Raw genomic sequence first — 121896 nt, 5'->3', positions numbered from 1 at the left:
CACCGTGTCCTAAACTGCCACCTTGCCAAAGGCTATGGGGAAAAAGCAGTCTATAAATGTAAGAAGATGAATAAATAAAGAAGAATGAAAAGGCCTCAGTAAAAGGCAATTTCCTATGCTCAAAGTTCATTTCACTGACTTTACACATTAGCCTAGGGCCAGGCCACAGCAATTTCCATCAATACATTAGAATAATTTTTGAGTTTACTTAATACACAATATGGATAACACTTTTTTTAAAAAAAAGGATCCAAGTGCATCCAAAAGGATGAATATTGCTCAAAGAGCCAAACAAAAAACCTTAAAATAATTAAAATATCTTCATGCACCACAGAATTAAAGGCTTGTCCCAGCCCACCTTTGTCTATCCGACCAATTTATTCAGAGCATAAGAAGTGTCATCTGAGTAAATGCCTTTCTGGTCCAGTCCTTTGACCAGAGTGTGATGTTGGCATACAGGTTGAACATTCCCATCCTGACCCCCCTCAGGCCCACTTTCAAGGCCTGCTGCAAATGGGATTTCTGACACCTTAATGGATTCTCAACTGTTTAGTAGGCTCAAAGCCCGCCTTACGTATTTTTAATTTGTGTCCCTTCCATGTGGATTCTTTGATGTTTAATAAGGGTCGATCTGAGGCTGAATTCTTTCCCACAACCTGGGCATTTATATGGTTTCTCTCCTGTGTGATTTCTCTGGTGTCTTACAAGGTGGTGGTTGTAAATAAAGCCTTTCCCACACAGTGAACACCAATATGGTTTCTCTCCAGTGTGGATTCTCTCGTGTGCTTTAAGTTGTGACGGTCTGTTGAAGCTTTTCCCACACTCTAAGCATTTATATGGTTCCTCCCCTTTGTGGGTTCTCTCATGATTATGAAGACTTGACGTCTGATTGAAGCTCTTCCCACACTCGGAGCATTTATATGGCTTCTCACCGGTGTGGATTCTCAAGTGGACGACAAGATTCGATTTCAGGCAGAAGCTTTTCCCACAGTCCAAGCATTTAAAGGGTTTCTCTCCAGTGTGGATTCTCTGGTGTCTGCCGAGGCTCGCTTTCTCACCAAAACCTTTCCCACAATCAGAGCATTTATATGGTTTCTCTTCCACATGCATCCCCTCATCTGCAAGGTGGGTTTGGTGGTGCTTAATAAAGTAAGATATTTGCCTGAAGCTTTTCCCACAGTTTGGACATTTATATGGCTTCTCTCCCGTGTGGGTTCTCTCGTGTTCTTTAAGGTTCCCAGCCTGGCTGAACCTTTTCCCGCAATCTGAGCATTTATAAGGTTTCTCTCCTGTGTGGGTCCTCTGATGGGCAATGAGATTGGAGCTCGTGCTGAAGGATCTCTCACAGCCCAAGCATTTGTACGGCTTCTCTCCCGTATGGAACCTGTGGTGGGTTGTGAGCTCAGATATTTTTCTGAAGCTCCTCCCACAGTCTAGGCAGGCATATGGTCTTTCTCCTGTGTGAGTCTTCTCGTGCTCTTTCAGGGACCCTAAACGGCTGAAGCATTTCCCGCAATCAGGGCATTTGTAGGGTTTCTCCCCGGTGTGGATTCTCACATGCAAAACAAGACTGCCTTTGTGGCTGAAGCTTTTCTCACAATCAGAGCATACATATGGCTTTTCTCCTGTGTGGATCCTCGCGTGAGCAATAAGGTTTCCTTTCTGATCAAAACTTTTGCCGCAATCCAAGCACTTGTATGGTTTCTCTCCCGTGTGGATTCTGTGATGTCTCACAAGTTTGAAGTGTGCGTTGAAGGATTTCCCACAGTATAAGCACTGGTATATCTTCTCTTCTAGGGTTCTGCCTGAGCTGTTCCCCAATTCAGTCAGCGTCTCTTGCCCCTGACCTTCAGGGCTTCCCTCGCGGTCTCCGATTTCACTTTGCCAAGATTTACCTCTGATCTTCTCCAAGCAGTTTTCCTGTTGCCTCCACGGTCCTTGGGGACTTTCAACACCTTCTGGAGGTTCAGAAACATTTCCTTCAGGGATTCTCTCGGGTGCACAGAGTTCCCCTTGTTCAGAGGCTTGCCATGGATGATCTATACTCTCAATTGCGCTCCCCTCACCTGAAGGGAGAAGAAAGAGACTACTAAGTGAACACACTTTGTATACAGTCTAGCCACTGGTCTAGGATAGATTACTCCAATGTGTTCTATGTGCTTTTAAAGACAGTTTGTGAATTATTTGTGGTCCCAGACAGTACAGTCATACCTCGGGTTACAGACACTTCAGTTTGTGTTTTTTCGGGTTATGGATCTGCCAAAACGGATTACTTCTGGGTTTCGGTGGTCGTGCATGCACAGACACGCCGTTGCTGCAGATTGCGAACACTGTGGGTTGCAAATGTGCATCCCGCATGGATCACATTCACAACCTGAGCATCCACTGTATGCTAGCTGGTGATCAGCAGAAGGAATGGAATGTGACCTTGTAATATCCAGACAAGCACTGCAAAGACTGAACAATGGAAGATAGTAATGAACTCTCCCAGCACACTGGGTCTGAAACAACAATGCATATGAAGGTCTACACAAGTGAAATGGATTTTATAATTATACGATGTAACAGAGGCACTTTTTTTTAAGGGGGGGATGTCATCAGCTGCAAGAATGAACTAACAACAAGTGAAGTGAAGGATCAGTTGGACACTAAATAAAAGATGATGTGGATACAGGAGGAAATGATTGACATATGTTTGCAACAGGAGCAGGAAACCTGATATTTTAAGAAATTGTATTAAATTAAAGCAATTTGGTTTGATTTGTAATAATTTGGAAACCAAATAAAAATATAAAAAATAATTTGAAAAATAAAGACAGTTTGGAAACTACAGCTAGTGCTGCTAGATCAATGACAGGGACCTGAAGGACTGAACGTATTGCACAGATTCTGGCCCGACTGGCTTTCCCATAGTTTCTGGGTTCAATTCAAAGTGCTGGTTTTGAACTATAAAGCCATAAACCCCTCCCACTATGAACCAGCCTGTATCAGAGAGCCTTCTCTGTGAGCTCTAGCCATGGAGCTACCAATTGCCACCATGAGGCCATCAGAGGGCCATGGTTATAGTGTTAGACTAGGACCTTGGAGACCAGGGTTTAAATCCTTACTTGGCCATGAAGCTCACTGGGTGACCCTGGCTCAGACTCTGCCTCTCTCAGCCTAAGCTCTACCTCACAGGGTTGTCGTGGGGATTAACTGAAGAAAGGGAGAACCACCTTAAGCTTGGAGGGAAAGGTGGGATATGCAATAAATAAATAATGCCTGGTTCATGTCTGTTAAGAACCCGCTCTGAACAGCATATTTTCTTTCTACGCTATTATAATCGCTATTTGCAATGGGTTTCAATGCTGTTAGGTTTCTGGCTGAAAAGCAGGATAAAATTGAAATTAAATATAGATAAATACCGTATTTTTCGCTCTATAGGACGCACTTTTTCCCCTCCAAAAATGAAGGGGAAATGTGTGTGCGTCCTATGGAGCGAATGCAGGCTCCTTGGCTTCGCCCCGACGCACCTGTCCTGGAAGCGGAGGAGGAACAGAAGGGTCTCCTTCTGTTCCTTCTCCAGCTTCGCAGAAGGGCACTGCCCCTTCTCCCTCTCTGCGCAGCGCCTCTCCTGTGAAGGAGAGGTGCTGCGCAGAGAGAGAGAGAAGGTGCAGCGCCCCTTAAGCAACGCGCCTATCAAGCGAAGCCGGAGGAGGAACAGAAGGGTCTCCTGTTCCTCCTCCCGCTTCGCAGCGACGCGCCTGTCCAGCGAAGCCCGAGGAGGAACAAAAGGGTCTCCTTCTGTTCCTTCTCCAGCTTCCCTGAAGGGCGCTACCCCTTCTCCCTCTCTGCGCAGCACCTCTCCTGTGAAGGAGAAGCGCTGGGCAGAGAGAGAGAGAAGGCGCAGCGCCCCTTGAGCAACGCGCCTGTCCTGGCCTCTGCTTTAGCCCTGCGCAGCCTCTTTGGGCAGGGGGAGCCTTCATCCCGCTGCCCTGAAGAGGCTTGGCGCGGTTACCCCAGAAGCCAGAACAGCCACACGGTATCCCGGAAGCCGGATCCTTCTTGCTGTTCTGGCTTCTGGGTTCAGAATAATGTTTTCTTGTTTTCCGTCTCCCAAAACTATGTGCGCCCTATGGTCCGGTGCGCCCTATGGTGCGAAAAATACGGTAAGTTGTTTCCCTAGCTATGCAGCTGTTTTGCCACTAGGGGGCATATAGATTTAAACATACAAACCCTGAAGAATTGAAGGGATTTCCTGAGAAAGGGAGCTGTTCTTTCAAGACCAGCTACAGGCTTAAGTTTCAACGGATGTCAGGCAGGGACTTAGCCTGTGCACCACCACCCAGCTCTAGCTCAGAGAGGAGATATGCACCAGCCAGATTATCCTCTGTACACCAATAGTCCAGAGATGTTCAGGTGTTTCCTGATGGTCCCTATAAAAGCTCCCAAATCAGCACTCAGACAAAGCAAGAAGACTCTGCTACCTATGGACTTAAAGCTGTGTACACACCATGCATTTAATGCACATTACTGCCCCCTGGGAGCTGTAGTTTGTTATGGGTGCTGGGAATTGTAGCCCTGAGAGGGGTAGACTAAGGTTCCCAGGATTCTTTGGTGGGAGCCTATCTGCTTTAAACTCATGGTGTATATGCAGCCCAACTTTTGCTCTCTTCGTTGCCTAGTTCATTGGTTCATGAGTGTCCTAACTCAGTTATTGCTGATTTATCTGCTGCTGTTACAATTAGTAATGATTATTCAGTGATTTGTTCTACAGTGGTACCTCTGGTTACCTACTTAATTCTTTCCGGTGGTCCGTTCTTAACCTGAGGTACCACTTTAGCTAATGGGGCCTCCCGCTACTGCTGCGCTGCCACTGTACAATTTCTGTTCTCATCCTGAGGTAAAGTTCTTAACCCGAGGTACTACTTCCAGGTTAGCGGAGTCTGTAACCCGAAGCATTTGTAATCCAAGGTACCACTGTAGTGTATGTTTTTTTAATGGACTTGCTTTTTAATGGATTTTATGAGCTCTTATTTACTTGCTTTTCCTGTTAGCAGGGGCGTAGCAAGCGGGGTGCGATGGGTGCAGTCCGCCCCAGGTGTCCCCACTGAGCGGGGTGACAAAATGGTGGGCGGCACTCACCGCGGGGCCTGCAGCGTGCCCGAGCCACGCGTCTCTCCTGGGAGTGACGTGGTGGCTTGGGGCCCTGCGCTGCCTGAAATGGCAGCATGTGGCTTGTGTCTGCCAGGTGGACTCCATGGGCAGCTTAGCGCAGTGCCCCCCCTGGACGGGTCGCCGTGGCGCCCCTGTGGGCGGATTGACCCACCGCTCCGGGTGCTGAAGCAGCTAGTTATGCCCCTGCCTGTGAGCTGCCCTGTGCAAGGGTGCCATATAAATCATGTAAATAAATGAGAGAAGTGGAGCCACATCTGACACCAGGATGCGCTGGCCAAGTTTAAAGACTTATTTGGCTCCATGACTGCTCACAAGTCAGAGAAAACAAGATTACAGCATAGTAACTAAGGGACTAAGTTTACAATTCAGGGAACACCAGTTCAGACTTTGCCTCTGTCACAAATCCATGACCCGGCCCTCACCACACCCATGCCCCAGATCTGTAAAATGGGGGTAACAACACTGATTTATTTATTGCATTTCCTCCAAGGAGCGAAGGGGATAAACATAGTTCTCCTCCTCGCCCATTTTATCCCTCACAACCCTGTGAGGTAGGTGAAGCTGAGAGTAAGTGACTGGCCCAGCTTTACGGCTGAATAGGGATTTGAACCTTCATTCCCCAACACTCTAACCCAGGGCTTCCCAGACTTGGGTCTCTAGCTGTTTTTGAACTACAACTCCCATCACCCCTAACCCGCTGCACCAGTGGACAGGGATGATGGGAATTGTAGTCTAAAAAGAGCTGAAGACCCGACTTCCGGGCTGGCGCCACCGGCAATGGCGGTCTCCCTCTGAACTGGAGGGGAAGCTCTGCGGGAAATGGGTCTTCTCCGCTACGGCGAAGCGGGGACCCTTTCAGAAATCACAGGCAGAAGAAGCCTGTGACCATGGGACTCGGCGGGCACCTTTAGCGCCCCCCCCAACTCGTGAAGGAACCCACGAACGGGCTCCGAAGTGAAGAGGGGGAAGCGGCGCGGTGCTGTGAGTCAACTGCTATTTCCGTGGAGCGAAGCCGCATAGCTGTTGCCGGAGGAGCGCTGCCTTTTTCCTGGGACAATCTGGACTCTAAAATAAGCACCCGTGAGTAATTAGAATCTTGAACAATTGGACATTAAATAAGGATCAACGAGCAGAAAAGAATTGGATTTTAAAATATTTTTTTCTATTTGGTACGGAGCGGGAAGGTCTAAACAGGAAGTCAGTCTTCGGTTCCTTTGTAAACAGAACAAAGCAAAGACAATCTAAACTAGAGCTAAGAAAATCGTCTTTAAAGGACTGGATTCCATCATTTATAATTGTGCAACCCCCCTTTTTGACAGAAGAAGGGGGAGGACTATCTCTAGACTGTTCAAAGTGAGTTTAAGCAAAGTAATTTTCCTCCATCCTGATATTGGAGCAGGGGTGTCAGGACCAACGTTTGAAGTTCATTGACCAGAAACAAGTGGTTTTGACAGATAGTGAAAAGAAGAGAAACATAGTGACTCCATTGTCCCTCTTCGCATTTGAAAGGAACAAATTTTGACAAAGTATCTTAAAAGGGGAAACTTTGTTGCGAGAACAAATAGAAGCTTTCCCCCTAGAGGGAGACTGTGAAACTGTAACTAACTCCAGGGAGATGGCAGCTGTTATAGATTACAATCGTGGGAACAGGCATTTGACCTTGCAGAACAATGTATTCAGAAACTTTGTTGTGTGCTCTTTACAAAACAAATGCCCTACTGGAACAGTTACATGAAAAAGTGAACTGGTTGAAGACTTTGGTCAGAAATTTGGAACAAGCAGTGGGAAACTTTGAACAGGCAGTGGGAAAATATGTGGAGCCCACTCAGGAATTACATCAAGAGTGTGTTTTGACAGATCAGGCCCAACAGGAATATGAGTTTTCGGATTTGACAAATGATCATGGGAAAAGCCAGATTTGGAAAGAAAATGTTTGGTTTGGTTTGGAAATGGGGGGTTGGATGGATCCCCCAATGCTGGGATGTCTGGACTTTTCAAATATGGCAATGAGCCGTAAGATGTTTGGGACTGTGTGGGATCTTAACCTGGGAGGGCTTCTGAAATATGCTTTTAAATACCACATGGAATTTAAGGTTGAATATGGAAAAGGGGCTGATATGTCGAGAAGGGCTGAAAATACTGTTAAGCTAGAGTTATCACGAGCAGGAGACAAGGGAAAATATAGCTACGAACATGAAGAAGAGTTGCGGAAGGGGCAAGGAAGAGATTTGAGGGCCTCAGATATAAGGTTGCCAGGTTAATGAGCTAGATTGATGTGATAATGAGGACTGACAAAACCCGGAAGATCGGACTTATTTGTATTTTTCTTTTTTCTTTTTTCTCTCTCTTTTTATTAGAAGTGTTTTATAATAATTGATGAGCATTAGAAAAATGCTGGAATGAAATTACTTGGTTTTAGTAAAAATGTTCAAAGAATTATGAAAGAATGTTATAAACTGGTATGGACAAGATTTAAGTTTTAAGATTTAAGATTTATCTTATTATAGAAAGGTAAGATTAAAATTGTTTAGGGTAATGCAATGACAGAATTTTTTATAATATGGAAAGGATTTGCTGGGATAATTAATAACTAGGATACAAAGAAAGGGAGGAGGAGGAGGTCTAAGAAAGAAGGTGATGACAGTTGAGGATTTGGAAATAATGAATCTGTTTTCTTTTTTCCCCCCTTTTTGTATTTGTTTTTAATTGTTTTAATTGTTTCTGTTGTATTGTTGAATTTTTTCTTTTTTCTTATCTATATGGTGGGAGGGGTTTGTCTTTCTTCTTTTTTTAACTTGTTAATTATTTTTGTATTTTTCTTTGTTTTTATTTTATTTTGTAATATTTTGAAAATCTCAATAAATATTATTTTAAAAATAAATAAATAAAAAGAGCTGAAGACCCGAGTTTGAGGAAACCCTGCCCTATATGATTGCTTAATCCTTGGACAGTGCCTGGAAACTTTTAGGTGAACTAAATGTCACAAGAACTGCAACTATTAAGAAGATGCAATAAATATTTCCTGAAGGGCCAAAGGTTTCAAAACCATCAGTTCCCTAATTTAAGTGGCAACTGTGGGATTTCTCTCTTACCTTGCTCCTCTTCCATTTGGCCAAAGTTCAAGAGCTTGCCCTTGTTTTTAAGTGCTGCAGGGTCAAAGAGACCATCCTCTTCTCCAGCGTGGGTTTTCCGTGTATGTTCCTGTAGACTCATCCCTGAGCTCTGCCCATTCCCACAGGTTGTAGGCCTCAAGGAAACTTTGCCCTGGACCTTTTGGGGAAAGCACACAAGCTCACGACCTCCTTCATCAGGGTGGGGGAAAGGAGCAGGGCAGGGACATCTCCTCTGTGATCTTGTACACAGTGCTGTCACCTGGTGAGTGGCAAGACAGAAGACGGCATTACTAATGAGATTATACGGCACTATCTGTGCTATCAATATCTACCAGAGCCAGGTGATACAGTTGTACCTTGGTACACAAATGATTTAGCCTGGAGAAGAGGAGGTTAAGGGGTGATATGATAGCCATGTTCAAATATATAAAAGGATGTCACATAGAGGAGGGAGAAAGGTTGTTTTCTGCTGCTCCAGAGAAGCGGACACGGAGCAATGGATCCAAACTACAAGAAAGAAGATTCCCCCTAAACATTAGGAAGAACTTCCTGACAGTAAGAGCTGTTCAACAGTGGAATTTGCTGCCAAGGAGTGTGGTGGAGTCTCCTTCTTTGGAGGTCTTTAAGCAGAGGCTTGACAACCATATGTCAGGAGTGCTCTGATGGTGTTTCCTGCTTGGCAGGGGGTTGGACTCGATGGCCCTTCTGGTCTCTTCCAACTCTATGATTCTATGATTTGGCTCCCAAACACTGCAAACCTGGAAGTGAGTGTTCCGGTTTGCAAATGTTCTTTGGAACCTGAAAGTCCAACACTGCTTACGCATATTCCAACTGAGTGCAGGAAACTCCTGCAGCCAATCAGAAGCCACGCTTTGGTTTTCGAACATTTTCAGAAGTCGAACAGACATCTGGAACGGATTCCGTTCGAGAACCAAGGTACGACTGTATATTGATATATTGTCTAAAACCAGTTTGAGGTCCATATTGTGGTTTTGGTTTCATAATTTTTGACCTGGCAATATATTGTGAATATATATATATATATAATATATTGGCAATATATATACCTACTAGCCAGGATGGCTCTTCTCTGCCTCCACCATTGAAGGCTGCAAATGTTTCTGAATACTGTTAGAAGTGGGTCTTGAGACCTGCAAATTAAAATCTGAACAAAATTGATGAAGCAGCGAAGATTTATTGATTACAAAATGTTATTGCAGGAGCAGGGGTCCAAAGTAGGCACAACCGGTTTTGGCAAAGCATGAAATTATACAGTCATACTTCATGTTACGTTCGCTTCATGTTACGTTCTTTCAGGTTACATCCTGCGGCGACCTGGAAGTACCAGAAAGGGTTACTTCCGCGTTTTGCTGCTCGCGCATGCGCAGAAGCACAAAATGACGTCACGGGCATGCGCAGAAGCAGCAGATCACAACCCGTGCGTGCGCAGACGCGCCGCTGCGGGTTGCGCTCTTTTTATGTTGCGAACGGGCCTCCAGAATGGATCCCGTTCGCAACCAGAGGTACCACTGTATTCCCTATACCCAAAGCACAGCTTCCCTCCCTTGTCTCCCCATTGGCTGGGTACTACAAGGTTTACAGCCTATCACGACCTCCTAATTACCCTACCAACATTCCCACCCATGTTTAAATCTCCCATTACAGTGGTACCTTGGCTTACATACGCTTCAGGTTACAGACGCTTCAGGTTACAGACTCCGCTAACCCAGAAATAGTACCTTGGGTTGAGAACTTTGATTCAGGATGAGAACAGAAATCGTGCTCTGGCGGCGCGGCAGCAGCAGGAGGCTCCATTAGCTAAAGTGGTGCTTCAGGTTAAGAACAGTTTCATGTTAAGAACAGACCTCCGGAAAGAATTAAATTTTTAACCCGAAGTACCACTGTACTCTTGATCTCAATGCCCAACCCCCATATTTTCCTGATTCCTATGCATTTACCTATTGACGCAAGTGACAGAGCCACATCCTGACCACTAGTTGTCCCAGTTACAGGTGTAAGCCAGTTCTATACCTGCTGAAGCCTATGAATAAACCATATTCCAACCGCAAGGTGCCTTATTTACAAGCATCCTAACCAGTGGCAGAGCTAGCCGCTCGGGCACCCAGAGCAGCGCACCTGGGGGTAGGGCAATACGCCCGGGGTGGGGCGATTCAGTCGGGGGGCTGAATGGAGTGACGGCGATCCTCCCGGGTGGGGGGGTTTGTCACCCCCCTCTGGGATGACACCCAGGGCGGACCACCACCACCGCCCCCTCTTCCTACGCCCCTAATCCTAACCATAAGCTGTTCTAACGATGAGTGTGAGCAAGTCTGGGCTATCTGTAGTTGCAGCATTATGGCTTATGTGATAAAGCAACATCCTAATTTCTCACAAATTCCAGTTGCTGGAAGCCACAGGATGGAAGCTGTTACAGTAAAATCTGGGTGCAAGGCTGCTCTGCCACCCAGCTCGTCGGACTAAGTCCGCGGGTCCCTGCGGAGGAAAATGAGCTCAGCCGGAGACAGGAGCAAGCTGCAGAAGATCCAAGTTTATTGCGCAACAGGTTCAAGGCGAGATTGAACAGTGAGAAAGGGGTGACATGAACTTTTGAAACTTCCCTCCATGTCCCAGAATACAGTGCAAAATACATCCCAGTTACATCATGAATATATTAAGAAGAGGTGGGGTTACACAGGATTAGCATATGGAGGAGGGAGGGGGGAATATGCAGAGCTGGAGATAAGCGCAGATAAGCACTTCCTGAGTACCGGTGATGAGAAGACAATGGTCCATGCGCTGGCATTGCCCGGAGGAAAGGCTTGGCAGAGTGATTTGACAGGATTAGGGTCTTGACACCTTGCTTGAGGGATTATGGAGGACAGGGGAGGTGTGATGGAGTCCTAGAGAAATTGAGCAAATTGGCACGTTGATTTTCTATGAATTTTATAGATTTTAGTCCCTTTTGACATTGCCAATTGGAAATAAATTGAATATTGTAGTGAAGAAGAAGGTGAAGAAGACATGCCCCCCCTTCCGTATCAAAGCATAGGCTTGTTCTCGGCTCCTACTTGCCAGTTTTCCCACAAATGCATCAGGTCCTTCAGTGTGAAAACAGGATGCAGGGCTAGATAGGCCATTGGCCTCATCCAGCAAGCTCTTCTTATTTTCTTAATGGGACAAGGAAGGAAACAGTGACCCTCTGGCTATTCTTATACTCCAAATGCCTACCAGCCACGCCTGACACCGTCTCCTGTGCTGGCTAGGGATGAACGGAGCCCAGGGAAAACTCTGGACAGCCGCAGGTTTCCCACAACCGCCTTAAAAGACTTGCCCTCCTGCCGCTGCTTGCAATTCAGATTGTAAACACAGCTTGGCCAGCTTCTGGGCCGGTCTGCCTAGCTGCCCCTTTAACAGCAGTTGCTTGCTTTATACGGGAGCAAACAATCACGTTTAATCTCCAACCGCCAAACAGTAACAGGGACAGGTGGTTATAAAATTTAATAATGGTTTTATATAAATATATCAACAGGGACAGGTGGTTCGTTCTTGCTAGCCGGCAATGCGGAGGAGGAATTATAAAAGACACTGCTGCCTTGCGCTTAAGTAATTTTTGCTTTTTGGGGGGTGGGGGGAGAGAAAGACCTAGAGTTACACTCCCCCCCCCTCACATTTTCTACTGTGGACTCCCTTCCAGTCAGCAACTTCCAGCATTCCTGTGGACTCCATTTTCCCATTGTTCAAAGACTCATTGGCAACTCACCTGTTTTTTCTCCCTGCAGGAATGAAAGAGCCAGCTCTCCTCCCACCTCCATAACACAGAGAGAGAGAGAGAGAGAGAGAGAGAGAGAGTAAGAAAGATCGGGAAGATACAGGAAAGACACTCTTTCCTCCCCCCCCCCCCTTTCTCACATTCTTTTGTCTCTCTAGGAGAAAGTCCTTTATCTATTTAACTCTTAGGTATTTGGACTGATTTTGTTTCTAACGAAAGGCACAATTGCACATGCTCTCCAGCTTTTAATATACGAAAGTTAAATTTAAATAAGGCCATCCTATATAAGCATACCCTCCAACATTTCTCTGAAGAAAAAAGTATTTTTATTATTGCTTTTTTTCTAAAAAAAATGTTTAGGGGTACAGTGGTAACCCGTGATAAGAACTTAATTCGTTTTGGAGGTCTGTTCTTAACCTGAAACTGTTCTTAACCTGAGGTATCACTTTAGCTAATGGGGCCTCCGCTGCCGCCACGCGATTTCTGTTCTCATCCTGAGGTAAAGATCTTAACCCGAAGTACTATTTCTAGGTTAGTAGAGTCTGTAACCTGAAGCGTCTGTAACCTGAGGTACCACTGTACTAACATTTTGACTCAAGAAAATTACCATTTCATATGAGGGGAAATAAATACAGTAAATGAACAAAAGTACAAAGATTCACAAAATGTTTAGGGGTATGTGTACCCCTGCATCCCCCTAGAAAAAAGCACTTTTTTTATTATTATTATTATTATTATTATTATTATTATTATTATTACTACCCTGCCCATCTGAATGGGTTGCCCCAGCCACTTCTGGGCAGCTTTCAACCTATAAAAACATAATCAATCATTAAGCATTAAACAGTTTCCCCATCCAAGCCTGCCTTCCAGTGGCGTAGCGTGGGTTGTCAGCACCCGGGGCAAGGCAAGTAATTTGTGCCCCCTAACCCGTGGATTTGCGCCCCCTAACCCTAACCCCCAGATGTTGCGCCCGGTGCGGCCGGCCCCCCCTGCACCCCCCACGCTATGCCACTGCTGCCTTCAGGTGTCTTCTAAAGGGTGGATAGTTACTGTATTTTTCCATGTCTAAAACACCCCATGTATAAGATGCCCCCTATTTTGGGGGACTCCGGTTTAAGAAAATGGGGGGAGATCTGTGTATAAGACGATCCACAATTTTGAACATAATTTTTAAATAAATAAACCTAGCCTTATACATGGAAAAGTACGGTACTTATCTCCTTGACTTGGGAGTGACATAACACCATACCCTTTTAACATTTCTCCAATGAAAATAGGGGCGTCCTAAGGAAAAGTGGGACATTCCGGGATCAAATCAGATACCAGGATGGCTTCTGTAAATCCCGGAATGTCCCTGAAAAATAGGGACACTTGGAGGGTCTGTAGAACCAGGGCCACCCTAACAATATCCCCTCTTTCTCCATGAGCATTACTATTTGACACCTCCCTCTCTTTAGGCTGTCTGCACCACACATTTACACATCTTATTTATTAATTGCATTTATATCCCACCTTTTTTCTCCAAGGAAGAACCCCTGCCTCCACAACAACCCTGCGAAGTAGGTTAGGCCAAGAGGCAGTGACTGGCCCAACTCATGGTTGAGTGAGAATTTGAACCCTGATCTCCCAGGTCTGACTCTAGCCCCGACACTACACTCCAGCCACCACACATTTAAAGCACTACTGCACTACTTTCAACAGTGATGGCTTCCCTAGAGAATCCTGGGAGCAGTAGTTTGTTGAGTGTGCAGATGGGAGAAAGCTCCACTTGAGGTCTGGTGCACAGCCAAGTCTCTTTATCACCCACCGGCCACAGCGAGTGACACCTGAGAATTCTCCAACAAGCAATTGCTCAAGCAAGAAAGGTTGTACGGGAATCTTAGGTTCCCTCACCCCCTCCAACATTCCTGATGAAAATAGGGATATTTCTCTCCCCCCTGCAACTGACCCTCCTCACCCCCCCCAAATTTATCTAATCTTATTCTTTGGTAGATTTACAAAAAGAAAAACACACACCAAGAAATAGTTTTTTGAAAAGGGCAAGATTAGATGCGGGTGCACATAGCATTTTGGTTAAAAATCAAGACTCCTTGCATTCCACTCTGCTCCCCCTTTCTTCCTGCCCTGGGTGTCGCTGCTGTATGCCTGCACATCAAAGCCCTTTTTATAGGGTTTACACACAAAGAAATCATATAAATTCTAGTCAGAAGCTCCTAAGCATCTGCATAGCTGGCAGAAACCCATTGGATACAACTCTTTGTGATGCCCGGCCTGCACCTTGATGTGTCAGGGCCCCTTGCTTCTTACTCAAGTTCTGAAGCCTACATAGATTAAAAAACTGAAAACCTACATACCAAAGGGGAGTGGTAGCCTGATTTATGCTTACATAGACAAGGGGCGAGTTGCTCTTGACTCAGCTGGACTTCTAAAGGCTTACTCCCAAATACGCCCTTATCTCCGATGCCTCCAGCGACTATGGCGACTATGGGGTTGTGGCACTCATCTTGCTTTCAGGCCGAGGGAGCCTGCGTTTGTCCACAGGCAGCTTTCTGGGTCATGTGGCCAGCATGACTAAACGGCTTCTGACACAACAGATCACCGTGAGGGAAACCAGAGCGCACACAAACGCCATTTGCATATGGCTTCGTAAAATCATTAAACCCACCCCTTCATTATGCTAGTCATAAAGCATCATTTCAGGAACAGGAACCAATTAGCAGTTCACATCTTTTGACATGTGAAGTTCATTCCCTTTGCTACAACCCTATTTTACACCATCAGCTACACCAAAGTGCTTAATCTGCAATTCCCTTTGAAGCTTCTACAGCATGATTTGTAGGCATTCTCCATCACTTGATGTCTCCAAATGTCTTCTGATCTGTAACACAGCTTGCTTCCTACCTTCATGTATGGCCTCCTTTTCTTTCTGTCTAGCAGTATCTCTTCAAGACAACTTAACTAAAAGGTTTTAACCATTTCAATCCCTGCACTCACCCTTCTGGTACTCAACTGAGCATCATAAGATGCTAACCTCACCCCTAACTCTTTACCCCTCCTTTTCTCTTGCCCCCACACATCCATTTTCAACTATATTAACCATTCAAAAAGCAGCCAACTCACGAGACTTGGGGAAATCCACTTTCCTTTGCAAAATTTGATTCAGCAAAAATGAATGAAAAAAACAAAAGCACTACAAGACTTTTCAACCACTTCTGCCAATCTGGGAAGAGATTGGCATCACCCATTCCCACCACACTGGGGGTTATGAGTCCAGAGACTCCTCAAACTCCTTTAGGACTTGAAATATGAAATCAATATGCTCATCTATTCCTTGCTGTTATCCAGAAACACTGCTTCCAGCCCCAGACTGCGAGTGCCCAGTGCGCTGCATCATGACTTCATGATGTTGTGACGTGACGTCATATCAACCTTATGATGTCATGGTGGCGCTGCGGCAGCAACTGGGTCCAGGCTTGCACCTCTGTCACGGGACCTCTGCTTTATTCTTTGTAAAACACACAATTTAATACATATACCAACATGCAGAGGGCCTTCTCGGTAGTGGCGCCCACCCTGTGGCACACCCTTGCATCGGATGTCAAGGAAATAAACAACTATCTAACTTTTAGAAGACATCTGAAGGCAGCCCTGTTTAGGGAAGTTTTTAATATTCTGTTGGGAGCCGCCCAGAGTGGCTGGGGAAACCCAAGCAGATGGGCAGGGTATAAATCATCATCATCATCATCATCATCATCATCATCATCAGTGCAGTGAAGCACTGGAGAATCACAGCAGAGACTGGTACTGCTGCCTCCTGTGTTGTTTTTGCTGCGTTAGCAGAACCAAAGTGACCTCTCTGTGGGCAAGCCTGGGCAGTTTGTATGGAGGTCCTAGGCTGCCCAGATGACAAGACCCCTGTCTCAGCCTCACTGATATGGTCCAAAGGAAAGCAGAGCAATACATCTGGCACCAGCTTGGTTGCAGGAATTGCCGGAAGGAGGCGTACAAGATGCCATCCAACTGTCTAAGCATAGGTAATTAAAAGGAGGATTTATTGCAAAAACAAACAAATACCGTATTTTTCGCTCTATAGGGCGCACCTGACCACAAGGCGCACCTAGTTTTTAGAGTAGGAAAACACACAAAAAAATATTCTGAATCAAATGTTGTACTAAACTATTTAAAGCAGCAAAGTGGGCGGCTCCTGTCTGCTTTGCTGCTTTAAAGCGAGCCTCAGAGGAGGGTAGGAAGGGGAACCATGGCTTATCTAAGTCCAGTTAATAATGCTGAGCCTGACTTTATATGCATCTCAAAGCCCTTGACATACATACATTATAATGACAAGCCGAGATAGGCCTCCTGCTGAGGAGGAGGGGAGGAGAAGGGACGGAGCCATCATAGCTCAATGGGGAGAGCATGGAGAAAATCCCAAGTTCAGTCCTTGAAAGCTTCTCCGGGTAGGGCTGAGGGTGTGTCTCCTGAAACCCTGGTGAACCTCTGCCTATCAGTGAAGACAAAACTGAGCTAAATGGGCTCAGGGGTCCTGACGTGGTACAGGGAAGGTCCCTCTGTTCCTGTTTAAATTAGCCCTTTCTTCAGAACCATGAGGACTACAATCTTAGTTTGTTTTTAAAGGGAACAGCTATAACCTCAGTGGATTTGCATGCAGAACACCACACAGTCAATCCCCGGCTTCTCCAGGCCTGAAACTCTGGCAAACTGCTGCCAGTTAGTGTTGACATTACTAAGCTAGATGGAGTAGTGGGTCCAACTCCTTATAAGGCAGCTTGCTAGGTTCCCGTTTATGCTTCAGATTTGAGTGTGAGGCTTGCTGTCACGTTTAGTGTCAAGCGGGTGATTCTTTGCACATCTGGAAGATGACTGTGTCACCTCCCATCACCCTCTTGAAGGTGCTTTTACAGCTCAGGGAAAAGGGCAGGCAGCCACAGCATCTGTAGACTGTAGCATCCTGAATTAAGGGAGGGAGGGATTCCCATTGCAGCCAAAGGATTGTTTGAGGCCACCACGAAAGAGATGATCTTAAGCTTGAAACCAGGACTTGCTCTTTCACCATGCTGCTCCTCCAGTTGCCAATGCCATCCATGTAACCTGTGTGAATATCAAGCGTGGGTTGTGTCCAGGAACCTGGGATGATTTCTTTCACGTGTGTGCATGTTTTCGTCTTTAAATAAACAGCCTTTAAATAAAACAGTCTTTAAATAAAAAGCCAATGCAATTCTGGGCTGCATCAATAGGAGTATAGCATCTAGATCAAGGGAAGTAATAGTGCCACTGTATTCTGCTCTGGTCAGACCTCACCTGGAGTACTGTGTCCAGTTCTGGGCACCACAGTTCAAGAAGGACACTGACAAACTGGAACGTGTCCAGAGGAGGGCAACCAAAATGGTCAAAGGCCTGGAAACGATGCCTTATGAGGAACGGCTAAGGGAGCTGGGCATGTTTAGCCTGGAGAAGAGGAGGTTAAGGGGTGATATGATAGCCATGTTCAAATATATAAAAAGATGTCACATAGAGGAGGGAGAAAGGTTGTTTTCTGCTGCTCCAGAGAAGCGGACACGGAGCAATGGATCCAAACTACAAGAAAGAAGATTCCCCCTAAACATTAGGAAGAACTTCCTGACAGTAAGAGCTGTTCGACAGTGGAATTTGCTGCCAAGGAGTGTGGTGGAGTCTCCTTCTTTGGAGGTCTTTAAGCAGAGGCTTGACAACCATATGTCAGGAGTGCTCTGATGGTGTTTCCTGCTTGGCAGGGGGTTGGACTCGATGGCCCTTGTGGTCTCTTCCAACTCTATGATTCTATGATTCTATGATTCTTCTATGAAGCCCATACAAGTTTCCAGCTCTTATGGCCATCGAGATTAGCCTGGCCGTCTCAGTGGAAATCTGGGGAGGCTGAGGTGGACTTTCCAGTGGTCAAAGTGTGGCTGTGTCTTCCTGCCCGGCATCTATTTCCTGCCCTCTTTCCTCCATGCACCCCCGCACCCTGCTTCAAAGCAAGCCACGGAGGAGGGAAGGAAGCAGAGCCATGGATCCTCTGCTCGCAACTGCAGCAGATTCCCTCCACTTTGAAGCAGGAAAGTGGGAGAGGAGCTGCTTACACGAGTGTTGCTTCAAAGGGAGCCCGGGAGGAGAGAATCCGCTGCAGCCGCGAGCAGTGGAGGATCCATGGTCCCCTTCCTTCCCTCCTCCGTGGTTGCTTTGAAGCAGGAAAGTGGGAGAGGAGCTGCTTACACGTCTCCAACATATTGGGGGAGAAATTCCCCAAGAAGGAAGGACATCCTGGAATAGTTTTGGAATTAATATTTAGTGCTTACTGAAGACCAGGGGACCTACGCAGTTTTACTCGCCAATAAATAACCTTAATATTCTTCAACATTTTGGATGTACATATCTGAAGCTTAAAGGCTGGAATATTTGGATTACAACATAGTGAAGAACAGTCCATTTGGATTTATATTTTGGATTTATACTTTGGATTACAAATATAAAGTTGGACTAACTCTCATTTGTCACCACCTTTTATAAAAACTATTGAAGAGAAGTATACTTCTTTTATATTAACTTTATATTAACAGTTTGTGCCGGTTTGTCTTGGGGAACTGTCCTGTTTGATATAATAATAATAATAATAATAATAATAATAATAATGATAATAATAATAATTATTTATTATTTGTACCCCGCCTATCTGGGCGGCTTCCATAAAAACCAAAAATACACTAAAATAAGATATAGGACATGTATTTTTTTTAAAATAATATTTATTAAAAGTTTCCAATTATAACATTATATATATAAAAAAAACATCCAAATTTAAGATCTTATTTTCCGTAACATCTTTCCAGGACTTCCCCTCCCCTCCCCCTCTTATATTCCAATTCTTACAAATAAATTCAGCAATTTATTATCCCAAATTTCAACCTTATTATCATTAACCTAATTTAAAAATATTTTCCCATCTCCTAAGATCGACCTATTCCCTTCCACGCGTTCCCCCCTTTAATATACATAGTAGATTAAAATATAATAAAATAAAATATGATTTTACACCCTTTGGATTCCAAATTTCCCTCCCCCTTTTCCTGGTTGCGTTCCCCATATTAATCAACATCTGATGTCTTCCTGGAGCTCCCACACTTATTTAAACCATAGTCCTTTACCAGTCTTCTTTAATTTTAAATGTCCAATCTTGGAAGGAGTCTATCTCAAAAAGGCCCATTTTTTCCATCCAGATTTTTATATACTTGGGAGTAAAAACTCCAATTTTATTTCTTAAACCTTTCAAATCTGGATGTCCCAAATGTTCCCACTTCCAACTTTGTCCAATTCTTATTATTCTTGTTGTTCTTGTTAATCTCTCTCCTCTTTCTTTTCCTGTTTTCCTGCACAAATGTTCTAATTCCAAAAGCTTCTAAATTCCACTGCAGAGGCTCTGTTATTCAGGAACGAAACATGATGCCAAGTCCCTTCCATTCTTCAATAGATAAGTCAATAGATAAGTCTTCAATAGATAAGTCTTCAATAGATAAGTCTATTGTCTACTTTAGTGTGTAAACCTCTGTAGCCAAAATAGTGTTCCATTTCTGCAGTTTCCCAGGAGATAAAAAGTTCAGTCAAATTCGATGCCAACAACTTGTAATAACCCTCGGCTCCTCTAGGTGGATTGTAATAACTCAGTTCCCTTCCAGATCCCATCCACCAGTCAAAGTATTCCTTGTTTTAAATATTCCTTGTTTTAAACATTTTGTATCTGAAATATACTCAGAGTCGCAAAGTGATTTCATGCTCTTTATTCAGCTCATAGTGGTGAGGAGGAATGAATGAATGTCCCCTCAAAGTATCTGCTTTATATACATTATTTACACAATGGGCTGCACATGATTGGCTAATTCCAGGATTCTACTGTAGGCCAATCAGGTTGTGGATTCACTTCTATCTGGAGCATGATTGGGTGGTTCCTGCTAACCAATCATACTGCTGCATTGTTCTAGGACCAATCAGACTGCTGCATTCTGAATCCTATTGTTCTAGGACCAATCAGACTGCTGCCTTTTGGAGCCTATTGTTCTAGGACCAATCAGACTGCTGCAGTTTGGATCCTATTCAACTCAGTACATAACACCCCTCCCCTCTAAGTTCCAGTCCTGCCCGGGAGGTCGCATTCATAGTCCTCAAGGTACGCCGGTGGCCTACGTGTGCGTTGCGGCCTGGGGTGTTCCCTGGTCCGGGGTTCAGGTTCTGGCTCGTGTTCCAAGGATGGGGCTGTTTGGTCTGGCGCAACCGGCTCGCTCAGTCGTGGTTCTGGTTCCGGTGTCCTTTCGGCCTCGCGGGTCCTCTCTGTATTTACTGATTCTGCCTCTCCTGCTTGCCCCTGCTGCTCTATGGGCCTCACTGCCCCACTGTTCCCTTGGGACTCCTCTGACCTGTCCTCCTCCTCCTGGTTTTCTCCCGGGAATCGTCGCCGTATCTGGTCGCAGTGGCGGCGCCAGCATTGCCCCCCATCTGTTAGCACCTCGTACGACACGGGGCCCGTGACCCTGGTGACTGTGGCAGGTACCCATGCAGGGCCTGCCCCAAAATTCTTTGCGTACACTGGGTCCTGGGCCTCGAAGGTCCGGGGGTTCCTGCCTTCCCCCACCACTACCTCATCCTGAGCTCTATCGGGGTGAAGGCGGTCCAATCTGATTGCAAGGCGCCGACCCATTAGTAGTTCAGCGGGGCTCCGGCCAGTCGTTGAGCTGGGGGTGCTGTGCTGTGCTAGAAGGAATGTGGCAAGGCGGTACTCCCAATCCCCTTGCGTCATGCGGCGAAGGGTGTCCTTGGTGGTCCGCACCATGCGTTCTGCTTGGCCATTGGTGGCAGGGTGGAATGGCGCCGAACGGATGTGGCGGATGGCGTTCTGCACTGTGAAGGTTTGAAATTCTCCTGATGTAAATGCAGTCCCGTTGTCTGAGACGAGAGTGTCAGGGAGCCCGTGGGTTGCAAACAGCCTGCGTAGTACCCGGATGGCTGCGGACGTAGAAGTGGACGGTACCAGTGCGACTTCCAGCCATTTGGTGTAGGAGTCCACCACTATGAAGAATGTTTTCCCCTGAAAGGGGCCAGCGAAGTCCACATGCAGGCGTGACCATGGTGCTCGGGCGGACTCCCAGGACTGGACTGGGGCCCTTGGGGGATCTGGGCGGGATTCCTGGCAGGCCTGGCAGTGTTTGACCCAGGCCTCTATCTCTCCGTCGATCCCCGGCCACCACACATAACTCCTGGCAAGGGCCTTCATTCTTACTACCCCTGGGTGTGTCTCGTGTAGGGCTGTGAGGACCCTTTTGCGGAGGGGCTGGGGAACAACGACCCTGCTTCCCCATAACAGGCACCCCTTGTGGGCTGACAGTTCATGTTTGCGGGTTGTGTAGCCGGCGAATTCTGGCCCGGGGCTGCGGCTGGGCCATCCCCTCCACACCCAGTCCAGGACCCGGGAGATGACCCTATCTTTCTTGGAATGGTGTGCAACTTCTTGTGCCTGAATGGGGCGGTCAGGAAGCAGCTCCAGGCTCATAACCTCTTGTGCAGGTGCTGGGTCGGGGCCTGTTTCCGGTAGTGGTAGCCTGCTGAGGGCGTCTGCATGGCCCATCGCCTTTCCAGGGCGGTGAATCAGTGCATACTGGTAGCTGGCAAGGAAAATTGACCACCTGAGGACGCGAGGAGACAGCACTTGGGGGGTCTGCTTTTCGGGGGCAAACAAGCCAAGCAACGGCTTGTGGTCAGTCACCACGGTGAAGGGCCGCCCGTACAAGAAATCATGGAATTTTTTTACTCCCTTCACGATTGCCAGACCCTCCTTGTCGATTTGCGAGTAGTTCCGCTCGGTTTCGTTGAGTGTCTGGGAAAAGTATGCTACCGGTACCTCTCTTCCATCCGGGAGTTGGTGTCCCAGGACAGCGCCGATGCCATAGGGCGAGGCGTCGCATGCTAGCACCACCGGCAGCCTCTCGTCGAAGTGTGCCAAGACCGAGTTTGAGACAAGCAAGTCCTTGACTGCCTGGAATGCGGCCTCCTGGCGCTGGCCCCACACCCAAGGGGCCCGCTTGTCCAGGAGTCTGTGTAGGGGCTCCGCTACCGCCGCCTTGTGGGGAAGGAAGGAATGGTAAAAGTTCAATAATCCCAAGAAGGCCTGAAGTTCAGTCTTGTTCTTGGGCGCTGGGGCATCACAAATGGCCCGTACCTTGTCCCCAGTCGGGTGAACCCCTTCTGCATCCACCATAAATCCCAGAAAGTCCACTTGAGGCACTCCTAGTAGACATTTTTCCCGCTTCACCTTGAGACCCGCCATCTGGAAACGGTGCAGAACAGTGCGGAGGCGGTCCTCAAACTCCTCTGGTGTGGGCCCGGCAATCAACACATCATCAAAGAAGGGGGTGACACCAGGAATCCCTTTAAGGAGAGAGTCCATTAGATTCTGGAATATGCCTGGTGCCACGCTGACCCCGAATTGCAGCCGCTTTACCCTGAACGCTCCTCTGTGCGTCACAATCGTCTGTGCCTCTGCTGTGGCCTCATCTACTGGCAGCTGTTGATATGCTTGGGCCAAGTCCAGCTTGCCAAAAATTTTCGACCCAGCCAGGGTGGCAAGGACATGGCTGACCACTGGCACTGGGTATGCATGGGCCGTGAGGGCCTTGTTTATGGTACATTTGTAGTCTGCGCAGATGCGGACCGAACCATTAGGCTTGACGGGTGTGACGATTGGGGTTTCCCAGGGGGCATTAGGCACCGGCTCCAGCACTCCTTGCTCCACGAGTCGGTCCAATTCCTCATCTATACGGGGTTTCAGGGCGAATGGGACCCGGCGGGCCTTGAGCCTGACTGGTCGTACTGCGGGGTCAAGCTGTAGAGCAATGGGGGGGCCCGTATACTGTCCCAATTTCCCATCGAAAACCCCCGGAAACTCCTTGCATATGGCGTCCACGTCCACTTGTAAGCTCATGTGGTTCACCCCGGTGATGGCTAGTCCCAGTGGTCCAAACCATGCCAACCCCAGTAAGCTAATGTAGGGGCCCTTGACCACAAGCAAGTCCAGTTGCCGCGTCCGCCCTCGGTATTGCACCCTGAAGGTCCCCACCCCCATTGTGGGGACCTTACGTTTCTGGAAGTCCCGGAGGGTGAATGGGGCCGGCCTGAGTTTGGGACCCCCAGTAGGACACAGTTTCCTTAAGGTCCTTGCCGAGATTATGGATAGAGTTGAACCCGTGTCAAGCTCCATGCGGCATGGGGCCCCCTCTATCTGTACCTCTACATAAATTTTCTCTACGTTGGGGTGGGGCAACTGGTATACCTGGAAGTCTGTGAGCTCCGTCGAGTTGCCTTGGTGCGTTGGGCCCCGGGACCTGGGGCTCTTGGATTGGTCATCTGATGCCTGGCTTCGGGTGGGCCGAGCCCGACACACCCGGGCGATGTGTCCCAATTTTCTGCACTGCCTGCACTCTGCGTTGCGGAAACGGCAGGTCCTCCTCTCGTGACTTTCTCCACAGCTTGCGCAGTTCCCTCCTTCTCGTCGAGGCAGCTGTGGTATGTGGGCTGCTTGAGTGCGCTGCTGTACTCGGTGCACCTCCTCCCTGTCGGATCCCGAGTCGTTGGTGAGGTCTTCGTGGTGGACCCTCGGTTGGGACGGCTGGCTCAGCCGTGCCTCTTGCGTCGACCTCTCAGCAGCTTCCGTTGCCAGGGCCTCCTCCAGAGCGACCTGGAACGTTAGGTTCTTCTTAGCGTAGAGGCGTCGTTGCAGCTTCTCATCCTTCAGGCCACCGACGAGGCGGTCACGAAGCATGTTCTCCAGCTCTGAGAAGTTGCAGAACCGGGCAGCTTGGCGGAGAGAGGTCACAAACCCAGTTATGGTTTCCCCAGGGGCTTGCCGCTTTGCGTAGAAGGCATTTCGACGAGCCACCACTGAGGGCTGTGGCGAAAAGTGCCCCTTCAGCTGTTCCATTATTGTTTTGTATGGAACAGTAGCGACGTCTTCAGGCGCAAGGAGAGCCCGGGCGATTTCAAATGTCTCCTCTCCGCAGACGCTGAAGAATATTGCCCTCTTCTTGGCGTCTTCTTCATCGGTGACCCCTTTGGCTTCTAGGAGGAAGGTGAAACGGGAGGCGTACGCTTCCCAGTCTCCAGATGCTGGGTTGAATGGCGAGAAGCTGCTGTCAGTTGCCATTCTGAGTTCCTTGTGTCCCGGAGCTGAAGCCTGGATACACGGTGCGAGGCAGCGGTGCGGCAGGTGGCGGTGCTGCGGTGCTGTGTGTGGCAGTCAGCTCAGCGGGATCCCATCCTCGTCGCCAGTGAAATATACTCAGAGTCGCAAAGTGATTTCATGCTCTTTATTCAGCTCATAGTGGTGAGGAGGAATGAATGAATGTCCCCTCAAAGTATCTGCTTTATATACATTATTTACACAATGGGCTGCACATGATTGGCTAATTCCAGGATTCTACTGTAGGCCAATCAGGTTGTGGATTCACTTCTATCTGGAGCATGATTGGGTGGTTCCTGCTAACCAATCATACTGCTGCATTGTTCTAGGACCAATCAGACTGCTGCATTCTGAATCCTATTGTTCTAGGACCAATCAGACTGCTGCCTTTTGGAGCCTATTGTTCTAGGACCAATCAGACTGCTGCAGTTTGGATCCTATTCAACTCAGTACATAACAGTATCCAATTTGTAACAAATATAACCGGCAAAGTCCTCGTCAAAACAAAATAAAAAAATTCCTTCCAGTAGCACCTTAAAGACCAACTGAGTTAGTTCTAGGTATGAGCTTTCGTGTGCATGCACACTTCTTCAGATACACAGAAGAGGCAAAGTCCTCGTAACAAAGTTCTCATTTTTGTTCTTCTGCTTTGACAGCTCTTTGACAGCTGTCAAAACCTCTCCTTGTCTTCTCCCGGCGCTCTAACTAAAGCGCTCCCAGGTTCCGGGGGGGGGGTTGCTTTTTGATTAAATTCCACTCCTCCAGCTCAGTCTTATAATTTTCCATCGCGAAATTTCATAACTTTATCAAAATAGGGTTGCGCTCAATCTTAGATGTTAAGTCCTTTACTTTAGCTGCTCTACAACGGGGGGGGGGGCTGAATTCCTTTTTACGCCTCCCCCGCTCGTTCCGAATTCTTTAAAAATTTCTCGCCTTTTTTAATCCAAGTTCCGATTACTCACGGGTTATGCTTTTAAGTCCAAATTTCCAATAGAAGAAGTCAGCGCTCTCCGTCGAATGGCATGCGGCTTCGCTCAGCAGGGGAAGCGGAGGACTCAAAGCACCCCCCCCGTCACCCGTTCCGCAGCCTTTAAAAAGGCTCCTTCGCGGGTCGGGGGGGGGCTTAAAAGGTGCCAGCCGAGTCACCATGTCCATGGGTTTCAGCGCCCATGGTTTTTAGGGGTCCCCGCGTCGCCGGCGCGGCAGGACCCAGCCCCTGCCGAGCAGACTCCCTCCGGAGCTAAAATAAGATATAGGACATGTATTTTTATTTTTATTTTAATTAGATCTGGTTGGGAGGTAAGGGGCCTGGGAGTGAAAATAGTCATCTTTTGTTTTTTATGCTTTTTCCTTTGTCTGTTCTCTTTTGGCTCTGTTTTGCAAGGATTTTACAGTTTTACTAACTTAAGTTCCATCGGTAGGAGGGGAGGGAACGATTAAATGGTAAAGGGAAAATTTGCAGTTCAGCTTGGGAGTGGGAAAATACTTTCACTTCTGGGATGAACTAAGAAATGCAGGTGTGACCTTGAACAGATCAAAATAAAATTATTTAGGGGCGGGAAAACTTTCTGGGTCAGAAATGGCAGGTAAACAGGATGCAGGAGCCATAACAAGGAAATCTGCAATGGACAGGAGACGGGCAAGCATACAAGAAGAGACGGAAAGAGCAGGGAAAACAGAATACCACTGACCTTCCCACACAGCAACTTACGGAATTTAGACCATCCGATTCGGATGGTCCGCCCCCGCCACTTAATGGATCCAAATGGTTTCCAGAGAGTGGTTGGGGATGCTTTATCCCATGTTGATGGCCTTTCAGCCGATTCCCTGGTGGCCCGCTGGAATGTGGAGTTAACCAGGGCTATTGACTGTTTGGCTCCGAAGCGCCCTCTCCGATTGCATGAAGCCCGGAGAGCCCCGTGGTTTTCCACGGATCTGAGGGCAATGAAACAATCGTTGAGACGGCTAGAGCGCCGGTGGCGGATAACTCATTCTGAATCTGACCGGACACGGGTTAGAGCTCAACGTCGAGCCTACCAAGTGGCGATAGCGACGGTGAAGAAGACTTTCTTCACCGCCTCTATTGCATCTGCAGAAAACAGCAGCAGGAGACTCTTTCAGGTGGTTCGCAATTTAGCGGAACCACCTGTAACATCGGGGCCCAGTACGGGCCACATGTTCTCCTGCAATGATTTTGCAAATTTTTTTGCAGATAAAATCGCTCAGATTCGGGAAGAAGTAGACTCCACCGTGGGAGCAGGGCCGGGGCGGGAGAGTGCTAGAGTCCTGTCTGGTCAAGTTGTGTGGGATCAATTTCAATCTGTTACCTCCGAGGATGTGGACAGGCTGCTTGGACGAGTGAAGCCAACCACCTGTCTCCTGGATCCTTGCCCATCCTGGCTTATAAAAGCTAGCCGGGAAGGACTGAGCGATGGGCTTCGTGGGGTGGTGAATGCTTCCCTCCGTGAGGGAGCCTTCCCAGACCCGCTGAAAGAGGCGGTTATTAAACCGCTTCTTAAAAAACCATCTTTAGATGCGGCCACGATGGCCAATTATCGCCCAGTCTCAAACCTTCCATTCTTGGGCAAGGTGATTGAGCGAGTGGTTGCTGAACAACTCCAGGCACGCCTGGAAGAAGCGGACCATTTGGATCCCTTCCAGTCGGGATTCAGGCCTCATCATGGGACTGAAACTGCCTTGGTCGCACTGGTTGATGATCTCCGGCGGGCTAGGGACAAAGGTGAGAGCTGTTTCCTAGTTCTGCTGGATCTCTCAGCGGCGTTTGATACCATCGACCATGACATCCTTCTGGACCGTCTTGAGGGGCTGGGAGCTGGGGGCACTGTCATACAGTGGTTCCGCTCCTTCCTCCTGGGCCGTGTTCAGAAAGTGGTGGTGGGGGATGAGTGTTCAGACCCCTGGCCGCTCACTTGTGGGGTGCCTCAGGGTTCTGTCCTCTCCCCCATGCTTTTCAACATCTACATGCAGCCGCTGGGAGGGATCATCAGGAGGTTTGGGCTGGGTGTTCATCAGTATGCAGATGATACCCAGCTCTACCTCTCTTTTAAATCAGAACCAGTGAAGGCGGTAAAGGTCCTGTGTGAGTGTCTGGAAGCGGTTGGAGGATGGATGGCGGCTAACAGATTGAGGTTGAATCCTGACAAGACAGAAGTACTGTTTTTGGGGGACAAGAGGCGGGCAGGTGTGGAGGATTCCCTGGTCCTGAATGGGGTAACTGTGCCCCTGAAGGACCAGGTGCGCAGCCTGGGAGTCATTTTGGACTCACAGCTGTCCATGGAGGCACAGGTCAAATCTGTATCCAGGGCAGCTGTTTACCAGCTCCATCTGGTACGTAGGCTGAGACCCTATCTGCCTGCGGTCTGTCTCGCCGGAGTGGTACATGCTCTGGTTATCTCCCGCTTGGACTACTGCAATGCGCTCTACGTGGGGCTACCTTTGAAGGTGACCCGGAAACTACAACTAATCCAGAATGCGGCAGCTAGATTGGTGACTGGGAGCGGCCGCCGAGACCATATAACACCGGTCTTGAAAGATCTACATTGGCTCCCAGTACGTTTCCGAGCACAATTCAAAGTGTTGGTGCTGACCTTTAAAGCCCTAAATGGCCTCGGTCCAGTATATCTGAAGGAGCGTCTCCTCCCCCATCGTTCTGCCCGGACACTGAGGTCCAGCTCCGAGGGCCTTCTGGCGGTTCCCTCACTGCGAGAGGCCAAGTTGCAGGGAACCAGGCAGAGGGCCTTCTCGGTGGTGGCGCCCGCCCTGTGGAATGCCCTCCCATCGGATGTCAAGGCGATGGACAACTACCTGACATTCAGAAGACATCTGAAGGCAGCCCTGTTCAGGGAAGTTTTTAATATGTGATATTTTAGTGTATTTTTTATCTCTGTTGGAAGCCGCCCAGAGTGGCTGGGGAAACCCAGCCAGATAGGCGGGGTACAAATAATAAATTATTATTATTATTATTATGTAGTCAGTGAAAAGTTTTGCTGAAAAGTGCATTTGGATACGGAAAAATCGAATAAATTATTGACAGAACAATTTGGAAAATTAGGTGAGAAGGTTAACAAATTAGAAACTAAAGTTGATAAGCTAGAAAAAACTAGTGAGGAGTTAGGACATTTGAAGGAAGAACAGAAAGCTGTTATAGGGATGGTGGGAGGTCTACAAGAGAAACAAAATGATTTGGAAGATAAAATCCTCCTCTTGCAGTTGAGATAAAGTGGGGGGGGGGGGGAAACAGTGAGAATAAGAGGCCTACCAGAATCAGAATCAGAACAGAACTTAGAAACATATGTTACAAAGACAATTGCAGAATGGATGGAGGAGAGGCAAGAGTGGGTGGCAGAAATGACGGAGAGCTGTTTTCGGATACGCACGATAGAAAGTCGGCAGAGAAAGCAGCCAGGAGATGTCCTATTAACATTTGCAACAGCAACAAAAAAATGAAGGATGCAAAACTTTTGTGGACAATCTTGTGGTTGCTGGACAGAAGGTCAATATTTCTTGGGAGATTCCATTTAAATTGAGACTCAGAAGACAAAAATACCGATTCTTGACAACAGCGCTGAGAAAAGCAGACATTGAATATAAATGGGAATACCCAGAGGGGATGTCATTTACATTTATGAAAAAGAGATATAGGTTGACAACAGAATACCAGGCCAAATAGCTGCTATGGAGCAAATAGCTGCTTTGGAGCGGCTATCACTGGAAGGAGGAACAGGTGGAAAAACAGATATTGTAAGTGACTCTGACAATGGCTAATCTTAAAATATTAAATATTAAATATTGGGATGTTAATGGTTTGAATAACAAAGCTAAATGTAACAGGATTCAACATGTACAGTGGTGCCTCGCAAGACGAAATTAATCCGTTCCGCGAGTCTCTTCGTCTAGCGGTTTTTTCGTCTTGCGAAGCAAGCCCATTAGCGGCTTAGTGGATTAGCGCTATTAGCACTATTAGTGGCTTTTAGTGGCTTTTAGCGGCGTATTGGCTTAGCGGATAAGCAGATAAGCGGCTTAGCGGCTTATAAAAAGGGGGGGGAAGGGGGGAAAACCGCAGGAACTCGCAAGACATTTTCGTCTTGCGAAGCAAGCCCATAGGAAATTTGTTTTGCGAAGCACCTCCAAAACGGAAAACCCTTTCATCTAGGGGGTTTTCCGTCTTGCGAGGCATTCGTCTTGCGGTGCACCACTGTAATTTTAAAACAAAAGTTGGATATAATTTGTTTTCAGGAAGCACATATTGCAAGCTAGCATAAAAGAGTATTAATTAATAAAAAATTAGGATTGGATTTCATCTCAGCAGATAATGCAAAAAAGAGAGGAGGAGTTTGTTATATTAATCCTGCACTAGAACCCAAATTGATTCAAAAAGATGAGAAAGGCAGAATCTTAATAATACAAATAAAAATCCAAGGAGAGAAGGTGATGTTGGTGGGAATTTATGCCCCCAATGAGAAAAAAACATATATTTTTTAAAATTGGAAACAGAATTACTTGAATTTGCAGACAAAAAAATGATTCTAATGAGGATGTGGGAGAGATACAAAGACTTAATAGAACAAAAAACACCCCAGTGGGTATCACCAATTGAAGCTTTGTTACTCAAACCGCTTGGCAAAAAAAGGAAGTGGCCTACATATAGAGAATTGTTGAAGGATCAAGAAGGGAAATGGAAGCTAAAAGACTATGAGGAAATTAAAGACCATTTTCAGAGTTGGCTACACTACAGACAATTAGATGAGATGTACAAGGAAGATAATAAGAAGGGGTTTAGTTATACAATTTATATATTTCAATAGGAAGTTATAGAAGAAGGGAAGCTGCTGAAGAAAGCATATAGTATTTTGCTAGAATGGGAAACAAAAGATGAGGAAGTCAAATCAGTTATGATCAAATGGGCACAGGATATAGGACATAATATACAATAATATACAATTTGAGGAAAAACTTGGGAAAAACTGTGGAAAGTAAACTTGAAATCTCTCTTGAAATAAAATTATATGAAAATGATGTATATATGGTATATATATATATTTTTAATAATATTTTATTTGGGTTTTTCAAACTTAAATGCAAAAATAAAAAACAGTATAACATATATCATAACATCTTTTCATAACACCTTTGGACTTCCTCACGCCTCCCGCTCCCATTTGCATCATTGCCAATTCTTGCCAGCAATTTATCATCTTGTTTACACTCTTATGTCAAGTTCATTTAAGTATAATCTATAAATTCTCCAAAAGGTTTATAATTTTTCCTCAAATTTACTTATCATCTTAATTCTCACTAATTTAGTGGTGCACAATTATTTATGATCTAGCATCCTTTCTTAGCATTCAACCAAATTACAGTATTTTTTTAAATAAATCTTGAATTTCTTCCAGTCTTCTTCGACTCTCTCCTCTCCCAGGTCTCGGATTCTGCCAGTCATCTTGGCTAGTTCCATATAGTCCATCAGTTGCATCTGCCACTCTTCCAGTGTGGGTAGTTCTTGAGTCTTCCCATTTTTAGCGATGAGTATCCTTGCTGCCGTTGTTGCATATGTATATATGGTATATTACACCAGTACAGATTACAAAAATGTATAAAACCGAGTCAAATATATGTTGGAAATGTAAAGAAAAAGAAGGGGCTTTTTATCATATATGTGGTGGGAATGTAGAGAAATTAAAAAATTTTGGGAAATGATATATAATGAATTGAAAAAAATGTTTAAAATGACATTTGTAAAAAAAACAAAAACAGAAGCATTTTTGTTAGGGATTGCAGGACAAGACCTGCCAAGAAAAACAAAGAATTCATTTATGTATGCTACAAAAGCGGCAAGAGTCTTGATAGCAGAAGGATGGAAGAATGAGGAAATCCCAACGAAAGAACAGTGGCAAGAAAAACTGATGAGCTATGCAGAGTTGGCGAAATTGACATACAAATTGTGGGACAAGGACAACTATGACTTTAAGGAAGAAGGGGAGCTTTTTACAAATTATCTAAAAAGACAACAAAATGAAGACTCCTTGGCAGGTTTTGAATAAACATACACAAATTTATTGGTTAATAACATGTTAGATAGATAATGTAAGGATATGTACAACTTTATAACATGCAGAGAATAATATGTGCCTAGAAATCAGAGAGAGGAGCTGAGGGAAGTCCTTGGTGGTGGGGGAGGGAAGGATGGAAGGGAGGGAGGGAGGAGGGAAACGGGAAAAAATTAATGTAAGCGACTATATGGTTTGATAATTTGATAATTTGTTATGTTGAAACTGCTAATATATATACATATATTTTAAAGGAAGAGCCAAAGTCTGCAGCTGCCAGTTCTCCCCTGCATGACAAACACCTATGCCTCTCAGTTCCTAGCTGCTTTCTGCAGTTGGCTGCAAACCTTCGCTTGGAGCTGGCTCATTCCTGACACCGCCCCAAAAGAACGCTTCCTATTACTGGCTGGGCTAGTGGAGGGTGGCTGCACTGTGGACCTCTTGCCGGTGCTGTTTCTCCTCTGGGTGGCAGCCAGGCTAAAGAAAGCAGTTCTGAAGTGGGCCAGTGACGTCTGTGTGGTCTGCTCAGGGCAGCAGCAGCATCGTCCAAACCAGCCAAATACAGGCCCAATTAACACTCAAATTGGGGGGGACAAGGCGCACATGCGGGGTGCATGTGTGGAAGGAGGTGGACAACTGGATGCGGGAAGGGGAGTTTAAGGGGGGGGACAGAGAGAAAAATTCTTTTTCCGAGGAGCCAGTCAGAGCACACTGGGCTTCTCTCTCTCTCTCTTTCCCTAAATCAGCCCTTTCTCTCTCTGCGCTGGCCTTTTCTCTCTTTCTTCCTAAACTAGCTCCTCTCTCTGAGGAGCCAGTCGGAGCAAGCTGCCTGGGCTTCTCTCTCTCTCTCTCTCTCTCTCTCTCTCTCTCTCTCGCCTGGCCTTTCTGTCTGCGTACACCCAGTGGCGTAGCGTGGGGGGTGCAGGGGGGGGCCGTCCGCACCGGGCGCAACATCTGGGGGTTAGGGTTAGGGTTAGGGGGCGCAAATCCATGGGTTAGGGGGCGCAAATTACTTGCCTTGCCCCGGGTGCTGACAAGCCACGCTACGCCACTGCGTACACCTCCCCTCCTCCTCCTCCCCACTCCTGCCTGCTTGCTTCTCCTTATCCTTTGTTGCGCACGTGCATCTTTCTTAACCAATTTTGGAGCCATCACCTTTCTGGCTGGTGAGAAGCATGCTGTGCTCTTTTGGGTTGCCATGGAAAGGAGCTGGGCCCACCATCAACGGGTTAGATATGTCTGTCCTAGATGAGCTATCTTCCCATGTTCACCTTTTGAGATTTGAGTCGTTTGTTTTTGAAGCTAGCTAGCTTGTTGGGAGTCTCGGGTGAGATACCCATGCAGTGAAAGTTGCTTACGGTACCAGTCACCACACAGAAGCTGAAAAACATTCTGATGGTTTACTGCTGCAGAAGATAAAGATCAGTAAAACAGTTATGGACGTAGAAATATATTCATAGGGTTTTGCAGATACAAATATGTAGTGATACATACCAGTACAAAGTATCTCCGTTGCTCTTACATTCAGCAATTCAAGACGAAACAGCAGACACTATTGAGCTGACATACATTAATCACTTTATACAGCCAGGGCCCTGGGCTGTTACCATAGTAACTGACTTGACTGTTCATGCCCTCTGATTCTTATCCGCAGAGTGATTTATGCACATGTAGGAAATTAACCCCTTCCCATGTCCAGTTACTCCAACATAGCTCAGGTTTGAAAACACCTATCTTTTGCGGTTCGGGTAACAGTTGGATCATACCACTGAGTTCCTCGCATGTCTGACCTGTATTGCTATATAATCTGGGTAAACAAAGATCAAACTTCAACCTCTGATCAGTTTCCTTGATTTCTTGCAGTAAGTTTTCCTGCTTGAGAAAGAACTAAAACATTGATTGTTAGAGAATTTTCGGGTGTAGAGATGTAAAATTTCCGGGAATTTTGAAGCCATGAGAAACAAACGCCCCCCCCCACCGCTTTTTTCAGGAAAAAATGGAAATTTTGGGAAAATTGAAAAAAACCCCAGTGTGGAGTAGTTTTACAAATCGCATGAAACACAGGGTAGATAAAAGTACAATGGTACCTCTGGTTGTGAACGGGATCTGTTCCGTAGGCCCATTTGCAACATGAAAAGAACGCAACCCGTAGCGCCGTGTCTGTGCATGTGCGGGTTGTGACTCGTCGCTTCTGCGCATGCGCGTGACGTCATTTTGTGTGTCTGTGCATGCACGAGCGGCAAAACCCAGAAGTAACCCTTTCTGGTACTTCCAGGTCGCCGCGGGATGTAACCTGAAAGAATGTAACATGAAACTGACGTAACATGAGGTATGACTGCATTATGCTTTCAATAAAACAGGTAACCACCCCCTTTCCCTCAAAAGCAACAAAAAAAAGGAAGAAACCATCAACATACAAAATAATCACATTTGCCCCTTAGCACCAACAGCAAATAAAGTTAAGGTCCATCTCAATATTTAAGCTCCATAGAAGGTCTACCCTTTGAGTAGTGTTTTTTTTTTTTAAACAACAACAAACCCAGAAGACACAACATATACATGCAGTTTATTCTTTTTTTTTTCAATAATATTTATTCAAGTTTTGAAAGGTTACAAAGAAAAACACAATATATAAAAACAAAACATATCCAAGAGAAAAATAAAAATAGGAAAATAAAATAGCAAAAACAGCTAAAAAGGAAAAAAGAATACAAATCCAAAAAACAAAAAGAAAAAAAGCAAAAGAACAAATTAAACCTTAATATAACTCCCTTTCTTAACTTACCTCCTTGGCCTCCTCACATCTCCCCTCTTTGTATTCTAATTCATATAGATATTTCAGCAAATCCTTCACCTTATTTTTATCCTTATATCTTATCTTATTATACTGTAATTTTCCATTCATTCTTTCACCATTTAACCATCCACTTTTACTTTATTTAATCTTATTTCTCATTAAAACTTATATATCTGAACTTATTCTTGAAACGTTTCCCCTAGGGTCAAAAAAGAAAATTCCATTCCACGATTTTCCCATTTCTCAAAGAAAAAGAAAAAAGACTAATTATAATATATACATTTTAAATTCCCAATTTTCTTTCACCAACTCCCCTCCCCGGTTTCGGCCCCTAGCAATAGTTCCATCAATCTCGGAAAACCATCAACCCGGAGATCTTAAGTCCGAGGCTCTTAAATCTCTTTCATGTCCCCTCTGCCGGTCTTTTTGGTAGTCTTTGGTGCTAAAGAACAGATCTTGGGGAAGCTCCAACCCATCGGTAGTTATATTCCTTCTTAGCAGGTATGCCAGACTTCCATAGTTAAAAGTAGGGCCTATAGGATATTCCAAATCTTGTTTCACACTCCTTTCAAATCCAAAGGCCCCAAAAGCTCCAACCTCCACCTGGCTCAGATTTATATCCCAAAAGTCATTTAATCTCCACATAAGGTGATCTCCCCATCTTTCATTTTCCAAACCAAGCCAGGCTTCCATCTCCAAAAACTGGCTCCTCCTGGTTGCCATCATGTAGGGCCTCGAATTATAATCCACCATTTGCCTCTGTAGGGTTACGGCTCCCCCTTTCATCACTTTAATCACAACAAGTTTCTCCTTCTCAAATTCTTCGATTTGTTCAGTTGGAAGAGGTTCCTGTGCCGAGTTCTTGTCAGCTTCTTTAATAATGCCCACTTTTGCAGTGGCGTAGCGTGGGGGGTGCAGGGGGGGCCGGCCGCACCGGGCGCAACATCTGGGGGTTAGGGAAATCCACGGGTTAGGGGGCGCAAATCCATGGGTTAGGGGGCGCAAATTACTTGCCTTGCCCCGGGTGCTGATAACCCACGCTACGCCACTGCACTTTTGTTCCCAAGATTACAACATTGGTAGCCATAACATTTATGTGGTCTTGCAGCTTTCCCAACAGATAAAATGTCCTGTTCAGTTCACACTCGACTTCCTTCCCGACCGCCATCCTTAAACAGTCCAAGGTCAAAAACTAGTTTCTCAGAACTTTTATCTTTAAAAGCAATTTCCCAGCTGCATCCTTACGACAATATCCCAAAGCTCCCTCTAGAGGGACACAAGTTCCTTTTATCACTCCTTCCAGCACAGACCCAAAGGTCCCATACGTAAAATTTGTAACAGTTCCTTCCTTCTTTTTAAATGTAATATTGTAACAATTCCTTCCTTCTTTTTAAACACAAAAACGGACAGTAGAAACAAAGTCCTTCTTTTGTATCTTGACAGCTCGCTTGACAGCTGTCAGATTTATCTATTCACCGTCAACAGGCTCTCGTAGACCACTCCTGGGTTTAGGGAAGTGGCGCTTCAATTCCCGAATTTTAACCTTCTCCTGCAGGCTCCCCTGCTTCCAAAAAAAAAAAAATATTGATAGTAGTTTCAATCAGTGGAATTTAAATCCTTTACGTAAGACTCTCCACGACCTTAGTTAACAAATTATTTGCTTCAGTATATTTACAGAAACACCGCGCCGCTCACCCCACGTCACTTCGGAACCCCAAAAAAGGGGTTTCCCTGCGGGTAGGGGGGGCGCTCCTGGTGTCAGCCGAATCCCACGTTCCCAGGCTTCCTCCACCTGGGATTTCTAAAGGGTCTCTGCCTTCGCCACGGCGGCACAACCCGAATTCCACGGAGCGGGTTCCTCTCAGTCAGAGGAACGCCGCCATTGCCGATGGCGCTAACCCGGAAGTCCCATGCAGTTTATTCTATCTCATTTTCTGAACTACTGCTATCATTTTCAATTTCTTCTTGCTCTTCCTCTTTGTCATTTTTCCTCAAGAACTTATAAAAAATGGCTTTGGGGGAAAAGGGGGCGAGGGGGGGACCTGTTTCCCCCCACCCCCCGGCCTTTCCATCTCTACTTGAGGACAGCCAGGGCAAATCATAAGGTATTTTTTTTGCATGCCAGGCTTAGAAGTAACCAACATCCAGTTATAGTAATACTTCAGGTTACAGACACTTCAGGTTGCGTTTTTTCAGGTTACGGACCTGCCAAAACCAGGAAGTACCGGAACAGGTTACTTCCGGGTTTCGGGGGTTGCGCATGCGCAGAAGAGCCAAATTGCAACCCGCGCATGCGCAGACGTGCCGCTGCGGGTTGCGAACGTGCATCCCACACGGATCACGTTTGCATCCTGAGCATCCACTGTACTGAATAGTATGTTGCACTAAGAGTCTGAAAGGAAAAGGAGTGTGTGTGTGTTTTTTTAATTGAATTTGTTATTATATATGATAAACTGCATGATGGTAAGAGAGCTTTCTAAACAGTTTACAAAAATATACAACAGAATATTAAAATGATTGATAAAACACAGTTAAAAGCAGGTATTTAAAAGTCAGCAGTGGTTAAAAAGATGTAAATCACATGCAGCTTCTACGTGTTCAGATGGGCTGGCCCTAACGAAAATGTTTTGAGCAGTTGCCAGAAAGAGTACACTGAGAGCGCCTGCCTGGTGTCAGTCTGCAGGGAGCTCCAAAGTGTGTGTGCAAAAAATGGAAAAATGGGGGGGAGGCATTTTTCCAATATTTTTCTAAAGCCATTTTTTTAAGGAAAAATTGAGGGGTGAAATAGTGTGTGGAATATTCAAACTATATCAAACTATTTTTTTTCAATTTTCCTGGAAAATCAGCTTTGGGGGAAAATGGAAATAACCTGGTGTCCCCCCCCCCAATTTCTCTGGGGTTTTTTCCAAGCCTTGCCATCTCTAGCTGCGTGTCACTCATTGTTGCTGGTGCGTAAAGGGACTCGGTTGTGAATGGACCCCAATCTCTGAGTGGTTATAGATCCTAGGTTTTCCAGGAACATACCTAGAATGAGGGGGCAGTGGACACTGTGGTTTCTTTATGATCTATGGTTTTTGGTGGAGGAGCTCACAGTATGAACACCCCAGAAAGTCTTGCTTCTCCTATAGTCAAAGCCCTGGCATCAAACACATTATTATTATTATTATTATTATTATTATTATTATTATTATTATTTGAATTTATATACTGCCCTATACCTGGAGGTCTCAGGGGGCTCTCAGAACAAAATCAAAACCACAAAATATATACCGTATTTTTCGCTCTATAGGATGCATAGATCTCAATATCAGGCTGCTGCCTGCTTCTAGCCCAGCTGTCACACTCAGCTCTGGCCTTTGTCTTTTGCACCATCAACCAGGTAAGGGAGCAGACTGTTAAGTTGTGGGCAAACACAGCAGACGACACAGCGATTTATCCAGAGCAGCTCTTTATTTGTAAGCTGGACAGAACTGACAGCAAACAGCTCAGCCGGCCTGCTTTTATAGGCAGCCGGTTGTCAAAATTGTAGCAACAACAACCCAGGGTTTCCCGCCTAAAATAACTGACGTGGACCTGAGTGAAAACTATCTACAGTATCCCCCTGCTGGCCCAGGGTGAGAACTTCAGTACATAACACCCCTCCCCACCGAGATAAGGCGTTAGTTACAATCGTAATGGTTTCCTTATATACAGCACTACATGTAATGGTTCAATTAGGCACAAAAGCATATCGGTTACATTTCCCATACTTAGACCAACAGTGATACATGTCCAACAACATAGTCCTTTAAATAAGTTGGGCGCTTGGAAACTCTGCCAGACCGCTGGGGACTGGTAGCCAAGTCCGGGGGGCCACACAATTCTTGCTGAGGCTGTGGTGCGACCCTAGGTGGCGTTGAAACCAAATCCTCTGGATCCGCTGCTGTGGGTGGAGCCTCCGCAAGTGGAGTGATCTGAGTCTGTGGTAAGTCTGGCAGACCCTCTGAAGTGGCTTGGTTCGGCTCCACGCTGGCAGTTTGCGAGGGAGGTGTAGGTGGAGCCTCGCCATCTGTAAGTGTCTCTTCTGGAGCCACAAGCGCAGTTGGGGGCACCACGGTAGTGTCCAAGTCCCCAACCCTGCGCCTAAGCTGGTCTATGTGCCGGCGCCACAAGCGTCCGTCTTCGAGTGCCACCTGGTACGAGCGAGGTCCAGTGATTCCCACTACTGTGGCTGGCACCCAAGGAATGTCCCCCACATAGTTCCGGGCAAAGACCTGGTTTCCTGGAATAAATGACCGTGGCGCGTTGGCACAGCCTGGGGGTTCGGCCACGGCAAAGTCCGGGTGCAGCCGGTCGAGCGGTGACCTGAGGCGGTGGCCCATAAGCAGTTCAGCAGGACTCCGCACTGTGGCCGCATGAGGGGTGATGTGTTGCACGAACAAGTATTCGGCGACCCGCTCGTGCCAGTCTCCCCGGTCCAGGCGCGCCAGTGCCTCTTTTGCCGAGCGCACCATTCTCTCCGCTTGCCCGTTGCTGGATGGATGAAAGGGTGCCGTTAGGGCATGGCGGATGCCCAGTCCCAAAAGATACCGCTCAAAAGTGCCTGACGTGAACTGCGTCTGTTGTCGGAGACAAGGACATCAGGACACCCAGGCGTCGCAAACAGGCCTCGCAGCACCCGGATGACGGCCTCGGTAGTGGTGGAGGGAATCAGGGCCACCTCCAGTCATTTGGAATAGGCGTCCACCACTACCATAAAGGTCCGGCCGTGAAAGGGGCCAGCCAGATCGATGTGCACCCTCGACCAGGGTGTTTTTGGCGTCTCCCAGGTGTGTCCCTTAGCTGCCGGTGGTGCAGGCCTCGACTCTTGGCACGCTTGACAGGCGGACACCCAGGCAGTGATGGCATCGTCCATGTTAGGCCACCAGACGTAACACCGAGCCAACGCTTTCATTTTGACAATTTCCGGGTGGCCAACGTGCAGAGCCTCCAGGACGCGCTGACGGAGTCCCTGGGGAATCACGATGCGGTCTCCCCACAGCAGACAGTCACGATGAGCCGAGAGTTCATGTTGTCTGGTTGCGAAGGGCTGGAACTCCGATGCAAAAGGCCCTTGTGGCCACCCCCTCCACACCCAGTTGAGCACCCGGCTGATGGTGCGATCCTGGGCAGATGCGGAGGCCACAGTGGCAGCCAATACAGGCGCTGCCGGAAGATCCTCAATTAGGAGGAGCGGTGAAGCTGGAGCCGGGTCTTCCACAAACGTTGGAAGAGGGCTACGGCTGAGGGCGTCGGCATGGCCGATCGATTTCCCCAGGTGATGGACAAGCCGGTAGTGTTAGGCAGCCAGGAAAACAGTCCATCGCAGCATGCGTGGCGAGAGGACTGGTGGAGTTGGACGATCACTAGCGAGGAGGCCCAGGAGCGGCTTGTGGTCAGTGGTGAGGTCAAAAGTCCTGCCATAGAGGTATTCATGGAACCTCTTCACTCCAGCCACAAGTGCCAGTGCCTCCTTGTCGAGCTGGCTGTAATTCCGTTCCGTCGGAGATAGCGTCCTGGAAAAGTAGGCGAGCGGTGCTTCTCTTCCGTCTGTAAAACGGTGACTAAGGACAGCACCGATGCCAAAAGGTGAGGCGTCGCAGGCAAGGACCAACGGCCTGGATTCACTGTACTGTACCAGCACACGGTCCGATGAAAGGAGAGCCTTGACCGCGTTGAAGGCCGCCGTCTCCCGATGACCCCAGGACCAAGGCGTCTTTGTGCTGAGGAGTCGGTGAAGAGGCTCAGCCACCGTGGCTTTGTGGGGCAGGAACATGTTATAAAAGTTCAGCAGCCCCAGGAACGCCTGCAACTCCGTCTTGTTCTTTGGGATGGGGGCCTGCTGGATAGCGCAGATCTTGGATGTGGTCGGGTGAAGGCCGGAGGCGTCGATAAGATAGCCCAGGAACTCTACCTGTGGAACGGCGATCTGGCACTTCTCCCTCTTTACCTTGAGCCCGGCCTCTTGGAACCTGGTCAGCACGGCACGGAGGCGCTCGAACAGCTGCTGGTGTGAGTCTGCGGACACCAAGACGTCATCAAAATATGGTACCACGCCTGGAAGCCCTTGCAGGAGACGCTCCATAAGGCTTTGGAAGATGCCAGGAGCCACACTCACCCCAAACTGCAACCGGCGGCAACGGAATGCCCCTCGGTGGGTGACGATCGTCTGGGCTTCAGCAGTGGCATCATCGACGGGCAGTTGTTGATAGGCTTGGGCAAGGTCCAGCTAAGCGAAGACCTTACCCTCACCCAGGGAATGCAGCAGGTGTTGGACAACAGGAACCGGATAAGCGTGCTGCTGAAGTGCCTTGTTGATCGTGCACTTGTAGTCAGCGCAGATTCTCTCTGTCAACCCGTCTGGCTTGACAGGCGTGACGATGGGGGTTTCCCACTTGGCGTGGTCAACTGGCTCCAAAACTCCTTGGGCGATCAGCTTGTCCAGTTGTTCGTCCACCTTAGCCTTGAGAGCAAAGGGAACCCGGCGTGGCTTTAGCTTGATGGGGGCGACTTGTGGATCAAGGCTAAAGGAGATGGGCGTACCTGTATATTGCCCCAAAGTGCCGTCAAAAACCTCGGCAAAGTCTTTGACCAGACCCTCAGTCTCTGCATTAGAGATGCAGTTGATGCCGGTGACTTCCAGGCTGAGGGCATCAAACAAGTCTAGCCCTAGGAGGCTTGGCCGCTGACCTTCAACCACCACCAACCGGAGCAGGCCTGAAAAATCCTTGAAGGCGATCCGGAACCGGCCAACGCCTACCACGGGAATGTCGTTTCCCTGGTAGTCTCTCAGGTGTACACGGTGAGAGTCGAGTTGCCTTTTGGACACTCTGGGTACCAGTCTTTTGATGGTGCTCCAAGACACGATGGACAGGGCAGACCCGGTGTCGATCTCCATGTCACATGGAGCTCCTTCAATGAGCACCGTGACGTTCAGCTTGCGTCGCGTAGGTGAGTTGGTTTGGCCAATCGTGGTTCCAGACGGGCAGCGGCAGTTGGTGAGAGCGAAACAGCTTTCCTTGGCAGACTGGAGTGAAGACTTGGACTTGCAAGTCGGTGAATGGGGGGTGTCAGACGGAGCTGATCGGCAGACCTTAGCGATGTGGCCCCTTCTGGAACACTTCCTACAGATGGCGTCTCTGAATCGACACTTGGCACAGGAATGGTTCCCTCTGCAGCCGGCACATTCCGGTTGGCCCTTGGACTTCTGTTGGAACTTCCTGCGCTCCCGCTTTGTCTGGTGCACGTCATTGTCTTCACTGGAGGAAGCCTCATCACTGCTGGCCTCTTCATGATGCACTGGAGCTGGCTTTTTAGCAAGACGCGGGCTGCTGGCCTTGCGGATCTCCTGGGCAGCTTCTGAGGCCACAGCCTCCTCAATGGCTTTCTGTAACGTGAGGTCTGGCTTGGCGAGGAGACGCCATTGCAGATGGATGTCCCGGACCCCGCAGACGATTCGATCCATCAGGGCATTGTCTATGTCTCGGAACTCGCAGTGCATTGCAGCCTGTCGCAAGGCGGTGGTGTAGTTGTTGATTGACTCCCCCTCTGCCTGGTTCCGGTGATAGAACGCATGGCGGGCAGCAATCTTGGACGGCTTTGGTGCGTAGTGGTTGCGGAGCTTCTCTTGGAACGTGTCCCACGGTGTTGCCTGGACTGCTTCAGGCGCAACCAATGCTCGAGCCGTCTCAAACACCTCAGGCCCACAGTGGCTGAGGAATAGGCCCCGCTTACGCTCCTGTGATACTTGCGTCAGCTCGTTGGCTTGGAAGTAGCAGTCGAACCGAGCGAGGTAGGAGTCCCGTGATTCAGAGGCTGGCGCAAACGGCGGTAGAGGCACAAGTGAAGCCATGATTCCGATGCCGGCGTGAAGGGCGATGGATGGAACACCATGCTCTAGCCAGAACAGTCAGCTCTGAATTGGTTCTGTTCAGTGATTTCGCTCAGTGATTCAGCTCAGTGATTCAGCTCTGCTCAGAGGTGGCTGCATCTGGCTGTGCTCTGATGTCCATCGATCCCATCCTCGTCGCCAGTGTTAAGTTGTGGGCGAACATAGCAGACGATACAGCGATTTCTCCAGAGCAGCTCTTTATTTGTAAGCTGGACAGAACTGACAGCAAACAGCTCAGCCGGCCTGCTTTTATAGGCAGCCGGCTGTCAACATTGTAAGCAACAACAACCCAGGGTTTCCCGCCTAAAATAACTGACGTGGACCTGAGTGAAAACTATCTACAGTATCCCCCTGCTGGCCCAGGGTGAGAACTTCAGTACATAACACAGACCACACCCGTTTGCAATCTAGCACAGAGCCATTTCCTTTGTTACCTTAAAGGCCCATGTTTAGAGGGCCATTACCTCACCAGGATTAAAAAGCAGAGACATCACCTTGCCAACAAAGGTCCGTACAGTGGTGCCCCGCAAGATGAACGCCTTGCAAGACGGAAAACCCGCTAGACGAAAGCGTTTTCCATTTTGGAGGCGCTTCGCAAAACAAATTTCCCTATGGGCTTGCTTTGCAAGACGAAATGTCTTGCGAGTTCCTGCGGGTTTTTTCCCCTTTCCCCCCCTTTTCCTAAGATGCTAAACCGCTTATCAGCTGATCCGCTGATAAGCCGCTTTTCAGCTGATCCGCTAAAAGCCGCTAAACCGCTACTAGCGCTAATCCGCTAAGCTGTCAATGGGCTTGCTTCGCAAGACGAAAAAACCGCTAGACGAAGAGCCTCACGGAACGGATTAATTTTGTCTTGTGAGGCACCACTGTATAGTTAAAGCCATGGTTTCCCCGGTAGTGATGTATGGAAGTGAGAGCTGGTCCATAAAGAAGGCTGATCACCGAAGAATTGATGCTTTTGAATTATGGTGCTAGAGGAGACTCTTGAGAGTCCCATGGACTGCAAGAAGATCAAACGTATCTATTCTTAAGGAAATTAGCCCTGAGTGCTCACTGCAGGGACAGATCGTGAAGCTGAGGCTCTAATACTTTGGCCACCTCATGAGAAGAGAAGACTCCCTGGAAATGACCCTGATGTTGGGAAACAACTAAACAACAACACCTTACCAGGAAACTAGCCTGGCTATTCCAGGAATTGAATCCATGGTGGACCCAGGATTTAAAAGGGGGCTCAGGCGTGCAGCCCACCCCTAAAAAATGTGTAATGTTACTGTTAAATTTTATGGGAAGCAATGCATAGGTAAATCAATCACTTTTTGTTGTTGTTTAGTCGTTTAGTCATGTCCGACTCTTCGTGACTCCAAGGACCAGAGCACGCCAGGCACTCCTGTCTCCCACTGCTTCCCGCAGCTTGGTCAAACTCATGCTGGTGGCTTTGAGAACACTCTCCAACCATCTCGTCCTCTGTCGTCCCCTTCTCCTTGTGCTCTCCATCTTTCCCAACATCAGGGTCTTTTCCAGGGAGTCTTCTCTTCTCATAAGAAGACTTTTACTTTTACTACGATCACTTTTACAGTCATACCTCGGGTTGAATGTGCTTCAAGATGAGCGCGTTCGAGTTGCGTTCCGCGGCAACCCGGAAGTAACGGAGCGCGTTACTTCCGGGTTTCGCCACTTGCGCATGTGCAGACGCTCAAAATGACGTCATGTGCATGCATAGAAGCGCCAAAACGTGACCCGCGCACGCGCAGACACAGGTTACATTTGCTTCTAGATGCGAACGGGGCTCCGAAACGGTTCCCGTTCGCATCTAGAGGTATTACTGTACTATGTTCTAAAATCCTCAAGGGCTTACGATCACAGATCTTTAACTTCTATTTTAATCCTGTCCACCTCCCTCTTACTGTCTTTCATGTCTTTTTGCACCCTTTTCATTGAATCCTCCAGTGCTTTGGTTCTTACCGATAAGTCCTTCACTTTACCTGTCAGTTCACCCACCACCCCCTCTAGTTTCTTATCCAGAGTATCCTGAACTTCTATTAGCTTCCTTTCAATATATTGTTCATTGTTTTTAAATTCTTTCCTTATTTCTGCCATCAGACTGTCATAATCTTTAATTTCCTTCCCCTCTTTCCCTTCTTCTTGTCTTGATGGCCGCCTTTCCACTGGTGTTCCCACTGTCTTTTTCATTTTAACTATTGGTGTTCCTTCTCTTTTAGAAATCACTTACTGGCTTCTTCAACTCCTTCAATTTTACCAATCCCTGAGAAGCCTTAACTCCACCAGTACCCTTATAAAGAACTGGGAAACAGAAAAGAAGACCAAAAATTAAGTGGATAGTCAAGCTGGTATCTCACAAGTATAAGAAAGTCCTGAGGGCTACCGATGGCAGGATCCAGTGGCAGGATCCAAGGACCTGCCTCTAATACGTTGCAAAATTATAAGAGAAAGCCTTACAAGAGGGAAAGGGTTAATCGTCAGGGTTAGGAAGGTATGCAAATAGGAGAACACCTAACTCTTTCCCTAAGCTCTTAAAGAGGGAAAGAAAACTCTTAAGGAGGAGCACGCCAGGCACTCCTGTCTCCCACTGCTTCCCGCAGCTTGGTCAAACTCATGCTGGTGGCTTTGAGAACACTCTCCAACCATCTCGTCCTCTGTCGTCCCCTTCTCCTTGTGCTCTCCATCTTTCCCAACATCAGGGTCTTTTCCAGGGAGTCTTCTCTTCTCATAAGAAGACTTTTACTTTTACTACGATCACTTTTACAGTCAGTTGAATGTGCTTCAAGATGAGCGCGTTCGAGTTGCGTTCCGCGGCAACCCGGAAGTAACGGAGCGCGTTACTTCCGGGTTTCGCCACTTGCGCATGTGCAGACGCTCAAAATGACGTCATGTGCATGCGTAGAAGCGCCAAAACGTGACCCGCGCACGCGCAGACACAGGTTACATTTGCTTCTAGATGCGAACGGGGCTCCGAAACGGTTCCCGTTCGCATCTAGAGGTATTACTGTACTATGTTCTAAAATCCTCAAGGGCTTACGATCACAGATCCTCTGAAGAGCCCTCTCCCTTCCTGCTGTTTCTAGCTGGTATAATAATAATAATAATAATAATATTCAGAAGCATCACTGCCTCCAACAGCAGAGGCAGAGCATAACCACCATGGCTGGTAGCCAATGATAGCCTTTTACCTCAGTTAATTTGTCTAATATTTTAAAGCTGTCCAAGTTGGGGGCCATCCCTCAATGCACTGTGGTGAAGAAGTACTTTAACAATGTAACATTAATGTTAGAAATCAACAAAAATGAAAAGATGCAGATAATAACCCAGAGTTCAGATCATAACAATCTCCAGCAACACCAGCAAAGGAACTGGATAATTACAGTAATATGTTTGAATAGATGCTGAAATGTCATCCCTCTTGAAGTCTGCCTGAGCTCAGAGGGAATTCTATAAGAAGACCACCACCACCATAAAGTGGGAAGATAGGAATTGGTGGCAAATCTGACAAACCTTGCCTTCTTTTGTAACATTCCTATATTTTCTATGGAACTCCCGATATTATCACCATACTCCCAGTTTTATAACACTTCTCATCATTTTCTATCAAGAATTTTCCCAGCCTAAAAGTGTGTGTTTGGGATATTGCGGCGGGTGGGTGGGTTTCAGTTTATTGCTAAGTCAGTCCACCCTAGCCCAATATGAACCATCACCCCACACAGTTATTTCCACCAATGGCTTTCTATTATCCTGGCAGCACTTGTGTTCTGCTTTGAAATAAATCTGGAATATGGCTTATTTCATATTTGCCACATGCTGTTTTATTGGGTTTCAAAAACAAACAAACAAACACCCATGTGTTTGTGTACTTGCGCATAAATAAAATATTAAAAGAGCATGGTTTCCACATGGTTTCGATTTCTGTACCTGTTCAGCAGATGTCACTAGATCGCGGTCCCTTTCAGCACTCCAATTCTATGATTACGTCATCTCCTCCTCCTTGGGCTCCGGAAGTTTGGCCCCTTCGCCGTCCCGTAGTCGGCGCTGGGCGGCACTACAATTCCCAACATGCTCCGGGCGAAGCAAGACCGGCGTGCCTGGGAACGTCGCCAAGTCCTTTACATATTATGTATTTCGAGATGCAAGATGGGAGGGTCTTTTTAATTCCTACTAGCTAGGCGAGAAGTCGGGTTTTTTCCACCTCCATAAAGGCGCGAGTTTGCAAGACGCTGTCGGGCTAGAAACCTGGTGAAATCGCGAGCCTGGGAATCTCCTCCGGAGGCGATCAAGTAAGACTTTTTGGGGGTCATTTTTTTTGGGGCGGGCTGCGGGGAAACGGCTGGGGAGACTGAACAATGCAAGACTCGAGCGGCTTCAGCCTGGTTTCATGGAGCATTTGCCCCTCTTTATTTTGCGCAGACTTTATTTAAAATAAAATAAAATAAAATAAAATAAAATAAAATAAAATAAAATAAAATGCTATTTTAAAAAATAAAAATAGATTTAACAGGGCGCTACCCCTCCCGGAAAAATGCAAGATCGCCAGTAGTTTTGAGATGCGGGGAGGGAGGGAGGGAGGGAGGTTGGGCCAAACGGGCTTTAGCATCCCATCGATTTTAACGCGAAAACGATTTGAAGGCGCTCAGATCTTTGCCGCTGGAACCGACAAGCCTTTTTCTTTTTTACGAGGCTGAATCGGTCCCCTTGTTTCTTTGTGTGTGTCTCTCGGAGAAGGCGCGAGCAGCGCGGGAGGGCGGGTAAAAATCAGATTTTATTTTGCTTTGGTTTTTTTCCTTTGCGGAAAAACCCCAGAGGATTTTCCTTTGCGGAAGGAAAGGCGGTCACTCGCCATACTAATTTGCTTCTCGCGATTTACTTTTTAGAAACAGCTACGCTAAAGGAGTAGAAAACGTTCCCAGGAGCTTTGGGAGCACATAAAATGGCGCGCGCGGGGTGCGGATTTTGTTTTTTTTTTTTAGGAAGGAAACTGCCACCCACGTGACACTGCCGTGCGAAGGCTGACCTAATTTTCTGGAACCTTCGCAATGCTGTAATTCATATTTGCTGTAAGCCGCCCTGGGACTATCTGGCGAAGGGCAGGTAATAAACATTATTATTATTACTACTACTACTACTACAACTCTTATTAGTAGTGATCATCATATTAAACACTTGAATAGGAACTTGAAGGCTGTTCTTTGCAACATTGGCGTCATCAACACCATGCTCAGTCTAACCAACCGAGTTTCCTCCTAAATATCAGGAGCTTGAGAACCAAGATGCTGGACTAGGTGAGCCAGGGCTCTTAAGACTTACTTTTGAGTAAACAAGTAAAAGATGGCAATGCATATCCATAGCTAAATTTGCAATCTTAAGCATACCCACAGGAGAATGTTAAACATACTGTATTTATATCCCGCTTTTACCCGCACCCTGGGACTCGAGGAGACATAACATAAATTAAAACGGCACAGATAAAATACAGAAAGCTAAAAACTCGTAAAAGATCATCGGTATACAATAATTGCACAGGTAAAAGGAAAAAGCTAAAAACTCGTAAAAGATCATCGGTATACAGTGGGACACAGGTGGTGCTGTGGGTTAAACCACAGAGCCTAGGATTTGCTGATCAGAAGGTCGGCGGTTCGAAACCCCGCAATGGGGTGAGCTCCCATTGCTCGGTCCCAGCGAACGGGATCCGTTCTGGAGCCCCGTTCACATCCAAAAGCGAACGCAACCTGCATCTGTGGGTCGTGATTCGCTGCCTCTGCGCATGACGTCATTTTGCGCATGTGCGAGCGGCAAAACCTGGAAGTAACACGTTCCGTTACTTCCGGGTTGCCGCGGAGTGCAACCCAAAAGCACTCAACCTGAAGCACCCCGAAAGCACTCAACCTGAAGCATTGTACAGTCATACACCCGAGGTATGACTGTACAATGGGACGTGGGTGGCGCTGTGGGTTAAACCACAGAGCCTAGGCCTTGCCGATCAGGAGGTCGGCGGTTCGAATCCCCGCAACGGGGTGAGCTCCCATGGCTCGGTCCCAGCTCCTGCCCACCTAGCAGTTTGAAAGCATGTCAAAGTGCAAGTAGATAAATAGGTACCGCTCCGGCGGGAAGGTAAACGGTGTTTCCATGCGCTGCTCTGGTTCGCCAGAAGCGGCTTAGTCATGCTGGCCACATGACCCGGAAGCTGTATGCTGGCTCCCTCAGCCAATAAAGCGAGATGAGCACCGCGACCCCAGAGTCAGTCACGACTGAACCTAATGGTCAGGGGTCCGTTTACTTATATAATACTTGCACAGATTTTTAAAAAAGCTAAAAACTCGTAAAAGATCATAGGTAAAAAGTAACTACAGTCATAGGTAAAGGGGACCCCTGACCATTAGGTGCACTCGTGACCGACTCTGGGGTTGCAGCGCTCATCTCGCTTTATTGGCCGAGGGAGCCGGCGTACAGCTTCCGAGTCATATGGCCTACTGTCATACCTCGGGATAAATACACTTCAGAATAAGTATTTCTGGGTTGCGCTCCGCAGCGACCCGGAAGTAACGGAGCGCGTTACTTCTGGGTTTTGCTGCTCGCGCATGCGCAGACGGTCAAAATGACGTCATGCACGGAAGCGGCGGGCAAAATGCGCCGTCGAGTCTTATGTTCCGTTGGGTATGCGAACGGGGTTCCAGAACAGATCCCGTTCGCATCCTGAGGTACCACTGTAAATCACGATCTTTTACGAGTTTTAGCTTTTTGTCTTTTATCTGTGCCGTTTTAATTTGGGCTGAGTCTTTTATGGAATCAAAAGAGTACAGTAGACGATCGGGTTGCGAACGTGATCCGTACGGGATGCACACTCGCAACCCGCAGCGTTCGCAACCCACGCCCGTGCATACGCGGATTGCAATTCGGCACTTATGCGCAAAGCGCGCTTTTGTGATTTGGCGCATGTGCAAAGCGCGCTTTTGCGATTAGGCGTATGCGTGACTGCCGAAACCCGGAAGTAACCCGTTCCGGTACTTCCGGGTTTCGGCAGTCCGCAGCCCAAAAAAACGCAACCTGAAGCGGACCCAACATGAGGTATGGCTTTATTAAAAACGAATCTAGCAACATAAAGATACTAAAAACAGCACAGCACTATTAAAAGCCCTTTCCTTAAAAAAAAACAGTTTATTCCAAACGGCTTGTTGGAATAAAACGGTCCTCGCCTGCGGGTGGAAGGACAAAAAGGAGGGAGCCAGTCTACCTTCTCGAGGAAGGGCGCTCCAAAGTCTGAAAGCATCCTGTGTCCTCACAAAGTGTGCCGTTAAGCAGAGCTCACCCGTTCATGAGACGAGGTGAAGTGCCCACCCCAGGCAGCGCATGTGTTGCCAAGAGGGAGGTGTTCCAGTGCGCAGCATTGCTCCCCCCCCCCGCGGAGAAGCTGAGCGACACAGATGAGTGCTCTGGCTCCTGCCAAATTCAGTGAGAGCTGGGGTGCAGTGGTGGGGCAAGCGAAGGAGATGGCAATTCCCGTTTCACCACAAGTGGCAAAATGGATCTGGCCGCCCCTGTCTGTAAGGGTGGTGGAACTGGGAGAAGGGCTTATAAGGTTTATAAGGGAGAATACGGTCTTTTAGATAGTCTGGGTCTGGCACACCGGATACACTCCCCCCAGTGGTGCAGAAAATGCCCGCTGTGCCCAACACGGCTGGGTGTGAGAATGCTGCCTCCGCAGCCTATTCGCATGGGACTGCACAGCTGAGGATAGGGGTGGAAGTAGTACTGTGACTCTCCTTCTTTCCGCCTCTCGGGTCAGATCTGGATCTGACCCAGGACCGGAGCTGCTGCGGGTGGGTGCGAGTTGCGCGCTGGAGCCAGGCCCAGTGAGGGAGCCTGCGGTGCGTGTCTGGATTTGCCCCCTCTAAAAAATGTGCCCAGGGCTGCGCAGCCCTCCCCCCCCCCGTTATGCCGCTGCATTTTGTGTGCATTTTGTTTTTTAGGGAATATAGCTAAGCATGTGCTACAAAAGGCAAGTTTAGTACTTTTGAATTAACTGGTTGTTGTTTAAGCAATGTGGTTAGCATTGAACTGCCTGGAAAATTGAAGGTTTTTCTAAATCAAAGGCCATTCAGTGGTAGAGTAGACACTTTGCATGTAGAAACTCCAAAATTCAATCCCCATCAAACTCTATATAATATTTTTTTTCCTCTTGATGTTTCATTGGAGCATTTGTTTTCAGTGTTAAATTTACTTAAAATGTTTATTTTAAAACATTTGTAGCTTGCAGTTCAACCCCTTGAGGATTTGGTTGCTTTGATGAAAGCTTGTTGTGTTCTGTATGCGGATAGCTAGAGGCTCATAAGGCTTCAGAACATAATTGTGCCTTGATTAGTGAGCGGCCATTTTGCAACTGACTTAGTGAGCGGCCATTTTGTGACTGGCTGACTCAGAGCAAGTTGCTTTCTGGCAAGCTCCTGCCTTTGGGCTCTTGGCAAGGAATGCAAGAGATAACTCTGATTAAGGAAAAAGAAAACTAGGTGGGGAGAAACATTGCTGCCTTTTGTGGACTTTTGTAATCCCTCTTATCTCAAGTATTCAGCTGTACGCCAGGCTGATTAATAGGCAGAGCACACTGGAATTTAATTTGTTTTTCCTATCCTCTTACGAATCAGGCTTAAGTTAACATTTTGTTTTTTCAGTGTTTGGCACAATCTTGGCTCTTGTTTCAGGGATAGCAGATCCTTTCTTCAAAAATTTTGGGATCTGGACGGTTAATAAATATCTTGAAAAGCTGCTTGCTTTTATAGAGTAAGCATTTCCTGGCTGGCCTTTGAAGCTGATCTTCATTCCTCATGTACTGATGTAGCATCTCCAGAAGTTGTTTCAAGTTTGTGGTTCAAACCACTCAGCTACAACAGGGACGGGCAGTCTCTAGACCCATTGATGTGGGGTCAAACACCCCCCCCATACACATAATTGCCTAAAATGGGGAGTTGCCTGTATTGGCTCATCTGAATCTTCCTCGTGTGAGACAGTCCCAGAGGGTTTCCTTGCTGTATTGATTGATTGGTGGCTTTCTCAGAGCATTTGGATCAGGCAAATATCTTTGTCATGTTTGGGCTGTGATTCCCAGACATTTTGATTACTGGTGTTGGTTTTGTGTACAGTGGTACCTCCGGTTACGAACGGAATCTGTAACCGAGGTGCCTGTTCTGCGCATGTGCAAGTGGCAAGCACACTTCCGGTTTTGCCACATTCATAACCTAAAGTTTATGTTACCCGAAGGTAACGTAACCCGAGGGTCCACTATAGTTTTTTTTCTCTGTGTGTCTATATGCTGCTCTTTCTTCTCTTGGGTGGTTTTTTCCAGGAGTAGACTGGTTGGTTCGTGGACTTCGCCTGGGGCGCAGTGGCTGCATCACGTATGGTAGTCAAGTGAGGGACAGGCAAACATACCAACCGACAAACACGACACATAAAGAAATCAACATGACACAGATGGGGTGGGACCAGAGAGGGTGGCGGGAGCAAATTACACACGCACAAAATAACAACAATAACAATAATTTATACCCTGGCCATCTGGCTGGGTTTCCCTAACCACTCTGGGCGGCTCCCAGCAGAATACAGTCATACCTCGGGTTACAGGCGCTTTAGGTTACGTTTTTTTTGGGTTATGGACCCGCCAAAACCCGGAAGTACCAGAACGGGTTACTTCTGGGTTTCGGCGGTTGCGCATGCGCAGAAGCACAAAAGTGCCGAATTGCAACCCGCACGTGCGCAGACGCGGCGCTGCGGGTTGCGAACATGCATCCCGCACGGATCACGTTCACAACCTGAGCGTCCACTGTATTAATAATAATTAAAAAATGATAAAAAACTATATAGATATATGGGGGAAAGGGGGGTGCACGTATGCATGTGTAAAAAAGTTAAAATAGTTTTTTTTAAAAAAAAATAAATTTTTTTAGAGGACCTGGACCTCTATTGGGGCTGGGCAGTGGGGTCAAGGGCATGATTTTCACCCAAATCAGCTGTCACGGGTTGGGCCTCAGCTGGTCTGGGGGCCAAGGAGCCTGTCAGTGGTGGTCGCTACTCTTGCACTTCATTGAGGGGAGAGATGGCAAGTGGGCTGATTAGCTGGTGCACAGCATTTCTTGACCTGCGAACCCAGCCCTCTCGGGTTTAGAAAAAAGAAAGGGGAAACGGGGAAAGGAAATTGGGGTGGGGGGAGAGGAAAACCAAAGAAAACAATAGACTGAGGGGAATAAGACTCACGCGAACAGCATGTGGCTATAGATCCAGCCTTCCTGGCGGGGCAGCCGCCACCAACCTCTCTGGCCGCAAGTGGGGGGGGGAGGGAAAGAAGGGAAGAAAGAAAAGGATGTATAAAACTGGTCCGTTGGCACATGGTCCTCTGCTGCTCTGGCTCCTCCGGCGGGGCAACTGCCACAGGCCATTCCACACACATCCTTCTGCAAGGCATACCAGGCCAGAGGGCTGTTTCAGGGTCAAAGAGAATATGGGTGTGGGACAGAGGTATTTCCTACTGTCCATCCTCATGGGAGTCGGAACCCCAAGCTGTTGTGTGACTTCACACCCCTAGCGTTTGTGGGTGCTCGTAAGTCCCATTTGTACCAAGGGATGGATTGGGTTTCACCCCTTTTACCCCTCGTTTGATTTGTGGTTTTTGGCGCGGTTTTACACCTGGGGTGTTGGGTGGCGCGCGAAAATCTGGTGACTTCTCTTCAGTCTTTCCCAAGGTAAAAAGAATAAGTTCCAGCTTTCAGGCTAGTTCTGTCACAAATATATAGGGATACATAGAGACATGGGTGGTGCTGTGGACTAAAGCACTGAGTCTCTGGGGCTGGCCAATCAGAAGGTTAGTGGTTCGAATCCCCGCGACGGGGTGAGCTCCCATTGTACTATCCCAGTTCCTGCCAACCTAGCAGTTTGAAAATACTCCAGTGCAAGTAGATACCATGTTTTTCGTCCCATAGGACGCACCTAGTTTTTTGGGGGGGAATAAAGGAAAATTTTTTTGCCTTTATTTCCCCCCCAAAACCAGGTCAGGGAACAGCGGGATGGCGGCGCTGCGCCTCCCCGCTGTCCCCCGAGCTTGTAGGGCTGGCTGATGTCTGCCCGAAGCGTGGGGCGCTCTGCTTCAGGGCGTTACTCACGCTGGGCGGCAGGCTGCTATCCGCAGCATGGGGAGCCCTGTGGGAACTCCCGCAGGGCTCCCCACGCTGCGGATGTCTGCCCAGCGCGGGGGGCGCTCTGCTTCAGGGCGCCCCATGCACCGGGCGGCAGACTGCGGACACCTGCACGGGGTGTCCTCCGGAGGGCGCCCCATGCTCTGCGCTGCCGCCCGCAAGCCTTGCGCACCCGGGGGGAGTTCCCCTGGGCGCGCAAGGCTTGCGGACACCTGCGTGAAGCACGGGGCATCCTCCGGAGGGCGCCCCGTGCTCTGCCCTGCAGGCTGCCGCCCGCAAGCCTTGCGCTCTCGGAGGGAGTTCCCCGGGTGCGCAAGGCTTGTCGACACCTGCGCGAAGCACGGGGCGTCCTCTGGAGGGCGCCCCGTGCACCGCGCTGCAGGCTGCCTCCCGCAAGCCTTGCGCTCCCAGGGGGAGATCCCCCGGGTGCGCAAGGCTTGCTGACACCTGCGCGAAGCACGGGGCGTCCTCTGGAGGGCGCTCCGTGCTCTGCGCTGCAGGCTGCCGCCTGCAAGCCTTGCGGATAGCTTCCTGGAGCCTGGAGCGCGAGAGGTGTCGGTGCGCACTGACGCCTCTCGCTCTCCAGGCTTCAGCGAAAGCCTGCATTCGCCCCATAGGACGCACACACATTTCCCCTTCATTTTGGGAGGGGAAAAAGTGCGTCCTATAGGGCGAAAAATACGGTAAATATGTACCGCTGTGGTGGGAAGGTAAACGTTTCCATGAGCTCTGGCTTCCGTCACGGTGTTCCCTTGCGCCAGAAGCGGTTTAGTCATGCTGGCCATATGACCCGGAAATTTGTCTACAGACCAGTGCCGGCTCTCTTGCCCTGAAAGTGAGATGAGTGCTGCAACCCCATAGTTGGATTTGACTGCACTTAACCATCCAGGGATCCTTAACTGTTATCTTTTTACATAGTGATACAGAGGGATCAGGGATGACTCACACCCCGGCCATCACCTCTTTAATCTTATACCCTGGAGCAGGAGATATAGAAGTATAATCAGCTGTACCAACAGGCTAAAAAATAGCTTCTATCCGTGGGCTGTTAGGCTGTTGAATGGAAAGTAACATAGCGCAAACTGACTTGTGAGGTGGTGTCTGTGTAACAAGCACACAGAGTGCAATGAGATTGAGTGTTTGTGGGAGGGGGAAGGCTCGTTTAATTTCATTGTACAGTCATAAGGTAAAGGGACCCCTGACCATTAGGTCCAGTCGTTACCGACTCGGGTTGCGGCGCTCATCTCGCTTTATTGGCCAAGGGAGCTGGCGTACAGCTTCCGGGTCATGTGGCCAGCATGACTAAACCGCTTCTGGCGAACCAGAGCAGCGCACGGAAACGCCGTTTACGTTCCCACCGGAGCGGTACCTATTTATCTACTTGCACTTTGATGTGCTTTTGAATTGCTAGGTTGACAGGAGCAGGGATCGAGCAACAGGAGCTCACCCCGTCGCGGGGATTTGAACTGCCGACCTTCTGATCGGCAAGTCCTAGGCTCTGTGGTTTATCCCACAACACCAACATTGTACAGTCATACCTTGGGTTAAATGTGCTTCAGGTTGAGCGCGTTCCGTTACTTCTGGTTTTTGCCGCTCGCACATGCACAAAATGATGTCATGCGCAGAAGCAGTGAATCATGACCCGCAGACGTGGGTTGCATTCGCTTCTGGATGTGAACAGGGCTCCGGAACGGATCCCATTCATATCCAGAGGTACCACTGTACACAGGTTGTACATTGACAATAAAGGTATTATTACTAGAGGTTCCCTGTTGCCCTAACTCTAAGACTCCAGAACTGACACACATTAATCACACAGATAGAGCTTGAGTTCTGTGCCGTTACCACCGCAACTGGCTCGTTTGACCTAGCACCAGTGATTACCTCACCCATCAGGTGATTTATGCTTATTCTGCTGTAGCTCCAAAGGGTAACAGTGTTGTTGGGAGCTGCGGCATCACCAACACCAAAGTACGGAAGCTGCAAGAGCTGCTTAAGAAATTGGAGCAACAGAATGAGCTGCTCTCCATTTGCAGTGCTGATGGGGCTCTGAGTCTCAGCTCCTTGGCAGCATCCCCAGCAGTGGAGGGTCGGGCACCTGTGTGCCCCTAGCTGTGCCTTTAGGTGCAGCTGTCAGCTTCTTTGGTGATTACTTATAGCCGAGTAAGATTGTCTGCCATGAACACAGTCTTAACAGTGAGTCCGTAAGTGACTGTGGAGGCCAGTTCTGGATCCACACGTCCTTCTACAGTGGGGACATGAGTTTCCGGGCTGGAGTTGGTTATTTTTTTAAAAAAAATAATTTTTATTAAATTTCCAATTGACAAACCAATCATATCACATTAATTCCAAATTATACCAATACATAATAAACTCCAAATATTTAACCGAATTTTAAATTTTTGTTGGGGGGTACCCATGCTTCGAGTTCAGAAAGGGTCCAATCATCTCATATTTCTGCTGCTTTGATGTTCACAAGTCCCATCTTTCCATCTCTTTATTGTTACCCTTTACAAATCCCGTCATCCAATCTTCTTGTTATCATTTCTTCTTAGTAACCTTTGAGTTATCTCCACAAGCGAGTTGAAGCAAACATTATTATAGTCCTGTGTGGGTTTTCACGCTGATCCAAAAGTCCTATTCAAACGGCAGGCACCATTTCGACAGTTCCCATAAATTACAGTCTAAGCGTCTGCTCATTAACTTTCCCAGACCAGGTGCTCCATAAATCAGCCTTTCCAGGGGAGTTGTAGCCAATTCAGCCGTGGAATTCAGATATGATAACAAAACTGTAGCACCTCACCCCCTTTGACTGTAAATCTTGCAACCAAGTCTGTCTCATAATGGTGGTTCCCAATTAGAACTGCGTTACACCAAAAGCCTTTCGTTTCCTTTCCAGATCTTCTGCAAAACAAAGCCTTTGGTTCATAATTTTGTTTCCACACAGTTTATTTTCCCATCTCACTTGCTATCAATCATGTGGCGGTTCTTCTTTGGGGGGGGGGTTGTTAGGTAAATCATATTGAAAAAGAGAAAAGTTCCCCCCCTTTCCGATCCGTTTCAACATACCGACAGCTGTGCTTCTTTGATGTAGGCTTCTGTTCGGTCCAACCTGTCACTCAGCTTCTCAGTGGTCGATGTAATTAGCAATCAGTACAGTCTTTCCTTCGCTTAAAACATTTGCATTTACTCTTCTCCAATTATTTATCTTGAGCAATGCAACTAGGATCGCACTTAGAAGTAGTGTCCAGGAGATCAAAAAACTCACTCAAGGGCTTTCCGTCCAGTGCCCCCCCCTCCTTCTTTCGAACTCAGGGGTGATTTATTGGCAACCGCGGACGAGGCAGCATTTCCCCATCCCCTGGGAAAATTTGGGAGGCTAATTTACTCCCATCATTAGCCTCTTAATTACCTCGTGTGAGCCGGAGAGATGGTATTGCCGGCTGTCTTCCAAAGCGCCCCTAGCGGCCCCCCCTTCCGGGCTGGAGTTGGTCATGGTGAGGGTTTGCTAAGTGTGCCTTTCTCTTAGCATGTTTCTCCCTTTTGTCCTGAATTCAAGTAACTGACACCTTTGCTAAAAGGCTCTTCTACAATTGAAGCACTCGCAGGCCAGTGTTTCCAAGTTGTTGGTCTTTATACTACATTTTTAAAGATTGGCCTTGAAATAGTCTTTAAACCTGTTGTTTTTGCCACCAGCATTTTGCTTTCCATTTTTGAGTTGGGAATAGAGTAGCTTTGGAAGACGATAATCAGGCATCCACACGACATGACCAGTCGAACAAAGCTGATGTGGAAGAATCATTGCTTCAACACTGGTGATTATTCCAGTACAGTGGTACCTCTGGATGAGAACGGGATCCGTTCCGGAGCCTCGTTCGCATCCTGAAGTGAACGCAACCCGTGTGCGCGGGTTGCGATTCACCGCTTCCGCATGTGCGTGATGTCATTTTGAGCACATGTGCGAGTGCCAAAACCTGGAAGTAACGCGCTCCGTTATTTCCAGGTCGCCGGGGAGTGAAACCTGAAAATGCTTAACCTGAATCTACTTCAACCCGAGGTATGACTGTACACTGGCATTAGTTTGCCTATCTTCCAAAGTGATGTGTAAAATTTTTCGGCGACACCATTGATGGAATCTTTTCATGAGTTGGAGATGGTGTTTATAACTGGTCCATGTTTCACAAGCATACAGTACAGTTGGTACAGTGGTACCTCGGTTCTTAAACAAAATCCATTCCAGAAGCCCGTTCGGCTTCCGAAAAGTTTGAAAACTGAGGCGCAGCTTCCCATTTGTTGCAGGAGCTTCTAGCACTCAGTGAAAGCCATGTCGCATGTTCAGGTTCAAAAAACATTTGAAAATGGAAGCATTTACTTCTGGGTTTTTGGTGTTTGGGAACCGAAATTTACAACAATGGAGCTGTTCAGGAACCAAGGTTCCGCTGTAGTACAGTGGTACCCTGGTTCCGGAAGTCTGTTCCAAAACCAAAGCGTTCCAGAACCAAGGCGCACTTTCCCATATAAAGTAATGCAAAATGGATTAATCCATTACAGACAATTAAAAACAACCCCTAAACTAGCAATTTAACATGAATTTTGCTATCTAACCATTGATCCATAAAATGAAAGCAGTAGACCAAACTTCAATCTGCTACCCAGTATAAAAAACTGTGAGTGATTTCCCCATTGCCGTTTGAGGGATAAGTGAGCGGGGTGTGTGAAGGGGGAGTTCAAATGGGGGGGAAGGAAAGGGAGACAGAAGTTCTCTGAGGAGCCAGTTGGCTTCTCTCCCCGCCCCCCAGACCAGATCCCTCCCCCCTCCCCCCTTCTTCAGGGCTGGCCGTCCCATGCCCTGTGAGGGGATACCGCGGCATTCACTTCTGGGGCCGAGTCGCTTGGCGTTGCTTTGGGGCCCGGAGTGGCGGCCGTGGGTGACATCAGGTACCGGAGGAGGGGTGGTTGCTGCAGTGGCAAGGCCTTTCCTCGCTCAGCACCAGCCACTGACAACACCTAGAAGCGGAGAAGGGGGTCGTAGATGCTGCAGCCGCGGTGCAGCAAAGGGACCCAGTGCCAGGGAGGAGCAGCTTGGCACAGTCTTTTTTTGCTAAGCTCCGGCCGCGGCAGGGGAATCTGTCAGCGGAGAAGGGGGTCGTGGATGCTGCAGTCCCGGCGGCGGCAGAGGGACCCAGTACCAGGGTGTGGCAGCTTGGCACGGCCTTCCCTCGCTCAGCGCCGGCCACGGCAGCGGAGAAAGGGGTTGTGGATGCTGCAGCCATAGTGGCCCCCTTCTCTGCTTCCGGATTTTCTGCTGCGGCTGACGTTGAGCGAGGGAAGGCCATGCTGAGCAGACAAGGGATGTTACTGCCTTTCCCCGGCGTTGGGTCTCTCTGCTGCCACCGTGGCTGCAGCATCCACAACCCCCTTCTCTGCTTCCGGGCGTCACCAGTGGCCGGTGCAGCCAGCGCTGAGTAAGGGAAGCCCAGGTCGGGCGGCAAGCAAGCAGGCAACGGAAGTGTGGCAATCAAAACCGAAGTGCACCCCTTAACGGAGTACCTTTGGATTCCAAAAATCACTCATTTCCGGGTTTGAAGTGTTAGGGTTCCAGGTTGTTCGTGAACTAAGCTGTTCAAAAACCGAGGTACCACTGTTTTGTAAAAAAAAGCTTTGTAAAAGGCATTTTGATTTCCCTGTGAATGTCCTGGTTCTCAAACACTGTACACTTCAGTTGGGAGAAAGCTGCACTCGCAGAGCTCAAGCGATGCTGGGTTTCTGCGGTCGAGCAGTGAAAATCATGTCCACTGTCCCCCTGGAACAGGGGTCAGCAAATCTTTTCAGGAGGGGGCCAGTCCACTGTACCTCAAACCTTGTGGGGGGCCGGACCCATCGCCTCCCGAAAGCATCCCCCCTCCTGAAAGCCTCCCCGCCTATGCCACTCACGCCGCTGATGCTGCCTCGTCTTTGGCAACGTTGGCGTTCTCTGTCTTGGCGGGGCACAGAGCCCATGCTCGGCCACCTCAGCGGGAAGGAAGGGGTGGCGCCCAGAGGCATCCGTGGCTTCTGATTGGCAGCCAATCAGAAGCCGTGCCAGCGGCAGTGCCCGCCCAGAGGCATCCGCGGCTTTTGACTGGCTGCAAGAGCTTCCTACAGCCAATCAGAAGCTGTGTCATGTTGCGGAAGTCAGTATCAATCGGAATGGCCTCTGCGCCGTGCCTGCTTAGCTCAGGGACTGACCGAGCGGGGTCCGCAAGGTTTGCGAGTTGAATTACTGAGCCCGGTGGCCCATATCCGGCTCATGGGCCTTAGTTTGACGACCTCTGCCCTAGAAGGTCAAAAAGGATTTTGGAAGTTAGGAAGGGTCACCTCGCATATTGTTAAGCTCCCCAGCTGAGAGTAATTTTTTTCTGTAATGTCTTTGTCAGCATCCAGTGTTGGTACATAAGCTCTTAGAATAGTAGCCTCAAGAGTAGGCTCAAGAATCACTCCCTCGGCCCCAACAAAACCGGAGCCAGGCAGCCACGGATCCATTGAAGTCCAGTTGGGGTGGGGGTGACTGGCTGCGGGAAATCCTCTGGTTTGCGTAGCACCAAAAGAGGCATATCTTTTGGTGCCCTGCAGACCAACGACTTGTTTGGCCTTGCAGCCACGCCAGCCAGGTGGAGAGGTCAGGCGCCAAACAAGGACGCCTGGACATCACTGCCTCGCAAAAGGCCAGTTGTCTGTCGCAAAACATGACTGGCACCCAGCTAATTTTGAACGCTGTTCCCAACATTAAGCTGTCAACGTCAGTGGAGGTTTGAAATTTCCTTGCTTACTCTATAGATAGTCCCATTTTTAATTGCACTGGTACCTTGGATTACATACGCTTCAGGTTACATACGCTTCAGACTCCGCTAACCCAGAAATAGTACCTCGGGTTAAGAACTTTGCTTCAGGACGAGAACAGAAATTGTGCTCCGGTGGCGTGGCAGCAGCAGGAGGCCCCATTAGCTAAAGCGGTGCTTCAGGTTAAGAATGGTTTTAGGTTAAGAACGGACCTCCGGAACGAATAAAGTACTTAACCTGAGGTACCACTGTATAGCGATCCTTGTAAATAACTCAGTTTTTGAAGAGCGTTCCAATCCTCTTTTGACCTACAACTAACCTCTGGGCGCATAACCTGTTGGGAATCTGGTATCTCTCTCACACACAGTGCAATAGTGTGGATCTTGGTCTTGCTCTTGCATGCAGCAAAAAACAGCCGCACAGAAAGCAGGGTCAGTAAGCTCCATATGCTTTTACGGCTGATAAAGTAACAGATACAGCAAACAACTCTTGACAAAGTTGTGCTGTGTAAAATGAATAATTTCCAGCTTTCAGTCTAGTTCAGACACACCTACATAGAGAAAGAGTGTCACCATTGCTCTAATTCCAAGACTCCAAAAGCACAACTGACATACATTAATCACACAGATGTAGCTTGAGTTCTGTGACATTACCACAGAAACTGGCTCATTTGACCTTGCACCAGTGATTTCCTCGCTCATTGGGAAATTACCGTATTTTTTGCTCTATAGGACACACTTCCCCCCTCTAAAGGGGGGGAAAGTGTGTGCGTCCTATGGAGCAAATGCAGGCTTTCGCTGAAGCCTGGAGAGCAAGAGGGGTTGGTGCGCACCGACCCCTCTCGTGTTCCAGGCTTCAGGAAGCTATCCACAACCCTGCGGAGCCTGGCGGGAACTCCCGCCGGCTTCACAGGCTTGCGGAGAGCTGCCCGAAGCCCAGGGAGCGCCCCAGGCTTTGGGCAGCTGTCCGCAAGCCTGCGGAGCCCGGCGGGAGATAGCTGCCTGCAGCCCGAAGCCAGGGGAGCGCAGAGTCGCGCGCCCTGGGCTTCGGGCAACTATCCACAAGCCTTCAGAGCCCGGAAGGAGTTCCCGCCGGGCTCCCAAGGCTTGCAGATAGCAGCCTGCTGTCCCCGAAGCCAAAACAGCGAGACGGGGCACTGCGCAGCCCTCCGTCTTGCTGTTCCAGTTTTGGGATGGCTGCGCAAAGCCTCCGCAGGGTGGCAGGGTGAAGGCACCCCGGTGCCCTGTGGAGGCTTGAAAGGCTGTTCCAGAATCCAAAACAGCGAGACGGGGCGCTGCGCAGCCCTCCGTCTCGCTGTTCCAGCTTCGGGATGGCTGTGCAAAGCCTCCGCAGGGCGGTGGGGTGAAGGCACCCCGCTGCTCTGCGGAGGCTACAAAGGATGTCCCCAAAGCCTCAAGCCCTTGGAGTGCAGCTGCGCTCCAAAGGCTTCAGGGATCTTTGAGGCTGGCGGTGGGGGAAAGCAGTGCTTCCCCCCACCGCCAGCCCCACAAGCTTGGGGGGCAGCGGCAAGGCCTGCTCTTGAACGCACCTTGTTTTTGAGGGGGAGAACAAGAAAAAAAATTTTTTTTTCCTATTCTCCCCCTCCTATGGTCCGGTGCGTCCAATAGAGCGAAAAATACGGTAGCTCCTTTTCATGCCCAGCTATTCCAGTGTGTTGGGTGTTGGATGTGCATGCCACAAAAGCTCAGTGGTTAAAGTCTCCACAGGAAACGGCTGTTTAGCAGGGTTGTTTTTATTAGGCCAAGACCAACAAACTATTTATAGATCTTACAAGTCATATTCTCTCTCTGAGCCCAGAGCAGGTTCCTTGCTTCAAAGTCCTTGCCGTGACAGAGTCCACAAGTCCTGAGATCAGCTGCTTTCAAAGCTGCTTTCCTGCAACTCTTTACAAAGTCCTCAGTTTTCCTCACTACTCCATACTCTGTGCTATCCCATACGGAATGCTGTACCTTGAGCTCCTTATCTACATGCTAGTTCTGCCCGGCAATACTGATAAGACAGTCACAAGAAGCCTGCAGCTACATTGTTGGGAATGATTCATCTGATTACCTTTTTTTTTAATCCCACTACATTTCCCCCCATTACATTTTTTCTTTTTTCTCTACTCCCCCCCTTTTATGCCCACTTGTGCTCTAAACATCCTGGAACCTTAAAGCAAGAGGGATGTGTTCCATGAGGAAACACTTCGGATTTTCCTGACAGATTTTTTCTGGAAAGTACAGATAGTGAGTGCGTGTCTCATCTTGACAGGAATCCTGTTCCACCAAACATCACTTCATTTTTTTAATTAAAAGGGGGGTTGTGGGCTTGTTTTTAAGAAAGGAACTAGGACTATTTCCAAGTGTTTTGCTTTGTTTTTTGCTGATAACTGACAGGGAAATGTAGAATAAACAGATTTCCAAATGTTTCCCATTGTGTTCGTACGTGTCACTTAAAATTTGTTACCTAGGAGCATTTGGATTTCAAACCTTTTCAGGCTATGGTGTGCTAGCAGGCTTGGAAATAAATAGTTGTTGGAGATCTTGAAGTTGCAATAACTTCCATCTCAAAATGGAAATGGTGGCATTGAGGCCTGTTTTTCCTAACTGACTTGCTTTCCTCAGCTCTGGTTCTCCATAACCCTCTTTCATTCTTGGCCAACAGCTGGCCCAACAGGAATAGTGTTTTGGTAAAGCTTTTAATAGGATAGAGGTAAATTAGTGGAGGTGTACTGCAAAAGGTATTGTGGTTTGGTGAGGGGGATAGCACCCTTTGTTGTTAGTGCAGAAGGAAATCTTGTGGCTGGGGTGGAATATTTTTGAAGAACCAGCTAAACTCCAAAGCAATACATCAACAAACATGGAGTCCCTGCAGTGGCAAAACAAGCCTCCCTCAGATTCTCCCCATCTCACAGCACTGAGGCTGTTTTTTTAATCAGTGACCCATTTCTTTGCCTTTTCCCTGGCAATGTAGAATGCCCTTACCTCTGTTGTATGTGAAACAGCAGCTATCAGTTGCTTCAGATTACACTAGCACCTCCGGTTATGAACAGGATCCGTTCTGGAGGCCTGGCCGCATCCCGAAAACTTCGTAACCGGAGGTGCCCTTCTGTGTGCACACACGGCACAATTGAGCGCTTCTGTGCACACACGCGCAGCGAAACCCGGAAGTATACACTTCCAGGTTTGCCACGTTCACAACCCAAGGATTATGTTACCCGAAGGTAATGTAACCTGAGGGTCCCCTGTACTTGCAAAAAGACATATCTTTTTGCTTAGGCTTTCCCCGGCATACAGTGGTGCCTTGCAAGACAAAATTAATCCGTTCCGTGAGGCTCTTCATATAGCGGTTTTTCCGTCTTGCAAAGCAAGCCCATTGACAGTTTAGCGGATTAGCGCTGTTAGCGGTTTAGCGGCTTTTAGCGATCAGCTGTTAAGCGGCTTATCAGCGGATCAGCTGATAAGCGGCTTAACGGCTTAGGAAAAGGGGGGGGAACCCGCAGGAACTCGCAAGACATTTTCGTCTTGCGAAGCAAGCCCATAGGGAGATTCGTTTTGCGAAGCGCCTCCAAAACGGAAAACCCTTTCGTCTAGCGGGTTTTCCGTCTTGCGAGGCGTTCGTCTTGTGGGGCACCACTGTATTACTGTATTTCTCTCTTCATCCTGCATTTATTTGTTTCTAGAATGCTGTTTTTATGATTCTGGTATTTTTGTACTTGTGTTTTAGGATTCTTTTTAATAAAAAAAATACTAAGTGGCTTATAAATGTGTTTTAGATAAATAAAGTAAATTATTGAATCTGCTTTCAAAGCCGCTGAGGGTGCAAACATTCAGCAGCTGTGAAGGTTTCAGCCACTAGACGAAAAAGAAATGTGTAAAAAGCATCAGAGCAGAGCCAGTGAATAAGAGAAAACAAAATGGCTGCTCTTGTCTTCCTACAATTGCCAGTGAAAGCCAAGAGGAATTGTGCAAGGGAAGCTTTTTCCTGGTGTGACGAATTGTTCTTTGCCTGTTTAAAAGGCAATAAAACTTCTCAGCCAAACAGAGACAGAAGGTTTAAAACTATTGACTGATTATCACCTCCTACACATTACAGGAAGTCATCCATATTGCACATATAAGACAAGATGCAATCTATAAGTTTGCTAAATACCATTATATGTTAAATTTAACCTTATTCCAGCACAGTCCTAATTTCTGTGAAAGCTTTGTACAAACTTCTATTTTTAGCGTTGTCCATATGTCTGCAAACACTTATTCAGTAGCACAGTACACCATTTCATTTTCACTTTGCTGAATCATATACACGTTTAAACTTAATGTCAATATGTTTTGTTCTCTTGTGCATCTCTGCAAAGCTAATACATGCCTAATTGTACACTTTTATAGCATTTTGCACTTGCATGCCTATGTCAGGTAACAGGCTTTTAAAGCAAGTTACCTCATGACACGCAGGGGACAGACTTATGCACTTGAGTGCTACAGATTTCTGCCAGATTCTGCTTCTTGCTAAACCAATCTATGATTGATTACACATGATCACTATGCCTGATGTGGACTTTTTGTCACTAAGATCAGACCCCCAATCTGCATCAGTGAAAACTTCCAGCTCATCAGAACCTTGTGCTGAGACTTTTAAATTGCGGTCGACTGTGCTGTTCGTGTATCTGATTATTTTTTTTGACTGCACACCAGTCTTTTTCAGTAGGGCAATCTTTCTTCTAAATGTTCCTACTGCACTGCTTATATCAGTTCTTGAAATATTACTCAAAATGCACAGTGAACTAATTGTGCATCTGTACCTTTCAGGCTGTTGAAAAGCTTTGCTTTCAACATTTTTCTGAAAATCAGTTACCATAGGAGTTTTAACAATTTACAATATGCCACATTCAGTGCTTCTAACGATTGGATCTTGCCTTTTAATTCAGGCAAAAGCTTTCATTGCTTTCATCTTTACTGTTTCAGATTCAGCATTCTGATCGGCTTGTGAATAAAAACACAATGTCATCTACATAAAACAAAACCAGATGCCTGCAGCTGTACTATGGGAGGGGGAAACTATTTCTGCCAACTTGGGTTGTTCCTTAGCAGGGAGATGTACTTCAACAACATCCAGACAACACCATAACATGTGCTGCTGAAATAAATAATAAAAATTAAAATGCCTTTTTCTTTCATGCAGGGAGGAATTCCACTTAACTTCCAGAAACTCTGCCCCATCCCCTCTGGACTCTTCTTTAGATGATGGTTTTGAAGAACAGATGAATTGTTGAGTACCGTGGAAGTTGCTATTGAAATATTGGCAGGACCAACCTTTTAATATCGCTTCGCAGGTGGGGCAGGCAACCCAAGACCAGGACAATATCTCAAGCTATCAGCAGGCACATAGCTGTGAAATTTGGGTTTCCTAAAAGCAAAGAGCAGATATGGAGAAAGCTTCGGACGGCTCGGGCAAAGTCCCCCAAATTGTACAGGTTATGTACTTTAAAGGGCCCCAAAGGCCTGTTTCTCAGCCGCCTGAAACTGGGCTGCCCCAGCAACAGGAAGCTCAGTGGCAAGAATTCCTGAATGCACTGCAGCCGCCTCATGCAGGAAGGGCAAATTCATTGCCCACAGAGCAGGTGCCATGGGACGACGCCAGGACATTCCTCTCCGCCTTTGAGCAAGTTGCCGAAGCCTGCCAGTGGCCGCGAGAAGAGTGGGTGGGCCGCCTCCTGCCGGCGCTGAGAGGTGGCGTGGAGCAGTTCTTTTGCCAGCTGGATCCCAGGGACAGGACTGACTTCCTGAAGGTGAAGGTCGCCCTCCTTCGAGCAGACGCCATCCGCAGGGAGTCTAAGCGCCAGCACTTCCGACAGTGCCGCTACCAGGAGCTGGAAGGGCCGCGAAGAATTTACAACCAGCTGAAAGAACTCTGTCGCCAATGGTTGAAGCCGGACAAGTACACGAAGGATCAGATCCTGGAGATGATAATCCAGGAGCAGCTCCTGGCCATGTTGCCACCTGAAGTCCAGAGCTGGGTGAAGGAGTGTGGGCCAGAAGACTGTATTGAGATGGTGGCTCTGGCAGAGGATTTCCTGATGGGGCGCCGCTCTGCCAGGGCATGGGTCAGGCAGGTGAGAGATTAGTATTTAATATTCCTTGAGTGCCCAGCGGGTGGGGAGTGTCCAGAAGAAAATCACCTGTGCTGTGCTACTACACATTTATCACTTGTTAACCCCCTGCCTGGCAATTTGCAGATTTTTTCAAGGTGACTTACAGGCAACATCAGAAGCCTCCCAATATGGCTGTTTGTGGTAGATGGTTGTGTGGGAGTGAGGAGACAGGCCAGCTGAAGCAGGCTTGGTGCTCCAGTACTTACATATATGTTTCAGACAAATTTTTAAACCTGTAATCAGAGCTTGCATAAAGAAATATTTGGTTTGATTTTGATTTGTATTAAGCAACTTGGAGGGAAATGGCTTCCTCCAGATCACTGGTCTTTGGCTTGCCACTCTCTCACTCTCCTTGCACCTACCTTAAACGGCAGTGGGAAGTAGATAGCACTGTTTTTGGGGGAGGGGCAGTAGCCAATATGGCCGATGGCCAGGGGTGATAGGAGTGTAGCATCAGGAGGGTTCCCATGACATTCAGACTGTGATACTCGTTTCAGGCTTTTTGAGCTGTCAATACATTGCGACTCCTCGGCCGCCACCAGCACAGCGCACCTCGCCCTAGGGAATCACAATGCATTGCCAGTTCAAAATGGCCTTGATCAGCTGAGAGACAGGTGGTTTAAGGAAGCCTGCTTCACAGCTGACCAAGCCCCCTGCCTCCGGCTCATGCAAGCCGAAGGCAAGGGGCAGCTTGTTTAAACTACTCTGCTGAGGGGCACATGCGCAGCTGCCCGCACCTCAGCAGAACAGGTTAACGCCCCCCCCCGGGCTTGATCAGTTATGGGGTGGGCAGGTGGCTACCCACGCCTCAGTTTTTCAAGCCCCTGTACCGCTCTAGCTCCCTCAAGCAGGAGCGCTATAGGGTAGGACTAGGCAGTTTCAGACATCGTGATATATCAGTACCTCACAATATTTAGCTGCTGATATATCACAATGTTGAAAACCACCTACTGCTCAGCCCTAATGGACAACCTGTAACCCACCAGATGTTGGACTTCATCTCCCATCAGCCAGCACGGTAATGGGCTGGGGATGATGGGAGTTTGTAGTCCAGCAACATTCGGAGACCCTCACAGGTTTCGCCATCCCTGTGGCAACACTTGTCTGGAGGACTAAGAAAGTAGAACCAGTGAAGTCCGTTGGCTCTACTGATACTATCCTCCTAAATTAAGTGGCAGAAGAACAAGGTCTTGCCTATGAGACTTATCCAGATCTTACTGCTGTTGGCCAACAATGTCCAAATTAAAAAAATAATGGAGGTGGAGGGAGGTGGCAGCTGAAAGGCTTAAGAAGGGGCTTAGTGGGATAAAGTGCTACATTTTAATATTGATACAGTGGTGCCTCGCAAGACAAAAAGAATCCGTTCCGCGAGTCTCTTCGTCTAGCGGTTTTTTTGTCTTGCGAAGCAAGCCCATTGACGGCTTAGCGCTATTAGCGGCTTAGCGGATAAGCGGCTTAGTGGCTTAGAAAAAGGGGGGGGAACCCGCAGGAACTCGCAAGAAATTTTCGTCTTGCAAAGCAAGCCCATAGGAAATTCGTTTTGTGAAGCACCTCCAAAACGGAAAACCCTTTCGTCTAGCGGGTTTTCCATCTTGCGAGGCATTCGTCTTGCGGGGCACCACTGTACTGACAGGAATTTGATGATGGTGAGGATCCTCTTGTGGGGGCATGCTCCCTTTTCTCCCTTGCAAGAGGGAGAACCTGTTCTTATTTATTATTTAGTTCATGAAATTTATATGCTGCTCAGTTTTAAAGAAAAAGGACAGCCTCAAAGCTGTTTACAAACAGATCATCGTTAAGAAAAAAAACAACAATTTCTCTCATCAACTTTCTAAGTATATCCTGTCATCTGTGCACCGGTGATGCCCCAGACCTGTCTTGCCGTAGTCAATGTTTAGTAAACAAAAGCTACCGTTCATTTGGAAAGAATCAAGACTGTGTTTAATATTTCCTGTTCATTTCTTTTTGCAGTAATAACAGTAAGCCAAAATAGCCTGGTGGTGGTGGTAAAACAGCCCCACTAATTAAAATCAGGTGTTTATTAGTCTTTGGTGCACTAGTTAATAATTTGCAGATTTAAAATGTACAGTCCAGGTTAACTGAATTCAGGTTGAATCCAGACTCAAGTCATACTTGAAGAAGACCCACTGACTGCAGTAGTCACCTTCCCTGTTAATTTCAGTGGGTCTACTTGTGAGGATGAGCGACAAGGAGTAGACAAGGCAGCCACATAAATTAAAACGTTTTCAGTTTTGACGGGGGGGAAATGGAAGCAAGGGCACCACAGTGGTGCTGTTTATCTGTAGGCTTCCAATGATTCATCTTTCTTGCTTTGATCAGGTGCCAGCCACAAACTCCCTGGAGGCAGAGGCGGCTCTGCCAGATGCCGCTCAAAGACAGCTCTACGCGGGGATCAGCCCCAATGTCATGTCTGCAATGGGTAAGGAGTTGGAGACGCTCTTCCTTTTCTGGCAGTATGGTATAGAATGTCCTAAATAATCCACCCCAATATGTTTCAGTTTGGAATAAATGGCAATCCTTGAAACTACAGTGGTGCCCCGCAAGACGAATGCCTCGCAAGACGGAAAACCCGCTAGACGAAATGGTTTTCCGTTTTGGAGGCGCTTCGCAAGACGAATTTCCCTATGGGCTTGCTTCGCAAGACGACAGCCCATAGGGAAATCTCCGGGACAGTGGGGAAGCGCAGCTCGTCTTCCCCGCTGTCCTCGGACCTCCTCCGAAGCCTGGCGGCGGGGCGGGGACACCTCCCGCCGCCGGGCTTCGGAAGGATGCCCCGATGCCGGGCGGCGAGGCGGGAACGCCTCCCCCCGCCGCCCGGCATCGGAACGATGTCCCGAAGCCGAGCGGCGGGGCGGGAAAGTCTCCCCCCGCCGCCCGGCATCGGAACGATGTCCCGAAGCCGAGCGGCGGGGCGGGAACGCCTCCCCCCGCCGCCCGGCTTCGGGGCGGGAAAGCCTCCCCCCGCCGCCCGGCTTCGGGGCGGGAAAGCCTCCCCCCGCCGCCCGGCTTCGGGGCATCGTCCCGATGCCGGGCGGCGGGGCGAGAAAGCCTCCCCCTGCCGCCTGGCATCGGAACGATGTCCCGAAGCCGGGCGGCGGGGCCGCGAAGCCTGGGCGCGCTGGCAACTCTCCGCAAGGAGCGCTCCCGCTGCTTGCGGAGAGGTCCGCGAAGCCTGTCCTGGACCTCTTCTGAAGGCAGGCGGGGGGCAAAAGTCTTTGTCCCCCCTGCTTGCCTTCCCAGGGGCTTTTAAATCGCCCGGACAGCGGAGAAGTCCTCCGCTGTCCCGGGCGATTTTAAAATGCCGCCCGCCAGAAGAGGTCGGGGGAAGGCGGTTTCCATAGGAACGCATTAATTGATTTTCAGTGCATTCCTATGGAAAACCGTGCATCGCAAGACGAAAAACTCGCAAGACGAAGAGACTCGCGGGACGAATTAATTTCGTCTTGCGAGGCACCACTGTATAGCAACTGGATTGTGCTTTGGATTTACGTATTTATTTTAATACTCATCTTTCCACACTTGCAGTAGTAGGAACTGTGATACTTTATTGAGCTCTCCTGTTGTCTTTCTCTCTGCTGCATTCACCCTGGGTGTGGGGGGTTTGTATGTTACGGCTGTAAAGTTTTACTTGCAATGAAAACAGAAAATATTGCTGAGAAATGCTAATAGAAAAGAACACAACCCTGTGGGCTGCACCACTCGAGTTACATTTTCATTGCCTGTTTCTCGCCTTCCACATGTTGCAGGCTGAACGTCTGCAGAAGGAAACCTTCACCCCACCAGCTCCCCACTGCAGATGTTCAACACCCGGGGGGGGAGGGCAAAAGGTCCACGCTACCCAGATGGCAGGAAGAAAATATGAGTTGATCTAACAATATTAATGCATTGTTTTTGTTGTGAAATGGGTGAGGGCAGTGAGAACACTGGGAAAACCATTGTTCCTCTTCCCATTGTTATACCAGTTAGTTGCTGGGAATCAGAAGTGCAGCACTCAAGCCCTGTGGGAGAGGGCTGCATTGATCATGTCTTGTTTGGGTGATTCCCATTGAGGCATCTGGCTGGCCACTGTGAGAGACAGGAGACTGGTCCGGATGGGCCTTGGATTTGATTCAGCCAAGCTCTTCTTAATGCTTCTTTGTTTTTGACGTCTTCCCCCGCTCCTGTGTTTTGCAGCCAATGAAATAGCATCCATGAGGAACTCTGCTATGGTCGTACCTCCTGTATTAACTCCTGACGGGCAGGGAATGACTGGTGTTAGGCCAACTGAGGTATGTGAAAGTTTGATAATGGTTTCATTCAAGGCCTCTTTTTTTTGGCAGGAACTCTCAGGAGCAGAGTTCTGGAACCTTTTTCCCCCCTCAAAAAAATCCATTTTATTACAGTCGTACCTTTGTTCTCAAACAGAATGCATTCTGGGAGTCCGTTCAACTCCTGGAACCATTCAAAAACCAAAGCATGGCTTATGATTGGCTGCAGGAGCGTCCTGCAGCTAATCGGAAGCCGTGCCGGACGTTCAGCTTCTGAAAATCATTCAAAAAACGGAACACTCCCTAGTTTTGATCGTTCGGGAGCTGAGGCACAACTGTATTATTATTATTTAATCCTGATTGGCTGGCTCTCCACTCGGCCAATTGCAGGCGGGCAAGGGGGCGGCCCACCAGGGCCTAGCAGTCCTTATTTTTACCACGTGCATTTTCCTGATGCAGTCCTAGTTTGTTTCCGCTGCCAGCTGACAATTGCTAAGGCTCCCATTTTGCACAGTAGAGCCTGCGATCCCAGATCTGGTGAGTGCGGTGGTGAAACAGTCTGAAACAGATCAGCCGCGTTGCATCAGCTGGACTTCTCGACCTGGAATGAAAAACACGTTAGACATCACAACATTACAGCTTTTCATTTCCACAGTCCAGGTGCTATGCGCCTTCAAGGAATCTCCACTCGACTGGTGGATCAAATCCTTCTGTACACGTGGTGAACCAGTTCCATCTTCCACAAAGGTGTGCCTCCACCTCCGAATCTAGCACAAAAAGATTCTTGCACCTCTGCTCTGGAACAGCTAGTCACCATCTCTGCCCTGAAGCTCTGCATCTCTGGCCTTGCTTCATGTTGCAAATGCTGCAAACTGTCCGGGCTTTTGGAATCTTGTCCAAATTCCTCACAGTACAAACTTTCCGCTGCTTCGACCACAGCAGCGCCACCTACTGGTTGCAGGCATGGTTGGGATGACGTCACAGTCAGTTCCCCTTGTCCTCCTTCCATTCTGGAGAGTCCTCCCCCCGAACAGGAAACTGCAACTTCCCTCCAATACGCCTCCAAACACGACTGGAGGAAAAACGTCCGCCTGGGAGTGTTGCCAGCTTCCCAGGCACTCTGAGGCCATTCTCCAGGTATCACTCACTGGCTGGAATTCTCCCTCAGTCCAGAGAGACTGTTAATAAGCGACTCCTCCCTTGTGAGAGAAGCACACTCACTTTCTGCTGGCACCGCATCACAGAAGAAAGAGAACAGTCCGTAGTCGACTGCTACTTTATTAAGACTACAAATCATGTCTGCTTGCCTGAGCAGTACAGCATAAGAATCTACGACTCGACTCTGCTTCTATCCAGAAGCGGAAGACCAACTCCCAGTAACTCCACCCGGTTACACAGAGAACACTTGAGAACTGGCTGAGACTTCCTGTCTCACACTCAGGGACATCACATGATGTCAACAATGTAGCTGCTTGCTCGCAGCTGGTGGGAACTGAAATCCCAACACTTTTGGCCTCAGGAAACAATGCCTCCCAGATCATGTGGGCATCTGAGACAGCAAAGTCCGGCCGGCATCTTCGATAGTCCGTCGCCAAGTGTGTCGCAGATGAAATTCCTGCCGAGCACACACTCTGGCTGTTGGCATCAGACACAGCATCAAACTGCTTTTGCAGCTTCGGGAACAAAACCACTGCTCCTCCACATTCCCAAAACAACACAAGGAATGCATCAGAAGATTCTATCTTCTCAAAGTTCATGCCTGCTACTTCAACGCAGCACCGGGGACATTTCCCGCTCCCCCATAGCTGATGCTTCACATACAGCTATTGTTTTGACAAAGCTTGCCGCTGCGCAAATCTGCTTCATAAGCATCGGGGTATTTCCTCCCTTCGTAGCACATAAATCAGGGCTACATTCTCAGCAAAGACCTGCCGCATAAGGCATGTAACTCAGGGACTTGGGATTCTACCCTTCCAAAAGGTCCATTTCGCAGCTTAGTCCAAGCTGAAACAACCTTTACTGTCCTTATCAGACGGCTATAAATCAAGCCTTATTCGTGCGCGAGCTACTTTGGCAGCTGCACAAAACATTCCAGCCTGCCTACATTACTTTTGTTTTCAGGCACAGGCTTTTTTACTCACTGTCTGTCTCTGAAGAGGCTTGCTTCATGCTGCCGGTTCCAGGAGACCCCAACTGGGACATAAACAGCCTCCGGTTCTTCCTCTGCTGGCACTGGGTCTGTGGCCCTGATCCCTGGGCCCGTAACCGTTGTCAGGAGTTCAGCCTACACTTGAGTAGGACCTGGCAGAGACACATGCCCGACTGGCATGTTCCCTCCCTCCTGGTCTTTTGGGAGCTTCAAAAGTTTTCTTCAGCCTGAACATCACAGCGACCGATGCCAACCAACACCGGCACACTTAGGGATCCGCAGAGTTTGCGCATCTTGCGTGACAGACCTCAGCAACTCAGCATTTTGGCTAATCTACTTTATTTACATACAAACACACAGAGCACTGCAACATGGCTCCCTCTCTCTCTAGCATCAGACAGCAAAGAGAAAAAGAACAAAGGACAATAGTCCCACTTCACGGAACACAGTAACACAAACATCCAGTTTCTGTCGCTTCCCACTCTGTGGAGTCAAAACAAATACCGTCATGTGAAAGACAATAATCCTATGACTGCAAGCATGGAGCAGGAATTCTAACACCCCACCCGCCGAGAAAACCACTGGTTTCATTGGCTAGAGGCAGAGCTGTAGTCTTCATTTGAGGCTGGAGGTCACTGCAGAGATCTGGCAACTCAAGGCAAAGTGCTTTTTTACTTGGTGGCTTCTGAGATACAGACTCTACTCCCGGGGAAGTTTTTCTGACACTTGCATTGTTACTGTCTTTTAAGGCGCCAGGTTAAGACGCTTCTATTTTCTCAGGCATTTTAAAACAAAATTACTTTGTAGATCTAGTGGGAAAGGAACCAACATTTTCTAACACTGCAGCTGTCTTGTCCATTCTGCCGTCTGGTAAAAAGCCAAACTCCAAGTATATGTGGCAGTACATTTCCCTTTGATAACTGGTGTTTTCTGTTAGTATTGCAGGAGTTTGGAAGAGAAGTTTTTTCATTCTTTCAGTGCTTTCGTGTTTTGTGTGCAACTGATGGCCCATCGCCAACTAATAAATATGTACTTCTTGAGACTGGGCCTGAGGCCTGCGGGAGATCTGAGAAAAGTTTGCTTTCCTGTTTCAGGAGCCTGAGGATGTGAAGAATGTGCTACCTCTCCAGAATCCTCTGCACTTAGCAGCAATGCAGGAGAACGGCAGTAACGCCAGTGTTTCTGGTGAGTCTCTACTCCAGGGGTCCTCAAATTTTTTAAACGGAGCCCATTCACCGTCCCTTATACACTGTTGGGGGCCGGACTATAGTTTGGAAAAAATATGAACTAATTCCTATGCACACCACAAATTTTTTTGTAGTCCAAAAAACCCCCAGAAAAACAATACAGTATTTAAAATGAAGAATGATTTTAATCAACATCTCTTATCCACCTCTCCGCCCTTCTGCTCGGGCCAGCCAGGCACTTCTGCGCCAGCGGTCGGGGCACGAGAAAGAGGCAAAACACCACCAGGAACCCGAAGTTTAAGGTGTTTTCTTGCAGGAAAGATAACTGGGGGGCGGAGGCATGTGTGTTAGGAATAAGGTGTTGGAACCATGGGATGGAAAGCCAACTGGACAGGCCCCAGCTGGAGCGTCTCCCTTCTCAGCCTGGCGCTGCAGAGATCCATCAGTCATCCTCAGACGTGTGCCTGCGACTCATGCCTCTGTGCATGAGCACACGTTACTCAGCAGAGTAAACACACAACAGATCTGGCTCAAGGTGTGGATACTAGGCTACGTTTATTGTACATAAATCAGGACATGGTTCTGGTTAAGGTTCACCAATTGGGGGCGAGGGCGCAGAGGGACTGCTCTTGGAACAATCCCGCCGTCCTTTTTTTTTTTTTAAAAAAAAATATTACTTTTAAAACTTACAATAAAGAAAAAGAAGAAAGAAGACAAAAGAGAGAAAAAAAGAACAAAAAGAAAAAATACAATACAATATATAAACTATACAAAACACAACCTTAACACATTAAACTAAACACAATAGACAAAACAAAATAATACAAAAACAATTTAAAAACATACATCATACCTTTTCCATATTCTATCTTTCATTCCCTTGTTTCATTGACCTCCTCTCACCCTCCTTTTTGTATTCCATTTCTATTAGTTGTCTCAGCCATTCCTTTCCCTCTTTCTCTATTTTCTGTCATATAAATGTCTTAACATATTTTTAATCTTATTTTCCATTAAAACTAGTATACTTATTTAAGCTTAACTCCTTAAAACATTTCCACTAAGGCCATAAAATTTCATTCTAACATTTTTCTATCACTCATTAATTTTACAATATTTCTATATATAAACTTCACCATCTCCTCTCCCTGGTCTCGGACTCTGCCAGTCACTTCCGTCAACTCCATACAGTCCATCAACCTGGAGATCTTATGTCCGAGGCTCTTAACTCTTTTCCACGTCCCTTCTGCAGGTCTTCTTCATATTCTTTGATGCTAAAGAGCAGATCTCGGGGAAACTCCGACCTAACGATACTTTTATTCCTTCTCGACAGGTCAGCCAAATTTCCATAGTTAAAGCTAAGATCCATAAAGTATTTCCGGGCATGTTTCAAGATTCCTCCAAATCCAAAGGCCCCCAGAACTCCAATCTCCTCCTGACCCAAGTCCATGTCCCAAAAGTCAGTTAATCCCTGCATGGAGGGATCTTTCCAACTTTCCTTTTCCAGTCCAGGCCGGGCTCCGATCCTCAAAATCTGACCTTTTCTAGTTTCAATCATAAAAGGCCTCAACTTATAGTCCTCAATTTGCCTCTGTAAGACTGAGGCTCCCACTTGTATTACTTTAGGTTCGACAACAACAACTTTCTCCTTTTCCTTTTCCACAATTTGTCCTACTAAAGTAAATTCCTGTACCAAATCCTGAATAATTTCTGTTTTGATGCTCACTTTTTGTCCCAAATTAATCACTTTTTGTCCCAAGTTATCAATTTTAGTAGTCAAAACATCCGTCTTCTTGTGAAGTTGTTCTAACGAGTAGCTTATCTTACATAATGCAGTCGTTAAGGCTTCTCCTGTCGACATTCTTAAATAGTCCAAGGTCAATCCCTGATTCTCACAGTTCTTATCATGCAGCTGGAGATTTCCCAGCTCCACTCTTGTAACAGTTTCAAAAGCTCCCTCTAGAGGGAAACAGTCTCAACTTGTATCAATCCTTTCAAGAACAGTTCAAAAAGTAAAGTTAGTTTCAATTTTCAGTTACTTTTCCTCCTTTTTAAACGCAAAAGAGGACAATGGAAACAATATATTTCTCTTATTTAACTAACTGTCAACATACGTTCTCTTCACTGTCAATGAACTCTCCCAAAAACGTCAATCTACTGGCAGCCCGTTTCCAGGTTCAGAGCAATGGTAATTTAATTTTTATCACTCCTGCAGGCTACACAATCCAAAATTTCCCCCCTCTTCTCCTGCTTCCAAGGGGGGTTTAATGATTTCAATCGATGGAAGTTTAATCCTTTACATAAGGCTTTCCAAGACCTTAGCTTGCAGCTTCTTTGCTTCAATCTATTTACAAAAGGGGAAAGCGGACTTCCTGTTTGAAACCTTCCTGTTTCGGTACCAAAGTAAGACGTTTGTAAATCCAATTTTCCGTTCTACTCACGGGTAGTTGTTTGAAGTCAAATTGTCCACAGGAAAAAGTCAGCGCTCTACGGCAACAGCAATGCGGCTTCACTCCGTGAAAAAAGCAATCAATTCGAAGCACCGCGCCAAGCACCCCACGTCGCTCCGGATCCCCAAAACTGGGTTTCCCCGCGAGCAGGGGAGGCGCAAAGGGTGCCAGCCGAATCCCACGTTCACAAGCTTCTCCCACCTGCGATTTTAGTGGGTCTCCGCCTTCGTCGTGGCGGTCAGACCCTGATTTCCACGGAGCAAATTCCTCCCGATCGGAGGAACTCCGCCATTGCCGGAGGCGCCAACCCGGAAGTCTCAATCCCGCCGTCCTTCATGAAAGAATGAAAGGACCAGCCCTGCCCCCTCTCCTGACCGTCCATCCCATGACCCCGGCCACCTCCCAAAAAGGGTGCTGGAGACACTCAGCACTAGGCTCGATACTACCCATGCATGCCCCCCCCAGGTGGAGATGGCCATGCGTGTCCCCACTCCTCCTTCCTCCGAGCGGGGAAGAAACCCCCTCCGGCCGCCGGCCTCTCTTCCTCTCGGTGCCCACCCCTGCCTGCTTCTCCCTTTCCCTCCCTCCCTCCGTGATGCCTACCTGCCTTTACCCGGTTCCTGGCCCTGCTGCCCGGGTCCAAGTGGCTCTTCTGCTTCTAAGGTGGCAGTGGCAGGAGCAGCATCGCCACTGCCCCGGAGTCAGCCAGGAGAGAAGCAGCAGCTTCAGCAGCAGCAGCAGCGGAGGAGGATGGAGCAGAGGGGCGAGAATTCCACTCTCTCCCTCAGCCCATCCTTCCTTTTCCTTCCTTCTTCCCTCTTCGCGCTCAGCCGCTCTGTCCCTTTCCTTCTCCTTCCCATGCCCGCCTGCTGGCCTGCCTTTCTTGCTCCCCACCCCCGTCTCAATGGAACTTATGAGGCATCCCCTCAGGCAGACATTTTTGGGCTTCGGGGGCCTCAGCACCGCCATGTTCAAGGTTCCTGCTCTGTATCTCTCCGCGCGCGGCAGCAATGGCAACAGCAACCTCAGCAGCAGTGCTGCGAAGAGAGCAGTGGCAATTAACCCTTCTCTGCTTGACAAGTACTGCTGCCCTCACTTTGTCTCTGTGAGGTAAAGACCTGGAGCAGGGAGAAAGTGGGCGCTTCTCCAGCGGTCGGCCTTGTCTCCCTGCCAGGTCGCACCTGCCTCTTCTCCCCTCAGCGAGCAAGGAAGCCGGAGCCACGAAGCCCAGATCAGCAGGCAGCCCTGGCACTACTTCCTCCCACAGGCGCGCTTAAGGACCTGGTCTCAAGCTGGCTTCCTTGGAAGTAAGCACCACTCTGAGCAAAACGGCAGGCCGGGTTTAGGAACCTTGTGGGCCGGATCCGGCCCTTGGGCCGTAGTTTGAGGACCCCTCTACTCTTTTGGGGTATGGGGTGATCTGCAGAGTGGGTTAAGGCTCTGGTTAAGGGTTATAGGCCTTCAGGCCTTCATGAATTAACTAGGGCTCTATCCTCAGGACTGAAATTTTCGCTCCACCCCAGCCCAAAGAGCTGAAAGTGCCAGAGTCGTCAATTATACTGCTTTATTAGAAGAAAGCATAACTTACAATACAGCATGCAGAGCCTTGTTGCCTTTACAGATTCGTGATCAACACCAGAAAAGCAAGCATATGCTATGACATGTCTATGAAACTTGGCATTCAAATGCTCTTGCACAACACAATAAAAAATGTTATTCAACGAACAGAATACTGGAACGCCTCCATGTCCGTGCACTGACATCTGCATGCAGAGCCAGCAATTGTAAAAGTCAGTGTTAGCTGCGAAATGAAGGGTCCGGTCTAGGTACAAATTTTCACTGCCCCCAGTGGGAACTGACGACGAGTCAAGCCCCAAGTCCATGTGAGGTATAGAAACATATAGGCACAGGTATAGGTGCAGCCAGAAAAGGAGCTTCAGGACCACCATTTGAAATTAGCCGGGTGCCAGGCATGTTTTGCAACGGGCAACCAGCCTTTTGCGAGGAAGTGAAGATGTCTGGTTGCCAGGCTGGCAACTTACACCTCCATCTGGCTGGCTGGCTCTGCTGCGATGCCACAATGGTCAGCTGATCTACGGGGCAGCGCTGCACCAAGTGAACGCCTCTTTTGGTGCTGTGTGAGCCAACTGATTCATGCAGCAGCGCAGCAGCAGAAAGATACGGCGCGAGTCCCTGGGCTGGCTCTGAGGGTGTGGGAGGAAAAATGCTTCCTCACCCAGCAGCCAAGTTTGATTGCTGCGGGTCGGGGGATGTGCCACTTCCTCCACCGCAGCACAAATCACCTGTGAAAAGGACAAAATGGCAAATAGATTTTCTGTTTTTGTACCCGTAACCCAAGTTCCAGCAGCCATGTGGTGAATAGCTTTTCTATCCAAGTTTCTAACACTGCCCAGGACCATCCGCGGTACAGTCATACCTCGGGATAAATGTGCTTCAGGTTGAGCGTTTTCAGGTTATGCTCTGCGGCAACCCAGAAGTAATGGAGCGCATTACTTCCGGGTTTTGCCGCATGCGCAGACACTCAAAATGACGTCACGTGCATGCACGGAAACAACAAAATGTGACCCGCACAGACACGCAGTCGCGTGTTACTTTCTACTCAGGATGCGAACGGGGCTCCGGAGTGGATCCTGTTTGCATCCAGAGGTACCACCATAGTTGTACCTTGGAAGTTGAATGGAATCCGTTCCGAAAGTCCATTCAACTTACAAAATGTTTGGAAAGCAAAGCGCGGCTTTGGGAAATTGTTCAGAAACCGGAACACTCACTGCCCGTTTTCAATTTAGGAGTCGAAACATACGATTTCCAAGGCATTTGGCAACCAAGGTTCAACTGTATTTTTTAAAATGTAATTTTTATTAAGTTTCCAAATTTTAACAAATTGATCCAAATTATTAAATTTTATACAATTTATATACAATCTCCGGCTAGCCCTAATCCCAGCAGGGGATTGCTCTCTTTTCCACTCCTGGTGCAGACCAGAGGAATGAATGAATGAATGAATGAATGAAATATATATATATATATACCGTATTTTTTGCTCTATAAGGCTCACTTTTTCTCTCCTAAAAATTAAGGGGAAATGTGTGTGCGTCTTATGGAGTGAATGCAGGCTGCGTAGCTATCCCAGAAGCCAGAACAGCAAGAGGGATTGCTGCTTTCACTGCGCAGCGATCCCTCTTGCTGTTCTGGCTTCTGAGATTCAGATTTTTTTTTTCTTGTTTTCCTCCTCCAAAAACTAGGTGCGTCTTGTGGTCTGGTGCGTCCTATAGAGCGAAAAATACGGTATATATTTACAGAGCATAAATAATTGACTCCCCTCTCTCCCTCGATATCAGATAACATCATAATGCCAGCACATGGTTCTTTCATTTTGCAGGAGCACCCCATAATTAATGCCAATATTCCAAATTATTGACGAACCCTGCACAAATCATGTTGCCGACAGGCTCATCAACGGTGGAGACACAAACTCCCAGGTCGCGCCTGCTCTGCCTTTCAGTTTGGCAGACATGGGCATAAGCAGCACAGCGGGATATAGTGAACTCCCCCGAACCCCCCGAGGGTGGAGTATTGCCGGGAATTTTACCTCATAAGTCCTGGCTTTCCCCTGCTTGAACCTCTCCTTCGCCCCGGAGGGCAGAGTAGAGCTAGCACCATGAATCATGGGTGTGGTCAGAAACCCTACGTTTTCTTTTAATGAAGCATGAGAACTGATCACACTGGCGTTTTTGACATCCTTTGGTATCAAACGTGCATCAAACCACTTCCACAGCCCTCCTTTTGAGCTGTGTACCAGGACAAAGCACAAAATCCCTTTTATCTCCATATTGAGTAAACCACAAGCTCATCACTGCTGTGTCACAGGAAAACCTAGAGGTTCAGTTTGGGCGTGGTCTTGTTATCTGTTTCTTGAATTCTCAAGTTCTGAAAGCAGAAGTCAGCGAATGCCATGCAGATGAGTTAGAAAAGCCCAAGCGCTCCTGATTCCATATGCTGATTTTCTTTACGTGTTCTCTCTCTCTCTCTCTCTCTCTCTCTCTCTCTCTCTCTCTCCTTATCCAAGAAGGCCTGTTTCCCGCACCTGAGAGGAACCCTCTACCTCAACATCAGGAATCCATTTTCCCCCAGCAAATGGACTATGGGGCCACTATTCTGGGCAGTCTCTTGAGTAAGTGAGAAAGAATTATAGAATGGGAAGTGAAGATAAGTCAATGCAACAGGGCTAACGGGCACTGTAGTCCCATGATAGATTTCCCCTTCCTGAGGAATCATTCAGTTCTGCTTTAGCTGTGCTTGACTGTTCCCAGCAAAGCAACCAAGGCAGCAGGATTTAACCCTCCCTCATGCATCACCTCAGAGAAGTGAATCAAACAACTACTTGCAAGACTGCATGTTCCCCATGTCTGTTCTAAAAGGCTATAGGGCGGCAGGCTAGGAACACCTCCCTAGATTCTGGAAGGTCAACATGTGTCTGAGTAGACATTACCCTGTTGGATGTGCCATTGTTGTGGGAATTCTGGGAAAAAACTTTCAGTTGGAAAATTTCCCTCTCCACTAAACCAATGCACATCTGATTTAGCAAGTTTATTTGACTATTTAAAGGGGGGGGAGGTATGTTAATTGACATGTTAATTTTACATGTTGTATACACCTGAAACATTTTTCCAATAGCTAAAAATAGCTGAAATATTTGGAGGGTGCAGATTCAGATAACCTGCAGGTACAGTGGTTTAAATGTTCAAGCAGATTCAGACATAACCTGAGGACATAGATTTCCCTTTTAATTATTTTAAGATTGATGGGGGAGGTGAGGCACTGAAAACAACTGTTAAAATACACTATTTTTTGTGTTGTTTGAAGAATTCTGCTACCATACCTAGTTTGCTACCTCGTTGATAATCAACTGAATTGCAGGAAATTAGAACCAAATCTAATTATAGCTTAGATTTGGTTCACTTTGAATCCACTGCAGTTGCTGACCTTGAAGCCTTAAGGACTTTTATGCCAACAGGCTTGCTCAGGTGGTTAAAATGTTCTTGAGTAGCCAGTCATTTTGTCAATTGCTTTATGCTGCTTTAATCTGTTTAAAAGTTAAACCATTGCACACTACCCTGATATTTTGTGAGAGGGTGGGTGTATAAGTACTTTTATAAACAAATTTTAAAAAAGCTTCATTTATATCACATTCATTCATAACGTTCCCTGGTTGAAGTATGTTTGAAGGAGGCCCCCCCATTCTTCCCGTTGTACAGATTGGGGTAATAATTACAATAAGGATAACAATAACAATAATTTTACTATTTATACTCCACCCATTTGGCTTGGTTTTATCAGACACTCTGGGTGCCATGAGGCTGAAGGAGTATCAGTTTGCCTGGGGCCATCAAATTAGGTTACTTCCCAGATCTAATTCAATTTCTTGTTCAAACCGAACTGAACTCCTACACTGTTTCATACCAGAAGGTGATCCTTTGTATAGTCATGCCTTGGTTTTCAAACAGAATGTTCAACTTTCGAAATGTTTGGAAACCAAGGCGCGGCTTCCAATTGACTTCCAGTTGCAAAGGCACGCCAGAAACAATAGAGGAAGCTGCATCAAATGTTCGGATTCCAAAAAAACATTCGAAAACCAGAACACTCACTTCCAGGTTTCGATTGTTCGGGAGCCAAAACGTACGAGTACCAAGGCGTTTGACAACCAAGGCGTGACTGTATATTTTCTCATCTTCTGTCCAGGTGATAGACTTCGGACCAAGATCAAAATGGAGAATTCTGATGATGATTTGGAGACGGAATTCAGCTTTGAGGGCTTACCAGATGAACCTGCAGAGGGTGATTCGAATACCGAGGTTTCTGACCCGAGTCCTGAGGGGAAAGAAGATGAGCAGACGGGGAAAGGCGGTAAACGGAAGAGGAAATGTGTGAGGAGGAAAGGCAGATATTACCCCAGGGAGAAAAAGCACATTTGTCCTGAGTGTGGGCACATGGCCTATTACCTTTCGGATATGGTTAGACACATAAAAACCCACTTGACGAAAGGGGCCTACAAGTGCCTAGAGTGTGGGATGACCTACAAAGAGAAATCATCTCTGGAGACTCACCAGCAAGTCCACATGGCCCAAGGTGATGCCAGCAGCAGCCAAAGTTATGGGGCAACGACCTCAAGTGCCCCGATGCATAAAGAGCACACGTGCCCCACGTGTGGACAGGTCGAAACTACACCAGAGTGTCTCTTTGAGCATATGATAGCCCACCTGGAGGCAAGGCCTTTCAAGTGTCCAGAATGTGAAAAAACCTTCCGGTATAAGTCGCATCTTGCTCTTCACCAGGAGGTGCTACACTCTCAGCAAAAAAATGTTACGGATTACCGCAGGATGCCCAGAGGTAGGTCTGTTATTTCAATCTGAGGCTTCCTGTGCCTGTTTTGATGTTGCTTAATCCTGTAAGTATTCTGCTGCTGCTTTTCCTCTGCATTTTCATTGCTTTACAGCAGAGCTTTCCAAACAGTGTTGTGACACATTTGTTGGCTACAGTGTGTGTGTATGTCGTGAATGCTACCTGCACTCCTTCCAGGGGGCTGGAAAGGGGTTAGTTGAACCTCTAGTTTGCTAGTAAAACTAAATTACTGTGCATGCTAAAACTACGTCTCAAGCCCATATCAGGAGAAACTGGCAACTCTCCCAGGCACCCGGTTTGATCTCCTGTTGACCTCCCTGGCTGCATTCCCCAGCAAGATCCAGGCTAGGACGCAATAGGCAATCCTTATCAGCGTGAGAAGAACACCCCCCCCTCTTTCCTGCCCGCCCCCCCCCCCCCCCGGGCAGGGGAAAGAGATAGACAGAAACGTATTTACATGCCTTTATTTCTGTCTTTGCAGCATTACAAAAAACATGACTCCTCTCTTCGAACTCCAGCAGTCTAGTAACAAAAACTTCCTGGACAGGAACGAACGGAAGAGCTCATATTACACTCTGAGCTAATTCCGGTGCTTCGCACTGTGAATTGACTGTCCCTCTGATTCCCACGGGCAGTCCCAACATTCCCATCATGTTTACTTTTCAAGCTAGCACTTTGCAGCTGCATTGCATCCATATCGTAACATATTCCCCCATATGAATCAATGTGCGCTGCGAACATAGCTTAATCCAGAGAAGAAAACAAACAGTTGTTATACATATAACAATCCCCTGTTGTTTCAGTTCCACCCTTGGAACTACCCGCCACTGGTTTCCCCAGTGTACCTCTCTGGTTGTCTGACTTCCAAGGAACGAGTGCATCTGCATTACCTTGGCTAGGGAATGTAGTGTTATGCTTAGCAACTCCCTGTTGTGTCTTTGTCTCTGACTTAGACACAGCTTCAACCTGTCTTGAGTTGTCAACAATAGTAACACATGCAACAGCTGAATTAGCAAACTCTTTTGAATACCTCTTGGGTGGTACGCCCTTTGTAACTCTCTCAGACCTTCGTATGAGGTGCTGATCCTCTCTGCTCACTGGTTCAGTGTCAGGACTCTTTGGAGAACCAGTTCCAATAGTAAACAGTGGTTCATCCTTCACCTGTGAAGGTCTAGCCATTGTGTGAGATTTCCTCTCAATGACTGTGTCAACTGAGCTCTTTGAGCTATCACTGTCACTCTCAGTACCACTGTAATCAGTAAAATCATCATCATCATCTGAATTGTCCTCAGTGGGAAATTGGTGAACAATTACTCTCTCCTGTTCAGGAGCACTCTCTAGAAATTTTGTGAGAATCACCTGACCAGATTCAGACAAAATTACTCTGTAGAGACCCTTTTCATAACCCACAAAAATGCCTCTAGCATTCTTTACTCCACCTGGAGCTTCAGTCAAGACATGAGACCCAAAAACCTTAAAATGGGCAACAGAAGGTTTTCTATGAAATAGCTTTTCAAAAGAACTTCCCAAACCTTTTGAAATCTTTCTCAACCAAGAGTAACAAAAACACATTAACGATTCAGCCCAATACTCATGTGGCAAATGTGAACTCAGCAATTGCGCCTTCATCCCATTTTGCAATTCTTTGTTCACTTGCACACAGACACTTTTGTTCCATGCTCCTGCAGAAACAGCAGTCTTGTGCCTTATCCCTTTCTTATCCAGGAAATCCTGAAAATCCTGTAAAAGAAAAACTGGCTTTTCATCTGTGAAAAGACAATGTTAGCATCATGAACAGTTTCAACCTTGTCACAAAACTCTAAACCTTTCTAAGGCTTCTTGTGGTTTCTGCAGTATGTGTATCCACACATAATGAGTGAAATAATCCACACACACAAGATAATATCTTGCATTGCCTCTAGATGGTGCTAGAGGAACAATCACATCAGCATACAGTCGCTGAAATGCTTTGTTAATTTTGGTCGCCTTCTGGACGTCCTTCGCCATACCTGCAAGAGAAATCGTGTCAGATTCAGATGCATTACAATTTATGCAATCACTTTGATCAAAAGTCAACAAATACAGTCCATCTTTCTCTCTGGCGGAAAGATACAGCTCTCCATCTTTGAAGATTTTGCAGCTTTCTCTATCATAGGACAAAGCCAGTCCAATCTGCGAAACACTCAGCAGATTGAACTTTAAATCAGGAACCAAATACACATTGTTAATAGTCAAGTTCAGACTTTCAAGATACACAGTTACAAACCCGGTCGCTTCCAGCTCCTGGCCATTGGCCTGTTTCACAGCGAAGCTTTGCTTCTTAAATGTAGAAAACAGTTGTCTGCGCGACGTCATGTGTTGCGTCGCTCCAGTGCCCAAAACAAAAGCGTTCTCCATTGAAAATGCAGCTTTTGTTGACAGCAATGCCTTTGCAGGTTTTATCTGGGACTTGGTACGACTTTTGCCTGACGCCTCAGACTTTGCAGAGCTCCCCTTTGCTCCTTTCTGTTGACGTGGCTTCTTACAATTCCGCTGAAGATGCCCAGTCTGTCCACAATTGAAACAACGGACAGCGTTCAAAGCAACAGCCTGTTCTTCACTTGCAGTAGTAGTGGGGGTGTCAGAAGTCTGAGCTTCTCTCCCCCTGTCTTTGACATCTATTGCAGCAAGGCGGTCTCTCTATTGAGAATCACGGCACAAATTCTCTCCGCCGTAAGATCTCTGGCAGGTAGAGAACCCAGCTGACTTGCAACCGTTTTATAAGTCCGATTAAGGCTGTTAATCATGAAGCAGAATATCTCTTCCTGTAGAGGAAAATTGCGTTGCGCCATCTGCTGGCGTAAGAATTTCATCTCTGTCAGATGCGCTTGTACATCTCCATCAGGCGCTAGCCTTAGATTGGTCAGTTTTTCAAAATGCAGCAACGCTGAAGAACTAGCTTCTCTTTGATGTATTCTACGCAGCGTTTGCCAAATCTCACGTGCATATTCCAAATCCTGAATATGCACAAGTTGATCATCTGAGATACACAGAATTATGGCCGTCCTGGCTCTCACATTCTGTGAATTCCAACTTGGTGTTGGTGCAGGAGGGATGGGGTTATCAATCACCCCCAAAATCCTCTGATTCTGAAGCAGGGCTTTCATCTTTACAGACCATGAGGCATAATTGTCATTAGTCAGTGGAGGTGGGTAAGGTAAGCCTCCCCCCTTCGTGGTATCCATTTTGAATCCAAGCCTCGGCTCTCACTCTCGAGCCTCTAAAATCCAGTAGTCTATTGGGTTGTTTACTGCCTTGCACCTGGCAGCTAAACGCAGGCTGCTTTGGAAGTCCCTCCAAGAGCAGTGAGATAGCAAACAAAACAAACGTTTTTCTAGCCTCTTACAGTCCCAGCCTCACTTTCGTGTTGGCTAGTAACTTTCCACTTTCTTTTCAAGCTAACTATCTCCGAAGTAGCTGAAAAGACTGAAGACTCGTTGCTTAGCAACTGGACATTCCCGGTTTGAGCAGCAAACCGTTATCAGTCCCAAGAATGCGAAGAATGTGGCTCTCTCTCAGTGCTGTTTTTCTATCCAAAAAAACAAGCTTTTGTAAACCAGAGAAGAATCAATCTGCATTCACTCTTTTAGCCCATAAATCAGCATACCTTGGGGTTCCGTTGCTCCTTGCTTATCAGCAAAAACGTCTGCTTCGGTGTTCAGCCGTTCGTTGTAGCCTCCATCCGCACGCTACCACAAACTCCTTTATCTCCTTGCAGAGGATGAATACGATCCATCAACCTCTTTAGCCTCTTTCATGGATCGATGCCATCGGCTCCGTGCTACCAGATGTCGGAAATCAAGCCCATATCAGGAGAAACTGGCAACTCTCCCAGGCACCCGGTTTGATCTCCTGTTGACCTCCCTGGCTGCATTCCCCAGCAAGATCCAGGCTAGGTCGCAATAGGCGATCCTTCTCAGTGTGAGAAGAACACACCCCTCTTTCCTGCCCGCCCCCCCCCCCCGGGCAGGGGAAAGAGATAGACAGAAACGTATTTACATGCCTTTATTTCTGTCTTTGCAGCATTACAAAAAACATGACTGCTCTCTTTGAACTCCAGCAGTCTAGTAACAAAAACTTCCTGGACAGGAACAAACGGAAAAGCTCATATTACACTCTGAGCTAATTCCGGTGCTTCGCACTGTGAATTGACTGTCCCTCTGATTCCCATGGGCAGTCCCAACATTCCCATTATGTTTACTTTTCAAGCTAGCACTTTGCAGCTGCATTGCATCCATATCGTAACAACTAGCATGAAAAGTTTGGAAAGTGCTGTTCTACAGAAAAAGTGGGGAAGCTTTGTAACAGGGGCTGAAGTATCTCTGAGGGAAGCCTGTCAGACGGAGTGTGCCAGCACCCTTTTTCTGCCAACCTTTTCCCTCTCTCTTCCTCCTTGCCCAGCAGATTCCCAGGGTGGGGGCAGATTGCGCTTTCCAGAGACACAAGCTGATTGCCTGCAAAAGGGCTTTTGAAACAGCTATGAGGGCCTAAGTTTCTCACCCTGTGATACAGAAAGTTGGGCTGCTAGCGGGGCCGACTTTCTAATGTAGTTCATCCTTTTGGCCTTGTGTGTGCGGTGCTCCCTGTGGTTATACAGTCTTCCGTGTTGTGATACCGTTTGTCTCCTCTCGCCGCCACCTCCGTTCACATCTTCCAGGGGTAAGAGGTCCCCTCTCTCTCTTTTTGCAGCCGCCCCTGGGCCGAACACGGCTGAAAACTCTCCTCTGCTGCTGCAGCCCCTGTCTACTGCTTTGACGAGCGCCGAGACCTATGGTGCTAGCTCCCCTTCAAAGCTGCTCTTGAGCCAATCGGAAGGAGAAGGAGTGCCTCTTTCTCGCTATGGGACAAAAACAGTGAAGGTGGTGCTGACCAAGTTTGCCAAGCTCTGCAATGGGAGGAAGCACACCTGCCCTGAATGTGGGTTTGTCTCTGAAAGCTTAGCGGGCATCATTCAACACAGGAGAGTCCACACGGAGGAGGTGCCCCATAAATGCAACAAATGTGGGAAATGCTTCAAGTCATCGTCATACCTCGATAAACACTGCAGCAGAAATACATGCCAGCAAAACAACCTTGCTCCAGATGTCCCTCTCGAAGACGGCCAGGTGTCATATGAAGGTGAGCATAATAATTTGGTTGGTCCCCAATAATGTGCAAAATATAGGCATCCCCCCACTTGCTGTCATGTCCCCTGGCTCCACACATGTATTTGAAATTGCATAAAGTGGGGAGGGAGCTCTTGAGAGAGGCTGGCCATCCATCCCACCTGCCTGCCTCCCTGCCTCCAGGGATTGGCAAGTTGAGCTTGGGGGTTCGTGGCAGGGTGGGTAGCTATGTTGCTGTGGGGCTTCTTGATGCTCTGTTAGTCTCGGATGTTTCTGGAGACATTTTATCTAGTCTCTCCCTCCACCCCCTTTGCCTACTTGTGGGGCGATGAGGGAGAGCAGAGGGACTCAGATCCTGCCTAAGGATTAAAATTGGCACGTGCAAGCGAGGAAGGGGTGAGCCAAGGCACGAAGCACCCCCAAAGCGACAGCTCTGCTGGCCAGGAAGAAGAAAGTGAAGGAGGGGGTGTGAGTGGGGTTGGCAAGACACTTGGAACGGCTGTGCAAGCTGTCCCCTCCCCCCCCCCACTCTCCAGTGTTCTCCTCTTTTCGTGCTGTTTTGGTGCCTTGTTCTGGTTTAAATCCTCGGTTAATGATACGTGCCTAGATAAGTGGAATGTGTTTAAGTGGTGCGGTGTGAGGTCAGTTTCACAAGAGCAGACGGAACTGCAAGCCTTCATGGAAGCATCGTTGCATGTGCACTTTCTGCTTTTGTATACTTGCGAGCAAAATATCCGTTGTGTGGGGAGAGGTCCCATATACACTGGTACCTTGGCTCTCAAACTTTATCTGTTCTTGAAGTCTGTTCAATTCCTAAAACGTTCGAAAACCAAGGCGAGGCTTCCGATTGACTGCAGTCAAACAGAAGTCGTGTTGGACATTCGGCTTCCAAAAAGCGGCCGAAAACCAGAACAAGTTTTATCAAAATGTCAGTACGTTGTAACAATGCGCGCCAAGCTTGCAGGGGCTTTCCTTCCCTAGCCAATCAGGCAGTCCACTTCTATGCAAAAAGTAAAAAAAGAAACTTAATATAAAAAACTGTGCCGCCGCCCCCCCCCCCATTATATCAGGGATGGGTGGAATTAACTTACACTTAGCAGGGAAGGTTTGAAAGCAACTTTAGGACTTGCAGAAAAGCACCGTGCAAATTGCGTCTCACCACAGCCGGGAGGGGCTTCCTTTTTTCATCCCGTCTCACACCGAATGGTTTCCAAATCAGTCCAAATTGTTCCAAATTTAAATCTTCTGTTTAAATTTCGGCTTTTTCTGTCCTGAAGAGTCTGCCACTCAGTCCACTCAGAGCCAGAAGCTTCACTTTGCGGAGATAGCGATGGATCCCAGCACTCACACCTCAATCCCGTCTTTTCTTCTCCACTCCTTACAGAGCAATCCGGGAGATGGGAGAGAACACCCAGAGTGCAGCCAGATCACATGCACCCAAAATAAATCCTTTTGGGTTTTTTTGAGGTCCACAGCACCTTTGTGTGGCCTCATATCCCCCCCCCCCCCGCAAAGCTCAGATCTTTCCCAGAGGGCTAGATCTGTGCTCCATTGTGATCCGTGACAAACCGGAAGTCCTTTTCCTTGTCTGTCTCTTGCCCGCCCCCCGGGTTTTTGCTGAAAGTTGTCATGCCTTGAGCAGAGCTGATATCCCAATGTTGTTCCAACAATTTCTCCCTCAGTCAGTCCCATACAGTGGTACCTTGGTTCTCAAACAGCTTAGTTGTTGAATAAAACTGCTGCTGAACGGTGAAAACCCAGGAGTAGGTGTTCCAGTTTTTGAATGTTTTTTAGAAGCCGAACATCTGATGCGGCTTCCACTTGAGTGCAGGAAGCTCCCTGCACCTTGGTTTTCAAACGGTTTTGGGAGTCAAACAGACTTCTGGAATGGATTAAGTTCAAGAACCAAGGTAACCACTGTACTCTGTTTTTATCATTTTAACATTACTGGGCTACAAAATTCACTCTATCTGTGTAGCTGGTTTTTAGCCGGGTTTTTTCCAGCCCCGGGAGGAGAGTGATCTGGCATTTTGCCAGTGTATTTGGCAAGCTTCCAGATTCCGTTCATCCCCCCCTTTACACCAAAAATAAACTAGCCTTCCAGGTTACATACTCGCGGTGTGATAAATTGCATAGTCCAATTAACTCAGATTCCGCATGCCTTCCAAATACCATTCTTGCAAAGTGGTATTGCAACGCAATCCAATTAGATTTCTCCCATGCTTAGTCCTGTGCTTCTTTGTTATGCATCTTTAACAATAGCTGCATGAGTCACTCGATCTCCTTCAATATCCTTTTCCACCATCTTTCTTCCCAACATAAGAAAAGTGGTCTATTATCCTGCCAGTGCATTTGGCAAGCTTCCAGGCTTCGTTCATTCCTCTATTTCACAGAAGATAAGAAGGCTTCTCGGTTCCATACTCCACTGTGATAATTAGCAGTCACCCCCCTTTTTTTTGTTCACACAGTTCTATTTTATATTGTATTCCAGATCTGCATCTCTGCAATTCAGTTCCTTATTTTTCACTTGCTCATTAAAAATTATTTTATCTTTCTAGAGAAGGTTGCCAAATCATAAATATAAAAGGAAAAAGCTTTATTTCAAGAAACAGAAGGCTCCCCCACACCATCTTTTACACCGAGTAAAGTCTTCTTTCAAGTTCAAACCTTAGCAACCTTGCAGCTGCTTCCGTTATGCAGTTTATTATCTCAACATTTCCAGCATGTGCCTGTACATTAGTCCCAATTAAACTCTAATTAACAGGAGAACCTCTGCTTCTTAATGGCGACGTAGGAGGGTTATCCGCAGATGAAGCACTTTTGCGTCTCTGCCTCTTGCATTCCATGTTGAAGTGAGAGCCAGATACCAAGACACCTGCTCCTCCTCCCCCCCCCATCCCTGAGGGGAACTTGCAAGGATAATTACCCTCGATCATCCTTGGTTTTTCCTTTGTCGACAATCTCCCGCAGTCCTGGGAGCTGTCTCCATTAAGGTACTGGAACCAGAAGCCGTGTGACCTTGATCTCTGATTGTGCAGGAGAGCTGAGGGCATTCCCTTTCTGCCTGCTCCCCAGGTAGCCTTTTGAAGTGCTAAACGAACTGCAAAGATGCTCATTCACCCGTGATCATTCTTGGTTTTTCCTTTGTCTACAATCTCCCGCTGTCATGGGAGCTGTCTCCATTAAGGCAATGGAACCAGAAGCCGTGTGACCTTGATCTCTGGTTGTGCAGGAGAGCTGAGGGCATTCACTTTCTGCCTGCTCCCCGGGTAGCCTTTTGAAGTGCTAAATGAACTGCAAAGATGCTTGTGCACACATTTAAATAGATGCTTCTCTCACAGGCAGGGTTGAGAGGGGGCAGGAAACACATTGTAGTTTGTAAATAAATAGAGAAATCTTGCTGGAGAAGCTGTTTCTTCTGATTACACAGAAGATACTCACTTTGGAGAAAAGGAACTACTATGTGAAAAACACCATTTAAAGCAGAGCTTTCCAAACTGTCACAATGTTGGCTGCAGTGTGTAGGTGTGTTGCACAAATGCTCCCTGAGCTCCTCCCAGGGCTGGAAAGGGGTTAGTTTAGCCTCCAGTTTGCTAGTAAAACTGAATTAGTGTGTCGCAAAATGTTGTATATGTATGTCTAAAAAGTATGTCATCAACATGAAACGTTTTGACAGCTCTGCTTTAAACTGATGCATATTCTATTAAATGGAATCTTTTTGAAATACAGTAGTACCTCTGTTTTTGAATGTAAAACCATTTGAGTTCTGAAACGTTCAAAACCTGAAAACTCAATATGGAAAACTCAGTACGGAAGCTGCGTGGCATGTTTAACTTCTGAAAACCAAAATGTTCGTCAACAGAGATGTTGGAAAACCGAGGTACCATTGTAGGAGAAAGGATATAATTGTATGATATTTTATGTGCAAGGGATGCAAGTATGACCTATCAACATTTTATAATTCAAACTACAATTGGGTCGGAGGGGGGACTTTTATATTTCTACAGCATACTTGCCTTTATATACACCTATACCATCTCGTCTCTGATGGGTTGTTGTAACCCATCCTTGTAGGGGCATGTTTCTCTAACGCCTTAATCAGACCGATATGCCCTGTCTTGTATTTATTTGCCTTCCCTGCAGGTGTTGAGGACGCTCTGCCCACAATTAAAACGGAGGAAGAAGAGTTTGAGATATCCCCAGAAGGTCTTACATTGAGTCACGAACCTGCTTTGAGTGAACACCCAGGAGAGGGCAGTTTGTCCGCGTTAGCTGCCATGGCAAGTTCAGCTAACTTTCGGAAAAAGCAACACAATTGCCCACAATGTGGATACAAGGCTAGGAGCTTAACAGACCTTGTTTCCCATATGAGGAAACATACTGGAGAAAAGCCCTACATGTGCCCTCGGTGTGGAAAAAGCTTTGCATGGAAAACGAGCCTTAGGAAACACATGGCATATATTTCCTGCTTAGCAAAGAAGCCTGTTCCTGACACCTCTGTCTCCAATACCCCTTTGGTTCCCCAGATTCCTGTGGCGGAATGTGACGTAACCCTTGGCGGTGAGTGCTCGTCTCCGGTGAATCATTAGATATTAGAGGATTGTGCAGATTATTTTCCTAACAGTTGCTGGGAATACGGCTTTGAGGTTATACTTCTTTCTTTTTTGGCAACCAATCTGTGTATAAATTTTATGAAATAAACCAAATCAGATAAATAAGAGAACAAGCCCCTGCCCCAAGGAGCAGAATACTTTACTTTTCTAAGTAAGCTCATTTTTTTTGCCTCATACTGGTTTGCTAAGTATCTTGCCTCTGCCACGAACTTGTTAAGCAGCCCTTTTAGGCAAGATACAGTTTGTGTGTGTCCTTGTCCTTTCTCTGCTTCCCATCAGCAGCATGGGAATATTTATCACCTCCCCTTTTAGGGTGTCGTGAGGCCTGTACCAGGATCATGTTTTTGAGCACTTTCCTGTACACCAGAGGTTCCCAAACTTATTTGGCCTACTGCCCCCTTTTCAGGAAAATAATAATAATAGGCACACACACACCCCGTTACATCAGTAAGCATCATTATACAACAGATGAAATAGGTATGAACAGTTTTTCAAAACTGGACAAGGAGGTGAACTAGGCCCCGTGATTAAAAAAAACAAAATCATGGGGTGGGGTGGAGTGAAGCCTGACAGCTCAGTCCCGTACGCCCCACGGGCAGAGTTGGCACTGCAGCCCACCTGCCGTTGAACAAATAAGCAGCCAAGCTATGATCCGCTTTCTGGGCCTTCTTTATGTATCCACTTTATGTTGCCACCTTGTTTTTATCCAACAGCCCCAATTGTACCCAAGCCTACTCCCTTCCCCCACCCTGGATGATTCCAGAGTCCCCCACGGTGTGGTATTGCCCACTTTGGGAAACACTGATTTACACCCTTCTTTACAAATGGATTTTTAAAAGCAGATTAATATTTTAGGTGCAATCAAAAGTGCTATTATGTTGAAAACTTTTGATTGATTGATTGATTGATTGATTGGTGTCTGCATACACTCCAGCACCTAAATGGGATTAAGCTCTCTAGTTTACTTCCATGGGGCAGGGAGAAAAGGACCCATACAGTCAAACCTTGGTTTTTGAACAGAATTTGTTCCGGAAGTCTGTTTGACTTCCGAAACGTTCAGAAACCAAGGCGTGGCTTCCGGTTGCGCAGGCACAACGATACCGATATCGGAAGCCGCATCGGATGTTCAGCCAAACAACCAGAGTATGAAACCATGTTTTCGAAGCTGGAGTTCTAAACTCTGCTTACACTGACAGTGGTTTTATGTTGCACCCCAAAGCCACAACCCTAGCTCATTCCTGGTTTGTTTTCATGCCTCACCCCAGAGGCTTGCCTGGCTACAGCAGTGTGAGGTAAGAGCAGGTAGAAAACAAAAGCAGCCGTTTCTCGAAAGATTACTTTGCTTGTCCATGGGACTGTCCTTCACAAAAAACCATGGAGAGTGTAGCATGTTTGTAGCTCTTGGCTTTCGAAATAAGGGGGCCAGGGGTTATATAGCCTCTCCCCCGACCCTTGCGGCAACAGCCCTATATCTCAATTATCTCTGTATCCTGACAGATGAGGAGGAGTTAATTAACATCCTGGCGAAGAAAGTTCAGAAAAAAGGAGTGAAAGTGCAGGAACTCCCCAGAAAACCTTCGGGTGGCGGATCTCAGGCTCGAGGTCAGCAAGAATCGACTCGCAACCGAGAAACCAGGGCTGCCAAGAGGAGCAGGTATCTATGGATGGAAAAGAACATCCAGTGTCCTGAATGTGGACACAAATCCTACTATATCTCCGACCTGATGAGACACCAGAAAAGCCATGGAGGCGAGAAGCCCTACAAGTGCCCTGAATGCTGGAGAGCTTTCTCTGACCCTTCTGCCTGCAGCAAACACTACAAGACAGTCCACCATCCTGACAGTCGTTCTGGCGGCAGGAAGAATCCCGTCAACAGAGCACGGAGCCTTCAAAAGGAGAAGAAGCACACGTGCGGCAAATGTGGGCATGAAACCTACAAATTGTCAACCCATCTTATCCATATGAAAAGCCACGTGGGTGACGGACCTTTTCCCTGTGACAAGTGCGGGCTAAACTTCACTTACAAATCGAATCTTTCCCGGCACAAGAAATCCCACGAGGAAGATCTCTCCAATGCCAGAAAGAGCTCTCTCTCTGTACACCAGCAAGTTGCTACAGGTGAGCGCCGTATGATTTGAATCAGGAAGGGTTTTTAAAAATTAATTTAAAAAACACAAACTGCTAATTATCTCTGTTTATGTTTTAGTGGGCTTAACAGAAGAAAGTACCCTAAGAAAAAGGAATCTCATAAAATCTGTTCCCATCCCATCCCCTGCCCACCCATATCATCTTTACTCTTCAGTCTCAAAACCAGAGTATAGGGATATTACCAACTAAGTTCTTATCAGATTAAACTGATTAAAATTAACGAACCTCAACATATTAATGTCTGTTGACTTCGGTGGGTTTTCTCTGAGTAGGACTAACATTGTGTACAATGCATGATTCATGTGGCTAGTTTGGTTAATGGTAGCCTGACAAAATTCAACAAACCTCATCTTAGAATGAATGTTCTGGTTCTCTTTGTATTTTCTCTGCCATCCCTGAAGATATAACCAAATGTGCAAGTTCTGCCATGTATGGGTACCAATATGTTGCTTCATAGTAAAATGGAAATTTGATGGGAATTGTAAAATGATGCTTTTCTCAGGAGGACCAGCGTACGAGTAGTCCCTTTGTCAGTAGTTCTGTTGCAAGCTGCCCAGAGAACCAGTGTTTCTGTGTGGCATGTTAGTTTTTGCAAATATGGCAATGTCTGTAAAAGCATCCTGGAGAGAGTATTACAGTGGTACCTTGGTTCTCGAACTTAATCCATTCCAGAACTCCATTCGACTCTTGAAACTGTTTGAAAACCAAGGTGTGGCTTCTGATTGGCTGCAGGAGATTCCTGCAGTCAAGTGGAAGCCGTGTTGGATGTTTGGCTTCCGAAAAACATTCGCGAACGGGAACACTTAATTCTGGGTTTGCGGTGTTCAGGAGCCAAGCGGTTCGGGAACCAAGGTACCATTGTAATGGGATTCAAGTAATGTGCCCTTCTAAGTTACGATCGCAAAAGCGTTCCTGCTAGCGCAACAGCTCCCAAAATTGGCTCAGTGGAAAATTCAACGACGGCATACCAGGGGATGAGAGGGCAAATGGTTCCATCTGTCCAATAATGTTTGCACTCACAGAACAACTGCCTCAGTGCTGCGTTAAATTATCCCCCCCCCTTTTTTTTGGGTAAATGCTTTTTATTAAGTTACTATTACAGCACATACAAACATGACATTTAGAAAACAAACTACAAAAGACTTATGTTATCCAATCTTTAGTTCTTATTCTGTTCTAATTGACTCCCTTCCTTCTCACTGTGGGTCTTTTTTAAAACTTGATAAACTGTTTCTTTTTCATTTCGACATTTCTACCGTTCTCCATATGTTCTATTTGTACAGTGGTAGCTCTAGTTGCGGACACAATCCATTCCGGGGTGCCATTTGCACCCCGAAAAGTATGCAACTAGAGCGGCGCTTCTTCGCATGTGTGGAGCGCGCAGAGTGCTTCTGTACATGTATGCAGAACAAAACCCGGAAGTATATACTTCCAGGTTTACCACGTTCGCAACCCAAAAAGCCGCAATGTGAAGCAAACGCAACAAGAGGTATGGCTGTATTTTGTTTTGCAAAAATTATTTGAAGTAAGTTCAGATTTTAATTTGAGGACACTGTTGTTGTTTTTTTAATCATCTCTGTACTTCCCCCACTCTTTGAAATATTTGTTTAGACTGTCCCCTAACTGCATCCATCATTTTTGCCAACTCAGTGTAATCAAATAATATTTCTTGCTCCTCTTTTTTTGTTGGTACTGTTTCACTTTTCCAGTTTTTTGCAATTAGTATTCTTGTTGCGGATCTTGCGTAAAGGAACATTATCTTATTTTCATTTGCGATGTCTGAATCTACTATGCCCAATAGAAATGCTGCTTCTTTTTTTACAAAAGTTTGTTTAAATATTTTTTTCAACTCCTCATATGCCGTGTCCCAGAAGCTGTTAATTTTATTACAGTTCCACCACATATGAAGTAGCGTCCACTCTGATTGATTACACCTCCAGCACATTTTGGTTATTTTAGGTGTTATATACCACATATAAAAACATCTTGAGAAAATTTTCCTTTATCGAGTCGCAAATAATTGAATATTTTTGCCTAGGTCCATTGCCCAAATTATTCCCTCCTTTCTTTCCTCTGCACTTCATTATTATCCCACCTTTTACATTTGCTCATTGCAAAGGCTGTAACAACACTCATGACTCCATACTGGTATCTTCACCCCTACAATCGCCTTGTAGCGGTCCTGATGTGCCCAGACCATTTGACCATTTTAGGTCTCAAATGCCCAACGTTACTCTGGCAACTACAGTGAGGGAAGAGCATTATAAAATCCTCTTCCTGGGTCTCAGATCGCTTTGAGGGTAGTTGATTTACACTCTGGTGGTAAAACATCTTGCCGTTTGTACCACTTTCAGGTTGGGGCAGGCGGTTGTTTTTATTTTCGTTATATATTTTGTGGTTTTATATTTTGATTTTGTTCTGTGAACCGCCCTGAGACCTCTGGGTATAGGGTGGCATAAAATTCAATAAATAAAATAAAATAGATAAGGAGAGATGGAATGCAGCGTAGGAGAGTTCCACAAAGGCAGAACACACGAAAATCACGCCTACTACATTCTAAAAGGTTAAATGCAATTAAACTGAAGCACTGAAACATCATTAAAATACAGTGGTGCCCCGCAAGATGAACGCCTCGGAAGACGAAAAACTCGCTAGACGAAGGAGTTTTTTGTTTTCTTAGCCGCTTCATAAGACGCATCTCCCTATGGGCTTGCTTCGCAAAACGAAGCTTGCCCCGCAAGCTCTGGGGATAGCGGGGAGGCGCAGCGTGTCTTCCCTGCTGTCCCCGGACCTCTTTTGAAGCAAGGGGCGGCGGGGAGAAGATCGCTTCTCCCCGTTGCCAGCCCCGCAATCTCCGGGGACAGAAGGGAAGGCGCCCTTCCCTTGCTTTAAACAGGTCCGGGGACAGAGGGGAAGGCGCGCGCCTTCCCCTCTGTCCCTGGACCCCTTTTGAACCAAGGGGCGGCAACGGGGAGAAGCGATTCTCCCCGCTGCCCCTTCCCTTGCTTTAAAACAGGTCCGGGGACAGAGGGGAAGGCGCGCGCCTTCCCCTCTGTCCCCGGACGGTCTCCATAGGAACGCATTGATTGATTTTCAATGCATTCCTATGGGAAACCGTGCTTCGCAAGACAAAAAACTTGCAAAAAGAAAAAACTTGCGGAACGAATTAATTTCGTCTTGCGAGGCACCACTGTAATGAAAATATACACCTGGGGTCTCTTAATTCTTATATGAAAAGGATGGAGGGACTGCTGTCATCAAGGCCATGCTCTTCCTTACGTCCCCATTTGCTGAAGCTCAGTGCAAGAGGGCTATAATTGACAAGCATTGATGCCTGGGAGAGCTCTTTCCTCCTCCTCCTCCTCCTCCTCCTCCTCAACCACCGCTCCCCTTCTTCCCTTGAAATGGGCTGGTCTCATGCCTGGATTGTTTCTCCCTCTGTCCCTGCAGGCAACATGGTGACAGTGGAACTGAAACCTCTGAAAGTGCCGGTACTAAGCCACATGGACGATGCCAAGCTGGCTGAGCTCCGGGGACGATGGGGCCTTTGTAAACAGGAAAGGGGAGAACAAGCAGAAGGGCCTGTTGCCTCCGCCGAGGGTGCTTCCACTGCCGAGGGTGATTCCGCTGAGGGTGCTTCCACTGCCGAGGGTGATTCCGCTGAGGGTGCCACCGCTGAGGATGCAAAGAGTGACCCGGTCAAGGACGCTGAGGCTGAGGCTGCGGAACTTGAGCTAGCAGAGATTAAAGCGAAAGTCCGTGCGAGGCTGGAAAGGTTTGCGTATTCCAAAGGCGGGGAGACAAATCCCTGCCCGCCAGAGCCAGACACCAGCCAGACTGCCCCGGTGGAAGAGAAGCCACCGCCACCGCCTCCTGAAAGTTCTGCAAGCGAGAAATCCTCTGAGGGTGAGCCTGCCGCCTTAGCTGACCAACAGAGTACCAACACAGGGGACGAGCCCCATGAGTGCGAGGATTGTGGGGAGCGCTTCATGTCGATGGATAAGCTGCTCTGCCACCGGGCCACGCACACGGAGGCAAAACCGTACCTCTGCTCCATGTGCGGGCAGGATTTCATTCGGAAAGATTCCTTGGAAGCCCACGAGAAGACTCACGGCTTTGAGTGCAGCAAGCGCTTTGAGGAAGCCTCATAGGGCAGGATTGGTTATCAAGGATGATGCTGAATTGTTAGCTGAGGAGAAGAGGTGGGAAATAGCGGCACAGCCGCAAAGGAAAGACTTAGGACCCATCTCCAGCCCAGTTCAGACAGTTATATAGACTTGCCCTGAGTTGTCCCACTGACTGTTGCAGCAAGTTTGGGGCAGTGGCCTTCCAGATGTTGAGGGATTTCCCAAACCCCTTGCCATTGACCATGTCAGCTGCATGGACTGATGAGAAATGGAGTTCAGCAACACCTGGAGGGCCACACAGGTCCCCCACTTGTGAACTATTTAAAGAAGGCTTAACTTGGAAGCAAGTTCCGCTGGGAGCTGGTCTCCGTTGGTAAGTGTGTACTTAGGGTGCAGCCCTGTGCATGGTTCACGTTGTACTGCACTGGGCTTATCTCCTGGTCAGGAAGTCTTGGTCACACCGTTGCAAGCATTGAAGTCTGCTTTGCAGTTGTTACTCTTTCAAAGTCTGAAAAGGCAGTGGCACAGGAAACGGAAGGTGTCAACAACTTTATACAGCAACCCCACCCCTTTGCGGAACAGGCGTGGTGGTGATTGAGCATTCAAATGAGACCACTAACTTTTTACTGGCCCCTGCTCCTCTGCCTTCAATGTCTGTCGATATTCTCAGGTTACAGATCTGACCTCTTCCATGCTGCTGGGTTGTTGTTGTTTTTTGGCACATGGTGATGGCTTAATGGCCCAAGATCAAGCCAGGCTGCCTATGTTTTGACCTGTTTGCAACCTGAACTCAGACTTCTGCCCTTGTAATGTAATATACCTCCATCTCTTCCTACCGTTTTCAGAGTTTCCGAATCTTGCCTCATGACTTTTTATTATCTTTTAATTAATTATTTTTAAAAATTAGGCAAGAGCCCTGGCTAGTTTGGATACTATAATTCAGTAGACTTTAGACATGAAAACATAAGCGTCCTTTTAGCTTAGCATTCTGTTTCCTGCACCAACCCACTGTTTTCAGAAAGCCCTTAAGCAGGGTGATTTCCCTGCTAGCATCTGTTATCCAGAGGTTTCCTCAGGTCCTGTTTCACTTGCCTTGCTGGCAGTCCTGAATAAGGGTATCTTATAAATATTGAGTGGTGGTTGGGAAATAAGTGATGATTGGGAAGGGGAAGTTTTGTATAATTTTGTCTTGGTGCTGTTGGGAAGCAAAAGTGCACTGGAGATGAGAAAGTAACAACTTTAGAAGTATAACTTACCTGACAAAAGTAATATCTATTATAGAATATAAAGTAAAAGTTGTAAAAAATTTTAGAGCTGTGGCGTCATGTTGTTTGTATAAATTTGTGGCAGCTGCAGAGGAGTTTGTGGACATGAATTCTCATAATCAATAAAGAATTTTTCAATTTTAAAGCTTTACAGAATCTTCCCTCCACTGTCAGTGTTGGAATATTTTGGCAGTTTACCTTTATAAAGGCTTACGGCTGCAATGGTATGAATGAATTTTAAGTGTTAGGTTCATCAAAGTGGAGTCATGAAAATAGGGGAGGGGAAACCAATGCACAAAACCTGCAAGAGAGTTAAAGCCAGGTACTTTATGGTTCTCATTGATTAATTTTCCAGATATATTCATGTGTTCAATCTCAGGCAGAAATCAGAAGCGTTTCTTAGGTTCAAGGAATTCTGTGCTTGGTTGCAAAATGTGCATGATAAACAGGTGAAATGTTTGTTTACAGATCGAGGGGGAGAATTCACTTCTCAGCAGTTTGAAGCTGTCCTAAGGAATTCAACATGACCTTTTAAGTCCACGGTCTCCTTGGATGAATGGACTTTGTGAAAGGGCGAATCAAACATTGCTTCAAGGCTTGAAAACCTTGCTGCATGATGCCAATCTTCCAGAGAGTTATTGGGCGGAAGCGCTCAGCTGTTTTGTTTATACTTATAATCACAGATTGTCATCACTGATTGGTTGTACCCCCTATGAAAAGATGTTTGGCAAGAAACCATACATCAAGCACCTGAGAATTTTTGGTTCTGACATGTGGGTTCACACACCACAAAGCTCCAAGTTAGGCAAACGTGGTTTGCATGGTATCTTTCTAGGATATCAGAAAGGTTCTTACAGAGTAATGATGACTGACACTAACACAGACTCACTAGAAGTGTTGAGTACAATGCCAAGTGGGGGCGAGAATGTGGGAATTTTCCAATGTTATCCTGATGACAGTGAAAGAGACTGAGCATGAACAGCAGCAAAACCCCACACCCACTGATGAAGGTTCTGATTCTGAATCTGAAACTGACTCAGATGATTCAGAGGATTTCAAGAGTTCTAAGGCCTCTTTGTGACCCTCAGAAGGCTCTGATCAAGAATTGGAGCAACCACTGTTCACTATAGGCCACTTTTCTCCTAAGAAAGAAGAGGAAAGCGTTGGAAGACTTAACGTCTGATTCGCAGGTCTGAAAGAGCCACAAGAGGTAAACCTCCAAAGAGATTTGCTGATGAATTTGCTAAAGTAGCTAAAGCTGTAACTGCTGTTAATAGCTCCAGGAAGGTATTTGAACTTTCAAACTTCCAAGAGATCCAGGCTTTGGACTCGAAAGATGTTGAGCCACGGTTAACTGTCATGAAGGCTGAGCTTGATTCCTTAGAGAGGAACAAAACATGGGAGCTAGTTCCAACAGTTTCCTGTTTACTGGTTTCCTGTTTCTTTGTACCAGCTGCCTCTCTGCTTTCACAGAGAGAGGATGTATATTTTCTTTTCTGTCTGCGTAGTTAGAAATAAAACTCTTAGCATGTAGCTCATATTTCTCTGCTGCTGCTGCTTGCATACTCTGCGTAATGGGAACGTGCCTGGAGCCTCAACAAAGGCTCAGGTCGTTAATCGCCGTTGGAAGACTTGACCGGAGGAGTAGCTCAGTTGAATGCAAGTTGATGTAGATCAGCAATAGTTGGCATCCCACATGTTTCCTATCTCCTAGGAGGTGAAAGCATCCAGATTGATTATATCATTGCAGATATTGCATGAAAGATGGTCTTTCAGATAGATGAAGCTGAATTTTTGAAAGTGTCAGAATATGTGCTTACCTAGCCTTTGGAGGAAGGAGTTAAGTTCTTTCATGGGGACAAATCACCCTATGTAGGAGATAAGTCAACAGGTGCAAGATCAGCCAAGCCAGTTGCTATGGCAACAGCCCAGTGTCATTTATAGAATAAAGTTACCAGATTTTCTTCAATGAATCTGGGGGCACTTTTCAGCTTCCTACTAAATAGATGGATTTTGTCGGGGGACTGATTTGTAAATCTGGGAACTGTCCCCGGGAAACGGGGATGTCTGGTAACCTTATTATAGAAGTGATTAGGCTATGACAGTTCATCAGTAGGTGAAAGTGCAGTCCATGTTACATCTTGAATTGATGGAATAACAAATTATTTCTACTTGTGTCTGTATCTGCAAAGTCTACAAGCTTTATTTATATATCAACATCTGGAAGAGTATTACTGAAGCCTGACCTTCTGCGGCAGTAAACTATTTTGAACATTAAGCTGCTTCTGTTGGTGACTGGAACTGGGGGCATCTCACCTCAGATTCCCAACAGGTTATGGGTTCAGTTCTCCAGCTACCAGAGCCCAGTTATAAGCTGTCAGAAGGCAGTAAATCTGGATAACACAAGCGGAGGAGACGAGTTGAAGCAATAAATTTTCCTTGACATATTCAGGGAGGCGGATGATGGTGCAGAGTCTCACAACCAGGCTGCTGTTGGAATAGTTGTTGGAAGGAATTATTCCTGTTGGAGCTTCGTGGTGTAGATGCATAACTTTCTATTTGTATCTGTATCTACAAAGCTTACAAGCTGTGTGTATATATAAACATCTGGAACTTTATTACTGAAGCCTAATCTACAGAAGTAAACCATTTTGGATCTCAACTGGAGCTGGGGGCAACTTCTGCTGTGTGGGTATCTCACCAAATATTCCCAACAGGTGGTCCCTGGATGTTATCCTGAGAGAAATGTAATCCTTGAAGAAGAAGAGTTTGGATTTTATATCCCGCTTTATCACTACCCTAGGGAGTCTCAAAGCGGCTAACATTCTCCTTTCCCTTCCTCCCCCCCACAACAAACACTCTGTGAGGTGATTGGGGCTGAGAGACTTCAAAGAAGCGTGACTGGCCCAAGGTCACCCAGCAGCTGCATGTGGAGGAGCGGAGACGCGAACCCAGTCCCCCAGATTACGAGACTACTGCTCTTAACCACTACACCACACTGAGCTGCAAAGCTTCCCCACGCCTGTACCTACCTGTCCCTGGAGATGCCAGAGATTGAAACTGACCTTATGCCTGCAAGGCATATGTCCTGCCACTTCGGTGTGCTTCATCTCTGACCCACAGATGAAATTAGGCTCACAAGGCCTCCCCAGCCATGCACGTATGTCCCATGGCTGATGGCTGCCAGTAGTTTCTGAGCTCAATTTAAGGTGCTCACAGTAGTCTCTAAAGACATCAGAAAGTCCGCCGCCTCCTGGGTTTTAAGATCAGCAGTGGAGCCACTCTTGGTGGTTCTGCACCCCTCAGAAGTTAAGGAAGGGTGAGGTGGTAGTCCGGGAGAGGGTAATCTCTGGGGCAGCCCCTAAGTAGTGGAATTCCTTGCCAGTAGAGACAAATCAGACACCTTCACTATACAGCTGTTGGTAAGTGCTGAGATGTGCCTCTACCTGCCGTGGACCTGTTGGATGCAGAGGAATGGTGGGAGGAACCAGCTGGGTGAAACCCTTTGTGGTGGGACGATGACGAGAGGTCAGAGGGAGAAGAATGGGAAGAGAAGGGGTCGGAAGCTGAAGAGGTAACAGGACTTCGTGAGCTGGGGGGGGTGGCAGAGAGGAGTCCAGAATTGAGCTGAACTGGAGGAGGAGGTAGGGAGGAGTCTGGCTGGTGTCTCCCCGTCCAGCTGGGACAAGGTGCCCTGCCACCCTTGTCTGCCCAAACCAGAAAGGGCATGAAAAGGCTGGAGGAGAGGTTGGCTACACAACCTTATCACTTGATTGGTAAAAGCCCTGGAAAGGAGGGGACCTAGATAGCTGTGCAGAGGCGAGGATTTTCAGTCTCTGCAACTGATTTTTATGGAGTAACACCACTGGGAATATGCTACTCTGTTCTAATGAACACTAACACTCAACCAAGTTCGTCACGTTTTTGCTAATAAAAGAGTTAACTTCAACTTTGAACTGTGTGGTTACTGATCAGCACGCTCCTGAGATGTGGGTTTTAAGGACCCACCCTAATTACATGGAGGGATGTTGGTGTAATTTAAATATTCCTGATGTTCTGCTGTGTTGCTCTTCTGTGTTACATTGTTGGTTACACCAGTATGGGTGTCAAGAGTTTTTTCAGCCAGAACTAAGTTCTGGCACCTCTCAGGTGGGCACCGTTGCCATTATAAGAGAACAAGGGACGTGTTCATGGGGACTTCTGGCATCTCTTTTTCTATAAAAATAGCACTAACATGCGTGATCTTAAAATGCCATGGAAATTCAACATAATGCTGAAATTCGCAGAGGTAATTTTTTAAATAAAAGGTACACACACACCCAGCCCAATCCAGTAAGGTATAAAAACCATGTCCTCTGCTGGATAGATCAACTCTAGTTTCACACTGCAAAGCCATTATGAAACGTTCCTGTGGTCGGATCTGTGAGCTGTTCATAGAATTTTAGCTTGACTAAAATCTGGAGGAGTGATGGGAAAGAGTGCGTCTGGATCGCCAGAGAAGCACCCCTCATTGCAACACTTTGTTGCAGGGCCCACTCACTAGTTGTAACGATGTGTTTCAACATTTAAAACCCAGTTGCTGCCCAGCGGGATTTAAAGACCAGGGTGAAGATGTATTGCATGATCAGTGACCACAGTTGCAAGTGAAGGCCAGGAATCAGGCAGTCTGGATGACCTGGTGAGGAAAAAGTGAGGTCCCCTGGCAATGGGGAAAGCCAGTGATTGGAGCCTCTGAGCAAAACCGCATCAGCAACATCTAGAAGCAAGTTGGGAAAGCTGTTTCTCTCAGATAAAGATCTGGCCATTTCCCTACCCATGCTCTTGACTCATGTCACAACAAATAACTCTTCTATCAACCAGCACCACCTGCTGAGAAGGGCGTGTGAACTTTTGCAAAAACTGCTGAAGTATACCAATGCTCCATAACAATAGCAGCCACCCCCATGTAAGACATCTGAAGGCAGCCCTGTTTAGAAAAGTTTTTAGTGTTTCTGTTTTTAATATTCTGTTGGGAGCCACCCAGAGTGGCTAGGGAAACCTAGCCAGATGGGCAGGGTATAAATAAATTATTATTAATTATTATTATTAATTATTTATTAAGTTGACAGCTTGCTAGGCTGGGGCTAATGGGATTTGGCTTCTGGTAACATCACAGGTTAAACCACAAAGCCTAGGACTTGCTGATCAGAAGGTTGGCGGTCCGAATCCCCACGACGGGGTGAGCTCCCATTGCTCGGTCCCTGCTCCTGCCAACCTAACAGTTCGAAAGCACACCAAAGTGCAAGTAGATAAATAGGTACCGCTCCGGCGGGAAGGTAAATGGCGTTTCTGTGCGCTGCTCTGGTTCGCCAGAAGCGGCTTAGTCATGCTGGCCACGTGACCCGGAAGCTGTCTGCGGACAAACGCCGGCTCCCTCGGCCCATAGAGCAAGATGAGCGCCGCAACCCCAGAGTCTGTCACGACTGGACCTAATGGTCAGGGGTACCGTTACCTTTACCTTAACATCACAGGCTAATATTCTTCCTCTTTTAATATGTAACTAATTTCATTGTCTTTGTCCATGGAGTTTTCTTGGCAGGGATACTGGAGTGGCTTGCCGGTTCCTGCTCCAGGTGGATCACGTTTGGTCAAAACTCTCCACTATGACCTGTCCATCTTGGGTGGCCCTGCACAGCATAGCTCATAGTTTCTCTGAGTTATTCAAGCCCCTTCACCACGGCAAGGCAGTGATCCATGAAGGGGAACACTGGTTGGACAGTGTTCTCGAAGCTACAAACATGAGCCTGACCAAACTGCGGGAGGCAGTGGAAGACTGGAGTGCCTGGCGTGCTCTGGTCCATGGGGTCACGAAGAGTCGGACACGACTAAACAACAACAACAACAATTTCATTATTGCCATGATACTTTTGCAAATGCGAGGCCAGATGGTCCTCTGAATGTCAGAGTGGTGCCAGCACAATCAAAAGCACCCTAATCAATCCTAGAAAGGGTTAGAAGCCAGGCCAGTAATGTTTATTTATTTATTTATATTTTATATATACATATATAAATCTTAGGCAGCTCTTGTTTTATTTCGTTTTCAAAAGCACTCCAAGTTGCGTAGAAAATAGTGTAAAAACCAGGAACAATTAAAAAACCTTTAAAGTGAAAAGCTAAAGAAGAAGGAAAACATACACATGCACTCTCGCACGATAATATTAGTAAATTGTCAAAAACAGGGAAGAAGAAAGAGGTAGGAGAAACCGATCAATCGTGAAGCAGCCTTTAGAATGTTTTCCTATGAAATGGTGTGGTATTGCTGTTGAAGTGAGTGACTTCAGGATTTCAACAGTGTTGCTGTGTGTCTGTAAGAGAGGTGGGTGAGGGGAAGGGAGAGAGAGAGAGAGTGCAGCCTTCATGAATTTCAAGTTGTCACCTGCTGGAGAAAGGGATATGATGATGAGCAGTGTTTGTGAAAACAGGTGTTTACTAGAACCCCAGTAATAATTGATCTTCCTAGAATTGTAGACCTGGAAGGGATACAAAGGGTCACTTAATCCAACCCCCTGCACTGCAGGAATCTCAGCTGAAGCATCCATGACAGATGGCCCTCCATAGAATCATAGAGTTGGAAGAGACCACAAGGGCCATCGAGTCCAACCCCCTGCCAAGCAGGAAACACCAACCTCTGCTTAAAAACCTCCAAGCAAGGAGAGTCCACCACCTTCCGAGGGAGATAGCTCCACTGTCTCACAGCTCTTTCTGCCACAAAGTTCTTCCTGGTGTTTAGTCGGAATCTCCTTTCATGTGAAGCCATTGGTTCTGGCCCTTCCCCCATCCAGAGCAGGAAAAAGCAAAGGGCTGCCATGTGGAAGATGGAGCAAGCTTGCTTTCTCCTGCTCCAGAGGGTAAGACCCAAACAAATGGCTTCAAGTTGCAAGAAAGGAGAATCAAATGAAACACCAGGAAGAACTTTCTGGCAGTAAGAGCTGTTACGACAGTGGAACGGACTCCCTTGGGAGGTGGTGGACTCTCCTTCCTTGGAGAGTCATGTATGATTCAGTTGAGTTCTTTGGAGAATCATATGATTTAGTTGAGATTCCTGCATTGCAGGAAGTTGGACTAAGTGACCCTTTGTATTACTTCCAAGTCTACAATTCTAAGATTCTATCATTAATAGCTTCTCCCAAAAGGGGCGTGGCCAGCAAGAGAATTCCCAGTTGGCCCTGCCCACCTCTTCTAGTATCCAATGAGGCGGCTCTTGTCTGAGGACATCCAGAATTCAGGAACCAGCGCCAGGCTCACAGCTCTTGAGCTATTGCTCTGAATAGCTCTGAAAACATAGGCATTATCTGCAGCTTACAAAAAGGTCTGTGCCTGTCAACACACACACACACACAAAATACACAAATGGCCAACGCATCTTTGAGAGCCACATTAATTCTCAGAGTATTAACAAGGCCTTTTCCCCCAGATGGGTTTTCTCGTGTCTGTTCAGTATGGCTCTCTGGGTGAAGCTTTCCCCGCAGGCGTGGCACCCGTATGGCTTCTCTCCCGTGTGGATCCTCTGGTGCCTGAGCAGCACCTCTTTCTGGTTGAAGCTCTTCCCGCACTCGGGACACTCGTACGGCTTCTCCCCTGTGTGGATCTTCTGGTGCCTTACCAGCGAGTCCCTCCGGCAGAACTTCTTCTCGCACTCGGGACACTCGTACGGCTTCTTCCCCGTGTGGATCTTCTCATGCCGGATCAGGCTCTCCCTCTGGCTGAAGCACTTCCCGCACTGAGGGCACTCGTGAGGCTTCTCCCCTGTGTGCGTCCCTCGGTGCCGGACGAACCCTTCTCGCCCACTGAAGCTCTGCCCGCACTCGGAGCACTGGTACACTTTGGGCCTTGCGTGGATCCTCTGGTGTTTGGCCAGGTAATTCTTCTTCTGGAAACGCTTCCCGCACGCGAGGCACTCGTAAGGCAGGGCTGCGGAGTGGACACTCTGGTTTGCAACTGATTTGCATCGGTACCATTTCCCGCCCTTCAAGCACAGAAATTTATTCACCCTTGCATGTCTCGAGGTTTCCTTCACTGCCCCGTGACTTTCTGCCACCTCGTTTAATTCACCCCATCCCTCCGCCGGCTTTCCCCCCCATCGCTCATCAGATTCGCATCCCTGTTCGTGAATCTCGGCCACCAGAGAAGCCTTCCCTTGGGATATTTCCAGTGACATGCTGTATATTTCATCCGGCTCTCTGCCTCCTCGTGGAGGACTCTCCTTCTTGATTTGAAGTTCTTCATCGTCTGCAAAGAGAGATAACGCAGACAATAATTCTGTTCAAACTGAGTCCTTAAAAAAACCCCAGTGCCTTTTTGCTAGGAATAATGGGGATGGAGATCCTGAGAAAGCTGACTAATTTATTTATAAAAACAAAATAAAAAAATTCCTTCCAGTAGCACCCTAAAGACCAACTAAGTTAGTTCTTGGTATGAGCTTTCGTGTGCAGATAGCTGCCAATCACCCATTCCCACCACCCTACTGAGTAATACCCCTCCCCACCTTCTCACTATATAGAAGGGTCTGGTGACTTCTGTTTCAGTGTATCTGAAGAAGTGTGCATGCACACGAAAGCTCATACCTAGAACTAACTTAGTTGGTCTTTAAGGTGCTACTGGAAGGAATTTTTTTATTTTGTTTTGACTATGGCAGACCAACACGGCTACCTATCTGTAACTAATTTATTTATGTACGCGACAACAGCAGCTAGAACTTCATATGCACAGGGGTGGAAAGAAGAAGGATTACCAACAAAGAAGGAATGGCTTACGAAACTGATGGACTATGCTGAAATGGCAAAATTAACTGCCAGATTAGGAGGACATAATGATGAAGTGTTTAAGGAGGATAGGATCTACCAGAGTGTCACCCATACATAATCTCTGGCAGGATTTGAAATATAAGCAGTGGATTAATGAAAGAACTAGAATTTAGATAGTTAAAACACGTGTGCTGTAAACAGCTCAGAAAATGGGAGTCAAAAACAAGCATCAGGAAAGGGTGGGTGGGAAGTCAATTGGAAACTTTATGGGGGGTTTTGTACAATATTTTTGAATATTTTTGGAGATTTAATAAAAATTATATATAAAAAAGAATCCAGAATTCCTGTCATTACCAACGTTCAGAGTGTGAGTGCCATTCCTTATGCAGCTAAAATGCCACCATCCACACACAAGGGAGCAGAGACAGTAGACTCATGCATGATGTCACAGGTAACCTGTTTTTCCAAGTATGGTGTGCAGAAATCCCAACAATCAGCTCACTGTCTCCGCTTGCAAACTGTTGTGAACAGGGCTTTTCAGATGTCCTCAATCAACTTATTGGCAACGGATGCAACTCCTCTTTCCCCCCAGTTTGCATCATGAGCCAGGATGGCATAATGCTGGACTAGGACTTGGGAGAGCAGGGTTTGAATCGCTACTCAGCCATGAAGCTCACTGGGTGACCTTGGGCCGGCCAACATCTCTTGGTCTAAGCTACCTCACAGGGTTGTCATAAGAATTTAATGAGAAAGTGGTAGGAAGCTGCTGGGGGGGGGGTTGCCTATACATATAGTAAATATAAGTTTAGGATCCTTGCAAATAATAAACCAGCACAGCAGGCAAAGGAGGTTTTTTCCTCTTTGATGTGCTAGATTTCTTCCTGCAGGGAGGCGCTGGCTCACTCATTTTATACAGGGAAGTTTTTAGTGGTTTGGTGTTTTATCGTGCTTTTACTATTCTGCTAGGAAACGGCCAGAGTGGCTGGGGAAACACAGCCAGGTGTGCGGGGTATAAATAACAACAACAACAATAATAATAATAATTACTACTACTACTACATGGGACATTTCAAAAATGACATTTCCCCACGCAGTCTGAAGTGGTACAGTCTGTTCAACCACCTCAGAATTCTCCCACCTCATTCTGACATGTGGATTGGCTGAAGAAGCCATGTGGGTGTGGTCAACCGTGTGGAACTTTCCCAGCCAATCAGCATCCAGGAGAAGAAAAGCAGGAAGTGGCACATGGAAAAACAGGCACAATGAAAGCAATCCCAGGGTGTGTGATGCACCCCTCTGTAACCACCCCCTCCCAACTAAGCCCCGCCCTGCCTTTAATACCCCTCCCCTTTACCTGAGGTGCTTTCTGCAAATACCTCACCATCCTCAGAGTCCTGGATGAAACCCATGTCTCCTTTTTCCATTTGGGATACAGCCTCTGGTTTGGGAATCACAAACCCTCCTTAGAATAGGGAGAGAAACAGAGAGAAAAGGAACACTGAGAGAAATAGTCATTGACTGAATGTTTTGCGGGGCAAAGAATATTTGTGGATTCCAACCTAAAAAGTTTCAAAATAAGCTGGTTTATGAAACTGATGGGACTCTGATGAAATGGCGAAATTAACTGCTGGACTAAGAGGACATAATGACGACGTGCATAAAGAAGAATGGAGGCCAATGATGGATTATCTATCAAAATATCACCTACACATGAAGTCGCAGGCAGGATTTGAAACGTAAGCAGTAGGTTACTGAAATAACTAATGGTAGTGAAGTTTAGATAATAAAAACAGATGTATTGCAAAACAGCTAATAAAAAGAAGAAAAAACAATTATCAGGAAAGGAGCAGTGAGAAGTCAAGAAGTAATTGATGTTGAAAAATATTTTTTTGTATATGATGATAAATGGTTTTGAATATTTTTGGAGATTCAATAAAATACAGTTTTAAAATAAGCACAGACTTAAGACTGCTAGTTGGGGTTTAAGCAGAAGCAGTCGCAGAATGTGATCCTCAGCCAAACCCTGCTCCACTGTACTCCATTTCATTCATCCTCCAGTTTTCTTCCCTCACAAACAGCCACCCAGCATTCCATGACCAATGAACATGGTCAGTCTTCATTAGATTGGCTTTTTGTGTGGGGCGGTCTCTTCTGAGGGGCTCCCCCACCCACAAAGAAGTTTCGTGCAGTGCAAATCTTGGGGCATTACCCCAAGTTTACCGATGCTTCTCTCTTCTGCATGGATGGGGCTGTTTCAGTTGCATTAGGATCCCAACCCAAACCATGATCTTGCCATTAGGATATAGTATGAGCGCAGGGAGGAGGGTACATCAGAGTTTGCCAACCCAAGCCTAGTTCCAACAGCCTTGCGGGGCTCAAGAAAATACCCTGTTCTTTTCATGGAGGGATCGTTTTATTGATTGCTGTGGAAAATGCTTAGTGACCATCTATGGTGAAAATCGGTCCGTAAAGAATTGGAAAGAAATAAAACGTATTTGTTCTCCCCCCACCTTCTTTTTCATTATTATATTTTGAGGAATTTAAAAAAAAACACCTCAGATTCTCTCTTCTGCCACGTTCCATTAATACAGGGCGAGGACTTCCTTACCCAGAGAGCTGATGTCCTCAGAGTTCTCCTGCATTACTTCCCAATGCATGGTTCCTTGACTGGTGTTCAGCATTGCCCACTCAGCACTGCCCAAAGCCACAGTCACCTCGTTTAAATTCACACTTCCCTGGAACGATAAAAGTATCCCCTTCATTCCTGCATTGTCTTGGGTTGGACCAGATAATGCTTAGTGTCCCTTCCAACTCTACCACTCTATGATTCTAATAGCTGTATAATTTTGGAGACTGGCCCTTTCCTCCTCTCTGTTATCTCTCCCCACTGTCAACACTGTAGGCTCATTGAGATAGAGGCCCACCTGGTTTGCCTTGTTCTGCCTCAAATTAGATCATGGCTGCAAAACGTCAAGCTCAGGGGCCAAATGCAGCTCCCAGGACATTATCTGGCCCTCGGATGTTTCCCCTCACCAGCCCTGCTTCATGCCTTCCTCAAGTGTTTTTGGTTTCTTGGAATGTGCCCTTGAACTCTTGCTTGCCTGGATGAAAAACGGTGGGGGGGGGTTTGCACACGCATGCACATAAGCATGTGTGAACGTACAGATATAGTCCTACTCTCCAAATGGTAAAATTCACACTTGTTACTCCATTCACTTTTGCCTCTGGCCCTACTGCTGTGTGGCTCCTGGAAAGTTGCCCAGAAGGAAATGTCGCCCTCTGGTCAAAACTTATTTCCCACCCCAGAACCTCACATACCTCAGAAAGCTCAGTGTTGACTATTTCTTGTTCTTCGGGAGGAAGCACCGGACTGGGATGACTTGGTGACATTATTCCGCTGGCTGTAAACGAGGGGAATCTTTCAGATACTAATAATAGTGATTGAGTCCATTTCTTATCCGCCCTTCCCGATAAGGTCCTGGGCAGGTTGCAGCGATTTAAAACCCACTAGGAAAATAAATTTCAACAGGGCTTTTTTCGGCTGAAACTCACCGGAACGTTAATTGCCAGAACGAGGGAGGCGTTCATGGTGAGTTCCAACACCTATTTTTCTAGAAAATCAGCACTGAGTTTAAAAGAAATTACAGTCAGAAGCTATATAATGAAGGAGCCAGAAACAGCTCTGAGAGTGAGGTGTTCCACAATCTTGGGGATGCTAGAGGAGGCTCTCTCTTGGGCTACCCCACCCTGAACTTCTGGGGTGAGCAGAACTACCAAGAGGGCCCCCTCTGCTTATCTTAACACCCGGAAGGGTCTGTAGGGAAAGAGGTTGTGGCATTTGCCTCCTAGGTGGGTCATAAGGAAAGGGTTAAAATGAGTGTGATGTGATTGGCCAGTGAGAATGCAAGGGGGGAGTAAAAGTTAGAGTGGGAAGTTTTGAGAGGCTTTGAGGTTTGGGAGTTGAAGAAAGAAGAGGGAGGATTAGGTGTGGATTGGTCAAGTTGTATTGTGAGAGAGTGAGAGGAATTGTTGGGTGGAGTCAGATAGATAGTTGAGGATAATCAGTTTGAAGTTGTTCGGAACGAAGATTAAGAAACTGAAAAGAAAAATTAACTGAAACCGTAAGCTTGTTCCTGCATTTAAAAAAAAACTAGATTATTTGTTAATGTTAACAACTGTCTGGACTCCATGTGTCCCCGTGAGAAACGGGGTGGTGGCAGCGAAGAAAGCTATCGCAGTGGTGGCACAGGGTCATAGACCGTCAAACGTCCGGGGGCCCTGTGTGATCGCCACAGAGGTCATCTCAGATATTTGAGGCCTAAGTCATGTAGGACTTTAAACACTAATGTGACATGTGAGCAAGCTCCTTGAAACAAACTGGCAACCAGTGCCTCTGTTTTACAAGGCAGGATGCCACACAATACCCAGGGCTTGGAAGAAACAACTATGTCAGTCCCAGACATTTTGTTCCTTGGAGTGGAGGCCACATGGAAGCTAGCCCCTCTTTGCTGCACTCTGAGCCCAGAAATAATGAGCACAGATGTCATAGGAGTGCCACATGGAATCCCAGCCATTTTTGTTTGTCCCCTAAAATAGCCTTCTCCAACATGGTGGGCCTCCAGAAGTTGCTGGACTCCCATCATCCACAGCCAGCATGGCCAGCAGTGAGGGATAATGGGACTTGTAGTCCTTCAATATTTGGGGGAAGCCATGACTGTCTTTCAGCCATTGCTAGTTTTCTCATTGCGAGATCCTCTGAAAAGCCGCGGAGGGATCCCAGGAATCCAGTTTGAATAAATGCTGCGCTAGCCCAATGAATCCTCACCCAGCAAACAGAGGTCTTTTTCTGCTTTCTCATCAGCCTCTATGTAGATTTGCCTCTGAGGTGCCCCCTTGGCTTCTGAGGGGCTGGTGGGCACTTCCTCCACCGGCATCTGAAAAAGAACAACACAGGTCCCACTCAGGATGGGGAAGACGCAGGAGGGCTTGAGAAGAGGGCAGGAGGTGGACAAAGCGAATAACTGAAGGGGGCAGGGGGAAACAGGGGAGCTTCTTACAAAAGGGGTGGGATCAAGTAAGAAAAGCACCTGGGCATTTTGTGTCACCTCTATAGTCTGCTTGGCGCATATTGAAGGCCTTCCTTGTTCAACCATCCTTTCAAGTGCAGATTTTTACCCCAGCCTATATCCATACTGGATTTGAAATAGTTTTTTTATTCCTGCTGCTGGAAGACGATGGAAGAGTGTGCCTTGGTAGGTGAAGTCAAACTGATGGAGAGTTACAGCACCTTACTGGAGTGTGGAATTGTTCTTAATTGCTTTCGCACGTGGAATTGTTTTAAAGTTATTTTTATGGTTGAGGTATTTTTTGGGAAAGCAATTCATAAATAGCATTAAAAAAGGAGCAAAAGATGAGCTTGCCAAAGCCTCTATGACACACTGGGTTATAGATATACTGTAGGACATAATATAGATTTTAATCTCTGGGAAAACCTTGGAAAAGTGATTTGAAGTTCACAGCATGTTATTCTTTGAAGCAGAACTACACGCAAATGATTTACAGATGGTATTTAACTCTGAGCACGCTAGTTAAGATGTATAAGACTGAATCAGATAAGTGCTGGAGATGCAAGGAGGTTGAGAGAACGTTCCTTCATATGTGGTGGACTTGTAAAAGGGTAAAAGAAGATTGGGAAATAATCCAAAATGAATTGAAAAAAATGTTTTAAAGTTCTTTCCCCCCCAAAAAACAGAGTCCTTTTTGTTGGGGATAATTCAGACAGAAATCCCCAGGTGTCAAAAAAGATTATTTATGTATGCCACTACTGCGGTCCGTGTTTTGTTAGCCCAAAAATTGAAAACAAGCTAGGTCCTAACCAAAGAAAAATGGCAACTTAAGTTGACAGATTATGTGCAGCTTGCAGACTTAGCATATAGAATAATAATAATTTATTATTTATACCCCGCCCATCTGGCTGGGCTTCCCCAGCCACCCATTAAAATACTGTACTACATCAAACATTAAAAGCCTCCCTAAATAAGAGAACAAGACAAGCATACGTTTAGAGAAGATTGGAAAAGGTTAATTGAACATATGGGGGGAAATTGTGTTCACTTGAAAATGTTGGCAGCATTAAGATAAATTCAACAGTGTAAATAAGCTGTGATGGATGTAATAATGGAATACTGAATGGTTTAGTTTATATAAAATATGCAGGGATTTAGGGTATGCAAAATGAACCATGGAAAGAGAAGAAGGGAAGTCGTTGATAATTTATGGGTGTTTAAATGAGTATTCAAAATTGTGAAAGAGAAAATTTAATAAAAAATTTAGATAGATAGATGATAGATAGATAGATAGATAGATAGATAGATAGATAGATAGATAGATATAGATAGATGATAGATAGATGATAGATAGATAGATATAGATAGATAGCACAGCTTTCAAAAATGCCAAAAACTTTCTCTGTTCTTTTTAGTTGAAAGCTGGGAATTATGGTTTGTTTTGGGGGGTGGAAGTGGCTGTTCTCCTCCCTGCTACTTCCCCCTCTCCTGTCATGGATGCCCCATGTGCCGGCTCAAGGTATTTTGCTGCCTGAGGTGAAAGACTAGAAGAGACTTCTGTATGCCAAAGCAGGCCCTGACTAGCCGTTGAATTTTAGCTGAACACTAGCAATTGGATGTTACTGAAGCAGGAAAGTTGTGAGAAGACCCGCTATTCCCCTCACGCAGCTACAATTTCCAGGTGACTTTAACAGTCAGCCTCTCTTCCCATGGAATGCTGGGAATTGTGGCTCCATGAGGGGAATAGGGTCACCACCTTCAATAAACAGTTCCCAAGGTTCACTGGGGGAAGAAGCCATGACGGCTTAAAGTGATACAAGGCTGCTTTCATAGAATCATAGAATCCTAGAGTTGGAAGAGACCACAAGGGCCATCGAGTCCAACCCCCTGCCAAGCAGGAAACACCATCAGAGCACTCCTGACATATGGTTGTCAAGCCTCTGCTTAAAGACCTCCAAAGAAGGAGACTCCACCACACTCCTTGGCAGCAAATTCCACTGTCGAACAGCTCTTACTGTCAGGAAGTTCTTCCTAATGTTTAGGTGGAATCTTCTTTCTTGTAGTTTGGATCCATTGCTCCGTGTCCGCTTCTCTGGAGCAGCAGAAAACAACCTTTCTCCCTCCTCTATGTGACATCCTTTTATATATTTGAACATGGCTATCATATCACCCCTTAACCTCCTCTTCTCCAGGCTAAACATGCCCAGCTCCCTTAGCCGTTCCTCATAAGGCATCGTTTCCAGGCCTTTGACCATTTTGGTTGCCCTCCTCTGGACACGTTCCAGTTTGTCAGTGTCCTTCTTGAACTGTGGTGCCCAGAACTGGACACAGTACTCCAGGTGAGGTCTGACCAGAGCAGAATACAGTGGCACTATTACTTCCCTTGATCTAGATGCAATACTCCTATTGATGCAGCCCAGAATTGCGTTGGCTTTTTTAGCTGCCGCGTCACACTGTTGGCTCATGTCAAGTTTGTGGTCAACCAAGACTCCTAGATCCTTTTCACATGTACTGCTCTCAAGCCAGGTGTCACCCATCTTGTATTTGTGCCTCTAATTTTTTTGGCCCAAGTGCAATACTTTACATTTCTCCCTATTAAAATTCATCTTGTTTGTTTTGGCCCAGTTCTCTAATCTGTCAAGGTCGTTTTGAAGTGTGATCCTGTCCTCTGGGGTGTTAGCCACCCCTCCCAGTTTGGTGTCATCTGCAAATTTGATCAGGATGCCCTTGAGTCCATCATTCAAGTCATTGATAAAGATGTTGAATAAGACTGGGCCCAAGACAGAACCCTGTGGCACCCTGTGGCTTTAAAAGTACAGGGCAGATGGGGCCTCATTCAATTATTTTAAAACCAAGTAGCGCAGGGGTGGGGAGCCTGCGGTCCTTCAGCTGCCATTGGACTCCAACTCCCATCATGGCTGATGGCCGGGGACAATGGGAGTTGCACTTCGGAAGCATCTAGAAGGCTAACGGTTTCCCCACACCTGAATTAAACAGCAACATGCATTAAAACCTCACCTGCCATTTCCAAGCCTTGGCCTCTTGGGGACTCATCAGGAACTCCTCTGCCGCCATCTGGGTGCTGGTCTCCGGGTCCCAGGCCCTGATCCTGCTCTGCATTTCCTGGGGCAAGATGGCCAGGAACTGCTCCAGGATCAGCAGCTCCAGGATCTGCTCCTTGCTGCGCCTCTCCGGCTTCAGCCACTGATGGCAGAGCTCCTGGAGCTGCCCATAGACCCTTCGTGGGTCCTCGACCTCTTGGTAGCGGAACTGCCTGAAGTGCTGCCGCAGCGCCTCCATTCTGCTGGCTTCCCCTCGCAAGATGGCCGCCTTCACCTTCCTGTAGTCCTCCCTCTCGGCAGCTTCTAGGCCGCTAAAGGCCTGCTGGGCTTCTCCGCTGAGAGCCGGCAGGAGACGCGCCGCCCACTCTTCTCGAGGCCATTGGCAGGCTTCAGCCACTTGCTCAAAGGAAGCCAGAAAGGCCTCGGCATCGTCCCACGGCCCAAGCTTTGACCGTGGTGGGCTTCCCCATCTTAGGCGATGGGAGTCCAGGGCCTTCAGGAACTCCTGGCACTGGGTTGCCCATTCCTGGGGCAGCCCACCCTCAAGCTGCTGCTTGCCATTTTGCAGCGCTGCCTGGCCCGGTAACTCCTTCAGGCATGCCATCGTGACGCCATGCGGTGGGGCTTGGCCTGCGGGTTCTAACCTCTCCTCCATCTTGGATCCTTGGTGTCCTCTCTCGGGGGGGGGGGGGGATTGAGATGAATATTCCACACTCGTAATGTCAAATTTTTGTTTTGTTTTGGGTCTGTGGCTACAGCAGGTTCAGTTCAAGGAGAAGACCCTACAGCATTTTGCCGAGACTTTCTCTGACGGTATCCCCTGGGTGTCTTTCTGAACGGCAAGTGGGACCGGTCCCTGCAGAGAAGAAAAAGAACAAAACACCAAAGGGCATAAAGGAGGAGCCATTTTGGCAAATTGTGGCACTATAAAATTTAAAACACCACAATTGCCATAGTGGTTGAACTATCAATCCCTCTTTCCAGGGAACTCTAAGAATTGTAGGTCTGTGAGGGGAATTGGGGTCTCTCTGAACCGCTCCCAACACCTTCAACGAACTACAGCTCCCATGATTCCCTGGGAGGGAAGCCATGACAGTTTAAAGTGATTATCATACTGCTTTGAATGTATAGTGCCATTTACAACATGCGCTCAAGTCCCAGAAGCTGGGGAAACAGAAGCCTGCTCAGTCTAAGACTCAAATCCCCCCTCCCTGATGTTGATGGACTACAACTCCCATCAATTTACATTGCAGATAGGTAGCCGTGTTGGTCTGCCATAGTCAAAACAAAATAAAAAAATTCCTTCCAGTAGCACCTTAAAGACCAACTAAGTTAGTTCTAGGTATGAGCTTTCGTGTGCATGCACACTTCTTCAGATAGGTATCTGAAGAAGTGTGCATGCACACGAAAGCTCATACCTAGAACTAACTTAGTTGGTCTTTAAGGTGCTACTGGAAGGATTTTTTTTATTCAATTTACATTGGTTATTCCAACCACCTTTTCCCACAAACAGTGCCTGTTTTTGCCTTGCTCCCATCTCCTACAACCGGCATATGGCCCTCCGAAGGCTGCCTGGAAGGGAATGCGGCCCTCGGGCTGGGAAAAGGTTCCCCACTCCAGCTGTACACTCTTCCGCTGGGAGTAGCAGTGGTTAGAGTGTCCGACTGGGGAGATGAGGGTTCGAATCCCCACTCAGTCATGAAGCTCACTGGGCCAATCTCTCTTCCTAACCTACCTCACAAGGTTGCTGTGGGGATGAAATGAAGAGGGAAGAACCATGTGCAGCACCAGGAAAAGGTGGAACAGAAATGCTGGCCTTTTGAAGCGCAGAGAGAAGAGCCCCCACTTCAAGGATGATTTGGGGGTAACAGCTTCTAGATCAGAAGGAGGGGTTCGCACAGCAGACCTGGCCAGCCACTCGGCGCATGTTGTTGTTTCCAAACCTGCAAATCGACCACTGCCACAAGCTCAAAAGGTGCGGGGTTGCAGCGGGGGCTTCCTACCCACCCACCCCCGAACCGAGTTGGAAGCCCAACTTTCCCAGTCGCTCCGCACGCAGCCCGGACAAGCAACACATTTTTGCAACTCTTCCTTTCTCTGATCTGCACCAGCTGCCACCACATTTCGGCCAAATCTGCCCCTTTAAAACTCACCTTTCTCTCGCAGCCATTCAAAAGCAGGCATCCGACCCTCTCAACAAAGCAGGAAAGAGAAGGGGAGGGAGCAAGAGAGAAAGAGAGAGAGAGAATTATTACACCACTTCCAGTTCCACCCCCCTTCTCAAATTTCCCAGTTCCTTCAGGAATCTGAGTTTAACCCTTTCCAGCAATACTTTCTCTCTCCCTCCATCACTCTGGGACAGGAGGAGGTTGCAATCCGGATCAGGCCAAACCTCAGCGCGGGTGGCTGGCGTTTGCAAGCTTTACATTCCCAGGAAAGGTGCATTTAAGGCCGGATCGGGCTGCCACGCTTTTTAAGGAGGAAGGAGGCTGCAACACACGCGCGCCTTGGCTCTATTTCCGGTCCCCTTTTGAACGGAGGGAGTGGGGGGAATCGCGTTCCCACCGCCGATTCAGATGAAGCTGATCAAATGTCTCTCTGTGTCTTTTTGATTAAATTGCAGGATGGGAAGGTGCCTTCATCCATTGGACCCATCCAGCCCTCTATTGCACGCACTGACCGGCAGCAGAGGTTCTCCAGAATTTCAGGCTAGAGTCTCCCTTGACCTCCCTCTCCTGGAGATGCCAGGAACAGAAACTGAGACCTTCTGCATGCAAAGCAGATGCTCTGACCACTGAACAACACAGCCCCATCGCAAATAGCAATTTGCATTTGATGATGTGGTCTACAGAAGCTTCTGCCCTTAAAATGAATTATTATTATTATTATTATTATTATTATTATTATTATTATTATTATTATTATTAAGCTGTTACACCCTAACGGTTCCACAAGACCCTTTGCTGTCTGCTCTTGCTTCATCAGAGACTGATAAGGTCTGGAATACCCCTCAGATGTTTTTTGCAATTTTAGGTTTGCAGGCAAGGGAAGTCAAGTTAAGAGTTTCCCGCCGTTCCACCAGTATTTTCTTATTTACAGTGGTATCTCAGATTACATACGCTTCAGGTTACAGACTCCGCTAACCCAGAAATAGTACCTCGGGTTAAGAACTTTGCTTCAAGATGAGAACAGAAATCGTGCTCCAGAGGCGGCGCGGCAGCGGGAGGCCCCATTAGCTAAAGTGGTGCTTCAGGTTAAGAACAGTTTCAGGTTAAGAACGGGCCTCCGGAACTAATTAAGTACTTAACCCAAGGTACCACTGTATTTCGTAAAATTCATATACTGCTTGATTGTAAAACAAACAAACACTGAAAGGAGCACAGTGAAGATGCCCGCTTGGTCTCAACAGGCAGGGAATTCCAAAGTGTAGATGGAACAGGTATTTTGTGGCACCTGGAAGTGCCCGTTCCGCCGATTGAAGTGGTAAGAGTGGGAGTATATTGGGAACGGCGATCTTGTAGGTTAACCAGCCCCAAGGTAAGGGCTTTATATATTAACAGTGACACATTCAACTTGGCCCAGTAGCAAATTCCCAACCAGTGCAGATCTCCAAGTGCAGGTGCTATATGCTGACAAGGCCTCGCTTCTGTCAGCAATTGTGCACTAACTGCAGCTTCTGGATCGAGTGCAGCGGAAGCCCTGCATGGAGTAATCCAGTCTTAAATTGCTTAAATTCCACCCTCTGCATAGGTGGAATCTTAGTCTCAGTGGCAAAATGCATCTCTCAAACCCTCTCTGTGTGGCCCCTCCCTGGTCTTGCTGCCCCTCGCAAGTGTCCTTGAACTCTGATAATGCCTCTAGCTTGCCTTAGAATAATAGAATTGTAGAGTTTGAAGGGGACCTGAGGGTCATCTAGTCCAACCCCCTGCAACGCAAAGCTAATCCAAGATATTTTGCTGCCTAAGATGAAGCAGCAATGGCACCCCGTTCCCCAAGTCCCAGGACTGCTTCATGCCAAGGTTGTTGTGAGAGACAAAAGGACAGGAGGGTCGCTCCCTCTGTTTTAAGACTCTTCTGAGGCTCCCATGTTGTAATAATTTTTGTAATAATTTTTAATTGAGTATTTATCAAAGTGATATAGAACAGTGCCAAAAACAAAAATTAAACAATGAAGAACAGTCCAACCAGATTTGATCAGCATGGGAACCAAAAGTAACTGGCGCAAAAAGCTATACCAAATATTATATAAATTATATAAATTAATTATATATTATATAAATTAATCACAACTTTTTTTCGTAGGGAAGGAAAACCAGTCAAGTCAAGTCAATAAGGAAAGGCATTGCGATTCAAAAACTATATTTCATGAGACCAGCAGAATGGATGGAAGAGATTGCTGCAATTGTTCATTAGTGACATGTGAGATGAAGTCCCAACATAGAGCGGCAAAATGCTTTTCCAACCTAATGTGCCAAATGATTTTTTCCCTCTCCCCTGAAGCACAACATTTTGCCACCAAAACACACATTTTGCCACCAAATTGAGATAGTAATATTGGCTAATGTTTTCCCAGCCCAGCATTGGCCTGTGGCCCACAGAAAGTTGTCGAGGTGGTAATGCAGCCCTCAGGCTCAACAGCTTTTCCCACTCCTGCATTAAATAAAAACCACAGCCAGGAACTGCTCCAGGACCAGCAGCTCCAGGACTAGCTCCTTAGTCTTCCTCTCAGCCTTCAGCCACCCATGGAACAGCTCCTGGAGCCGACCGTAAGCCCCTCTGGGTCCCTCGCCCTCCCGGTAGCAGAAATGTCTGTAGTGCCAGCACCGGCTCTCCCTCCTCTCGGTGTCCCTCTGCAAGATGGCCGCCTTCACCTTCCCATAGTCCTCTCTGTCCCCGACTTCCAGCCTGACAAAGGCCTACTCGGCTTCGCCCTGGAGGGCTGGCAGGAGTTGGGTCGCCCACTCCTGCTTGGGCTACCAGTAGGCTTCAG

The 121896-nt window shown here is 47.2% G+C and overlaps 3 protein-coding genes across 8 annotated transcripts; 1 reads left to right on the top strand and 2 right to left on the bottom strand.

The window, feature by feature from the left end:
- Window positions 1-243: 243 nt before the first annotated feature.
- On the bottom strand, window positions 244-46082 carry LOC309336723 (uncharacterized protein). 3 transcript variants are annotated; one of them, XM_081852956.1, is made up of 4 exons: window positions 45996-46081; window positions 33453-33658; window positions 8250-8529; window positions 244-2066 (listed from the first exon to the last, which is right to left on the bottom strand). In XM_081852956.1, the coding sequence occupies exons 2-4, from the start codon at window positions 33576-33578 to the stop codon at window positions 571-573; spliced, it is 1902 nt and encodes a 633-aa protein (XP_081709082.1). In that variant the 5' UTR covers window positions 33579-33658; window positions 45996-46081; the 3' UTR covers window positions 244-570. The 3 variants fall into 3 exon arrangements, with proteins under 3 accessions (XP_081709082.1, XP_081709084.1, XP_081709083.1); XM_081852958.1 differs by lacking the exon at window positions 33453-33658 and having other exon boundaries at window positions 45996-46082; XM_081852957.1 differs by lacking the exons at window positions 33453-33658; window positions 45996-46081 and adding an exon at window positions 12031-12142.
- Window positions 46083-46185: 103 nt separating this feature from the next.
- Window positions 46186-100140, top strand: LOC309336501 (uncharacterized protein). Of its 3 annotated transcripts, none has more exons than XM_081852332.1 (11): window positions 46187-46357; window positions 65258-66188; window positions 68568-68667; window positions 70422-70516; window positions 73739-73829; window positions 80366-80470; window positions 82039-82686; window positions 87427-87855; window positions 91986-92402; window positions 93953-94573; window positions 98054-100140. In XM_081852332.1, the coding sequence occupies exons 2-11, from the start codon at window positions 65502-65504 to the stop codon at window positions 98752-98754; spliced, it is 3894 nt and encodes a 1297-aa protein (XP_081708458.1). In that variant the 5' UTR covers window positions 46187-46357; window positions 65258-65501; the 3' UTR covers window positions 98755-100140. The 3 variants fall into 3 exon arrangements, with proteins under 3 accessions (XP_081708460.1, XP_081708458.1, XP_081708459.1); XM_081852333.1 differs by lacking the exon at window positions 46187-46357 and adding an exon at window positions 47046-47168; XM_081852334.1 differs by lacking the exon at window positions 80366-80470 and having other exon boundaries at window positions 46186-46357.
- Window positions 100141-107394: 7254 nt separating this feature from the next.
- Window positions 107395-119709, bottom strand: LOC309336697 (zinc finger protein 202-like). 2 transcript variants are annotated; one of them, XM_081852879.1, is made up of 8 exons: window positions 119060-119709; window positions 118642-118849; window positions 116863-117762; window positions 113604-113712; window positions 112097-112179; window positions 111387-111513; window positions 110133-110240; window positions 107395-108263 (listed from the first exon to the last, which is right to left on the bottom strand). In XM_081852879.1, exons 3-8 carry the CDS (start codon window positions 117559-117561, stop codon window positions 107419-107421), a joined length of 1971 nt encoding a protein of 656 aa, XP_081709005.1. In that variant the 5' UTR covers window positions 117562-117762; window positions 118642-118849; window positions 119060-119709; the 3' UTR covers window positions 107395-107418. The 2 variants fall into 2 exon arrangements, with proteins under 2 accessions (XP_081709005.1, XP_081709004.1); XM_081852878.1 differs by lacking the exon at window positions 118642-118849.
- Window positions 119710-121896: the final 2187 nt, after the last annotated feature.

Source organism: Podarcis erhardii, assembly GCF_964252035.2.
Source record: "Podarcis erhardii genome assembly, chromosome: 2".
NCBI classification, from domain to species: Eukaryota; Metazoa; Chordata; class Lepidosauria; order Squamata; family Lacertidae; genus Podarcis; species Podarcis erhardii.
Note: the sequence above shows the minus strand (reverse complement) of the source record. Positions and strands in the feature narration are given on the sequence as shown.

Excerpts from the sequence above, each read along its gene's own strand:
- LOC309336723 (XM_081852956.1), bottom strand. The coding sequence starts at position 33,578 with ATGACGTCACGCGCATGCGCAGAAGCGACGAGTCACAACCCGCACATG. Across the intron at positions 8,530-33,452 it reads GATCCCGTTCACAACCAGAG|GTGACAGCACTGTGTACAAG; the intron begins GTACCATTGTAC and ends GCCACTCACCAG. Across the intron at positions 2,067-8,249 it reads CCAAATGGAAGAGGAGCAAG|GTGAGGGGAGCGCAATTGAG; the intron begins GTAAGAGAGAAA and ends TTCTCCCTTCAG.
- LOC309336697 (XM_081852879.1), bottom strand. The coding sequence starts at position 117,561 with ATGGAGGAGAGGTTAGAACCCGCAGGCCAAGCCCCACCGCATGGCGTC. Across the intron at positions 113,713-116,862 it reads CCAAGGCTTGGAAATGGCAG|ATGCCGGTGGAGGAAGTGCC; the intron begins GTGAGGTTTTAA and ends GTTCTTTTTCAG. Across the intron at positions 110,241-111,386 it reads TGAGGACATCAGCTCTCTGG|GAGGGTTTGTGATTCCCAAA; the intron begins GTAAGGAAGTCC and ends CCCTATTCTAAG.
- LOC309336501 (XM_081852332.1), top strand. The coding sequence starts at position 65,502 with ATGGAGAAAGCTTCGGACGGCTCGGGCAAAGTCCCCCAAATTGTACAG. Across the intron at positions 70,517-73,738 it reads CTGGTGTTAGGCCAACTGAG|GAGCCTGAGGATGTGAAGAA; the intron begins GTATGTGAAAGT and ends TTCCTGTTTCAG. Across the intron at positions 80,471-82,038 it reads TATTCTGGGCAGTCTCTTGA|GTGATAGACTTCGGACCAAG; the intron begins GTAAGTGAGAAA and ends TCTTCTGTCCAG.